This window comes from Notechis scutatus, chromosome 1 (genome assembly GCF_049901735.1).
Source record: "Notechis scutatus isolate UNSWTSFEM ecotype Mainland chromosome 1, rNotScu1.2, whole genome shotgun sequence".
NCBI classification, from domain to species: domain Eukaryota; kingdom Metazoa; phylum Chordata; class Lepidosauria; order Squamata; family Elapidae; genus Notechis; species Notechis scutatus.
In genome coordinates, this window is record NC_142009.1 from 7,955,811 (window position 1) to 8,077,706 (window position 121,896).

Below are 121,896 nucleotides of genomic sequence, written 5' to 3' on the forward strand. Positions count from 1 at the left end.
CGCTGTTCCCTTCCCACCAAAGGTGGTCCCTATTTTTCTACTTGCATAGTTTTTAAATGCTTTCGAACTGCTTGGTTGGCAGAAGCTGGAACAAGGAACGGGAGCTCACTCCATTACGTGGTGCTGGGGATTCGAACTGCCGACCTTTCTGATTGACAAGCTTAGCGTCTTAGCCACTGAGCCACCGCGTCCCCGAACACACATATACATACATTATACATACATACATTATACATATATACATACACGTATATACTGTACATTGAAGCAAAACACAATGGCAAACCGGCCAACTTGTTTAACGTGCCAACACCGCCTCTCTTGCCAACTTGAAAGAAAGACATCGGCGAGGAGATGGGAATTGAGGTTACGCTGTCAACAAGCATTTAGTTAGAGAACTCAATCCAATCTATCTAATGCCTATTGAGAAAGGTTGGTTCCCCTCCTTAGATTCGCCGGCTTGTACAATTGGGTAAAACCAGATTATAGAGCTAAATCCTTAACGGATGAGGATTTAGTTTCTGGGGGCTGCAAAGACTGTGCTTTTAGCCAAGTCTTATCAGCTCTGCCGGCAGGGAGATTACTCAAGATGTCCTAGGATCAAAATGGAGCCTTACCTGGCTTAAATCAATTAGGCACTTAAGGGCGAAGCTGTCAAAACTGCAAATGCTGGCCAAATCTGTACATCTCATTTTCTTGGCACGGATGCGTTTCACGTGGCATTCAGATGCTTTGGGAGGGGACAGAAAAAGCTGCCGAGGACAGTAATAAAAACCTTTTATTGGGAAGCCATTTCAGGAAGGAGCGGGATAGAAGACAAAAGGGGAAGGGGAGAAAATGAGGTTTTAACACAGTGGGGTCAAACTCAAGGCCCGTGGGGTGCTTAAATATGTCCCACGGGGCTGGCCTGCAAATAGGAAAGGACCAGCCCGTGGTGCCTCTGGAAGCCCAAATGGGGCACTGGGGGGCTGCGTGCCCTGTTTTTGGACTGGACGGCCTCCTGCAGCATTTTGCTGGCCAAAACGGGGTGCAGAGTAGCCGTGCGTAGCCCCCCCCCCATGCCCCGTTTTGGCCAGAATGCTGCAGGAGGCTGTTCAGGCCCAAAACGGGCATGGCATGGCTCTCCTTGTTCCCTTTTGGTTAGCAGGGAGTGGGGGGGGCATGCATCCCCCCCACACCCCGTTTTGGTCGGCAGGGTGCTGTAGGACAGGGGTCCCCAACCACCGGTTCCCAGACCGGTACCGGTCCGTGGATCATTTTGTACCGGGCCGCATGCTTGGGCGCCGCCATCTTGTTTTGACGGCGCTTGAGAAAGTGCTTCCGGGTGAGCTTGTCGGTCGTCGGTTGGAAAGCGGTGTTTGGGTGCTGAAGGAATCCTCGCGCCTTAGTTTCGTCAAAGGGGGGGGGGTTCAAACGAAGAGCCGTCCCGATGTCGGTGGTGTCTCGCGTTACTCAGGAGGAGATTAAGAAAGAGCCCGAAAAACCCATCGACCGCGAGAAGGTACAAAGGAGGAGTTGAAGGTGGCGGGGAGCAGCGGGGGACGGCTGGCTGGCCGGTCGCTCAGCTCGCCTTGCCTTGGTCGTGCGTGCTGATGCCGGTACCGGTCCGTGGATCAGTCCGTGGATTGTACCGGTCCGTGGTACAAAAAAGGTTGGGGACCACTGCTGTAGGAGATGTCTATCCCATTTCCCACCCTCCAGCTGGCTCATGGAGGAGAACAACAATGCTGATCGGGCCCTCGAAGAAATCCAGTTTGATGCCCCTGTTTTAACACAACAAAATTATCGCACGCAAATGAGTTTGATGGGATCAAATTTCCTCCTTAGACACAATGCTTTGGCATTTTACAGGTAGTCCTTGACTTTCAACTGTTTGATTTGTAACCGTTTATAAAGTTGGAGGGGAAAGACTTATGACGGGTTTTCACACTTACAACCGTGGCAGCATTCCCATGGTCACATGATCAGAATTCAGATGCTTGGCAACTGGCCTGTACTTATGACAGTTGCAGTGTCCTGGAGTCATTTGGTCCCCCTTCTGACAAGCAAAGTCGATGGGTTGCCCCAATTAAATCATGAGCTTTGAGCCAAGCTCTATACTTGCACTCAATTTGTTTTTCTTTTTGTGTTGTACAGGTCACCTTCAAGAAGTGAGGGGAGCCGAATGTCAACTCATAAAACATTTCTATGCCTGTTTTAGAGTTGCCATGAACAGCCAGATTCACTTAATAACTGGGTTGCTAACTTAACAACTGCAGGGATTCACTTAACAACCGTAGCAAGACAGGCTGTAAAATGGGGCAAAACTCACTTAATCACTGTCTCACTTAGCAATGGAGAGTTGGGGTCAATTGTAGTCATAAGTTGAGGACTTCCTGTAGGCTGAAGGATACTTCTGTTAAATAGCTTACGAATAACATCCCCTTTCTTTTTAAAAAGGAGAAAATGCCTTTAGATCAAACTGTTGTCAAATTATGTTGATCTGCCCTCCTAATGCTTTGTGGAAGCTTGAAAAAAATGGAAAATAAAAATGTGCCCCAGTGTATTTTGGTTTTTCACTCCGAGTTTCACTGAAGTGTGAGATGTGAAGCAAATAAATTTGATAAATACAAAAAAAGTTCTGTTCTTTCCTATTAAAACTTTTGTGATTTGGGGGGGGGGTCTCATTTACCCCAAAATACAACCCAGGCTGTAAAGAAAAAGAGAGGGGAAAAAAGGAAACTGGTTGATACAATTTAATTTGCACGATTGTCAAATAATCCTGAACTTTCTCATTATATTTTATGGAAGCTTTAAAAGTGGCAAATAAAAATGTACCCCAGTGTGTTTTAGTTATTTGCTCAGAGCGGCCTAAACCATAAGATGAGCAGCAAATAAATTTGAAAGATAGATAGATGGATGGATGGATAGATGGATGGATGGATGGTAGATGATACCGTATATAGATGATAGAGATAGATAAAGATGATAGATATAGATATAGATCAGGGGTCGCCAAACTTTTGGACCTCAGGGACCACCAAACTCATAATTTTAGATCCCAGGGACCACTAACCGGTTCTGTGGGTGTGGCCTAATTTGTGGGTGTGGCTTGATGGTCATGTGACTGGCTGGGCATGGCTTGTATCTAAATATTATAAATATTTATATAAATATTGATTTTTTTATAAAAAAGAGCAACTTTTACCCCAAATCAGGCAAAGCCGGCTTGAGTTGCTCACAGAATCACAGATTCATTCAGAGATCTATCTATCTGCCGTTGGCTAGCTCAGTCTGTCACATAAAATTTGCTTGCAAGCAAACTCACAAAATTAACTCACAACACACCAGGCATGTAAATATTGAATTTTTTTATTTTGAAAAAGAGCAACTTTTACCCAAAATCAGGCAAAGCAGGCAGATTGAGTTGCTCACAGAATCATTCAGTGATCTGTCTACCTGCCATCGGCTAGCTCAGTCTCTCAAATTTGCTTGCTGTGAGTCTGCACTGAATTTGCATGCAAGCAAACAGTCCTAAGGGAGGTTCGGCTGTGCTTAGCTAGAAAGCAAGAAATCCAACCATTTCCTGCTTCCTAGTTAATCTAAATCTCCCGGCACAGCAGAACAGATGACGGTTGGAAAAAGGAAAAATAGCAATTTAGCAGGCAAGTTTGCCGGGTAAGGAGTGAATGGGTGGGGAGGGTTCCCCCAGGCCATGTGGGTGGCGCAGCCTTGTGTTTCTGCGCAGCCTGGATTAATTGCTTTGTGGGGGTGCTCTGGGGGTGAGATTTCTCTGCGGCCCACCAAAATTTTCTCAAGGCCCACCAGTGCGCTGCGGCCCACCGGTTGGCGACTGCTGATATAGATGACAGAAAGACAGATATAGATGACAGAGATGATAGAGATAGATAGATGATAGGTGACAGATAGATGAGACAAATATAGATCGATGATATAGATGACAGATAGGTGACAGATAGATAGATATAGATGACAAAAAGATGGTAGAGATAGATGATAAAGATAGATAGATGAGAGATAGATGACAGACAGATATAGATGATAGATGACATAGATAGATAGATGACAGAAAGAAGGTAGAGATAGATGATAAAGATAGATAGATGAGAGATAGATGACAGATATAGATGATAGATGACATAGATAGATAGATGACAGAAAGATGGTAGAGGTAGATGATAAAGATAGATAGATGAGAGATAGATGACAGACAGATAGATGATAGATGGATATAGATAGATGACAGACAGGTAGATGACACAGATGAGAGGGAGGGAAAGAGAGGGAGATTCTTCTTTTCTATTAAAAGTTTTGTGATTTGGGATTCTCACTTGCCTCAAAACATCACCTGGATCATAAGGAAAAAGAGAGGGGGGAAAAGGACACACGGATGATACAATTTAACCTGCACAATTGTCAAATACTCCTTATCTATTCTCATTATACTTTGAGGAAAGATCGAAACAAAGATGCATTCAACTGTACATTCCAATTGTTCTGGGGTCTCATTTGCCCATATTGTTCAAACGTAATGCAAATCATCAAGGAAAAGAGAAGGGGGCAGGGAGACACATCGACATAGCACTTATCTCCCCCATAAAATCTCTATTGAAACCATCCCTCCAATTGCAAACCAAGGAGCATTAATGAGATTCAGTATTCTTCTCTCTCTCTCTCCCACCCTCCCTCTCTCTCTCTCATGTGTGTTTGCCTCTGTTGGAAGTTATCACCCACCCCTCTCCTAGAAAAATGAAATATTTTAGGATATATTAAAAAGGCAGAATATTTCCCCTAAAAGAGGAGTAGATACTCAGAGAGGCAGAAACTCATCCCCCACACCTTTGTCAATGGGCCATTAAGGGCTGGGCCAGTCTATTCTACATAACAAAGTTCTACCTCCTTCAGGCAGAGCCATAATAGGAATTGCCCAAAGCCCTTTCATTACGTCACCACCCAGCAAGAGTCAACCAAGCCTGGGACTCAAAAGACAACCTACAAAGTTGCCCCTGCATGGCACCATGGGAGCCTGACAACCAATCAGAACCCAAGCTCAAATTCAAAGCCCAACAGAGGGCATGAAACCCAGGCACTCTCAGCGTCTCTTCCCTTTTTTCTGCCCAGGAACCCATCCTGACCACCATTAAACCATCTTTCCAAACAGTCTCCATGTTTCCAGTGTCTTTTTCTCCACTTGGAACTGAACTCAGAAGGATATTTTCTTCCAACACATCATAATGAGGACCAAGCTGGAAACACACATGCACACACACACACACACACACACACACACAACACACACAGAAGAAATTAAAAAGCATGCCATTTTTTTTTAAAAAAAAATTGGCCTCTTTAAAGCTTTGTACAGTTTTCTACTTCGCTTGAAGAAGGTTGAAAGGAGGCCTCCGGTTATACAACTTGGGAACAGTTGAAATCTTTATTAATAATAAGATTGTTAAGAGTGTAATAAGATTGGGACTGGGTTGGGGACACAACTCACTGTGAGTTGTGTTGGGGGGAGTGTGCGTGCAGGAAGGGAGGCTCAGGCAATCTCAATGTACACGTTGTACTCTGACAATAAAGGTAATAATAATAAACTGAATCTCATTAATACACGATAATAAATAATGCAGCTGGGGGAGGGGACGACTGCTACTTCCAGTGGACTTCCAAGCCTGTTCTCAGATTGAGGTCAGACTGGGATTCTCCAAAAGACACACGATTAAGCTAAAAGGTGGCTCAATCTGGCGGCATAATGAAGACGACAATATCCTGTTACAGAAAACCCAACGCTGCTTAGCGGCTGATAGACTAATCAGCAAGGGTGAGAAGCCCTTTCTGGAAATTAATCGGGGGAGACGTTATTTTTGTTTTTCAATAAGCTTTTGTTATTAAAATAATAATAATTGCCTTTAATGAGAGCCTGGCTCTGATGGGTTGTTGTTGGTTTTTTTTTTTGCTTGCTTGTTTCTGAAACAGCCTTTGGACAAAGACTAATTCTAAGGGAATGTAGGTTTTTTTTGAGGGGGTTCAAAAAAGGCTGCAAGAATATCATGCTCAAAGGCAGGGTTTTCTCAAATCTGGCAACTTTGAATTGCCCTGGGGAATTTGAGGTCCATGGAACTTAAAAGTTGTCAAATTTGAGAAAACCCTGTTCTGAGACGAATGAATGAATGAATGAATGAATGAATGAATGAATGCTTTATTGGCCAAGTGTGATTAGACACACAAGGAATTTGTCTTGGTGCAAATGCTCTCAGTATACATAAAAGAAAAGAGACATCCGTCAAGAATCATCAGGTACAACACTTAATGATAGTCATAGGGTACAATAAACAATCAAATCATACTAGGAAACAGTCAATATAAATTGTAAGGATACAAGCGACAAAGTTACAGTCCTACAGTCACAAGTGGGAGGGATGGGCGATAAGGAGTGATGAGAAGGTTAACAGTAATAGTAGTGCAGACTTTGTAATAGTTGAACAGTGTTGAGGGAATTATTTGTTTAGCAGAGTGATGGCACTTGGGAAAAAACTGTCCTTGTGTCTAGTTGTTCTGGTGTGCAGGGCTCTATAGCGTCGTTTTGAGGGAAGGAGTTGAAACAGTTTATGTCCGGGATGTGAGGGGTCTGTAAATATTTTCACAGCCCTCTTTTTGACTCGTGCTGGATACAGGTCCTCGATGGAAGGCAGGTTGGTAGCCATTGTTTTTTCTGCAGTCCTAATTATCCCCTGAAGTCTGTGTCTGTCTTGTTGGGTTGCAGAACCAAACCAGAGTTATAGAGGTGCAGAGTGCCCTTCAAGCTAAGCGAGCACTTTGTCTATCCCTCCTCACTCTCTTTTCTCTATTGTTTCTATCTATCTCTGTATCTATCGACCTATCTATCATTATCTATTATCTTCTATATCTATCGATCTATGGTATCTATTATCACCTGCCTGCCTCTCTCTCTCTCTCTCTCATATCTATCTATCTGTGGTCTGTCTGCCTCCTCTCCATCCATCCATCCGACTTGCTTGCTGCCCACCTCACCTAGTTAAACAGTTCAGGAGGTGCAGAGGGGGCCATCGTACATCAGCTCAGTTCTGGTTTATCCTATTCACCCAAACTGGGTAATATCATCAGTGATAGAAGGCAGTGGTGTTTGCTGTTTATGTACTTGGGTTTTTCCTTGTCAGTGTTGGTAGAAGTGATCTTCAAAAACTTTAGTGGACCAAAATGCTTCTCATCAGCAATCAATAACCAGATGAGCAGAGATTAACACGAAGATTAGCACTAGACCAACAATCAAGATGTACCCCAATCAAATACCCCGTTTCTCCGAAAATGACCTATCCTTAAAGTAAGCCCTAGCTTGATTTTAACACATGCGCCCAATATATGCCCTATCCCAAAATAAGTTCTAATTAAGATCCCTCCCACTCCAGGGTGCACGGGTAAAAATTAAGCAAAGGTGCGGATGGGGGAGTGGAGCTGCTCTGCTACTTACCTTTGGACAGTTGTAGCCAGGCATTGCACACACATGACACCTGGCTTGCTGGCCCTTTTCTTCTGCAGCTGGCAAGGCTGGCAAGGCTTTCCTGAAGGCCCCTGCAGGCGATAACAGAGCTCTGGATCAATCAGGCCTTCAGGAAAGCCTTGCCGGCCCCAAAAGAAGTTTCTTAAGGCCTCTGACAGTGAAAAGGAGGCCAGGGGCAATGCATGCAAGTGAGGTTAGTCAGTGGATGACATCCCTTGAAAATAAGACTTGGTGCCTTCTTTGGTGGCAAAAAATATATATAAGATAAGAGTCTTATTTTGGGGGAAACCCAGTACCAATTCAGATAAACAATCAAAGGGTAAACAACAACCTAGTCAAGGAAACACCAAGAACTCTGCTACCAACGCTGATAGGGCAAGCAACTAGTACATCAATAGACAGTAAACCTCACTCCCTTTCTAGCACTGATGATGTTATCTAGTTGGCTCATGAAACGTCTGCAAGAAAACAACCAAGCTCAGAGGACATCATGAACATCACACTTCACTCCTGAGCTGTGAATAATTTCTTGAAATGTTTGATCAAGAAGCAGAAAGAAATGGTTGTTTGAATGATGACGATGATGATTTTGGCCCATCAAGTTCTCCTGGAATTCGGGTCATGGAAAACCCTGTCTTAGAATATTTTGGATCTTGCAAAGGATGGTGGATCTCATTTGGATTCTGTTTCAGACAGCATAGGCAGTCCTTGACTTACAACCATTCAAAGACACAACAGCACTAGAAAAAAATGACTTATGACCGTTTTTCACACTTAGGACCATTGCAACATCCGCAGGGTGATGTGATCAAAATTCAGAAGCTTGGCAATTGACTCATATTTATGACGGTTGCAGTGTCCCGGGGTCGGGGTCACGTGTTCCCCTTTGGCAATCTTCTGACAAGCCAACTCAATGGGGAAGCCCCTTAACAACCGTGTTACTAACTTAACAACTGCAGTGATTCACTTAATAACCATGGAAAGTTCATGAAACGTGGCAAAACTCAACAAATGTCTCATATAGTAACAGAAATTTTGGGCTCAATTGTGATCGTAAGTCGAGGACTACCTGTAAGAGCTAGCCAGGATCAACTTTGGTCTCTTTACACTTGAGAGTTCCAAATTCAGCCCCTCTCCCCCTTAAAATAGATCTTGGACCATATTCCCAGTGTCCCTTTTCAAGTGAAAAGAGGGACCAGGGGAGACAGGATAGCAGTCTTCCAAAATTTGAGGGGCTGCCACAGAGAAAAGGGGGAGTCAACCCGTTTTCTAAAGCCCCCGAAGGCCAGACAAGGAATAATGGATGGAAACTGAACAAGGAGAAATTCAACTTGGAAATAAAGAGAAACTTTCTGACAGGGAGAACAATCAACCCATGGAACAAAAGTTTCCCTTGGAAGTTGTGGAGGCTTTCAGGAAGAGACTGGACTGCCATCTGTCAGAAATGGTGGAAGGTCCCCTGCTTGGGTGTGGGGTTCGATGAGGTGACCCACAAGCAGGGGTGGGCTTCCAAATTTTTAGCAAAGGTTCTCTGCCCGGTTGCTTGGTGGGCGTGGCCATGGTGGGCGTGGCGTAGTCCGCCTCCTGCACTACGGTGGGGGAGGCGTTTTTGCTCTCCCTGGGCTCCGGAGGCTTTCCTCGAGCCTCTGGGAGGATGAAAACGGCCTCCCAGGTCTCCAAAGGCTCTCTGGAAGCTGGAAACGGGCCCATTTCCGGCCTTCCCGAACTTCTGGGAGCAGTGGTGGGATTCAGCCAGTTTGTACCAGTTCGGGAGAACCGGTTGTTAACTTTCTGAGCAGTTGGATGAACTGGTTGTTGGATGAAATCATTAGGGGTGTAGAACCGGTTGTTAAATTATTTGAATCCCGCCACTGTCCGGGAGGCCTGTTTTTCGCCCTTCCCGAGCCTCCGCAGCCCCTTGCACTTACCTGCATCCAAAACAGTCCGTGTGGAGGACTTCCTGGGAGGGGAGGGGTCAGGTGAGACAGTCAGGAATGGGATTTGGGCGTTCTCTGAACTGCACAGGTTAGCTAGGGGCTCCCCTGAACCCCTGCGCACCCCCCGCAGCCCAGCCCTGCCTACCAGTTCCCTTCCAATTCTGTTAATCTGTTCAACTTGCCAAAATCATAAGGGCCAGAGAGAAGAGGGCTACCTTTTCACCCTAACACAATTTTTTAAGAAAAGGAAAGCCTGAAGCCAATTTACTATGTCAACAAGGTTTGAAATTCCTGCCTTCTAAATCTTCCGGTTTCTTTTTAACCATGTAAGCCATACAATACCGCAGAAGCCAGAGATCCCGTGTGCCAAAAATGTGTTGATTTTATTACAGATTATTCCAGGCATCTGTCTCAAATATTGGTAGACTGCCATCGTGCCACCCCTAATCCTCCTCTTCACTAAACTAGACATACCCAGTTCCTGCAACCGTTCTTCATGTTTTAGCTTCCATCATCTTTGTTGCTTTCCTCTGCACTCTTTCTGGAGTCTCAACGTATACATACATACATACATACATACATACATACATACATACATACATACATACATATATATATATATATATATATATATATATAGTATTCAGATCTGTTTGTAAGCGCTCACAGAAGTGACCAGGCAGATGCGCTGGAACCCACCGCCATTTCTCAGGCTGGTGCGGTTTAGTGCCAGTGCAAGCTGCTTGCACTGGCACTAAACCGAGAAGCACCAGTTCCCCTGAAGATGGCGAGTGGGACCTCGCCGAAACGCTGCTCTCAGATACTTTTGAATCTTACGCGGGAGAAACCCGAATAACCAAAGATCCACATACAAATACCCGCATGAAAACTCAGAAAACATATATATATATATATATATATATATATATATATATATATATATATATATATATATATATATATATATATATATATATATATATATATGTCTCGAAATGTATACATTAACTAAACAATTCATATATTTTACAGGTGTTTAGATTACCAGCAGGAAAACACCAAACCCAATTACTGTTTGTGCTTTTGAGAACAAAGCCTAATTTATTTCTGATTCAATCCATGGTTTATCGCAAGCGTGATCAGCGAGGACGGAGTGATATAATGAATTCTCTCTCCTAAAATAACAGTTACGTCTGTATTTTTAGGCACACGAAGGCTTTGGATAGTTTGTTATTTGTTGATGGTCCAGATTTAGAAAATAGGATTGACTTCTATTCTCCGCAGAGCTGAAAATCGCAGCCGGTAAGAACATAACCAGCCTAAAGTAGCTAGTAAGAGCTTAAGCGTAATCTCCTTTTGCTGTAATATTATAAACTGATTTGGGGCAGCCATCGTTCCATTTCGGAAGCAGTTCACTGCATAGGTGGGCTGCAATTTTGAGAACAAACTCCAGTCCACTTCCGTGAAAGTTTGTTCTGTGGGGCATTGTGAAGTTATTAAAATGTCTTTGAATACTGGAATAGAATAACAGAGCTGGAAAGGGACCCTGGAGGTCTTCTAGTGCAACTCCCTGCTTAGGCAGGAAACCCTACACCACTTCAGACAAAGGGTTATCCAATCTCTTCTTTAAAACTTCCAGTGTTGGAGCATTTACAACTTCTGGAGGCAAGTGGTCCCACCGATCCATTGTTATCACTGTCAGGAAATTCCTCCTTAGTTCTAAGTTGCTTCTCTCCTTGATTAGTTTCCACCATTGCTTCTTCTCCTGCTTTCAGGTGCTTTGGAGAATAAGTTGACCCCCTTGTCTTTGTGGCAGCCCCTGAGATATCAGAAGACCGCTATCATGTCTCCCCAGTCCTTCTTTTCATCAGACTCAATATAACCAGTTCCAGCAACCGTTCTTCGTATGTTTTAGTTTCCAGTCCCCTAATCCTCTTTGTTGATCTTCTCTGCACTCTTTCCAGAGTCTCAGCATCCTTTTTACATCGTGGCAACCAAAACCGGATGCCGTATTCCAAGTGTTGCCTTCCCAAGGCCTTATAAAGCGCTATTAACACTTCATGTGATCTTGATTCTATCCCTCTGTTGATGCAGCCTAGAACTGTGTTGGCTTTTTTTGGCAGCTGCTGCGCATGGCTGCCTCACTGGGACTCCAAGGTCCTTTTCACAGTCACCACTGTTGAGCAAGGTATAATTAGTAGCTCGGGTTGGTAGTTACATTTTTGGTTGGAGCTCCGAGCTTGGCGATTTGGTTGCAACACGTTTTGTCCCCATTGAAGGAGACATAGAACAGAACAGAATATCAGAGTTGGAAGGGACCTTGGAGGTCTTCTAGTCCAACCCCCTACTCAGGCAGGAAAACCTATACTATTTCAGACAAATGGTTATCCAGTCTTTTCTTTAAAATTTCCAGTGTTGGAGCATCCACAACTTCTGGAGGCAAGTCATTCCATCGATTAATTGTTCTAAACATCAGAAAATTTCTCCTTAGTTCTAGGTTGCTTCCCTTCTTGATATATTATATCAAGCAATCAATGGAATTGTCGAATTTTTATCATTCAATAAGCAACAATACCTGGCTATATTCTTTATGATTAGACTTTTGTGGAAAACCAACAAGATTTCGTTTTTTTAAAAAATTGAAGACTTTTTATTCCACCAATTTCCAAAGCCACATAGATCTTTACAGTAAAAACATCAACCAAAATAAAATACAGAGGTGCATATACGCATACAAAATTATAAACAATTACAATCTAAGTCAAACATCTGCACGTTAAAGGCTTTCAAAAATGTTAAGAAGCAGGTAGCCTTCTCAACAAAGCAGAAGGTCCATCCTGAAGACCTGTGGGTGAAGGCAAGAATGACCACACAGGGGTCAAAAATCACAGTGGTGGCTCTGTTTGGTCTTGTTCCTTTTTTAGGCGAGTGACACACATTAAAAAAAAGCCGGGAGACTTCACTTACTCAGTTCCATTTACCATCCTGATTTTTTTTAAACCAGGGAGTATCCAATCCTGGAAACTTTTAAGACTTGTGGACTTAACTCCCAGAATTCCCCAGCCAGAATGGAATTCTGGGAGTTGAAGGCCACACAAATCTTAAAAGTTGTCAAGGTTGGACATCTGTGTGGATGTTCCTTAGGAAGCTATAGATCCCAGGTTGCTTCACAATGAACGTGGTGGGTCAACTTTGGGAATGGGGGTGAAATCCAGGAAGAATCCGAGTTGCTTCACAATGAACATGGGTCAACTTTTGAGAATGGGGGTGAAATCCAGGAAGAATCCGAGTTGCTTCACAATGAACATGGGTCAACTTTTGAGAATGGGGGATGAAATCCAGGAAGAATCCGAGTTGCTTCACAATGAACATGGGTCAACTTTTGAGAATGGGGGATGAAATCCAGGAAGAATCCGAGTTCTTGCCTTTACTTATGTCCTCCCATGCCATTCTCTGCTCACTTCTACCTGTTTCCCTGGAAATAAGACCCTACTAGAAAATAAGCCCTAGCATGATTTTTCAGGATGCTTGTAATATAAGCCCTACGCCAAAAATAAGTCCGTTATGATTATCAGCCAGATGCATTTAGGACTGTGTTTCCCTGAAAAATAAGACCTAACCAGAAAATAAGCCCTAATGTGCCTTGGAGGAAAATTTAATATAAGACTCGGACTTATTTTGGGGGAAACACAGTATAAGGTGACAACTTCAATCCTTGCAGGAAAAAGCCAATGAGGAAATTCTTCCCTGCGCTGCAAGGGCACCATTTTGGAACCAGGAATAAATGACTGTTCTACAATGACAGAATCCAGGGGGAAGTAATCACTAATGGGTGTAGCAATGGCAGGTTCCCCCTTCCTTGCTGTATGCTGTTGTTGAAAAAAAGAAAAACTTGTTTCCAGCACTTAAATATTACTGGGATATTGTCCACATTTCACATATCAGCATGACTGAAAGACTCCGTTTCTTGTCAAGATGTCACCTTGGGGATGTCAGCGTTCCCAGAACCTAATTCCTCCTTTGGTTACCTGGAAGTAAGTCACATGAGAAGAACTTGCATGATCTTGGCTCTTACCAAGTTCACACCATCCCATCTCCGTGACTTCCTCTATTTGGTCTTGAACAATGCAGAAGGAATTTGTGTCTAGCCAACATTCAATCTTGAAACTCATGAACGAAGGGGTCTTGATATCACACATTATCTACCCTGTTTCCCCTGAAAATACGACCTACCCTGAAAGTAAGTTCGAGCTTGATTTTTACATGTGCACCCCCAAATAAGCCCTACCCCCAAATAAGCCCTAATTAAGACCCTGCCCACTCCAGAGTGCATGGGTAAAAATTAAGCTAGGGTGGGGATGGGAGTGGGGGAGCTGCCCTACTACTTACCTTTGGACAGTTGTAGTCAGGCCTTGCACACCCCGACACCTGCCTTGCCGGCTCATTTCTTCTGTAGCTGGCAAGGCTTTCCTGAAGGCCTCTGTAGCTGATAACAAAACTCCAGATCGATCTGGAGCTCTGTTAACGGCTGCAAAGGCCTTCAGGAAAATCTTGCCAGCCACAGAAGATGTTCCTGAAGGCCTCTGACTGTGAAAAGGAGGCTGGGGGTGACATGCGCAAGTGAGGTTAGTCAGTGAATGACATTCCCCGAAAATAAGACCTGGTGTCCTTTTTTGGTGGCAAAAAAATATAAAACAGGGTCTTATTTTCGGGGAAACACTTTATTTAATGGGTAAGGTTTCATACAGCATGGGCCTCACTGAGTAACCAATATTTCCACTCATACTTTTCGATCTACACATTCTTTAAGGTTACCTGTTGCTGGTGTGCCTCTCTGTTATTAGATGGCTTCCTGGCTCTTCGTTTATACCTTCTCTGTACTTTCAGCCCTTCAATAGATTCAGGATTTAATTAATTTTTCCTCCTGGTTATCACAATCCCCAAACCCTCTCTTGCTTATATTCAAATGACATATTATTTAAGACGACTTTGTTCTTTCTAATGCAGAGGTGGAGAACAAATAGTCCCTTTATGACTTGTGGATTTAAAACTCCCAGAATTCCCGAGCCACCATTTCTGAGGGCTGGCTCAGGAATTCTGGGAGTTGAAGTCCACAAGTTATAAAAGAGCCGTTGTTCCCCACCCCTGTTGTAAAGCTTGAGAAGTCTTCCTTCAATGACTCGATTGTTGTAATTTGTTTCACAAAGAGGCAAATGAAAAATGATGAAACCTGTGGGTCAATATCTAACACGCCACGATAATTTATTTGACAAGGATTAAGAAGAAAAACGTTTGTTCCAAAGTTTGAGAAAAAAGGAAGACATCTAACCCAGTTTGGGAGAAAGAAAGAAAAAAGACGCCTAACATTTTGTGGAAAAATTATATCAGTTAATAAGCTGTTATAAAATTGCGACTAATGGATGATATGTTTGTATGATACGTTCTTTACAAACTATTCTTTTTAAAAGAAATATATGACATGATGGACATTACTGGCGAACTAATGGATATGGGGTGGCATTACTCATTTTAAGATTAATTTCTAATGGTCTCATCAGTCTTGATGTGACAGAAATTTTGGCCCTCACTTAAAAGCTCTCAGACTTACAACTTTAATTAAATGTGCTTCAGTGTCCGAGACCTGATTTGGCTCCCAAAAATATTTAAGGATGCATTTATATTTGACACAAATCAAATCACTATGCATAAAACAATAAAGTCCTGGTGAAGAACCATAGCACTGATTCATGCTGTATATTTTCCTAGCAAAATAATGCCTACAGATATCTTCATAATAAAAACATGTTGGTGATAGGCTCATGAAATGGTATTTAATTATTTCTACAGGCTTATGCTGTAATATTCGGCTTTGCCCATTTTGATGGTGAATGATGGTACATAAAAGTGCAGAATTGTTTGCATATTAGTTGTAAAAAAGCTACTTGGTTTGGTTTAGCTTTCCCAGCTCGTGATAGGCCCACTGTGAAGTTCACATGATCGTTAAAAAAGGCCAAAGGATTGGGAATGGGAACATAGTCTCCAAAATTTCAGCCAACCAAGGTGATTTTGATTACTCTCTCTAAGCTGGTAGCTACTAAACTAACTCCACAATGGATCTCTTTGCACGCATTGTGTTATGTTGAACAAACTACACTCATATAACCCGACAATTTTCTCCTTACCCATCTCCAAAAAGGACCTGTTACATTTATTTGGAAATGATCTCACTGACTTTACATAAAACTGATTCCTTCTACAAATAGGCTGGTGAGACATAATAATAAAACAAGGATGGGACAATCGGTTTGCAGCAGAGGAAACCAGGACCCAAGTGATTTCTTCCATCTTTTTAAACACCTGTAAAGTTCTTCTAAGACTACACCAGTTGTTGTCCACCATAAGTTGTATATATTGCTGAAAGGAATGGTTCAGCCTCTTTTAGGAGAAGGACAGGCAGACACAGGGAGCAGAGTCAAGAGAGAAATCAGCCTGGAGTCCTTACGTTCCCACAAATGGCTTCCAGGGTACTTCAGGGATCAGCAACCCACGGCTCTGGAGCTGCATGGGGCTCTTTTATCCCTCTGCTGTGGCTCCCTGTCACTGGTCGGCTCCACAATTGATAGGGCTTTCGGTTAGGACAGGTAGAGGAAAAATGATGCTGCGCTAGGAGGAGACTCTATGGTGGGGGAACAGGACTTCCGGTCAGCTCCATAATTGAACAGGGTGCTTCCGGTTAGGATCGTTGTGGCTCTTTGAGTGTTTTAAGGTTGCCGACCCCTGGGCTAATTTCTCTCTTAACTCTGCCCCATCTCTGCCTGCCCTTCTCCTACATCTCCTCCTGTTTTCTCTGCCAGGTTCTGTTCTAAGAATGTCCAATCCGTCATTGGTTGGAAACATCTGTCCTCTCAGTGGACGCTCTCTTTCATTCGTCAACACTTGTAGAGACAGGAACATGATTTGAGGGCACATCACATCTTCCTATCTTCTGGAATGTTGCAGAAGTGAACGGGAGGAGAGGTGGAGGGCATTTTTGGGACAGAGTTGGTCAATCTCCATTCTGAGCCAACTTTTTCCGTGAAGGCGGGTGTCCCTGAAGTATGAGCGTCCCTCCAGTTTTCCCGAAACTCGGGTTCTCTGAACCCATTCCTGACCTTAACTAGAAACAGTGACCCTATTTTTCCTCAGGCCTGATTTCTTTTCTTTTTTTTACTGGTTAAGTGAATGGATTGTAAGACACACCTTTGCTTTGCGATCCAGGAAGCTGGTTTTCCTTTCCCTTCACCTCCGGCTCAGTTTCCTCAATGCCAACCTTATGCCCAGCTTCCTCAATGGCGCTTCTGTTATTCCGGCTGTTCTCCGTGATCCCCGACCACTCTGCGGCCACTCCTGCTTCAACTTTAAACCTGGAGGTGGCATCTCCTGGTTTTTGAGTGCTGGGTGGACAAAGTTCTTCCACCAGAACGGGGGTGTTTGCGGTTTCAGAGGACGTCAAAGTACTATTGTCATTGGAAATCGAGCCTTCGTTCTTCTCTTCCACCACCTCTTCTTCATCATCATCATCATTATCATACAGTTCAGGTGTAAAACAGAGCCTGTCATTTCCAGCACCAGTTTCGATTCCTGGGTCTGACTTGGACAGTTCCACCTTTGTTCTCCTTGGAGAAGACACCACTTTCTCCACATCTTTATGTCCGGTGTGCTGCCTTTCGTGGGGACATTTCTCGGTCATCAAGGTTCTTGGAGAACCATTGATCATTTTGCCATCTGGCAACTGTTTTATTGGTTGGTCTTCTTTGACCCACAAATTATTTTGCTGGGGTCCATAAGGAACAGAGGGGCCGTCTTTCTCCACTGCTCTTTCAGTTTGGCCGGTAGCCTTGAAGACGTAATTCTTCTTTCCTGCTGGTATTGAATCCAGCATTTTAGTGAAGTAACTTTCTATGCTGCCAGCAGAGAATTGACCGTTCGCTCTCTTCCTCCTGCCGTCAGCGGGGGAACCCAGGGGGCTGGAGTCTGTAAATTTATTTTGCTTTGTGGAGAAAGGTGAATCTGGGGAGGAAGAGCAGATAATAAGGAACAGAAGCAGAAAAAGAGATTATTAATTCTTGCCATTAGCATATCCATCAGGCGTCAGTACTTGGTTTTTAGGATAATTGATTAAGTCATAGATTTATATCCCGCCCTTATTTATTTTTTTAAACTTTCTATTTTATTTTTTTAAGTTGAAATGCAAAGCTCTAACAATTAAAAAAAAAAAGTGAGTGCAGCAGTTTTTACGCGAACGCAATCGTTGTTAAGCAAAGCCACTGTTTATTTTATTTTTTGCCAGAAACTGGAAGTAAACATCAGTTTCCAAGTAAAAAAAAAAGATTGTAAATTGTGGTCAGGTGTCCATGGAATGCTACAAGTAAGGGAATAGGAGAAGGGAAGGAGGAGGTTGGAAACAAAAGAGGGAGGAAGACAGGGAGGAAGGAAGGAAGGGCATAAAGGGATAAAGGAAAGAAAGGAAAACATGTGCCTAGGAGGAAGGGAGAGAGAGGAGAATGGGGGAAAGAAGGAGGACAGGAATGAGGTTCATGGAGGGGGAGGGAGAAGGGCATATGGTATAGGAGGAAGGAAGGGAAGGAAAAACATGGAGGACAGGAGGAAGGGCATGGAAGGAGAAGGAGGAAAGGAAGGAAGGTCAGGGAGGGAAAGATGGAGGGAGGAAAGAAGGAGGGAGAAGGAAAGAAGTTGGAACAAATGAACGAACAAAGGATGGGTAGAGGAAAGGAAGGAAAAGAAGAAAATAATGAGTATGGAAGGAGAATAGAGAGGAGGTGGCTGGAAGGAAGAAAAATAGGTAGGAAAGAAGGAAGGGAGGGAGGGAAAGGGCATAGAAGGAGGAAGAAAGGAAAAACATGGAAGGCGGGAGGGAGGGAGGAAAAGAGAGAGGACAGAGAGGCAGAAGGAAAGGAAGGTCAGGGAGGAAGGGAGGAAGAAAGTTAGAACAAATGAATGAACAAAGGATGAGTAAAAGGAAGGAAAATGAAGAAAGAAGGAAAAATGAGGTGGAAGGAAGGAGAATAGAGAGGAGGATGGAAGGAAGAAAAATAGGTAGGAAAGAAGGAAGGAAGGAAAAAGGAAGGAGGGGGAGGAAGGAAGGAAGGAAAGGAAAAGGAGGGAGGGAGAGAGGGAGAAAGGGCTACAGCATTAAAAAGGTCAATGTTGCAAATAAGGAATGCCATCCTGTGCCCAGCATGGCATCAACACCCCCACACAGCTTGTTCTTCTGTATTAGCAAAACTAACCAGCTCCCATTGGGGGCTTTTCCATCCTCCAGAACTTCCTCTCTTTGTAGACGCGTTTTCAAGCAAGCAGATTGACATGCCGTAATGGAACCTCCTGCCTTCAATGTATATACAACTAAGTACGGGGAGGAACTGCTGTGGAACATTTTGTTAAGAAGGGTTTAATCCCTTCTTTCCACTTGGGAACAAAGGGAGCCCGGTGGGTGGCCCAACACATCCCTGCACGCCCAGAGGTGAAGTTTTTTTTGGGGGGGACTTTCTTTTCCATTGGCAGCTTTTCGCTCTCCGCCAGCTCAGGACGATGCTTCAGGAGCCAACGTGCGTTTCCTTGGGATTGCAGTGCAGCCATGGAAGGCGGCTGTACGATCCCAGGAACAGATGCGGCTGCTTTGAAGAGTTGCAGAAGGGTCATGGGAATGCCTACATAGGGTTCAGAGCACCTTCCCTCCCCTTAAATCTGCCCAGCCAAGCTCAGGTGATGGGAGTCTCCTGAAAAATAAAAGAAACTCCTTCCTTCCTTTCTCTTTCTTCCATCCTTCTTCCTTCCAACTGTATTCTTCCTTCATTTTCCTTCCTTCCTATTTCTTTTCCTTCCATACTTCCTCTATTTTTCTTCTGTCCACCCCTCCTCCGATTCTCCTTCCTCCCATTTCCATTTTTCCTTTCTTCCTTCCTTCCCTTTCTTTCTTCTTTTTCCTTCCCTCTACCCATCTTTTGTTTGTTCATTTGTTCCAATTTCCTTCCTTCCTCTATTCTTCCTTCCTTCCCTCCTTCTTTCATTTTCTTTCTTTCCCTCTACCCATCCTGTTTGTTCATTCCAACTTTTTTTCCTGTCCTATTTTTCTTCCATCCATCCTCCTATTCTCCTTCCTTCCATTCTCATTTTTTCCTTCCTTCCCGTTCTTTCTCTCATTTTCCTTCCCTCTACCCATCCTGTTTGTTCATTTGTTCCAATTTCCTTCCTTCCCTCTATTCTCCTTCCTTCCCTCATTTTTCTTCCTTCCTTCTTTCCCTTCATTTTCCTTCCTTCCCTGTACCCATCCTTTGTTCATTCCTTCCAACATCCTTCCTTTCCTATTTTTGTCCATCCATTCTCCTTCTATTCTCCTTCCTTCCATTCTCATTTTTTTCCTTCCTTCCATTTCTTTCTTCATTTTCCTTCCCTCTACCCATCCTTTGTTCATTTGTTCCAATTTCCTTCCTTCCCTCCTTCCTTCCTTGAACTTACCAATTCACTCATCCTGATTTCTATCTACCTACCATGTTGTCAAAAATCACCTCATGAAATTTTAGTTTCCTTCACGAGACCTTAAAAGATTTCAGACAAAAAAAAAAAAAAAAAAAGAGAGCGTCCAAAACTTTTGTATAAAACTGCATGAGACAACAAAACTGCCCAGAACCTCCGAGGTGAGACCTCTGCAATCTTATGAGATTTGACCATCCAAAATAGTTTTAGCGATTTTTAAAATTTTAGTTTTCAGATACAGGCTTCGTAATTGATGGCTTGGGGTGAAACAGCTCCTGGTATTCTTTGGACGTTGGTCATACCCAGGCGGCTATCCAGAAATAAGCAGAATGACGAAAGCATTTGTTTTTTTAAATCTTAGCAAGATTAACTTTGCTCTGGCGAGAGAATCCCGTGACTAACCGGAGGTTGTTGGGCGAGTCGCGATGCGTTCTGCAGCCCCTGTTTCCAAAATGGAAACTTGGGCTTCCCTTTCATGAAGAGCGCCTGGTGATAAAGGAAGAAGTCCCTCTGGAGCAGAAAGGGGTGTCAGAATCTTTGAACTTGTAGACACGAGCAGAGAGCTGTTGGTAGCCCCAAGTGCAGCTTCAGCGCCATTCTGGTTCATTTTAGCAAAGGCTCCCAAAGAGCTAAGGGCACAATCGAAGTCTTTGTAGTGATGGATCTGCTGACGAATCCATTTGGACAATCCTGGGGAAATGAATTAGAGATGAATCATTATTACATTCTAATTATATATATATATTCTAATATATGGTATATATATATATATATATATATATATATATATTATATATATATATATATATATATATATATATATATATTTGTTTTCTTAAGTATCACTTATATTGTATCACATTATCAACATGATGTGGAATATCAGCTTTGAACAAGCTGTATTTTCCCATACGTCATAGTAGTGGTGCTTTTAGATAGTTGATAGCAATATTTCAGCAGAATCTCATCTGATAATCATCAGGCTTCTGTATTGTTTATATATATATATATATATCACATTATCAACTATAATGACATGGAAAATCTCCAACCGAAAGCCTACAAAGCTGAATTTACCACATTCCTCTTGGCTTCTAGGTGCTCACTAAGAAAGGATTTTTCAAAATCACCATCAGAACATTAGTATTTCCTATATTATTATTATTAACACGCTCTGATGCTACGGAGTTCTACTCCTCCTCCCCACCTGGAAAGAAATCTCTTCCAAATGCAAAACACCAGCAGAGGAGAGGAGTTTCAGCTTCAGTTTCACAGCACCAAGCAGCTTTAGTACAGAACAGTTGAGCAAAGCCACACCCAGGCTCCTTGCTGTCTCCTTGCTCACACAGCAAATACTGTTTCAGTTTCCAAACATCCCTCAACTCTCTCACACACTGACAGGATACTAGCCAGATGAATACCGTTGGATGCTGGTAGGCAGAAGCAGATTTTCCCCCCCTTATTTTCTTCCCCCAAAACTAAGCCCAATCACATAGTTTCGTAGCGAAGCACAGGTATCCAGCTAGTTACATTATAACTATACATTCTACATGAAACAACTGCAGTGGCAGTCATTAGAATATAGTATTGCAGGCAGATAACTCTGCCCACTGCCAGGAGTTCAATCCTGACTGGCTCAAGGTTGATTCAGCCTTCCATTCTTCAGAGGTTGGTAAAATGAGGATCCAGATTGTTGGAGGCAAGAGGCTGACTCTGTAAAATGGCTTAGAGGGAGCTGTAAGGCACTATATAAGTCTAAGTGCTATTGCTATTGCAGGCTAACTCTGCCCACTGCCAGCAGTTCAATTCCCAATGGCTCAAGTTGACTTAGCCTTCCATCCTTCCAAGGTTGGTAGAATGAGGGCCAAGATTGTTGGGCGCAAGAGTAAGCGTAAACCGTTTAGAGAGGGCTGTAAAGCACTATATAAGTCCAAATGCTATTGCTATCTTTCCTTGAACACCTCCAGTGATGCAGCACCTCCAACTTCTGGAGGCGAGTCGTTCCATTGATTAATTGTTGTAAAGAACTATCAGGAAATTTCTCCTTCTGTTTTTTAGGTTGCTTCTCTCCTTGTTTATTTTCCATCCATCTGCTTCTTGTCCTGCCTTCTGTAGTTTTGGAGAATAGGTTGACCCCCCGCCCCCTTCTTTGTGACAGCCCCAGAAGGGGAGGAGGCCTGACGGGCTGTGGTCCATGGGGGGGGGGTCACGAAGAGCCGGATACGACTTAGCGGCTGAACCACAACAGCAAACCTAACTGGGATCACAAAGTTAAACCGATTCGAACCAAGTTAAGTTGGATCCAATTTTGTTGTACCGATTTTGCAAGTTTTGTAAAACAAGTTTCGCTGAATTTTCAGTCCAGGTCGTACAATCTCCCAAAACAGCAGAAGGCCGAGGACAAACTAAGGATTCAAGTTCTCATATATATATATATTTTTTAAAAATGCACCATTATTATATCTCCCTCATAGCTCAAGGCACTTGGCAAATCTTTTTATTTACCGTGCTTCCTTCCTCTCCCACTTCTCCGGGGTCAGGGGGAAGAGAAGTTTTGGAAAGATTCCGGTGTCCTTAAACCCTCAGTTGTTCACTCAAGGACACCTCAGGAAATTAAAGGACTCGGTCTGATGCGAAACGGGGCCGCTTGTTCTCATGCCAAGGCAAGATAGAGGCAGCTGGGCAGACGTGTCTCAGAGATGTGACGGAAAAGAGCAGTCGGCCAAGGTTGCTTTTCACAGATGTGGAGATAACACAACGTCCTTTGTCTGCTCGCTGAAGAGCAACTAAGCAAAGAATAAACCACAACTGCTACGTAAGACATTTCACGGCCCTTTTTTGTTTTGCGGGTGTACGAGTAGTCCTCGACCTAAGACCACAACTGAGCCCCCCCCCCCCCAATTTTCATGGCTAAGCAAGACAGTTGTTAAGTGAGCCGTGGTGGTGCAGCGGTTAGAATGGAGTATTCAGGCTTCTTCTGCTGACTTGCCAGCTGCCTGCAGTTTGGCAGTTCAAATCTCACCAGGTTCAAGGTTGACTCAGCCTTCCATCCTTCGGAGGTCGGTAAAATGAGGAGCCAGATTGTTGGGGGTAATAGAGGCTGACTCTGTAAACGGCTTAGAAAGGGCTGAAAAGCACGGTGAAGCAGTATGTAAGTAAGTGCTATTGCAGGCTAACTCTGCCCACTGCCAGCAGTTCGATCCTGACTGGCTCAAGGCCGACTCAGCCTTCCAAGGTCGATTAAATGAGGACCCAGATTGTTGGGGGCAAGAGGCTGACTGTAAACTGCTTGAAAGGGCTGAAAAGCACTGTGAAGCAGTATGTAAGTAAGTGCTATTGCAGGCTAACTCTGCCCACTGCCAGCAGTTCGATCCTGACTGGCTCAAGGCCGACTCAGCCTTCCAAGGTCGATTAAATGAGGACCCAGATTGTTGGGGCAAGAGGCTGACTGTAAACTGCTTAGAAAGGGCTGAAAAGCACTGTGAAGCAGTATGTAAGTAAGTGCTATTGCAGGCTAACTCTGCTCACTGCTAGCAGTTCGATCCTGACCGGCTCAAGGCCGACTCAGCCTCCAAGGTCGATTAAATGAGGACCCAGATTGTTGGGGGCAAGAGGCTGACTGTAAACTGCTTAGAAAGGGCTGAAAAGCACTGTGAAGCAGTATGTAAGTAAGTGCTATTGCAGGCTAACTCTGCTCACTGCTAGCAGTTTGATCCTGACCGGCTCAAGGCCGACTCAGCCTTCCAAGGTCGATTAAATGAGGACCCAGATTGTTGGGGGCAAGAGGCTGACTGTAAACTGTTTAGAGAGGGCTGAAAAGTACTGTGAAGGTGGTATATAACTCTAAGTGCTATGGCTATTGTTATCATCTCTCTCCCTTTCTCCCCTATCTTCTGCCTATCTACAATCTCTCTTTCCCCCCTACTCCCTCCCTAAGAACCATGGTGAAACAGTGGTTAGAATGCAGTATTACAGGCTAACTCTGCCCACTGTTAGGAGTTCAATCCTGACTGGCTCCAGGTTAACTTGGTCTTCCATCCTTCTGAGGTCGGTAAAATGAGGACCCCAATTGCTGAGGGCAAGATGCTGACTCTGTAAACCGCTTAGAGAGGGCTGCAAGGCACTATGAAGCGGTATATAAGTCTAAGTGCTCTTGCTCTTGCAGACTTCCTACTGCCAGCAGTTCGATCCTGACCGAATCAAAATTGACTCAGCCTTCCATCCTTCCAGGTCGATAATGCAATCAATCCTAAATTGTATTAACAGAGGGATACAATCAAGGGAAATACTAATACCACTCTATAAAGCCTTAGTAAGACCACACCTAGAGTACTGCATCCAGTTTTGTTCACCACATTATAAAAAAGATGTTGAGACTCTAGAAAAAGTACAGAGAAGAGCAACCAGGATGATTAGGGGACCGGAGGCTAAAACATACAATGAACGGTTGCAGGAACTGGGCTTGGCTAGTCTAGTAAAGAGAAGGACCAGGGGAGACATGATAGCGGTCTTCCAATATTTGAGGGGCTTCCACAGGGAGGAAGGGGTCAAGCTATTTTCCAAAGCACCCAAAGGGCAGACAAGGAATAATGGATGGAAACTGATCAAGGAGAGATTCGACCTGGAAATAAGGAGAAACTTTCTGACAGTGAGAACAATCAACCAATGGAACAGAAGTTGCCCTCGGAAGTTGTGGGAGCGCCATCACTTGAGACTTTCAAGAAGAGATTGGACTGCCATTTGTCAGAAATGGTGTAGGGTCTCCTGCTTGGGCGGGGGTGGTGGACTAGATGACCTACAAGGCCCCTTCCAACTCTGATTATCTTGTTATCTTATCTGATAAAACGAGGTGCCCAGATTGTTGGGGGCAATAATGCTGACTCTGTAAACCACTTAGAGAGGGCTGTAAAGCGGTATATAAGTCTAGCTGCTATTGCTGTTTTACAACCTTTTTTTTGCCACAATTGTTAAGCGAATCACTGCAGTTGCTCCATGAATCATGCAGTCATTATAAGCGAATCTGGCTTCGAAGTTTATACAAGATCAAATGACCCATGGGACAGTGCAACTGTCATAAATACATGCCAAATGCCGTGTGGTCATAAATGCAAAGTAATTTTTTTTTCAGTGCTGTTCCCTAAATGCGGTCCCTAAACGAATGGTTATAAGTCGAGAACTTCCTATACGATGCATCCTGGAGGTGTATTCTGAGAAAACTAAAGCCTCTCTTCTGACAACCTGCCAGAACAGCAGGATAAAAAAAACAAACAGAAATAATTACACAATACTCCCATCGGCCAAAAATTTAGCGTGAAAATTATGGGGGGATCAATGTCCTTGTGTACGCTGAGTGTGCCTGTACGTGTGCACAGACATGCACGCACAAGCCAAAGGAGAGGGGAGGGCAACGCAAGACATTCCACATGTGGGATTACAATTCCCATATTTTTTTCTTCCCCCCTGGTCGTTGGCCACACTGGATGAGTTACTGGGAGTTGGAAGATCCACAATCCTGGGATGGCTACGGGTTCTCTGCACCTGTAAAACAGGGACTAGCCACGGATACCTTCTAAAGCTTCTTAGGTTTCCTTTTGAATGTAATTAATTCATAAATATTTAGTGCCTTCCCTGATTTAATGGGCCTTGTTTTGACAAAGAAAGAGCTTAAGTGGAAAAAGAAATACTGTTATAGCAAATACCAAATTGGGAAGGGAAAAAAAAACAAAACAAAAAAAACCACCCCACCCACCTTTGATTGCATCTAAAATTACTGTGAAAGATTTTAAATGAGAGGCACTGTCATCCTTTCCTTTTATTACGCCCTTCGGTGACATGGCCCGAATGGTTCATATGATGGAAATGGAGTGCCCCCTACTGTCAAGAATTGATGAAAGCAGTGTGGGCTTTATCAATTCTATAAAATGGCTAAGGAAGACCAAATAAAAGAATCAAAATTACAGAATCAGTCCAGTTCTGGCTGCTTGAAAGTAGCCTTTTCTCATTGTATTTAAGCTACTGAAGATGTTCTGATTTTAAGCTTAAATTTGGCTGGTCCCTTAAAAGCAGGTTTATAACTATATGCCTATTATTTCATGTATCCTGGTGTATTTATCTTCTCCTGAGTGTTATACCTTAAACAGAAATACCCATTTGTACACGGTAAAGTTTAAAAACTGTAAAAATTTAGGTGAAAATGGCTTGCACTCTTTTAATCAATAAAATGAATACGGAATTGACAAAAAGAAAAAAAGTTAAGAGAATAGAAAATAAATGGGCTAGAAGGGAACTTGGAGGTGTGAATAGGAGACCCTATATACCATTTCAGACAAATGACTGCCCAGTCTCTTCTTAAAAACTTCCAGTATTGGAGAATTCACAAGTTGTTCCACGGATTAATTGTTCTCGCTGTCATGAAATTTCTCTTTAGTTCTAGGTTGATTCCAGTGGTGGGATTCAATTTTTTTTTTTACTATCAGTTCTGTGGCTTGGTGGGCCTGGCATGGCTTGGTGGGCGTGGCAGGGGAAGGATACTGCAAAATCCCCATTCCCTCCCCACCCCACTAGCCTGCTTTCCAGCTCTGTTCTCCTGTTCTCCCACCCCACTAACCTGCTTTCCAACTCTGTTCTCCTGTTCTCCCACCCACAACCTGCCACTAACCTGTTCTCCCACCCCACAACCTGTTTTCCAGCCTGTTCTCCTGTTCTGTTCCAGCTGTTCTCCTGTTCTCCCACCCCACTAACCTGCTTTCCAGCTCTGTTCTCCTGTTCTCCCACCCCACTAACCTGCTTTCCAGCTCTGTTCTCCTGTTCTCCCACCTCACTAACCTGCTTTCCAGCTGTTCTCCTGTTCTCCCACCCCACTAACCTGCTTTCCAGCTCTGTTCTCCTGTTCTCCAGCCTGTTCTCCTGCTCCACCCCACTAACCTGCTTTCCAGCTCTGTTCTCCTGTTCTCCCACCCCACTAACCTGCTTTCCAGCTCTGTTCTCCTGTTCTCCCACTCCCACTAACCTGCTTTCCAGCTCTGTTCTCCTGTTCTCCCACCCAACTAACCTGCTTTCCAGCTCTGTTCTCTGTTCTCCTGCAGGGCAACCAAAGGAGACCCAGCCGATCAGCTGGGACTTAATGGGAGGTAGAGAATAAGAAGGGGGCGGGGCCAGTCAGAGGTGGTATTCTGAACTACTCAAAATTTCCATTGCTGGTTCTCCAAACTGCTCAAAATTTCTACTACCGGTTCTCCAGAACTGGCCAGAACCTGCTGAATCCCACCTCTAGTTGATTCTCTCCTTGATTAGTTACCATCTATTTTTTCTTGTCCTGCCTTCAGGTGTTTTGGGCAATAGGTTATCCCCCTCTTCTCTGTGACAGGCCTCCCAAATCTTGGAAGATTGCTATTCGGTCACCCCTAGTTTCTTCTCTTTGTTAGACTAGACCAGGGGTGTCCAACTCAAGGTCCATGGCCTGCATCCATCCCACAGGATGCTTAGATCTGGCCCGCCCTGGAAAGAGTGAAGGACCGGCTCACGGTGCCTCTGCCAGTGAAAACGGAGCTTGGGAGGGCCACATCTGGATCTCCCGGGCTTCATTTTCAGCTGTGACGGCTTCCTGCAGCCCTCTGCCAGTGTAAACGGAGTTCGGGAGGGCCGAGATATAGTCTCAGTGTGCCCCAGGGTGAAAAATATCTGCCTCTAGGATCTCAGAGCCTCCAGATTGTGAGCGAAAGCTCCACCTCTAGGCTGACCGCACCACTGCGCCTTGCCAGCCTGTCTCCCTCAAATAATCAGATGTCTTACCGGCTGTGTATTTATTGGGGCTCTTTCCAAAACGGTCGTCGACTAAAATAAGTGCTCCCCAATCGCTTCGGTGGCGGATGCATCTGGAACAGAAGAACACATCATCATCAAAAAAAAACAAAAAAAAAAAACCTCCATGATCAGCTTTTCTTAAAACTTTCAGGAAAGGAAGAGAATCGGATGTCCCAAAGGAGTTTTTTTTTTTTCAAGAGGCAACTGGACTTTGTGGATTTTCTTTGAGACGCTTCCTCATCCAAGACTTTGTGGATTTTCTTTGTCTTTTAAAGACGTTTCGCTTCTCATCCAAGAAGCTTCTTCAGCTCTGACTGGATGGTGGGGAATGGAAGGATTTATACCCCTTGCAGACAGCTGGTCATTTGCATTCATTTTAGAGAGTCATTCAGGCCACTTGGAGGTTTGTCTGTGTCCTCAGGGTCACCTGAGTGGTGCAAATGGGTATGGAGCCTTCTTGGAACTCCTGAAAGGATTGTGTTGTATACTGGAGATAGATGACATTATATCCCTCTCTCTCTGTTGACAGAGCAGTGTTGAATTTTGACATAGATGGCCTCTTTGACCCCTCTTTTAAACCAGGCCCTGAGGGCACGGATCCTTCCAGGTACCCTCAACGACTCGCTAAAAGGAATGCAAATGACCAGCTGCCTGCAAGGAATGTAATTCCTTCCATTCCCCACCATCCAGTCAGAGCTGAAAAAGCTTCTTGGATGAGAAGTGAAACATCTTCAAGGAAAAAAAACCAAGAAAGTCCAGTTGCCTCTTGAAAAAGCACCTTTGGTACAACTGTGATCTGGATGACTCAGAATCTCCACAGACAAGAGAATCGGATACTGGCTTCGGGTCTGGTTTCAGATACCGATAGTCCTCAACTTACAACCTGCAACTGAAGTTATAATAGCACTGAAAAAAGTGACTTAGGACCATTTTCAAACTTATGACTGTTGCAGCATCCCCGTGGTCACATGATCAAAATTGGAAAGCTTCGCAACTAATTCATATTTAAGGTTGACTCAGCCTTCCATACTTCCGAGGTGGGTAAAACGATTGCTGAGGCAAGATGCTGACTCTGTAAAACCGCTTAGAGAGGGCTGCAAAGCACTATAAAGCGGTAGATAAGTCTAAGTGCTATTGCTCTTGCAGGCTAACTCTGCCCACTGTCAGCAGTTCGGCTCAAGGTTGACTCAGCCTTCCATCCTTCCAAGGTTGGTTAAAATGAGGGCACAGATTGTTGGGGGCAACAGGCTGACTCTGTAAACCGCTTAGAGAGTGCTGCAAAGCAGTATATAAGTCTTAAGTGCTATTGCTCTTTTACAGCCCTATTTTGGCCACAATTGTTAAGCGAATCAATGCAGTTGTTCAGTGAGTCATGTAAAACACCACAGAGTGGTATATAAGTCTAAGTGCTATTGCTAAAACCAAAGTTCCAAGATGATAGCAGTGTTTGCTTTAAGGAACGGTCAGCAGAGCTCAAAGAAAGACTTTGAGGATGGAGAGCCAAAGGAATAACCTTCACTGAATAGGTTCGCTCACCTGCCGAGGGCTTGGTTCAGAGCTCTGTAGGCCTGGATTTCATACCATTGGCTTCCTGTCAGAAGTCCCCTGGCTTTTGAGTGTTGATCGTTGTATTTCCTTTTCAGTTCCACCTGGAGAAATTACAGTAAAGTTCTCTGCAAAGGATTGATCGTAACAGAATTCATTTTTTCCCAGCAATACCTGAAAAAGGAGAAAAATGGCACCTCCCTGATGGCAATCCATCTTGGTTGGACTAAATTACAGGTAGTTCTCGACTTACGACCAGGGGTGGGATTCTACAGGTTCGCACCTATTCACTAGAACCGGTTGTTAACATTCTAAGCAGTTTGGAGAATTGGTTGTTAGAAGAAATTACTGGCCTAATCCTGTAAGGAAGGCAGGAAGGAAACATTCTGGTGTTGCTTACAGAAACTGCCTCTCCGTTAACCCTGATTACATTCTTGGCAGGACTAGACTTCCTGTCTCAGGAACTTCTCTAGAGCTTTTTTCCCTCCTTTGCTGGTACTTTGCTTGTGTGGAGTGACCGTTCAAAGTTACAATGGCACTGAAAAAAGTGACTTATGACCATTTTCCACACTTACGACTACTGCAGCATCCCCAGTCACGAGAGGCCAGGTGAGGAGATGCGTCCCTCGATGTGAGTGATGTTGAGTTGGCCACGCCCAGCCAGTCACATGACCACCAAGCCACACCCACCAACTAAGCCATGCCCACAGAACCGGTTGTTAAAACAATGGAATCCCACTCCTGCTTATGAGCATTCGCTTACTGAGCGTTCGAAGTTATGAAGCCGCTGAAAATAAGAGACTCGAGACCAGTCCTGGCACTGATGAGCATTGTAGCATCGCCCGGTCACATGACCAAAATGTGGTTGCTTAGCAACAGGCATGTTTTTATTTTATTCATTAAACCAATGTATAGAGGCGGTCCTCAGTACATGACCACAAATGAGTCCAAAATTTCGGCTGCTAAGCAAGACAAGTGAGCAAGACCTAAGTGAGTTTTTGTTGTGGTTAGCCAGCAGCAGGTGCGGACGGCTGTGGAGAGCAAGGACTCAGATGAGGGGCCAAGACCATTAGGGAGTGGACTGCTGCCTTCAGAGATTGTGGGAGCTGTCAGCAGCGATGAGGAGGTACCCGAGGAGCCTGTGCCAAGTGCGCGCAGGGTTGCTTGCAGGAAAGAGGAGCTGCAACAGCACGGGTGACTCGGGAGTAAGGCTGCAAAGTAATGGCCCCTCCTTCAAGAAGATAAAAGCCAGCTGTGAATCGGATGTTCTTTGCAGGAAGCAAAGACGTTTTGAAACTCGAGCCTCGTGGACATTGCAGTATCTTAAGCTGGTATTTGAAGACTCTTGTGTTGTAAAACATTTCTTATCTGTTATTCTTGACAACCTCACACAGTTTTGGCAGAGGCTCGTGCTTATCAAAGTTAATTAGTTTGCAGCAGCCTTTTTAACCGGGGATTCGTAAGAATCATTAAAAGGTTTCTGTTCCCTTTGGTTTGTGTTTGTTTTATTGGAAAAGGATTTGGGTCAGAACAGTTTTGCTCCATTTTACAACCTTTCTTGCCTCCGTTGTTTAGTGAATCACCGAAGTTGTTAAGTTAGTCACACGGTTGTTAAGTGAATCTGGCTTCCCCATTGACCTAGCTTATCGGAAGGTTGCAAAAAGGGAATTACGACCATTACAGCATTCCCATGGTCACGTGATTTACGTTCAGATGCTTGACAACTGACTCCCATTTATGATGGTTTGCAGTTCCCGGGGTCATATGATCACCATGGGGAAGCCAGATTCACTTAACACCTGGATCGCTAATTTAACAACTGCAGTCATTCACTTAACAAATGCGGCAAGAAAAATCATAGAACGGGGCAAAACTCCCTTAACAAATTTCTCATTTAACAACATACATTTTGTTCTCAATTGTGATCGTACGTTGAGGGCTACCTGTATACACGTGTGCCATGTGAGCAGGGCACATACAATTCAATGGCCTTCTTCGTACCCTCACTTCGTACAGGGCACTGAATTGTATGCGCACAGGGTGTATTCAGTTGTGGGCTTAGAACAAGTCACTTGTTTTGTTTTTAAATTTCTGCCGAGAAATTTTTCACGAACTGGAATTTTCCATTTTAGTAGCAATTCCCCAATAGCAAAAAAAAAAAAAAAAAAAAAGAAGGGGGGGGTTTTTGAGTGCAACAAATGGTAATTTAGAAAATGAGCTTATTTTATCGTGCAAACCTGTTGTTTTGAAAGGGAAGGCACCCAGCCACACAATGGAAGGTTAATTTCACTGCTCTTTTATTCGGTATTAACCTTTTAAAACTGACAACTGAAAGGACATGCTTCAAGAGAGAACACAGTCGACTCCTAACAGCTTCTGACAAGTAACTTTCAACTCTCGTTTAGGTAAAAGAGTCTTTTCTTTTCATGTTATTTTATGTGCCCGTGCCCTTTAAAACAACCTGTCAAATTCACAAATTCAAACTTCACAGGCAGAAAATAAATTCAGTTTGATCTCCTAGATCTAATATTGGTTTCTGTCACTCAGAATTTATGAACTCGGGCAAAAGGGTTTTTTTCCCCCCACAACTTTGTTTGAAGTTTGTGGAGGGAACCTTTTCGTTTTATTTTATTATATATTTTTTTATTGATCAGGTTGAGGTACCTCATCTAGAATAAGCCCAGAATTGATGGTGAACAATTTCTAATTCTGAATCCAATATAAAAATCTGCAAATCTTTCTTTTTTGGCAATCAACAATGCATTGGTAAAACAATATATCCAGATACAGGCAGCTGAGTTACAATCATTTGTTTAGTGACCACTGAGTTACAAATCATTTGTTTAGTGACTGCTGTAGCATGCCAACTAACACACGATCAGTATTTGGACGCGTGGGCATTGGCATGTATTTACAATGGTTGTACAATCCCGGGGTCCTCGGATCACCATTTGCAACCTTCCCAGCTGGCTTCCAGCAAGCAAAATCAATGGGGAAATCTGGATTCACTTAGAACCACGGTTCACTTAACATCTGTGTCACACTTCCAAGTAATAGACCCATAGCAAGCAAAACTCCGAGGCAGGTAGATTCCTCAAAAGAACAGGTTTATGGGATATATCATATTGGCACAGATCTGGAGAAAACCAACTCATCTAACCAGGATTCCTTCCACGTGTGGTTTTATTTTTAAATCTTCTCCGAGGGATGAGCTAGGTTGCAAGTGCTTTTAGTGTCTGCCAGCAGGGTACATGAAGATTTTTGAGCCACAAACTCTAGTGCAGTGGGGGCGGGGGTAGGGAAACCCACCACAACCTCAAAATCTCAGCCACCACCCAACAGTGATGGAGGTTTGCCTGAGCTCTTCGGAGGGCAAGAGCAGATAACAGAAAACAGAGAATCAGAGTTGGAAGGGACCTTATAGGTCATCTAGTCCAACCCCTTGCCCAAATGGGAGACCCTACACCATTTCTGACAAATGGCAGTCCAATCTCTTCTTGAAAGTCTCAAGTGATGGCGCTCCCACAACTTCCAAGGGCAACTTCTGTTCCATGGGTTGATTGTTCTCACTCTCAGAAAATTTCTCCTTATTTCTAGGTTGAATCTCTCCTTGATCAGTTTCCATCCGTTATTCCTTGTCTGGCCTTTGGGTGCCTTAGAAAATAGCTTGACCCCTTCGTCTCTGTGGCAGCCCCTCAAATATTGGAAGACTGCTATCCTGTCTCCCCTGGTCCTTCTCTTCCCTAGACTAGCCATGGCCAGTTCCTGCAACCGTTCATCGCATGTTTTAGTCTCCAGTCCCCTCATCATCCTGGTTGCTCTTCTCTGTACTTTATTTCTAGAGTCTCAACAGGTTAGGAAGTCAGTTTAATGCTCCGGCATCCATTTCACCGAATCTCATTTCAACGATCGGACATCCTCTGGACCTGACAGGACGCATATGTGGGGAAGGCAGGCTCTCCGCTGGCCAGCGGGCCCGCCATCACGCCGTTTTAACCACAGGCTTGATGGGGATTAGCGAAAATGTCAAAAGACAGCAGCCCTTCCTGGCTACCTGTTCAGCCTTGAAAACATACTCCTAGCTATCGGGCGCAGTTGAAAGACAAAAAGATTCAGTGGGAGCGGCAGAAAGCCCGTGGCAAGCCACGTCGTCGTCTTGTCGCTGTCAGAGAGATGAAGCTTTGATCTATCTGGGAGGTCAGGGATACCTCCAATTGAGAGGCAGCCTCTTAATGGGCCTGTTTCCTGGAAGGCTGTGCTGGGCGGGCCTCGCCTGCTTTCCTCTCTCCCTCCCCCTCTTCATTCCCACAGCCTTCTGCCTGCTCTTCTAGCCCTGGTTGCATTTTGACGGAAAGGAGGAAGTGGAAGGAAGGAAAAGTGGAAAGAAGGAAAGGAAGAGGGGAAAGGGAAAGAAGGAGGGAAGATAAAAAATGGAACAGAAGATGGGGAAGGAAGGAAGGAAGGAAACAAAAGGAAGGGGGAAAGAAAGGATGGAAGGGAGCAAGAGAGGAAAGGAGGAAAAAAAATGAGAAAACGAAGGAAGGAGAAAAGAGAGAGGGAGCAAAAATGAGGAAACAAGGAAAGGAAGAAGGAAAAGGCAGGATGGAAGGAGGAAAGATCAAGGAAGGAAACAGAAAAGTGGGAGGGAGGGAGGGAGCAAGCAAGAGAGGAAGGAAAAATGAAAAAAGAAAGAAGAAAGAAAGAAAGAAAGAAAAGAAAGAAAGAAAGAAAGAAGAGGAGAAAGAGGAAAGAAAGAGGTTAAAAAAGGATGGAAGGAGGAAAGACCAAGGAAGGAAAGAGAAAAGTGGAAGGGAGGGAGGGAGGAAGGAAGGAAGAAAGGAAAAAAATGAAAAAAAAAGGAAGGAGAAAGGAGAAAGGAGGTAGGGAGAGATGGGAGGGAGGGAAGGAGGGAGGGAGGAAAGAAGGAAGGAAGGGTTGTAAACCATTTTTTCCCTTCGCTTCTTGGACAATGAACATAAATAACACCACCTCCTTTTTTGCGGATATTGTGCACAAAAAGATCCACTGTGCCAAGGGGAAGGAGAGAGAGTTCAGATCGATCTTTCAAAATCCAAAGGAAAATGGGGAATCTGGAAGTGAATGTTCCACCCTCAGCAGATTTTCTGGGCTAAAGATTGCATTCCCAACAAGAGACCACAAGTTGGGGGAAGGATGCCTTGCGGCTTCATGTGGCTTATGGCTTTCAACCCAATCGGCTACGATTGCTTCCATCCAATCAGCACTTCAGTGGTTGACTTCGGGCCGGTCTCTTCAACCCAACCCCGAGAACAAGACAAGGGCAAACCCCCTTCTAGAAACATTGTCCCAAAACCTGCAACAACCTGTTCAGGCTCTCCCCAAGATTCAAGACTAACTCCAAGATAGATGGAAACACACACACACACACAACTTAATGGCTCAGTTAATTGTGTGATTCCTAAGGGATGGCAAGATATCAAATTAATCCCAAAGCTCCTGGAATAATTTTTGGATTTTAATCATTTATTTATTAGATGTTTATTACTTGATAAAGTAACTTGAGGCAGCAAACATATATACAACCTCTTCCTATTTTCCCCACAATAACTTTGTGAGGTGGGTTGGGATGAAAGGAAGGAACTGACTTGGAGTCACCCAGCCAGCTTCCATGCCTAAGGTGGGACTAGAACTCACTGTCTCCTGGTGATTGCCCCAAAGTCACCCAGTTCACTTTCATACCCAAGGCAGGACTAGAACTCACAGTCTCCTGGTGATTGACCCAAAGTCACCCAGCCAGCTTTCATGCCTAAGGTGGGACTAGAACTCACAGTCTCCTGGTGATTGGTCCAAAGTCACCCAGCCAACTTACATGTGTACGGCAGGACTAGAACTCCCAGTGTCTTGGTGATTGGCCCAAAGTCACTAGCCGGCTTTTATGTCTAATGTGGGACTAGAATTCCCAGTCTCCTAGTGATTCACCCAAAGTCACCCAACTGGTTGTCATGCCTAAGGCAGGACTAGAATTTCACTGTCTCCTGATTTTTAGGCCAGCACTGTAATCCCTACACCAAACTGGCTCTCTTGAACTGAATTGATTTATTTAAACAATAGTTCTTTCTGTTGTTATTTTGCTTTAAAAAAAATCATCCTCCCAATTAAAAAAACTAAATAAAAATGAAAATTTATGGGGAACCAAGGATATCATATTGAGCACGTAGACATCCTAGAGATGTTTTCTTCTATATTCTGTAAGCTGATCAAGGCAGGCAGGGACCGCAATTGAACTCCAAATTTCTGTTGCTGAGTGAGACAGTTGTTAAGCGAGTTCTGTCCCATTTTGCCACCTTTTTGCCGTTAAACGAATCACCATGGTTGTTAAGCTAGTCACACAGTTGTTGAGTGAATCTGGCTTCCCTGTTGACTTTGCCTGTCAAAAGATCACCAAAGAAGATCACACGATCCTGGGATCCTGCAACCGTTGTAAATACATGCCCGTTGCCAAGCGGCCGCATTTTGATCACGCGACCGCGGGGAAAGGCCGCCATTGTCGTAAGTGTGAAAAGGATCAGTCTCTTTTTTTTTCTAAGCGTCATTGTAACTTCTAATGGTCACTAAGTGAACGATTGCAAGTTGAGGATTACTAGTGGTTCAGATTATAAAAATGCAGTGTACTTTGAACTAACAATTCTGTGCATTTAGAAGAAAGGAAATATTTATTTTCTCTCTCTCTCTCTCTCTCTCTCTCTCTCTCTGCCCCCTCCTCCCTCTTTCTGTCTCTCTCTCCCTCTTTCTCTGCCTATCCTACTTGAGCACGGGGTTGGACAAGAAGACCTCAAAGGTCCCTTCCAACTCTGCTACTCTCATTCTGTTATTATTTCAATATAGAAATGATGGATTTCTGAAAGTCCATAGCACGGGGCACTCTAAAACGATTACAGTGCCCTGCTATAAACAAAATGTTAACATTGGCCTGGCACTGTTTCATTACCCAAGTGATAAGGCCTTTTAGGAACAAAGGTTCAGTCTATTAAACAAATATCAGGGCTAAACCTGTTAAACAGCACAGATCCAAATCATTTAAAAAAAAAAACCTTGGCCTCCGTAAAAATAAACACACTGTCTGCCAGACACTCACGCATAAAAGTTTTATCTTTAGCCAAAGTAGCAAACTTTCGACCCATTTAAAATAAAACCACGCTGCAGCGGGATGGGGGGGAACGTGCAAAAAACATTTTCCATCCAGAATTAGCAGACTGTAAACCAAGTTATCAGAACAAGATTGTTTTTATTAGCAAAACCCTAAGAGTGTACCCTTTCAAAAAAATAATAATAATAAAAAAAATGCCTACTTTCACTGTTTGGAGAGGCGACTTTCTTTAATCTCAGTTAGTACCATATATATATATATATATATATATACACACACACACACATATGGTACTAGCAGCCTGACACATAAAATTAAAAAGAACCCAATACACAAGCCTGAGGATGGCAGATGAGATTCTGCCGAAACGTCGCTATAATAAAAGCACAAATATTAAGACATGGGAAAATACCCGAAGAAACCTAAATACCATACTTATAAATACACACGAAAACATAAGAAAAGATATATATATATATATATATATATCTAAAAATGAATGAGAGAAAAGCATTCTAAAGTGGGCATTTGCAAATGAAACCAACTCATCTTTTAGGAAAACTGCCCAAAAAGCAAAACTGAGGTGGAGGAATGCTAAAAGAACATACAGTAATTAAAAACAAAAAACAACAGCAGTACAACTATTATAGGCGGTTTAAAAATGGCCCTAGATTTAAAGGCATGGTCATTAAGTGTTTCCTAGTAGAATGAAAGTAAAATGGCATTTATCAGACTGATCTAATGGTGCTTGGATTATAATTCTTGCGGTTGTCCGTTTCAAAGAATTCAAATCTTCCCCTTTACTTTCAGCACTAGTTAAGGTTTTTAAAGCTTTTTACCTAAGCACACTGAAGAGTCTCATTTATCCCTGCCCCACTTTATCAAAGTTATTTTGGATAGAACATCCTGCAGTCCTTAGCGGGGTTGGACTTGATGACTGATACCGATCTGCAAACCAAGGGCTGGGGATCCTTCCCAACACATCCCATCCTATCCATCCATCTGACAGGAGTTGATGTTTTAATATGTCTGTCTGTCTGTCCGTCCATCCGCCCGCCTGCCCACCCACCAATCCAACCGTCCATCTACCTACCTGCCTAATTGTCTGTCTGACTGTCCGTCCGTCCATCCGTCCATCCATCCATCCATCCATCCACCCATCTCCCTACCTGTCTAGCTGAAGAACCGTGGTGACACAGTGGTTAGAATGCAGTCTTGCAGGCTAACTCACTGCCCACTGCCAGCAGTTTGATCCTGACCGGCTCAAGATTGACTCAGCCTTCCATTCTTCTGATGACCCAGATTGTTGGGGGCAAGAGGCTGACTCTGTAAACTGCTTAGAGAGGGCACCGTGAAGCAGCATATAAGTCTAAACACTATTGCACTCTATCTATCTATCTATCTATCTATCTATCTATCTATCTATCTATCTATCTATTTATCCATCCATCTATCCATCCATCCATCCATCCATCCATCCATCCATCCATCATCTGACTCTATCTATCTATCTATCTATCTATCTATCTATCTATCTATCTATCTATCTATCTATCTATCTATCTATCTATCATATCTATCTATCTATCATCTCTATCATCTCCCTACCTACTTGCCTATCATCTATATCTATCTATCTATCTATCTATCTATCTATCTATCTATCTATCTATCTATCTATCCATCCATCCATCCATCCATCCATCCATCATCTCTATCTATCATATCTATATATCTATCATCTCTATCATCTCCCTACCTACTTGCCTACCTATCATCTATATCTGTCTGTCTGTCTGTCTGTCTGTCTGTCTGTCTGTCTGTCTGTCTGTCTGTCTGTCCGTCCGTCCGTCCGTCCATCCATCTATCTATCTATCTATCTATCTATCTATCTATCTATCTATCTATCATCTCTATCATCTCCCTACCTACCTGCCTACCTATCATCTATATCTATCTATCTATCTCATTTATCTCATCCATCCATCCATCCCACATCTTAAAAGACTCCATTCTCCTCCTGCTGCCCCTTCATCCAAGTGGCAAAGGAAACAGATATATACAGCAATGTTACAAGCAGGACAGCCCTTTCCAGGGTTGTCAAGCCACGGCACACGGAAGCCTCCGCAACCCAAGTTGTAACACGCAGCGCATCCCAAACCTCTCATCAGTTCCCAACCACTCATCGTCAGGATCTGGGACACTTTGAAAGGCTGCAAAAAAAGTCACTCGATTAAAATCAGATGCGAGCCAAACTCTCCTCTGCAGAGCAAATTTACTTTCACTGAACCAGAAGTGGAGGAGGAGGAGGAGAAGAAGAAGAAAAATAAAACGTTGTCCCCGGAGGAACAATGTGCATCTGGAACAGCGTCTAAGGTGAAGTGGTAAGTGTCAGCCGTCCTTACAAGCCCCCCTGGTGATAGCTTCGTTTTTCAAGCCTTCAACATACTTTGACAGTAAAGTAAAAACTTAAAGGTCAGGGCTACTTGTTAAGAACAAGCTGAACACAGGGGGGGAAAACACACACACACACACACACACATCATTTTGGAGTTTCCTCCCCTTCCTCTGGAATCCAAAAAGTAATCTTTCCTGAGGTAAAAGGAGAAGTTTGTTCCTCGCACAAGTATTTTATCTAAAGGTGTCTCCGAAGGGCCTATTTAGGAGAAAGGTCTTTAGGGATCCAGGCAAAAGGCTAGGAGGAGATCAGATTCTTGAGTAAAAGAATCTGGATGTAAAAGTGATAGGCGATTGGCTTTTTGCCACGATATAAAAAAAGATGTTGAGACTCTAGAAAAAGAGTGAGGAGAAGAGCAACAATGGATGATTAGGGGACTGGAGGCTAAAACATACAAAGAACGGTTGCAGGAACTGGGTATATGTCTGGTTTAATGGGAAGGGGGACGAGGGGAGACATGATAGCAGTCTTCCGATATCTCAGGGGCTGCCCCAAAGAAGAGGGAAGTCAAGCTAGTCTCCAAAGCACCTGAAGGCAGGACAAGAAGCGATGGGTGGAAACTGATCAAGGAGAGAACTAAGGAGAAATTTCCTGACAGTGAGAACAATTAACCAGTGGAACAACTTGCCTCCAGAAGTTGTGGGTGTTCCAACACTGGAGGCTTTTAAGAAGAAATTGGACAAGCATTTGTCTGAAGTGGTATAGGGTTTCCTGCTTGAGCAGGGGGTTGGTCTAGAAGACCTCCACGGTCCCTTCCAACTCTGTTAATTCTTTGAAAGGTCCCTTTGACTCTGTGGTGGGATTCAATTTTTTTTACTACCGGTTCTGTGGGCATGGCAGGGGAAAGATACTGTAAAATCTCCAGTCAGAGGTGGGATTTGCCGGTTCTCCAAACTACTCAAAATGTCCGCTACCGGTTCTCCACAACTGGTCAGAACCTGCTGAATACCCACCTCTGCTTTGACTGCCTAAGATCCCTGAGCAATCTTAAAATATTTGAGACTCTAGAAAGAGTGCAGAGAAGAGCAACAAAGATGATATGGGGACTGGAGGTTAAGGCATACAAAGAACGGTTGCTGGAATTGGGTGTGTGTAATCGAGTGAAAAGCAGGACTGGGGATGATATAATTGCATTCCAATATCTAAGCAGCTGACAGAGAGAAGATATAGGTGCTCAACCTATTCTCCAAAGCACCTCAGGACAAGAAGTAACGGGTGGATGGAAGACCACTAAAGAGAGAGCCAAACTAGAACTGACGAGAAACTTCCTAATAGTGAGAACAATTAACCAGTGGGACAACTTGCCTTCAGAAGTTGTGGGTGCTCCATCACTGGAAGGTTTTATTTTTTATTTTTATTTGTCAATTGCTTACAAGATAATAGATATAAGTAAAAACATAGTTATGAATACATGGATACATATAAGAAAAATTATATAAAAAACCACAGAGTCAGGTAGAGTATTCCAGACATTGACCACTCTGTTGCTGAAGTCATATTTAAGAAGAGATTGGGCAACCATTTATCTATAACGGTATAGGGTTTCCTGCTTGAGCAGAGGATTGGACTAGAAGATCACCAAGGTCCCTCCCAATCCTGTTATTCTATACTTCCTTGCAAAGGTAGTCTAATTAGCAAAATGGCAGGCAGTTTTCAGCACCCCTGGCTGGCAACATCCTTTAAAGATCTTTGCATGAATCCAATCTTTACAAAAAACTAACAAGGATGGAGCGGTTTAGTGCAGGGGTCTCCAACCTGCAGGCCGTGGCCCATTACTGGGTCATGGGCTGTTGGACAACTGGTGCATGAGTGGCTGGCCAGTGTGTGTGCATACACCCCCCCTCCCCACTCACGCTACTGTCGCAGTGTCGTGCGGGTGATAGCGATGCCATGAGCATTGTGTGGACACAATCGTTGCTGCGAGAGCACCCCCCCACTAGCATCGTGTAGGCGCTAGCGTCACCCGAGCATGGCGCGAATGCCATCACAGCCCTGTTCGCGCGCATGGCCCAGTTTGCTTGTGAGCATCTGTGCGTAAAGGCGCCTTCTCCCCCCCCCCCGTGGGCCGCCAACCCAGAAAGGCTGGGGACCCCTAATCTAAGGAATGATGGTCAGGTCAACCAGGATAATCTAGAAAACTCAGTTCTGAATCAAAGGCACAGGGGGGGGGGGGGAATTAAGATTTGTTCAACTATATTTATTCTTACTAAGAATATTCACAATAGTCACTCCAGAATCTTGGATAAACATCATGTATAGGTAAGTCCTTACAACCTTTCATTTAGTTATTGTTTGAAGTTACAACAGACTGAAAAAAGTGACTTATGATCGTTGTTCACTCTTTCGACTGTTGCAGCATCCCTGTGGTCATGTAATCAAAATTCAGAGGCTTGGCGAATGGCATGCATGTGTGGCAACTGCAGTGTCCCAGGATCATGGGATTCCTCTGTTGTGATCTTTTGACAAGCAAACTCAGTGGGGACGTCAGATACAATCTCATTGTACATATGTCGTACTCTGACAATAAAGGTAATAATAAGGTAATGATAATTTACTTAACAACCCATGTTACTATCTTAACAAGTGCAGGGATTCACTTAACAACTTTGGCAAGAAAGGTCGCAAAACGGGTCAAAACTCACTTAACGACTATCTTGCTTACCCACAGAAATTTTAAGCTCAGTTGTGGTCTCGTGTCAAGGACTACCTGTCCTCATTCTTACTAATGACACTATTCACAATAATCACAAAGTCAACACTCGCTGAATCTCAGATGGACATCCTGTATTAGATCATTCTCTTTTGCTCCAAAAAGCAAAATAATACAACACTGATGTCGCTGGACAATGTATTTATTCCAGGGCTCCGTTCCCTTTTTGATAAAATACACCACACGTGACTTCAAACGCCTCCTACCTGAAGATCCTTCCAGTTTGGAAACGGAATCCCAATGGTGAGGACCGCACGGGCGTTGTCATCGGAGAAATCCAGGCCTTCGCTGACTTTGCCTCTGCACACAGCAATAAGCAGCGCACCATCTGAAGCAGAAGAACACAACCGTCTAACACAACTGGCTCGCCAACCTGTGGGCCATAAAGGGTTTGCAACTGGGCCATGGAAACTTGAATGAGCCGCATGCGTGGGTGCGCTTGCCGGCCGCACATGTGGAACCATCTCCACCCGAAAAGAGTCTGTAAAGCCGGAAACGTTGGGGAACTCTAGTCTATCATACAGGTAGTCCTTGATTTACAACTATTCATTTAGGACCATTTGAAGTTACAATGGCAGTGAAAACAGCGGCATGTTGTGTGATGACCCAGGGTGGGATACAAAAGTAACAAAGTCACAAAAGAAACAGGTGAAGTCTCTTTAATTCCTTCAATTTGGCTTCAAAGGTCCAAATAGGTAAGTAATAGGGCAGCTCCACCCCACTTGCCATCCCTACCCTAGCTTAATTTTTACCCGTGCACTCTGGAGTAGTCGGGATCTTAATTAGGGCTTATTTTGGAGGTAGGCTTTATTTTGGGTGCACGTGTAAAAATCAAATTAGCACTTACTTTCAGGGTAGGTCGTATTTTCAGGAAAATGTGTGTGTGTGTGTGTGTGTGTGTGTGTGTGGTGACGCAGTGGTTAGAATGCAAGCTACTTCTGCTGACTGCTGGCTACCGGCAGTTCGAGTGTCATCGGCTCAAGGTTGACTTAGCCTTCCATCTTTCTGAGGTCGGTAAACTGAGGACCCAGATTGTTGGGGCAATAGGCTGATTCTGTAAACTGCTTAGAGAGCACTGTGAAGCGGTATAGAAATCTAAATGCTACTGCTAGTCCTAGAGCATGTGTATATGTATATGGGTTGATATAAACTATCTTTTGAGAGCAGGCAACAGAATTTCATTTTTAACGTGGGGCAGTGTGCTCACCCTAGAAAATGACAAGAAAGGTTATCTTATCTTATCATCTTATTATCTTATCTTAATTTATCTTCTCTTGTCCTATCCTGTCCTACCTTACCTTACCTCACCTTACCTACCATGTGTTTTACTTAACAACGGTGGTGATCCACTCAACAACACAGACGAAAAGGTTGTAAAATCAGGCGCAACTTGCGTAGTAACAGAAATTTTGGTTCTAACTTTGATTGTAAGTTGAGGATCACCTGTATTCTGGTGGAATCTTGTTCCAGTCAACCTTCGTTCGGGCCGAGGCTTACACTTCCTGCATTTTTACTTACCTTTGCCACTCTGAGACTTGATGGCATCGGAGTATATTTGGAGTAGCTCATCAAAATCAGCTTTGTCACCTCCTTTGGGTTCCACGATGACGGTTTTAATCAGCTCAAGCTTCTCCCACAAGCTCGTGTGCAGCCAGCGATCCTTCAGTTTATCTAACATCTCCACAGGGGATCCAAAAAGAAAAGCACAGGATTATAAAGCAAACAAGAAAAGAAATGGATACGGGTAGTCCTCCGCTTGTGCATTCCTTTAATGAATTTTCAACCTTACACCGGCACTGAAAAAGGTGACCTATGACCATTTTTTTTGCACTTATGACCAGTGGTGGTATTCTACCGGTTCGGCCTGGTTCTGCTGAGCCGGTAGCGGCGATGAGCAGTGGAGTCCAAATTAGTTCTCTCTGCCGCTCTGTTTTTGGGCCCACCTGACCACCTGGGCTCCCATACTCACCTTTATTCCTTGCTTTTGAAGCGCAGCTGTTTTGCGCGGCACAGCAATTGCCATACAGCAGCTGCGGAAGCGACTGGTTACAGTGCAGGCTTGCAGGAGGCGAGTTGGAACGCCTCTGCGCCTGCGCAAAGTGTGCGTTTGGCACGCGCACGTACAAAGTGTGTGTGCATGCACGCAAAGCGTGCCCACCAAGCTATGCCCACCGGACCAGTGGTACAACTTTTTTTTTTTTAGAGAATTTTTATTTTTAGACAAACACACACAAACAAAACATAAAAACATAAAGCCATCTTCCAATTGTATACATACAGTGTGTCGGTCGGTTACAATTTTTTTTGTGCATCTTCTACATAGTCCTCACTTACAATTATTTGTATATATTCCGAAATATTTCTGAATACATTATTATCATTGTTAATCATTCATTTGAGGAAACTATTATTCCTTCACGTTATGCAAGATGTTCCATATGCTTAAATTGGTTTATATTATAACAATTCATATTATCATCCTAAATCCATCCAATAATAATAGCATCTTTATATTTATATTCTATATTCTCCTTATATTGTATAATTCTACATATTTCATTACCCTATTTTATTTTCTAACCATTGATAAAATAGATCCCAAATCTTATAAAATTGCTTGTCTTCTTGTTCTCTAATTTCAAATGTCAATTTACTCATTTCAGCACATTCCGTTATTTTCTTAATAACTTCCTCCTGCATTGGTATTTTCTCATTTTTCCAATGTGGTAAAACTTTTTGAATCCCACCACTAGCACATAGCAGCATCCCTGAGGTCACATGATTCAAATTCAGAACCTTGGCAGCTGGTTCATATTTATGACCATTGCAGGCTCCCCATGGTCACTTGGTCAAAATTCAGACCCTTGGCAGCTGGCATATATTTAGGATGTGTTGTGGTCCCGATTCCCGAGCCTGTGCTGTCAGAGGAAGAAGACCTGGAAGATGAGGAGGAGGGACTGGGAATGCCTTCCTCCCCAGGACCTTCCTCCCTAATAATGCCTCAGGTTCCATCAGACAACCGAGAGGAACAGCCTGAGATTAATCAGGAGGAAGGCATATCGGAGCAGCCCCTAACAGGGAGTAAAGAGGAAGAGTGTTGGCTCGATCCAAAGCAGCGTCGTAAGGAGAAACGTGAGCAGCAACGTAGGAGGCGTGGGAGGGTCAGAGAGTGAGCTGAGTCATTGAGCCACACCCCACAGGGGATAAAAGTGGGTGTGTTTTCGGCTGGAACTTTGTACAGGACAAAGTTTAATCTTACTTCAGATTTTCTTCGTGAATGATTTTTGTGGACTGCCTTGTAATTTTCTGTGAGTAGATTTTTATTTGTTATCAGTTCGGACTTGGCAGGCCAAGGATATGCCAAGGATATTATCAGTTCTAAAGAATTAACTCTGTGAAGTCCGAGCCAGCTTGCCTGCCTGTGTTTGTGTGAGTTTGTATTCTTTCATCTTTTGGGAAAGAAGAAAAGTGAGACAGAACAGGATGGTTGCAGTGTCCCGGGGTCATGTGATCCCCTGTTGCGACTTTCTGACAAGCAACGCTCATGCGGAAACCAGATTCACTTAACAACTGTGTTACTAATTTAACAACTGCTGCAATTCACTTAACAACTGCAGTGATTCACGTAACAGCGATGGTATATCAGAAATATAACAAAACTCAAAACGTAACTAAAAGCCCTTTAATGCCTTCAACTTGGCTTCACTGTTTAATTGTTCACAGTGGAGGAGTAAACTATATTCAAAATAACACAATCTACATATCACTCAAAAAAGACAATCAAAAAATAAAATAAATGTATAAAAATATTTATCAATATTCAAAATAAAAATATGAATATATATATATATATATATATATATATATATATATATATATATATATATATATATATATAAATAAAATTTGTTTTCTTTTCGCAGGTACTTACATGTATGGCATTCAGCTTTGTTCGGGTATTTTCCCACGTCATAGTAGTTGTGCTTTTAAAGTTGTAGCAACGTTTCAGCAGAATCTCATCTGCCATCATCAGGCTTCTGTATAGTGTTCATCTGTGAGTCAGGCTTTTACAGTGGTTTCAGATTTGAATTTGGGGCAGTCTATTGCTGTGCCAGAATGGTTTTTTCTTCATCCTGATTGGTTGGGAGTCTTGGTCTGTGTTTATTGGTCTTGGAGTTTGCTGTGTTCTGCTTGATTGGTGTTTCTAATATCTTCTGTCTGTTTTTTGGCTCTTTTTGTATCTTGATTGGCTGGCAACATTGTGTTACTTTATTGGAGGCCTTTAGTGCAGCTTGGCTCCGGGTAAATGGACGGCTATCATTAGTTAGGAAGCTGGGTTTCATCTGGGTGCCTGGTTGGGGTGTGGAGATTTTTTTGTTTGTGAGTGCAGGCTTCCAAATGATTGACAGTCTGGTGGAATCATCTCTTCTGTTCATGCTTTCTGGTCTTTTTTCAATCTCTATGGCTTCTCTGATGATTCTGTGGCTGGGGTTTTCTATAGCGGCTAGGGTTTTGGTGCCATTGAAGTTGATGCTATGACCTGTGGCTTCCATGTGTTGGACTAGTGAGGAAGTGTGTTCCAGCTTTTTGACTGCATTTTTGTGTTCATCCAGGCGGGTACTTATTCTTCTATTGGTCTGTCCAATGTATGTGGCCGGGCATGATGCACAGGGGACTTCGTATATGCCTTGGTTTTCCAGGTCAATTTTATCTTTGGGGTTTCTGAGGATGGCTGCTATTTTTCTGTCTGTTTTGAAGGCAGTCTTGATGTGGTGTCTGTGTAGTACCTTACTGATTTTGTCTGTAGTGCCTCTTATGTAGGGCAGGACAGCTGTTCCATAGATCTGTTCATCTTCTGGGTCTCTATTATGTCTCAGTGTGTTTTTGTGGATCAAGCCGGTGATTTTGCTTTTGTGGAAGCCGTTGGCTGTCAGTACTTTGGTCAGGGTGCATAGTTCAGTCATAGCTCAAGACACACATTAAGACTGAACTATGCACCCTGACCAAAGTACTGACAGCTGGCAGATGAGATTCTGCTGAAACGTCGCTACAACTTTAAAAGCACAACTATTATGACGTGGGAAAATACCCGAACAAAGCTGAATGCCATATATATATATATACATACACATACAGAAGCCTGATGATGGCAGATGAGATTCTACCGAAACATTGCTACAACGTTAAAAGCACAACTATAATGACGTGGGAAAACACCCGAACAAAGCTGAATACCATACATGTAAGTACCTGCGAAAACTTAAGAAAACAAATATGTGTGTGTGTGTGTGTGTGTGTGTGTGTTTCCTTAAGTTTTCGCGGGTACTTTCCCACGTCATTATAATTGTGCTTTTAAAGTTGTAGCAACGTTTCGGCAGAATCTCATCTGCCATCATCAGGCTTCTGTATTGTGTTCGTCTGTGAGTCAGACTGTGAAAGGAAATAAACGGCTGTAAAAGTCTGACTCACAGACGAACACAATACAGAAGCCTGATGATGGCAGATGAGATTCTGCCAAAACAGAATCTCATCTTACAACTTTAAAAGCACAACTATAATGACGTGGGAAAATACCTGAACAAAGCTGAATACCATATATATATAGAATAGAAGAGATGATTCCACCAGACTGTCAATTATTTGGAAGCCTGCACTCACAAACAAAAAAATCTCCACACCACAAGCCAGGCAAACACCTGGGCACAAACAGATCCCCCCTGATACCTCCAGCTCAAACACACCCCAACCAGGCACCCAGATGAAACCTAGCTTCCTAACTAATGATAGCCGTCCATTTACCCGGAGCCAAGCTGCACTAAAGACCTCCAATAAAGTAACACAATGTTGCCAGCCAATCAAGACACAAAAAAAGCCACAAAACAGACAGAAGATATTAGAAACACCAATCAAGCAGAACACAGCAAACTTCAAGACCAATAAACACAGACCAAGACTCCCAACCAATCAGGATGAAGAAAAAACCATTCTGGCACAGCAATAGGCTGCCCCAAATTTAAATCTGAAACCACTGTAAAAGTCTGACTCACAGATGAACACTATACAGAAGCCTGATGATGGCAGATGAGATTCTGCTGAAACGTCGCTACAACTTTAAAAGCACAACTACAATGACATGGGAAAATACCCGAACAAAGCCGAACGCCATACATACATACATACATACATACATACATACATATATATATAAAACAAAAAACCCACAGATGAGCAGAAAATTAACACCAAGATTAATGCTAGGCCAACAACCAAGAAGTAAACAATACCCCAATCAAGGAACCACCAATTCAGACAAACTAAATCTTCCTCTTTTCCCCACAATAACCCTGTGAGTGGGTTGGGCTCAGAGAAAATGACTGGCAAAAGGTCACCCAGTCGGCTTGCATGCCTAAGGTAGAACTAGAACTCATTGTCTCCTAGTGACTGGTTCCAGGACACCCAGCCAGCTTTCATGCGTAAGGTGGAACTAGAACTTCCTGTCTCCTGGTGACTGGCCCCAGGTCACCCAGCTGGTTTTCACACCTAAGGTGGAACTAGAATTAACTGTCTTCTGCCCCCAGGACACACAGCCGCCTTTCATACTTTAGATGGAACTAGAATTTATGGTCTCCTGGTGACTAGCCCCAAGGTCACCCAGCTGCTTTCATGCCTAAGGCAGAACTAGAGCTCACAGTCTCCCACTTTTTAGTCTGGTGTCTTAACCACTAGACCAGTGGTGGCTAACCTTTTTGGGCTCCTGTGTCAAAAACTGTGTGCACGCTTGCGCGCCATCACCCAGAAGGCAATGAGTGCCCCCCACACCCCTTGCGCATGTGTGCGTAATTCCGCCCCCCCCTTACCTGCACTGAGACTCACAGCTGATTTTCGGCCTCCCAGAGGCTTGAGGAAGGTCTCTGCAGGCCAAAAAATGTGCCCATTTAATCACTTCCGGTATTTCTGGAAATACAGAAAGTGACGAAACGGGCCTATTTTTCGGCCTGCAAAGGCCTTCCTCAAGCCTCTGGGATGCAAAAAAAAAAAGGCCTCAAACAGCTGTAAGGTGCACGTATGCGCACTAAGGTAAGTTTGCCTACAGGTCACGTGCCAGCACAAATGGCTCTGTATGCCACCTGTGGCACGCGTGTCAGGTTCGCCATCACAGCACTAGACCAAACTGTCTCATATATACAGTACATAAAACAAGTGAGAGCATTAGATTGTTAATTCTAATAAGCTCTATATATGCTGTGGACCAGATACGTAAATCCCACAAATTTCAATATATCTATAAATCTTATAGACTTACCTACGCATTTCAATATTATCCATGCTGTTATGATTAAACACGGATACAACCCACATTTACCAGACATACATTTAAGGAAAAAGCACCCTGTAAGTCCACTTCCTGACTGGGCTGATTAAATAAATATAGATGATCTTGAGGACCTAGTGCAGGGTTAAAAAAAAAAAGACAACTTGCTCCATTTTTTCAATCATGACTTCCATGGAACACGAGTTGAGATGTCACAATTAATTTTTAATTGGAAGGAATAAATAAGTCTGTGTGAGCCAATATGCTGTTTATTCACCAGAAAGGAAGAAAAACAAGGAATCTTGATTTTTATCGTGAGCAAATGTAGTTCTTGGCAGCGTGATTTTTTTTTTTTTTTTCATATTGCTCCATCGATATGTAAAGGACATGTTACAACATAGTGTAAGGAGAGGAATTAGCACGGTCCAATCATCCGTTAAAGGTTGCCCATCCATTCACTGGACAGCCTTGAAAGGCAGGGGATATTGCCAATGAACCATTAAACAGACTTTGCACGTCCAAAATGGCCCCTTTTCAAGCATTTCCAGAGACTGTATCACCCCAAGTGCCCTAGTTGAGTTCTTCGCTTACTCAATCTTGGATGTATGTCCAGGCAAAGTTGAAGGGAAGAAATCTATTCAAGATCCATCCTGGGTTGGTCACTGGGACCAGAGGTTGAGTCTTCTCAGCTTTTGGACTCGTGGTGGGATCCATCCTCACAGAACTTCTCTCTACCAGAATGTGTGTTTTGGGCTATTCTAGGCTTGGTATTTATGTGCTGCCCTCTTATCAGTTGATTGGTGTATTAATGGCTGACAGTTGGCTGTTGTTTCCTTGTTCTGCCAAACCCTTGGCTCCTGAGTACCTGATAAGTACATTCTCACTCCCTTCTAGCACTGATGATGTTACCTAGTTTGGTAATGAAATGCCTGCAAGAAAACCTCCAAGCTCAGAAAGCACCAAGGACCCCACAATTCAATCCTGATCTCTTCTATTGGGGGAAAAAACCCCAGATCTCCTATACCTATAAACATTTGATGAACAGTTGCAAGAACTGGGCCTGGCTAGTCTAGGGAAGAGAAGGACCAGGGGAGACATGATAGCAGTCTCCCAGTATTTGAGGGGCTGCCACAAAGAAGAGGGGGTCAACCTATTCTCCAAAGCACCTGAAGGCAGGACAAGAAGCAACGGATGGAAACTGAACAAGGAGAGATTCAACCTGGAAATAAAGGATAAATTTCCTGACAGTGGGAACTATCAACCCATTGAACAGAAGTTGCCTTTGGAAGTTGTGGGAGCTTCATCACTTGAGATTTTCCAAGAAGAAATTGGACTCTCATCTGTCAGAAATGGTGTAGGGTCTCCTGCTTGGGCAGGGGTTGGACTAGATGACCTACAAGGTCCCCTTCCAACTCTGTTAATCTGTATCTGTACCTTTTTCTTTTTAAAACATCACATGCCCCATTTGCAGTCTATAATTAAACCTGCTCCAGGAGCAGGGCGAGAAACCATATTTACAAACAAGATGATGAACATCATCATGCCCACACCAACACCCTTAATGTTGAATAATTCATTGTCAGTACCAAAGATAAGAGTATGCATCACTCAACTTGGAAGGGACGTGAGGGATTTCATGGGAACGATTTTTCCTTTAGGGACCGCAATGAAGTGCCAGTTGCCAGCAGGAGACCAAGACACAAAACTGTGTTTCCTGCACCGTATAAATCAACACAGTGACTTGCGGGATGTCTCAGGGTACCAACACGGCATGAATTTTTCAAGCAAGCTTCTAAATAATGGAAAATGTGAACAGCGGCATTGGTAATGAAAAATGAAATGTTTTGCACACCGAAGATTCCACGGCTAATACACCCAACCTGTCAACGCTGATGTGAAAAAGGTGATATTTCCTCCCCGAATGGAATTACATCTACCTCTATCCCATGCTAGAAACCGTCCCAACATTTAAGAATTACCCCAAAGGTGCCTTTTTTTAAAGAGGTAACTGGACCTTCTAGTTATCCTTTGAATATGTTTCGCTTCTCATCCAAAAAGCTTTTTCAGCTCTGGCTGGATGGCGGAGGATGGAAGGATTTACATTCCTTGCAGACAGCTGTTGTTTGCATCCTTTTTAGAGAGTCATTGAGGCCACTTGGAAGTTTGTGTCCTCAGAGTCATCCTAGTAGTGCCAATGGGTGTGGAGCCTTCTTGGAACTGTTGAAGGACTGTTAGACTGGAGATAGGTGATGTTGTATCCCTCCCCTTCTGTTGAGGGAGGGGTGTTCAAATTGGACGTAGATGGCCTCTTTGACCCCTCTTTCAAACCAGCAGTCCTCTCTGTCCAAAATGTGGACTTTGCTGCCTTCAAAAAAGTAGCCTTTCAGATGCTAAAAGGATGCAAATGACCAGCTGTCTGCAAGGAGTATAAATCCTCCCATTCCCCACCATCCAGCCAGAGCCAATAAAACAACTCTTGTTTTATTTCAACGCTGAAAATTATTTTCATTCCCAGCCGGTAATGAGTCCCAAACAGTCCCTCGAGATAAGCACTCACCTTTTTCTCCTTTGAATTGCTGCCAACAACTAAAGTGCCAAATGAACTTGTAAAAAACCAACCAAAATACGAAGTCCACATAGAGCTTCAAAGTTTAATCCGAATAGAGCGAAACCTTTGCACCTCCTTTATACCTTCGGGAAGAGGCAGTCACCTCCAAACCTTACTCCTGAGTCACCCCTTTTGTCTTAGCTGCTCTTGCCTTCTGGCAGCTCTGTGCACACGCACACTGGGAACAGGCTCCCCTCATTCCTCTGCCTCGCTGCTGTCAGACTCCGGAGGTTCCGGAGGCAGCACCCCACTCCAAGATGGTCCTGGCCCCATCTCTGCATTGGACGCAGGACCCTCATCCGAGTCCCCCCCAGACTCCCGGACTGGTCCCCGTTTTTCTCCACTGTCCAATTCTGCTGCCGTCTGCACAGGCTGCCGGCAAACCACAACGTTACTAACTTAACAACTGCAGTGATTCACTTAATAACAGTAGGAAGAAAAGTCGTAAAATGGGGCAGAGCTCACTTAACAAATTTCTCACCTAGCAACATAAATTTTGGGGCTCAATTGTGATCGTAAGTCAAGGACTACCTGTAGATTTTTGTTTTGCTCATGCTCTTTTCCCTTCCTGATCTAAGGCACTGCACAGCCATCTGTTTTTAACCCATTTTCCATTAAAAGAAATCCTAAAACAAGGTGACCAAAGGTCAACCTGGAGCCAGAGAGTCTGGATCCATCTACAAAAATTCTCAGAACCGATATTTATATATCAAACAATAATTCCAGTTTTGGCTCCTTTGATTGACATCTTGCCTTTATTCATGAATGCTTTAACCTTGCTGATATAGCTCAAAGGTAGGACTTTGGACATCAAGCATCCTAAGATTGTCCTTTGTCATGCCCCTGTTGGAGTCTGAATCCGAGGAGGAAGACAACTGACAGAGAGTGGGAGAGTGGCTCCGTTGGCTGTGGAGGAAACGGGGGAAGGGCAAAGTCCGGCTGGGCAGAGCAGGGGAGAGGTAGAACAAGGGAGAGGTAGAACAAGGGAGAGGGAATTCAGAGGAAGACCCAGGCCCACCCCCTCTTCATCATAGGGCACGCAGGGAGGAATGGAGAAGAAAGCAATGTGGGTTGGGTGGCTTACGGGGGAGGAAAGGGCCCCGATTCCTTTCATTAGGCACACCTGGGAATGAGTTTAAAAGAAATGCATGCTGAGTGTAGCAGCTGCTGGCAGCAAATGTGAGTTTATCTTGTGTTGACTTTGCTTATCTGTGTTTCTGGCATCTTCCCAACCGTGTTATTGCCGTGCTTTCACGTCTGGAATTCTTGCTTCTGCCCTGCTGGACTAATTACCTCATTTTGCCTTGATTGGACTTATAGTTACAGTTTTTGTTGACCACGTTTTGGACTTGTTTCTCTGCAGCTAAAGGCTGTTCCTGGGAGAGTTTTTCTCCAGCCCAGAAGGTAACCAGGACATTGGGGGCAAAGTTGGAGCTAATAAAGGGACTCTTACTGATTATCTGACTGTGTTGCCTTTCTCCCACACCCCTTTGGGTCATCACATCCTCACTTGAGGGAAGCGACAAATTTTTTGGTGCAGGTAGTCCTCGCTTTACAACCAAAATTGAGCTCCAAATTAGGACCTGAATTTCCATTTCTAAACAAAGAGATTGTTAATAAGTCACATCCAATTTTACAACCTTTTTTGGGGCTATGGTTCTTAAGCGAATCACTGCAGTTGTTAAGTGAATCATGAAGTCATTAAGGGAATCTGACTTCACCCATTGACTTTGATTGTCGGAAGCCTGCTGGGAAGGACACAAAGGGGGATCATTGTGATCCGAGGACACCGCAACCATCGTAAATAAGAGCCAGTTGCCAAGCATCTGAATTTTGTTCACGTGACCATAGGGATGCTACAACAGTCGTAAGTGGGGAAAACTATCCCAGATCACTTGTTTCCTTGTAACTTCGAATGGTCACTAAATGAATGGTTGTAAGTCAAGGACTACCTGTATCTCAGCCATATCCAGCAATGAACCTTTAAGAAGGGGTCAAGGAGAGAAAGAAACATCTGTTTCAACACTACAAAGGGGCAAAGGACATAGATAGGTTGTGTAAAAAGCTCTAACGAGCTGTGTTCTACATAACATATACTACGAAAAATAGAATAGAAAATATGGAATGGAATGGAATAGAATAGAAAGTATGGAATGCAATGGAGTAAGAATGGAATAGAAGCTGGAAGAGACCTTGGAGGTCTTCTAGTCCAGCCACCTGCTTAAGCAGGAGACACTGTACCATTTCAGACAAGTGACTGTCCAGTCTCTTCTTCAAAACCACCAGTGATGGAGCACCCACAACTTCTGGTGGCAAGCTGTTCGTCTGGTTAATTGTCCTCAGTGTTAGAAAGTTTCTCCTTAATTCCAGGTTACTCTTTGCTCTTTATTTCCTCTTTGATTAGTCAATAGCCTGTATTATTTTGCGCTTCATTTTTAAATTTTGCAATTGCTACAAAGTGCTCCAGAAGAGAAGAAAAAGAACAAAAACAGAAATGTTTGTGGATGAAGGGCAGACAATATTTTACACCCTGGTTCTTTGTTTAAATTGTGCAAATCTGTCTGTTGGATGTAATAATTGAAGAGGAAATTAGATTACATCTCCAAGTAAGTTCTTTTGAACCTCTTTTGCTCAGAACGAAAGGAATTGGGGCGACTGTGAATTCTTCTTCACTTATTTTCCTGTTGCTATGCGTATGAGATAGTTAAACTAACGGCGCAATTAATTATTAAACGAAGCTGCCATCCCGGGTGGGAAAAAGTCCCATCTGCCAGTTCAGCCTGTAATTTTGAGATGTCATGTCATCGACTGTCACTAGGCCTTGCTGATTTATGCGATGTGAAGTCAGGGCTGGAAAATATCCTTCTGCGTGCAAAAAGCCAAGGGCCAGCGGTCACTCTGGAGTCTAGATCCTTGTGTGTAGCTGAACACATCTTTCTCTAAAGATGCGGTAAATTTGGTCTATGGACCATATAGCCTCCATTGCTACCATGCTTATTGACAGTGATAGAGTTGGATGGGACCCCAAAGGTCTTCTAGTTCAGTGGTTGCCAACCAGTGGGCTGGGGGACCACTGGTGGTCTGCAAGAAAATTTTGGTGGTCCACAGAGAAATGTCACCCCCAAAGCACACCCCAAAGCAATTAATCCGGGCTGCAGGGGAACACAAGGCTGCGCCGTCCATATGGCCTGCGGGAACACAAGGTTTGTGTCGCTTGCATTGCGAACAACATGAGGTAGTGAGGGGAGGGCGGAAAGGGCGGAGGGGGGGAACTTGCCCCACTCGCCTTGCCTGGCCACCATGCTTTCTGCTTCTTCTTTCTTCTGCTTTTGGCTGCACGCAAGGAAAGCAGCAAAAGTCTTTCTCTCACTCCCCCAAACTCCACCAGAAATGAGTCTTTGGGACCCTGCAAGGCCTCCTGCTCCAAGAGGCTGCGCCAGCAAAGACTCATTTCTGGTGGAGTTTGGGGGAGAGAAAGAAAGATTTCTGCTGCTTCTGCTGCTTTTCTTGCATGAAGCCAAAAGTCTCTCTCTCTCTTTCTCTCTCTCTCTCTCCCCCTGAGAATGGAGCTGGAGATGGTATCCTGCGATCCCAAATAAAGAAAGATCGATCAGCAGGAAAACGGGGTGGGGAATTTTCCTGCAGACTTTTTTTTGAGATTTCCCACAGTCTCTGGTCCGTGGGATTTAAAATTATGAGTTTGGTGGTCCCTGAGGTCCAAAAGATTGGCGACCCCTGGACTAGTCCAAATCCCCGCTTGGGCAGGAGATATCATTTCAGAAAAATGACCCTCCAATCTCTTCTTGAAAACCTCCAGTGATAGAGCACCCACAACTGCTGGAGGGCAAGTCATTCCACTGATTAATTGTTCTGACTGTCAGGAAATTGCTCCTTAATTACAGGCTGCTTCTCTCTTTAGTTTCCATCCGTTGTTTTATGTCCTGCCTTCAAGTGCTTTGGAAAATAAGTTAACACGCTTGTGAGGTGCATCTGGCTTCCCCATTGACTTTGCTTGACGGAAGGTCACAAAAGGAGATCACGTGACTACCCCGGGGACACTGCAGTCATAAATGTGAGTCAGTTGCCAAGTGTCTGAATTTGGATCACTTGACCATGGGGATGCTGCGACGGTTGCAAGTGTGAAAATAGAATAGAATTCTTTATTGACCAAGTGTGATTGGACCACAAGGAATTTGTCTTGGTGCAAATGCTCTCAGTGTACACAAAAAGAAAAGATACATTCATCAAGAATCATTAGGTACAACACTTAATGATAGTCATAGGGTACAAATAAGCAATCAAATCATACTAGGAAACAGTCAATATAAATCGTAAGGATACAAGCGACAAACTTACAGTCATACAGTCACAAGTGGGAGGGGATGGGTGATAAGGAGTGATGAGAAGATTAACAGTAATAGTAGTGTACACTTTGTAAATAGTTGAACAGTGTTGAGGGAATTATTTGTTTAGCAGAGTGATGGCGTTGGGGAAAAAACTGTCCTTGTGTCTAGTTGTTCTGGTGTGCAGGGCTCTAGAGCGTCGTTTTGAGGGAAGGAGTTGAAACAGTTTATGTCCGGGATGTGAGGGGTCTGTAAATATTTTCACAACCCTCTTTTTGACTCCTGCAGCATACAGGTCCTCGATGGAAGAGAGATGGTAGTAATGGTTTTTTCTGCAATCCTAATTATCCCCTGAAGTCTGTGTCTGTCTTATTGGGTTGCAGAACCAAACCAGACAGTTATAGAGGTACAGATGACACTCAGTAATTCCTCTGTAGAATGGTCATAAGTCACTTTTTTCAGTGCCGTGGTAACTTCAAACAGTCACTAAACAAATGGTTGTAAGTCGAGAACTACCTGTATTAGTTTTTACTGCTGGAATTATATATCTTTAATACAGTTAATATTTAAAAAAAAAACGATAAGGGAAAGAAGGTGAAATTCAACTGTGAAAGTCCTCTTGTCTTAACTAGTGAGGAGATCCTTTCTATCCGAGAAGGGATTACAGTCAACAACTGGAGAATATTTTTAAATTTAAAATCAGATGGTTGAAGGGGACATAGTGTTTCAATTCCATTCTGAGAAAAAGGCTGATCAGTAGAGGAAGATGTGTATCTGTACGACTGTCCAGGTTTAATGTTCTTTCTGTTCAAAAGTGTTTTTTTTTTTAAATAAAAATCTGATGTACTGCTGTCCAAAACAATAAATGTAAGTTGGGCGGCCTTACAAATTCCATAAGCACAGATGTTCCTAGCCTCTTGATACCACCAGCCAAGATTCAATCTAAAAATGGCAACGTTTCAGTAAAATTCTCTTAATAATTACTTTCTTAATATTAGATGGGAAAGTCTCCCACTACCATTCTTTCCTTTAGCTCCTCTAAATTGTCCTGAAGCCAAATATTTGTGGTTTTCCTTCCTTCCTTCCTTTCCTTCTCTTTCTTCCTTCCTCTTCCTTTCCTTCCTCTCCTTTTTCTTTCTTTCTCTCCTTCTCCTTGCTTTGCCATCTTTCTTTCTTTCTGTTTCCCCTCTTCTTGCCCTTTCTTTCTTTCTTTCTTTCTTTCTTTCTTTCTTTCTTTCTTTCTTTCTTTCTTTCTTTCTTTCTTTCTTTCTTTCTTTCTTTCTCCCTTCCCTTTCTTTCTGAACAGTTTGCTCCCAGTGTTCTCCCAGTTTCCGCACAGGCTGCATATAATGTAGATACATTCATTCCATTCCAACATTATCCCCTCTCCATTAAAACCCTATTTAAGATACACGCTATGAGGAGAGAATAAGCAAGAATTAAACCGCAGCCTACCGATGCTCCCTGCATAAATCAATCTCATGGATTGGTGAGGAGAGAAAGAATGAAATAGAATCAAATATCCTAAATGAGTGGTTAACTGGTGGCTGGTCCCCCAACTAGGCACATGTGGCCCTCCAAGATGGGCCCTTCTTTCTTATTCTATTAACGTTCATATTTTTCAAAAAAAAAAAGAACTGATGGGAAACAGCTCAGCTTAGAATGAGAAATCCATCAAAGGTTTACAGTCACACCTCTGAAACGTTACCGAAAATATGAAATGGGTTGATCTGTATCTGCCCACATTAATCAATAGGAGCAACCAACCCACCAAGGAAACCCACCTCAACAGATTAAAAAAAAAATAAGATGCCAAACCCAACCACACTAAGGTATCAACTTTAAAAATTTAAGAGCCATTATTTCTTCTGGCTCCACACTTAATTGCATGTCAGCCATGCCTTCCGATTCTTGTCTCGCTGCTTTTCTTGGCAATAAGATATGGACGAAAGCCATTCACGATGAGGGCAGGAATTGATCTCGTATTGTGTAGAAACTCTCTGCTCCTTTCGGCAACTATATTTGGGGGAGGGGGGAAACGGGAATTGGAAGTTGTAAGCATTGTGGCAACGGATGCAGTTATATAAATAGGATGAAAAAAAATTACATTAAAAATAAACTAGTGGTTACAGTGGTCTGGTAGTTAAGGCACCAGGCTAAAAACCAAGGAGGCAGTGAGTTCTAGTCCCGCCTCAGGCATGAAAGTCAGCTGGGTGACTGACTCTGGGCCAATCACAGGAGATGGTGAGTTCTAGTCCCGGCTTAGGCATGAAAGCCAGTTGGGTGACTTTGAGCCAATTATCACGAGACAGGGAATTCTAGTCCCCTCTTAGCATGAAAACCGGCCTGGTGTCCTTGGGCCAATTATCAAGAGATCCTGAGTTCTAATCCCACCTTAGTCATGAAAGCTGGCTGAGTGAGTTTAGGCTGATCATTCATGCTCAGCGCAACTCACCTCACAGGATTTTTGGTCTAGGTAAAATAGGAGAAGGAAGAGGAGTATTGTGTAGGTTTGCTACCTTGAGTCACTTATAAAATAATAAAAGCAAGATAAAAATCTACTTTTAAAAAACACCTATTAAAAATTGTAGATATTACCGGAAATCATTGTTTAATCCTAAGTCCAGTCGAACAGCCTTGGCTCTAAAATGCTCTTTTTGTTACAGAGGTTCTATTTTCTGGACCGAAATAATCTGTATTTCGGTTTCTTGTCCCAAATGTGCTTTTTCAAGAGGCACCTGGACTTTCTGGATTTTCTTTGCAGAAGTTTTGCTTCTCATCCAAGAAGCTTCTTCAGCTTTGACTGGATGGTGGGGAACAGAAGGATTTAAATTCCTTGCAGACAGCTGGACATTTGCATCCTTCTAGAGGGTTTTTAAGGCCACCTGGAGATTTATCTGGATTCATCATGATTTCTGGCTTTGAACATAAAATAATAAAGAGTTGGAAAGGGATCTTGGAGGTCTTCTAGTCCAACTCCCTGCTTAGGCAGAAAACCATATACATTTCAGACAAATGGCTGTACAATCTTTTCTTTAAAACCTCCAAGTGTTGGAACACCCACAACTTTTGAATGCAAGCTATTCCACTGGTTAATTGTCCTCATAGTTGGGACGTTTCTCCTCAATTCCAGGTTGCTTGTCTCTCCTTCATCAGTTTCTATCCATTGTCTTCAGTTTCTAGCCTTGCCTTCAAGTGCTTTGGAAAAACGAGTTGACCCCTTCCTCTTTGTGGCAGTGCCGCAAATACTGGAATACTGTTATCATGTGCCCCCCTAGTCCTTCTTTTCTCTAGATTGGCCAATACCCAATTCCTGCAACCATTCTTCATATGAATCCCCAAGGTCCCTTCCAACTTTTATTCTGTTATTCTGGGGTCGGTTCTATTCCTGTCAACTTTCCTTAAGTCTCTCAAAACTTCATCGGGTCAGCCGGGAGTCTCAAGGGAATGTTGAGCTGATGACTTGGCTTCATTGTAAAATTAGATGCTTTTTCCTTTCAGTTATGGACTCATGGCTTAATGGTTGATGGTTTTCGATACTGCTAATTTATAACCCTTTATTGTGAATTGCCCAGAGGCCCATTCTGTGAGACGGGCAGCTTTATAAATATGATAACTAAATAAATATCATGAATACATCAAGTCTGGGATAAGGCAGTACAAGTAGTCCTCAACTTACAACCACAACTAAGCCCAAAATTTCCATTCCTAAGCAAGTCAGTTGTGAAGTGTCAGAGTATTGCAGCACATCCGACCAGCACACAAGTAAATAATTCTGTAGGATTCACCCACATAAGAAAAACTTCTTTATATACAACACCATACAGTAGAAGTCAGCATACAAAATCAGGAACACAGAAGCAATATTCTCAGAAGCAAGTCATTACAGAGTGGAGAGATACAGAGGCCTAGATTTACAGAGGACAAACCAACTCTCATATACAGTTCAGCAAGTCAAAGCCACGCCCAGACTCTGAACTGTCTCTTTTGGCCCCATACAAACAAATACTGTTTCAGTTTCCAAACAGTCTCCATTGGCTGACCTGTTACCATGTCTATTCAAACAGTCCCCATTGGCTGACCTGTTGCTATGTCTATCCAAACAGTCCCCATTGGCTGACCTGTTGCCATGTCTATCCAAACAGTCCCCATTGGCTGACCTGTTACCATGTCTATTCAAACAGTCCCCATTGGCTGACCTGTTGCTATGTCTATCCAAACAGTCCCCATTGGCTGACCTGTTGCCATGTCTATCCAAACAGTCTCCATTGGCTGACCTGTTGCCATGTCTATCCAAACAGTCCCCATTGGCTGACCTGTTGCCATGTCTATCCAAACAGTCTCCATTGGCTGATCCTGTTACCATGACTATTCCAGTTTATGAACCTTATACAATGACATGAAATATATTTTAACCCACTTTATGACCTTTCTTTCCAAGGTTGCTAAATGAATAACGGCACTTGTTAAGCTGGTAACACGGGTGTTAAGTGAATCTTGGCTTCCCCCTTGACTTTGCTCATCAGAAAGTTGCAAAGGGGGAATCCCTTGACCACCATCCCCCGGACACTGAAACCGTCATAAATACGAGTCAGCTACCAAGCTTCAGAGTTTTGATCACATGACCCTGGGGATCCTGCAACGGTCTTAAGTATGAAAACCAGGCACGTTTTTCAGTGCCGTTGTGGGTTCGAACGGTCACTAAATGCATTGTTGTTAAGTCAAGGACCTCCTCTACATGCCAGTTCCCAGGTGTCCGGATTTTGATCATGCGACCGTGCAGATGGATGCTTCAACGGTCGCAGGTGTGAAAATAGCCTTAAATTACTTTTGTAAGTGTTGCGTGCTGTTGTAACTTCAAACGGTCACTAAATGAACTGCCGTAAGCCGAGGGTTATCCGCATACCTGGATACGAGTTCAAAGTTAAGGACAATTCAAGTGAAATTCCTGAACTCTCGCTGAACACGCCGTCCTTTTTCTTCCCAGCCCACGCAGTCTTCGGCGCTGTCCCACACGTGCACAGACGCCAAAACAAAAAAAAAGTTCCCCCCTCTTATCTGGATATTGTCGTTTTATTGTTTCCAACTTTTTTAAAAAAGAAAGCATCTCACCAGGGAGGAAATGGGTCAGCGTCAGACCTAGCTGGGGAAGCACTGCACTTGCTCAATGTCTGTGGCTTTTACACAGTTCCAGATGTTCGGGTGCATTAATAACGCACAACCTCAAACTCTCTTTTTGAAACCCAAGAACGTGCAAATTGCATTCAAGCCTCTCTGCCCTCATTAATGGTCCTGTTACAAGCCCGGCACTGGAAAATGCTTTTTTTGGCCTTTGTTTCAAGTTTGTGATGTTGCCATCGGTTCACTTTTTAACAGCCAACGCTCAAATCCTCATGCTTTTAAAAAGCGGGGGGAACTCAATGGGCTGCCTTACATTTTTTTTTTGGGGGGAGGGAGAGATAAATTTATTGAATTTATTTATCAATTCAGATCGCTCTCCTTTCTTCCCTGCACCTGAAACCTTCCTGCGCAAGATACCTAATATGAGAAATATTTGACCATTCCCCCCCATTATTTCGGCTACCCTTAGGGACGTGAGTATGTACTTCCAACATAAACTAGAATCAGTAAGGAAATTTAGGGGGAATTTTTTTTCCTCTCCAAATAAGAAGGGGTAGAAAAACATAAAAAATGAGATTTAGTGTCCCATCAATGTGTCCAGCAATTCAACGCTCCACACTTAAAGGTTTGAGTAGCTCCTTATTTCTATACTGGACTTGCAAAAGAGCCTGTAAAAGACGCCAGTGACAATTTGACAAAAGTAACAGATCTCAGAGTGAAATCTTATCTGTGTGTCTTCCAGTAAGGTTCTCTAAGCTGGGGGTCCCCAACTTCCAGGTCGTGGCCCACTAAGCGGGCCGCGGGAGAAATGAGCAAGTGTGTGCACGTGAAGCTCCAGTCATGGGAGTGGAGCTGGGTGCGCAAGTGCCCTCCCGTAACGGAGGCCAGCCACAATGTTGCTAAATCAGATGAATAAATCAACAAATATGAGTGTGCCATGTGCAATGGTGTAAGGGTATCTATAGGCACACAAGACAGGATAAACAAAGTTCTTGCAGCCACAATATTGAGTGCTCTCTGAGCTTTCTTGCAGACGTTTCATTACCCAACTAGGTAACATCATCAGTACTACAAGGGCGTGGGGGTTTGCTCTGTTTACATACTAGTCAGATTTAACAGAATAACAGAGATGGAAGGGAACTTGTAGGTCATCTAGTCAACACACCCCCGCCCAAGCAGAAGGGCCTACACCATTTCTGACAGAGGGCAGCCTGGTCTCTTCTTGAAAGCCTCCAGTGATGAAGCTCCCACAACTTCCAAGGGCAACTTCTGTTCCATGGGTTGACTGTTCTCACTATCAGAAAATTCCTCCTTATTTCCAGGTTGAATGTCTCCTTGATCAGTTTCCATTCATTATTTCTTTGGGTATGTTGGAAAATCGCTTGACCCCCTCCTCTCTGTGGCTGCCCCTCAAATATTGGAAGACTGCTATCATATCTCTCCTGGTCTTTCTCTTCACTAGACTAGCCAGGCCCAGTTTCTGCAACCGTTCATTGTATGTTTTAGCCTCCAGGCCCCTAATCATCTTTGTTGCTCTTCTCTGCACTCTTTCTAGAGTCGCAACATCTTTTTTATAGTGTGGTGACCCAAACTGGATATAGTATTTATTCTAGGTGTGGTTTTACTAAGGCTTTATAGAGTGGCATTAGTACCTCCCTTGATCTTGACTGAATCCCTCTGTTAATGCAACTTAGGATTGCATTGGCTTTTTTGGTTGCAAGATTTGTGTGAGTGTTCTTGTTAGTTCCTTGATTACTGTTAGCTTGTTTATCCGAGTAAATAATAATTGCCACAACAATATCTCAATCAAATCAAGGAGCTAAAGCACAATAAACAAAGAATCACCAAGAAGAAACATCTCTATCAACACTGGTAGGGAAAGTCACTTGTATATAAATAGAGAGCAAACCCCATTCCCTTGTAGCACTGATGATGCTACCTAGTTGGGTAATGAAACATCTGCAAGGAAACAAGCTCAAAGAACACCAAGGACGTCACAGCTCAACCTTGAGCTATAAACATTCTCTTCTTTCGGTGCCAAAATCTTGTGTACTTCACAACACAAGCGAAAATCCCCCACGGCCAGATCAAAATTAGCACCCAGAATTTTGGTTTGCAGTACAGATAGTCCTCGACTTATGACAATTGAGCCCAAAATTTCTGTTGCTAAGTGAAACATTTGTTAAGTGAGTTTGCCGAAGTTGCTAAGTGACTCACTGTCATTAAGTTAGCAACATGGTTGTTAAGCAAATCCGGTTTCCCCATTGACTTTGCTTGCCAGAAGGTTTCAAAAGGTGATGATAGCATGACTTCCACTGTCATAAACATGAGTCAGTTGCCAAGCAACTGAATTTTGATGCCATGCCAAGGGGATGCTGCAATGGTTGTAGGTGTGAAAAACGGTCATAAGTTACTTTTTCCTGTGCTGTGGTAACTTTGACTGGTTACTAAATGAACTATTGTAAGTTGAGGGCTACCTGTATTCCCAAGCTGTTTTAAAAGAATGACCAAGGACAGAAAACTAAAAAGAAAATGACATTCTTTGTGGTGGAAAAGAAAAAAAAATAAAGGAGGAAGCATTAGGGTTACAACAGGACTGTTAAAAACCTCACCCAAAAATGCAACATGCAGGCAATATTTATGTTAAAACCAAGATGGAGAAAAGTAAGTTTTGGTTTCTCGGCAAGGAACTAACAAAGAAAGTTCACCAGTGGCCCACGAACGCTTTGTATGCTCTTCTTGCTCCAATCCCAGATTTAATTTAAAACAACCGAGGGGGTTAATTCTTATAGTTTTGTGGGCCTGCTTTTCCCATGGACCTGAATGATGCAGCCAGGATGAAAAATGGCCGTTCACCCTCTCCCTTGCACGTAATTCATTTTGTACAGAAATGCTTACGGTTGTATACTTAGCGCTCTGGCCCTTGTCCAAACCAACCTTCGAGAGGAAGAGTTGTCACTAAGATCAGTCAAAATTTCCCCCAATAATAAAGAAGGAATAAGAATATCTCGGTGCTGAAGTCTATCGGTACCATGCAAAGTTTCCCATCGCAGCAGCGTCCCTGAGATGTAAAACGATTAAGACTTTTTTTTTTCTTTCCCACACTCTTGAATTGGGATAGGAGACATATTGAACGAATCATGCCAAGATGCAGGATGTCTCTGAAAAGCAGACAGCTGGGCGACAGGCATCTTAATGACCCCTTATCTTAATCTTGTTTAAAAGCACCTCAGGTTTTTTTTCCCCCCGAGTAATCTTTTCACTTTACAATATTCTCTTTTTAACGGGATATGTGTGCTTCTCTGGGAAGCTACCAACCGGAGTAAAATGTTTTTATCGCTCACGTTAATTTACCGGCTGAGCCCCTCGGTAAGGCGTGCAAGACTTTGGGATCAGGGACCATTTTTTTTTTTAAAAAAATGGTCACAATTAATGCTCGCATCGATGGGCTTGGCTTAAAATAGGAGACTGAATCAATCACTGGATGCCGGCGGATATACAAAAGGCCACCCTTTGAAGGAGTAGTAAAAGTGAAGGGGATAAAACGGCTGGTTTGGAGCAGCCGTTCCCCCTTTCCCTTGGGGGGAGAAGAAAGGAAGTCAATGTATATATCCATTTAGGCATAGACAAACAGACCTTTAAGTTTTTAATGAATAGAATAGGATAGGATAGGAGTAGTGTAGTGTAGTATAGGATAGGATAGGGGAGTGAAGTGGAGGAAAGGGAAGGGAAGGGATGAGACCTTGAAGGTCTTCTAGTCCAACCCCCTGCTTAGGCAGGAAACCTTATACCATTTCAGACAATGGTTGTCCAATCTCTTCTTAAAAACTTCCAGTGTCAGAGTACCCACAACTTCTGCAGGCAAGTGATTCCACTGATGAATTGTTCTCACTGTCAGAAAATTTCTCCTTAGTTCTAAGTTGCTTCTTTCCTGGATTAGTTTCCACCTGTTGCTTCTTGTCCTGCCTTCAGGGGCTTTGGAGAATAGCTTGACTCCCTCTTCTTTGGGGCAGCCCCTCAAATGTTGAAAAGACTGCTATCATATCCCCCCTAGTCCTTTTTTTCATCAAACTAGACATATCCAATTCCAGCAACAGTTCTTTGTATGTTTTAGCTTCCAGTCCCCTAATCATGTTTGTACAATGGTACCTCGGTACTTATCGTTAATTGGTTCCGAGGAGATGGATGAGTTTGACAGAAGTAGAAGAGTCAAACACACACACACACAAAAACACACACACCTCTATGGAAAAGAATGGTGGGCTTTACCTTGTAAGAGGGCAGAAAGCACAACACCCCACGTCGCACCGTCTGACAGACTGATAGCAAGAGCTCGCCGACTTCATCTTGAAACTCGAAGGTTTCTGTATGTTGGAAAGTTGCCCGTAACTGCCGGTGTTTCGGGCCGGCTCCAATGGTACCAACCCAGACCTGTTGGGATATCGAATTGGGCATTGGTAAGCAAGCTTACCGAGGAATAAAATTTCCAGGATGAACAAAACAGCAGACAAAACAGGATTTTAAAGGAGGTGATGCACCTCATCCAATAAAGTACAGATAGTCCTTGGCTTACAACGAGTGTGCGGTGGCCTAGAGGTGGAGCTGAGAATATATCTGCTGGAAAAAAACTCCACATTGGTGACAAGAAGGGCATCCGGCCAGTAAACACTCAGCTCCATTCAGCTGCCTAGACTCCACTCAGCAAGGGATTATGGGATCATTAAAAGAGGAGGAGGATGAAAAGAGTCCTTGATTTACAACAATTCATTAGTGACTGTTCGGAATTACAACAGCACTGAAAAAAAGGTCCATTTTTCAAACATACTGGCACTGCCCTGGATAAAGCCAACTCTGGCATACGTCATTTACAGTCCCGTGACCCTGTTTCCCCCCTCCCCCCTGGGTGTCTCATAAATCAGATTCTCCAATTGAGCACATTCACGGGCTGGGTGTCATCATTCATGTTCTCCAATTAAATATATTCCCCGGGCAAAATCTCTGGTATTTTACTTACAACCTTTTAAAGATAAGGAGTTGGAATATACTTTTGCTTTCAAACAGCTGCACTGCTCTTCCAGATTTCCTTCCTCCCCCCCTCCCTTTCATAACAACTACTAAAACAGGCATAGGAGTGTTTTATGAGTGGACAGGTGGTACTTGTCGGTTCTGTGGACTAGGTCAAAATGTCCACTTATTGGTACACCAGAACTGGTCCAAACCTGCTGAATAACCACCTCTGCAGCCATCAGGACTTTAAATCCAGATCGTAAATAGCCTGAGGGAGGTCCATATAATTTCAAGCAGTCGCTAAACGACCTGTCATAAGTTGCACTTCGAAAAAAAAAAAAATTCTTAACCTCCAAGTCTTCCTAGTGTTCTTAACAGCAGAGGGAACCGGCTGGTGGAGGTAGGGGGGGGAGTTTTACCTGTGAATTTCTAATGACATGGTTGGCTTCGAGCTGAATGGAAAAGTTCACCCCAAGCTCGGAGGAAAAGGAATCCATGGGAGAAAGCGTCCCTGAGGTTAAAACGATGGACCGGACCACACTGCTTAAATCGGAAAAGGCCTACGGAGAATAGAGAAGAGAAAAATATTTTAAGGGTTTGCGGCTTTCATCTTTAAAACCCCCAAAACATGGCTACAGGTAGTCCTCAACTTATTACAGTCGAGAGCAAGAATTATCATGGTCAAGCAAGGCAGTTGTCCCAAAGGTGCTTTTTCAGGAAGCAACTGGATTTAACTGTTTTTGTTTCTTTTGAAGATGGAATGGAAAGGAATATAAATCCTTCCATTCCCCACCATCCAGTCAGAGCTGAAGAAGCTTCTTGGATGAGAAGCGAAAGGGAACATCTTCAAAAGAAAAAAAAAACCCACCAAGGAAGTCCAGTTGCCTTCTGAAAAAGCATTTTTGGGATAACCACGATCAGGATGACTGAAAATCTCTACAGAATTTTAGCTATACAATTTGGAATGAACATCCTTTGAATGGTGTGGGAGTAGGAATGGATTTCCAGAGTAAGAACTACAGACTACAGGAACCAGGAGCGCTACTCGGGCGACCCTGAGGCCACAGACAAACCTCCAAGTGGCCTCAAGGACTCTCTAAAAAGGATGCAAATGACCAGCTGTCCGCAAGGAGTATAAATCCTTTCATTCCCCACCATCCAGTCAGAGCTGAAGAAGCTTCTGGAATGGTAAGTGAAACGTCTCCAAAAGAAAAAGCAAGGAAGCCCAGCTGCCTCCTGCAAAAGCACCTTTGGGACAACCATAACTGAGAATCTCTACAGACGTTAAGCAAGGCAGTTGTTAAGTGAGTCACACCCAATTTTACAATCTGTTTTGCCCTGGCTGTTAAGTAAATCACTTGAATCTGTTAAGTTTCATAGGAGCACAGTGGCTTGAGTGGCTGGAAAACTGGGCAGGGGGCTAGCAAGCCCGCGTTTGAGACCCAAGAGCTGCTATGGAGCAGGGTTGAGCTCCCGTCCGTCACTCCAGCTCCTGCCGGGGACATAAATGGAGTCCCCAACCAAGCATCCCCAGGACAACGGTGATGTCACCGGCTAATCCTTTCAACCTGGAAGCACTCAGTGTGCAAAAAAAGACCCCAAACAAACAAGAAAAAAAACCCAGATAATAATAGTTGTTAAGCAAATTTGGCTTTCCCCACTAACTTTGCTTGTTGGAAGCCAGTTAGGAAGGTTACCATGGTGATTGCATGACCCTGGAATGCTGCAACTGTCAAAAGTACGTGCCAGTTGCCAAGCATCCAAACTTTGATCGTGTGACTGTGAGGTTACTGTAACAGAAGTAAGTGCAAAAAAACAGTCATAAGTCACTTTTTCAGCACAGTTGCAACTTTAAATGGTCACTAAACAAATGGTTATATGTCAAGGACTAGCTCTATTCTCGTCTGACATTTGGCTACCAAAGGCTAACATGGGCCGTGTCTTCCATTCAGCCAATCCTGAAGCATTCAAAGCCAAGGGTTACTGTTGGGTTGGGTTGTTACTCCCTAAAAACACAGATGTTATCATCACAACTAACCAGCTTACCACAGCTGGATTCAAGCACCAGAAATTGAGGCTGTTTACGGCCGTTTTGTGTCGCATTTTTTTCCGGTAACAGACCAAGAAACCATTCTTATCCTGAGTGTCAGGTGGATTTTCATTCATCCAGGTGAAGGTTTGCTGCAGGGCAATTCGGTAATCGTCAGCAAACCTAAGGAGAAGCAAACTGAAAATGTAACTAAATCCCCCAAATACATGTGATTATGAGGACCGCAATTGGTACATTGGAGAAAAAAGCTTTACTGACCTGTGATTTCCTTTGAACAGATAGTGGATGACCATAAATAGACCTTTCAGGATAACTTGAGTTGAAGGACTTATAACTGGAACGGAAACTACTTTTTCTAACCCAGGGAACTTTTCTTCCTTTTCGAGCACAGCGTGAAGATGTTTCTAGAAAAGAGCAAAACAGTTGCCACAAAGAAGAGGGAGTCAACCTGTTCTCCAAAACACCTGAAGGCAGGACAAGAAACAATGGATGGAAACTATTCAAGGAGAGAGGCAACCTGGAACTAAGGAGAAATTTCCTGACAGTGAGAACAATTGATCAGTGGAACAGCTGGCCACCAGAAGTTGTGGATGCTCCAACATTGGACAGGGAACTGGACTAGAAGATCTCCAAGGTCCTTTCCAACTCATTCTATTCTATTCTATTCTATTCATATTCTATTCTATCTCCTATTCTATTCTATTCTATCTCCTATTCTATTCTATTCATATTCTATTCTATTCTATTCTATCTCCTATTCTATTCATATTCTATCTCCTATTCTATTCTATTCTATTCTATTTCCTATTCTATTCTATTCTATTCTATCTCCTATTCTATTCTATTCTATCTCCTATTCTATTCATATTCTATTCTATCTATTCTATTCTATTCTATTCTATTCTATTCTATTCTATTCTATTCTATTCTACACTCCAATATTCTATTCCATTCCATTCCATTCCACTCCATTCCATTCCCAATAAAGATTCTATTCTATTCTATTCTATATTCTATTCTATTCTATTCTATCTCCTATTCTATTCATATTCTATCTCCTATTCTATTCTATTCTATTTCCTATTCTATTCATATTCTATCTCCTATTCTATTCTATTCTATTCTATTCTATTCTATTCTATTCTATTCTATTCTACCTCAATATTCTATTCCATTCCATTCCATTCTCCATTCCATTCCAATAAGATTCTATTCTATTCTATTCATATTCTATTCTATTCTATCTCCTATTCTATTCATATTCTATTCTATTCTATCTCTATTCTATTCATATTCTATCTCTATTCTATTCTATTCTATTTCCTATTCTATTCATATTCTATCTCCTATTCTATTCTATTCTATTCTATTCTATTTCCTATTCTATTCATATTCTATTCTATCTCCTATTCTATTCTATTCTATTCTATTCTATTCTATTCTATTCTATTCTATCTCCTATTCTATTCATATTCTATTCTATTCTATTCTATCTCCTATTCTATTCCTATTCTATCTCCTATTCTATTCTATTCTATTCTATTCTATTCTATTTCCTATTCTATTCATATTCTATTCTATTCTATTCTATCTCCTATTCTATTCTATTCTATTCTATTCTATTCTATTCTATTCTATTCTATTCTATTCTATTCTATTCTATTCTATTCTATTCTTATTCTATTCTATTCTACGCTCCAATATTCTATTCCATTCCATTCCATTCCATTCCCAATAAAGATTCTATTCTATTCTGTTCTGTTCTGTTCTGTTCCGTTCCTTTCCGTTCCGTTCCTTTCTTTTCCTTTCCTTTCCTTTCCTTTCCTTTCTAAGGTAAACAGGGACTTTAAAGAACCCACATAATTATTCCATGGGGATGGGACTTCTGTGTTTCCACTGTATTCAAAACAACAAGAATCGCGCAATTGTGCATTCAGAAAGGAGGTGTTTTGGTCCGCCAACCCTTTCGAAGAATACTCCTACAGGGCTGGTTGCTAGTATATCAGCAGAGAGTAACCCCATTCCCTTTTAGTATTGATGTCACCTAGTTGGGTAAGGAAACATCTGCAGGAAAACAACCAAGGTCAAAGAGCATCAAGGACCCCACAGTTCAACCCTACAACCAGAAGACTTAAATTCAAGTCCATCTTCGCCATGAAAGTCCATCTTAGCTGGGTGACTTTGGACCCGTCTCCCTTCTCTCTCTCTCTCTCTCTCTCTCCTCACAGGGTTGTTGTTTTGGGGAAAATAGAAGGAGGAAGGAATATTACATATGTTCACCGCCTTCAGGTATTTGTAAAAAATTAAAACAGTGGGATACAATTAAGATATATAAACATAATAAACCCTGAGCTACAAATATTCACTTCTACTAGTATTTAATTAATAAATCAATTACTAGGTGACCACAGAGCAAAATCCAAACAACATAAGAATATTGGGTAAGTTTGTTTTAGCCAGATGAATGTTCGTACAGGTAGTCCTTGACTCACAACCACAATTGAGCCCAAAATTGATGTTGTTAAGTGAGACATTTGTTAAATCTTTTCTTGCCATAGCTGTTAAGAGAATCACTGCAGTTGACAAGTTAGTAACCTGGTTATTAAGCGAGTCTGTCTTCCCCATTGACGTTGCTTATCAGAAGGTCACAAAAGGGGATCACATGACCCCGGGACACTGTAACTGTCATAAGTACATGCCAGTGGCCAAGCATCTGAATTCTGATCATGTGATCACGGGGATGCTGCAAAGGTCGTAACTTGGTGGGTTTCAAATATTTTTACTACCGGTTCTGTGCGCATGGCTTGGTGGGTGTGGCAGGGGAAGGATACTGCAAAATCCCCATTCCCTCCCCACCTCACTAACCTGCTTTCCAGCTCCATTCTCCTGTGCAGGGCAACCAAAGAAGACCCAGCCAATCAGCTGGGGCTCGATGGGAGGCAGAGAAGAGATGGGGGCGGGGCCAGTCAGAGGTGGGATTTGCCAGTTCTCCAAACTACTAAAATTTTCCGCTACCGGTTCTCCAAAACTGGTCAGAACCTGCTGAATCCCACCTCTGTCGTAACTATGAAACACCGTCATGTCACATTTTTTTAGTGCTGTTGTAACTTTGAACGGTCACTAAACGAACAGTTGTAAGTCAAGGACTACCCGTGTTGTATTTTTACCATTGAGTTCCAAAGAATTTTGAAGATGGCCTCTTCAAACATGATTTTCATGTAGGGTTAAAAATTCCTACCTGTAAAATGGGAAACGATGCATCCGTTATTCCCATTTCGTGGAAATTGGTCACCATTTGACTTCCGCTCCAGACTTTACTTGAGGTCTCATAACCACTCTGGATCAGCTGACCGCAGGCGTCCCTTAACCAACTGCAAAACAACAGGCGATTTTTGTGTTTGTTTTTGTTAACAGAGGACGTTTAATTGGTCCTCCCACTTATGACTGCTGCAGTCTAAAAATAGTCATGTGATCAAAATTTGGACGCTTGGCAACTTGGCACGTTTTTATTATGGTTTCATCTCCTTTTTATGACCCCATAATCCCTTGCAGGGTGGAGCCTGGGCAACTGAATGGAGCTGAGTGTTTACTGGCCGGATGCCCTTCCTGTCTCCAATACAGAGTTTTGTTCAGCAGATATATTCTCATTGTGTCCAGAGAAGGAAATATCTGCCTCTACTTAGGATCGAACTCACAGCCTTCATATCATGAGGCGAGAGCTCCATTTCTAGGCCACCGCACCACTCTTATTTATTATGGTTTATTATTATGTATTTATTATGGTTGCAGTGTCTCGAGGTCATGCAATTGCCATATGCCACCAGCTTCCAACAAGCAAAGTCGATGAGGACGGACGCCAGAATCCCTTAACATCTGTGTGATCGCCTCACAGCCGCGGATGGCGATTCGCTTCCCGACCGCAGCAAACAGGGTCATAAAATTGGGTGCAACTCACTAAACAACCACCTTGCTTAGTGAGAGACGTTCTATTCCCGATTGTGGTCATAAAGTCCAGGACTACCTCTAATAATAGTACCAATCTGTAATATCTTACAAAGTTCAGCGAGATTTGAAGTAAGTTTCCACCGCAGGGTGAACCACTCAAGTCAATGTTAAAAGACACAAGTCTGGTATAAAAAAAATGCCTAAAAAAATAAACAGGGAAAGAGAACCAAATCTATGGTCCTCAAAGCTTTTAAGTTAAAGCATCCCAAATACTCCTCACAGGTAGTCCTCAGCTTACAACCACAAATGAGCCCAAAATTTATCTTGCCCCAGTGCTGGTCAATGGACCGAGGATTTGGCATCCAATTTAAAAAGATGTGTGCTGTGATTAATAAGAGAAGGACTCCTTCCTCTCTTCGAGCCCCTGAAAAAGCAAAGTAGCTGTGAACTCTCACACATGTGCAAAACCAGATTTTGAAACAACTGCCCCAAACAAAGTTGCCAATCACAAAGCACTTCAGTTTACACCACTTGACACAACGGGAGTTCGTTTTTAAAGCATGCAACGCAAAAGCCATCCAATTTAAAAAAAGTGTCCAATGCTTTGCCCAGGGTCATGATGGCTCAGCGGTTAAAGATCCTGAGCTTGTCAGCTGGAAAGCAGTTTTGGTCACCACACTATTATTAAGACCATTACACACGCAACTGCAAAAATACACTTCCATATTTTACTTTTTGCACGCAATTTGAGATCTCTGCACTTCAACATCAAGGGAGGTAACTAATACCACTCTATAAAGCCTTAGAAAGACCACACCTGTATCCGGTTTTGGTCACCACACTATAAAAAGATGTTGAGACTCTAGAAAAAGTGCAGAGAAGAACAACCAGGATGATTAGCGGACTGGAGGCTAAAACATACGATGAACGGTTGCAGGAACTGGGCTTGGCTAGTCTAGTAAAGAGAAGGACCAGGGGAGACAGGAGAGCATATTCCAATATTTGAGGGGCTGCCACAGAGAGGAGGAAGGGGTCAAGCTATTTTCCAAGACCAGGACAAGGAATGATGGAAACTGATCAAGGAGAGATTCAACCTAGAAATAAGGAGAAATTTTTTGACAGTGAAAACAACCAACGAATGGAACAGACGTTGCCTTCGGAAGTTGTGAAAGCTTCATTACTGGAAGCTTTCAAGAAGAGACTGGACTGTCATCTGTCAAAAATGGTGTAGGGTCTGCTTGGGGTGGGGTTGGATAGATGACCTACAAGGTCCCTTCCAACTCTGTTAATCTGTCCTTGTATCTGATGAGGTACAACTTCATTCCTGCTGCCCATTTTGCATTTCTTCTGCTTTCTGCTTGTTGTTTTTACTACGACTGGGGCCATTTTACAGGATGATCAACCTCAGTTTTCCTGATAAGGTTAAATGTTCGGGGCATTCCAGGTTCAGCTTCATGCTTTTCATCTGTTCAAAAGCTTTTGTAGAGTCGTTGTTGTTTTGTTTTTAACATCCCAAAGAGCTGCGGGAGAATTCCCCTTTGTGATTGAAAAAAAGTCTATTTTTTTCCCCCCAGGAGCAGAAAAAAGCACGGATCTCAACAGAAGGAATAACAAAAAGGAGTAAAATCAGCCCCCAAAGAAGAAGAAGAAGAAAAAAAATGGAAGCTCTGGATCTGACCCAAATATTCTTTATCAGCAGTTTCCTTCACGCTGGTATGGAGAAAGAGCCATCGAGATAACGAAGAGCAGCTTTCAACTTTTTCATCCTCACTTCAGATAAAGATGCACTTCAGAGAAATTGAAGGGTTTTTTTTTTTCTTCTCCCCAACACTGCTAGTCTCTAGGTCAGGGGCGTCAAAACTCAATTTTACCTCAGAGGTGGGGGGGAGTGTGGCTGACTAGATGCCGCTCCCCAAAACTACTGGCATGTTTCCTCTTCACATTGGGCAGACCGGGCCAAAGCAATGTGGGCTGGCCCCTTACGTTTTCCAGGACAGCCCCCAATGGCCGGATCCAACCACATTGCGGGCCAGATGTGGCCCGTGAACTTCGAGTTTAACACCCCTGCTCCAGGTTCACAAGACCAACTCTGGAATGCCAGCCTCAGACAGGGCAGTTTAGGCACAGAGTGTCTAAAACAGAGGTATCCAATTTTGGCACGTTCGAAGATTTGTGGACTTCGACTCCCAGAATTCCCCAACCAGCCACACTGGCTGGAGAATTCTGGGAGTTGAAGTCCACAAGGCTTAAAGTTTTGAAGGTTGAATAACCCTGCTCTAAATAGCAATAGCACTTAGATTTGAATAGGAATAGGAATAGGAATAGGAATGGGAATGGAATGGAATAGAATATAGAATAGAATAGAATAGAATAGAATAGAATAGAATAGAATAGAATAGAATAGAATAGAATAGAATAGAATAGAATAGAATAGAGTTAGAATGGAATGGAATAGAATAGAATAGAATAGAATATAGAATAGAATAGAATAGAATAGAATAGAATAGAATAGAATAGAATATAGAAAATAGAAAATAGAATATAGAATAGAATAGAATATAGAGTAGAATAGAATATAGAACAGAATAGAATAGAATAGAATAGAATAGAATAGAATAGAATAGAATAGGAATTCTTTATTGGCCAAGTGTGATTGGACACACAAGGAATTTGTCTTTGGTGCAAACACTCTCAGTGTACATAAAAGAAAAGATACATTTGTCAAGAGTCAAGAATCATAAGGTACAACACTTAATAATAGTCATAGGGTACAATAATAAGCAATCAAATCCTACTAGGAAACAGTCAATATAAATCGTAAGGATACAAGCGACAAAGTTACAGTCATACAGTCACAAGTGGGAGGGAATGGGTGATAAGGAGTAATGAGAAAATTAACAGTAATAGTAGTGTACACTTTGTAAATAGTTGGACAGGGTTGAGGGAATTATTTGTTTAGCAGAGTGATGGCATTTGGGGAAAAAAATGTCCCTGTGTCTAGTTGTTCTGGTATAGCGTCGTTTTGAGGGCAGGAGTTGAAACATTTTGTGTCCAGGATATGAGGGGTCTGTAAAATATTTCCACAGCCCTCTTCTTGACTCGTGCAGGATACAGGTCCTCCACGGAAGGCCAAATTTGTAGTGCTTTACAGCCCTCTCTAAGCGATTTACGGAGTCAGCATCATGCCCCCAACAATCTGGGTCCTCATCAGTAGTGGGATCCTAGTCGCTCGTCGATCCTAAGTCGACCTTAGTCGCTACCGGTTCGGTGGGGGATTGCACGTGCGCCCCTAATGCGCGCACCCCTAACAAGCCAATCAACTGAGAGGATGAAGAAACGAAACGCTAGGAGCGACCCTCCCACCCACCCCAGGTGCTTTTCAGTCTTTTATCCTCTCCGCTGATTTTTTTTTTACTACCAGTTAGGCCGAACCAGTCCAAACCGGTAGCATACAACCACTGGTCCTCATTTTACCGATCTCGGAAGGACAGAAGGCCGAGTCCACCTGTGTTTCCCCCCCATCCCCCCCCCTCCGGTCTACACCAAGGGCTCCCCAATGCTCCCATCATCACTCAATTAGGCAGAAGAGGGGAGGTGCTGCATACCGAAGTCCCTGGAAGGAAAGGAGGGTCCCTGCCCCAACGACAGGCGAGCCGAGGGCCCCCAGTCTAAAACAGAGCCGTCACACGTTATAACACTGCTAACAACTCCAACAGGAATGGGCAGAGCTCACAGCTTTTGTGTTTGCATCCTGAAAGATCATTAGCATCGCTCTCAGCGGGATCATTTTCAGCAGCCACGAGACGTGAAAATGAGGAAATTAAACAATGGCCTTAACAATGGTCCCGTTAAAGAATATTTATTTATTTGCTTTTTGTTGTTGTTTATTTATATCACCTTTATTGTTTCTTTTTCTAAAGAACCCAACTCGGCAACCACATCTAGGCACTCCTTTGCCCTCCTATTCTCCCCACATCAATAACCCTGTTTTGCGGAGGTGGGGTGGGGGGAGAGAGGGCCTGCCCCAAGTCACCCAGTTGGCTTTCATGCCAAGGCGGGGCTAGAACTCACCCTATCCTGGTGATGAGCCCAAAGCCACCCAGTTGGTTTTCATGGCTAAGGCGGGACTAGAACTCACTATCTCTTGGTGATTGGCCCAAAGTCACCCAGTTGGCTTTCATGCCAAGGCGGGGCTAGAACTCACCCTATCCTGGTGATTGGCCCAAAGTCACCCAGTTGTTTTTCGTGGCTAAGGCGGGACTAGAACTCACTATCTCTTGGTGATTGGCCCCAAGTCACCCAGTTGGCTTTCATGCCAAGGCGGGGCTAGAACTCACCCTATCCTGGTGATTGGCCCAAAGCCACCCAGTTGGTTTTCATGGCTAAGGTGGGACTAGAACTCACTATCTCTTGGTGATTGGCCCAAAGTCACCCAGTTGGCTTTCATGCCAAGGCGGGGCTAGAACTCACCATATCCTGGTGATTGGCCCAAAGCCACCCAGTTGGTTTTCATGGCTAAGGTGGGACTAGAACTCACTATCTCTTGGTGATTGGCCCAAAGTCACCCAGTTGGCTTTCATGCCAAGGCGGGGCTAGAACTCACCCTATCCTGGTGATTGGCCCAAAGTCACCCAGTTGTTTTTCGTGGCTAAGGCGGGACTAGAACTCACTATCTCTTGGTGATTGGCCCAAAGTCACCCAGTTGGCTTTCATGCCAAGGCGGGGCTAGAACTCACCCTATCCTGGTGATTGGCCCAAAGCCACCCAGTTGGTTTTCATGGCTAAGGTGGGACTAGAACTCACTATCTCTTGGTGATTGGCCCAAAGTCACCCAGTTGGCTTTCATGCCAAGGCGGGCTAGAACTCACCCTATCCTGGTGATGAGCCCAAAGCCACCCAGTTGGTTTTCATGGCTAAGGTGGGACTAGAACTCACTATCTCTTGGTGATTGGCCCAAAGTCACCCAGTTGGCTTTCATGCCAAGGCGGGCTGAACTCACCATCTCTTGGTGATTGGCCCAAAGCCACCCAGTTGGTTTCATGGCTAGGTGGGATTAGAACTCACTATCTCTTGGTGATTGGCCCAAAGTCACCCAGTTGGCTTTCATGCCAAGGCGGGCTAGAACTCACCATCTCTTGGTGATGGGCCCAAAGTCACCCAGTTGGCTTTCATGCCAAGGCGGGCTAGAACTCACCATCTCTTGGTGATGGGCCCAAAGCCACCCAGTTGGCTTTCATGCCAAGGCGGGGCTAGAACTCACCATCTCTTGGTGATGGGCCCAAAGCCACCCAGTTGGCTTTCATGCCAAGGCGGGCTAGAACTCACTATCTCTTGGTGATTGGCCCAAAGTCACCCAGTTGGCTTTCATGCCAAGGCGGGCTAGAACTCACCATCTCTTGGTGATGGGCCCAAAGCCACCCAGTTGGTTTTCATGGCTAAGGTGGGACTAGAACTCACCATCTCTTGGTGATTGGCCCAAAGCCACCCAATCAGCTTTTATGCCTAAGGCGGGAACTAAATTCAGCCTCCTGGTAATTGACCAAAAGTTACCCAGAAAGCTTTCAAGCCTAAGGTAGGACTAGAACTCACAGTCTCCTGGTGATTGGCCAAAGGTCACCCAGCCTGCTTTCCTGCCTAAGGTGACTAGATATTTCCAAATTAAGTTTAGATGACCACCAGCAACACGATCATTTCTGCCTCAAAGTCCAGAAGCTCATTTTCGCTACACTGCTGCTCAGTGGCCGTCACTTACTTTGTCAGACTGTAGCACACAGCACGCAAAGGCTGGTGGTCGTTTGGTCTAATGTGGTTGTTCACCATAGCGTCCAGCTCCTCTCGAGCCAACTTGAGCTGTTCTTCCGTCACGCTGTAGCTGGCCGACTCTCGGGCACAGTCCTCGATATTGTGAGCTTCGTCTAAAATCAGCACCTGGTCTTTCAACTCAATTTCCATCTGCAAAGGTTGAGATCGATCAGTTTATCAATCAGCAAAAGCAGCTGCCTCCTCCTTTTGCGACCTTCTGATGAACAAAGTCAATGGGGAAGCCAGATTCACTTAACAACCGTGTTACTAACTTAACAATGGCAGTGATTCACTTAACAACTGTGGCAAGAAAGGTCGTAAAACGGGGCAAAACTGACTTAACAAATATCTCACTTACCCAATAGTAATTTTGGGCTCTATTGTGGTCGTAAGTCAAGGACTCCCTGTATTTTATGTTCTAAGGCTGGAAGTGACTCTTGCAATGAGTCCTTATAAGCATTGTGTTAGTTCTACCTTCCATGGTTTTACACAGCTGTGCGGGGCACACAGTACTTTCTTGCGACTACAGGAACACGTTTATCCAAGTTTTCTGACATTGTCCGATAATCAATAGAATATGGGATCCCAACCTTTTCTATAGCCCGCACCCCTAGAATGTCTCTGATATATTCTTGTACCCCTTAAAAAATAATTATGTACATATAATTATAAAAGAAGAGATAGACATCACGATCTCCGGAACTTAAAACTATATGATCTACTTAACTTTTGTTAGCCTCTGCTAACATCATCAGTGTCAACTCATGAAGTATTTCTATGGTCTTTTTAGAGTTGCCAAGAGAAAGGTGGGGGAAGGGGTTTTGAAATAGCAGTGCAGCAGCTTGGAAACCAAAAGTGCATTCCATAAATAGTTTTTCAAAGATAGTAACTAGGTGACTGAAGTTTCTGCCATGCAAACATCTAACTGGAGAGCATGATTGATGTCTCTTGGCTATGAATGTGTCCCATTGGAGAATATGAATTATGATACACCCAGGGGGTGGGAGAAAACCAGGGTCAAGGGTGACAATGTTTCTCAGAGTTGGTTACACCCAGGCAGTGCCGGACATGTTAACTCCCAATAAATCCTTTTGAAGTTTTAGAAGATTGGCTCGAGACTCATGATTTAATTGGGGTTAACTGCCGGAATCCTGAAACTCAGAAAAAACCCTTTTCTCCAAAAAAAACGCCCCCCCCAAAAAAAAAGCCCCAACATTTTTTAAAAAAAAAAAAAAAAAAAAAACCCCCCCCCAAAAATAAAAAAAAAAAAAAAAAAAAAAAAAAAAAAAGGAAAAAATAAAAAAAAAAATTAATTATACACAAAAACCAGATTTTTCCCCCCCCATTAAACAAAACCAACAACCCAAAAAAAAAAAAAAAAACCAAACAACCCCCCCACAACCAAAAAAAAAAAAAAAAAAAAAAAAAAAAAAAAAACAAAATTATTTAAAAAAAAAAAAAAAAAAAAAAAAAAAAAAAAATGAGAAAAACTACCATTGGAGAGATATTCACCTTTATGCATCATTGTTCAATTTAGCCATTGTGCGCGTAATAGGCCCATCCACCCACCTCCAACCTGTGATTAGCTCTATCATTTTTACTTCAGACATGGCTAAATTGATTTGTCAAGCGATTATCAGATAACAGGTATAAGTATATATAGTTATGAATACATGAAATGGATACATATAAGAAAAATAAAAAGTTTCAATAGGACAGGGATGGTAGGCACATTGATGCACTTATGCACATCCCTACAGACCTCTTAGGAAAGGGGTGAGGTCAATAGTAGGCAATCTAAGATTAAAGTTTTTGGGGTTTGGGGAAGAAACCACAGAGTCAGGTGGAATATTCCAGACATTGACCACTCTGTTGCTGAAGTCGTATTTCCTGCAATCAAGTTTGGTGCGATTAACCTTGAGTTTGTATCTGCTCTTGTATTGTTATGATTGAAGCTGAAGTATTCATTGACAGGTAGGACATTGCAATGTATGATTTTATATACTATACTTAGATCGGACCGAAGGCGGCGTAGTTCTAGGTTTTCTAGGTAGTTTTTAACACTCTGACGATGTTAGCAGAGGCTAAGGAAAGCTAAGTGGATAATATATATTTAAGTTCCAGAGATCATGAGGTCAGTCTCTTCTTTTATAGCTACACCTGGAACCCGTATTTTTAGGATAGTTTGCAACATATAATTATACATATACACTATAATTTTGAAACTTCTAAACCCAAGTTTTGGCACCCCTTGGAATATTATCTCGCAAGCACCCCCTGTTTTTGGGGAACCCCTGCAATAGAAGATATTTGTACTCACACTTTGTCTTATCTGGGAGTCCAAAAGGTAGTTGTAAGGGCAGAACACAATCTCGGCGCACACCATGAGCTCACGTGCTGCAAAGTAGGCGCAGGATCGGAATTTCTTTCCCAAGCTCACCAGCTCTTCTAAATCCCAAGCCTGATGTTTTTTATCCGCAGACGGTATGGAGAGATACTCAGTAAGCCTGTGGGCTCCATGATAAAAGGAACAAGACACGCCCTGAAAGCAGACAATTGAGGAAGTTTAAAGAACAACCACGCACCTTCATGTACAAGTCGTCCTCAAGTCGCAACCATTCCTTTAGTGACCGTACGAAGTTAGAACGGCTGTCAACTCAAAAAAAAAAAAAAATTCTCTGGTCTTTTAGAGTTGACAGCAGGAAGGGAGCGGGGGGAGTAGTGCATTCCTTAAATGCTTTCATAGATAATTGCTAGGCGGCCAAAGCTGTTGGCGCGCAAGATTATTACTGGAGAGCACGATTGATGACTCTTGGCTATGGATGTGTCCCATTGGAGAATATACATCTGGAGGATGGGGAGGAAAACCAGGGTCAAGGAGGAAATGAATGATGTGTCTCAGGGTCGGCTGCTCCCAGGTAGCGCCGGCATGTTCACTCCTAATAAATCTTGAGGGGGGGGGGTTGTAACTCTGAGAGATGCGGTGTCAGACTGTGCTCCATTCAAAATCCAAGAAAGAAATCCTTAGACTCTTTTAGTTAGAGAAAAGATATCTTTTACTGGAAATAAAAGTGGTAGCTGCAATAGAATTCTGAATCTGAAGAATTAGGCGTGTAAATCACATATACAAAGTGATGGAAATGATCCCACCCCCAATAGTTCAAATGATTCTTCCAATTAAAAGTTGTGAATATGATCATGTGGACAACTTCAGGTGGTGATGAGGCCTCTGTCCGTTGACCTTGGCATACTTTGATAAAAGTTTGCAGCTGCGCAGAGAAAAGAAAGCTAAGCGAGAAATAGAAACCTAAGCAAGAATGTACTCTCCCTCCTCCTCAATTTATACAATGCCAGTGTGGACCACCTCCAGCTCGCTTCCCATACTTGTCCCCCCTCCTCCCCCCGTTACTTATGGCAGCCGAAAGATGTGAAGCAAAGGTAGAAGATCTTGAAGGCTGACATGCGGCTAGACTCATGATTTGAATGGGGATGGATGCCAGAGACCTGACAACGGCACTGGAAAAAAAGGGATTACAGACAGTCCTTAACTCACAAGCACAACTGAACCCAAAATATACGTTGACAAGTGAGAAATTTGTTAGGTGAGTCTTGCCCCGTGTTACGACTTTTCTTACCACAGTGGTCGAGCGAATCACGGCAGTCGTTATATTAGTAAGACAGTTATTAAGTGAATGCAGCTTCCCCATTTGACTTTGCCTGTCAGAAGGTCACAAAAGGGGATCACGTGATACCAGGACCGGAACTACCTGTATAGGGTCTCCTGCTTCAGCAGCGGGTTGGACTAGAAGACCTCCGAGATCCCTTCCAGTTCTATTGTCCTGAAACCACTCACCTCTTTTCCTTCCAGCAACTCAGCGCATTTTTCATTCTTGTTGCTGCCTCGGGAGATCCTCGGATGGACGCAGGAATGCTCCCTACTTGACAGAATGGTCATGCGGACGCTTGAGTAGCCCGTCCTGTGCAGCTCCTTCACAATCTGAGCTATTTGCTTGTGAGTTCGGGTGCCAAAAAATATTTTGGGGATGGGGGACTTCCCTCCATTCTCCTTCTTGGCCTCAGCGGCATTTGAGGCATTTTGCTCGATGGCGGAGCAGGAACACGTCATGCAGGGACTGGAAGGCTGCAAATTAGGGAAAAACAACATCCCATTAAAGGTATTGTTAAGAGTTTGCAGCAGAAATTCAAATCCAGAAAACACACAGATGACCGATTCAGCAGGATCATTAAGTTCTTTATAAACATATTGACATGAGTAAAGTTTACAAGACCATGTGTAGATTCTGTTGAGGTAATTCCCCGTTAGGAGAATGAGCGCATTCAGGGAGACGTATTTGAGAGGAGTGTTTGAATAATACACACACAGCACACAGATACACTGTACAGTAAATGTAGGTTTTTTACTTCCAGAAACGTTAAGCAAAGTCCAAACAAGCAATCCAAAATCATTCACAAGTTAAATCAGTCAGTTTTCAATCCAGGGATAATCCAAATATCAAAGTCCAGTGTCAAAAAAACCGTTCAGTAACAGATTTACATTAAATCCAGTAATATCAGTCAATTAGAAGAAATGGAGGAACGGCAATACTTTCCAACAGAAGGAAACAGAGATACACTTACACTCTCTTCTGAGACTCAGACTAACCAGGTTTCTGGCTCCATCTTATGGCCATTTGAGAAACCACACCTAATTACAGTTTTGCATTTTCTTAAAGATACAGTTTTAAAATGTCTATCCTGGTTTATATATTTCTAACCCAAATACCTGTTAGGTGACTTATATTCCTAACAGATTCTTTCAACGTAACATAAGGAAAAACACAAGCAGCCACTCAGAGGGCTCAGAACAGATATAAGTTTTTGCAAGCAAGCTAGTTTCTTTTTCACTTTAGAGCTGAGCACAGACCTGAGATAAACCACGCCCAGATTCAGCCCCCAACTCAGCTCTCATTGGTTGACCTTGTTCCTAAGCTCTCTTCTAGTTCAAGAATAGACTCTGACAGATATTAATTTGGCAATCTTTTTCCCCCTTCTAGAAAAAGTTCCTTTTTAATCTGATTGCAATTTTTCAAACAGGAATTAACATTTCAACTCAACATTTCATTAAGCGTGAAACGTGGGAGCGGTGCAGTGGCCTAGAGGTAGAGCTCTCGCCTCACAATCAGGAGGCTGTGAGTTTGATCCTAGGAAGAGACAGGTATTTCTCTCTCTGGGCACACTGAGAATATATATCTGCTGAACAAAACTCTGCATTGGCGACAGGAAGGGCATCCGGCCAGTAAGCACTCAGCTCCATTCAGTAGCCTGACTCCACCCTGCAAAGGTTTATGGGGTCATTAAAAGAAGATGATGGTTAAGTATGTTTTTTTTGTTGGTTTAGTTATGTCCAATTTTTGAAAAAAAACCTCCATTAAAAAATTTTTTAAAAAATGATTCCCCCCCCCCCCACAAACTAACCACCTCCATATAAAAAAAAAAACACCCCAAGTCATCCAGCTTGCTTTCATGATTAAGGTAGGACTAGAACTCACTATCTCTTAATGCCTGGCTCAAAGTCATCCAGCCGGTCTTCACGAGCTGGGCGTCAACTCAAAAATATCTCTCTGGTTTTTTTTAGAGTTGTCAGCAGAAAGGGAGTGGGGGAAGCAATGCACACCTTAAATACTTTCATAAGATAATTGCTAGGTGGTCGAAGCTTCTGGTGTGCAAGATTATTTCTGGAGAGCATGATTGATGACTCTTGACTATGGATGTGTCCCATTGGAGAATATACATCCAGGGGGTGGGGGGAGACCAGGGTCAAGGGTGAGATGAACGATGTGTCTTAGTGTCAGCTGCACCCAGGTAACGCCGACATGGTCACTCCTAATAAATCTTTTTTTTTTTCTTTTTTTAACTCTGAGAGATGCGGCTAGAGACATAAGTTTTGAATTGGGGTGGATTGTCGGAGCCCTGACACAGGGATGGCACAGTGGTTAGAATGCAGTACTGCAGGTTACTTCTGCCGACTGACTGCAATTTGGCAGTTCAAATCCCACCAGGCTCAAGGTGGACTCAGCCTTCCATCCTTCCAAGGTGGGTAAAATGAGGACCCAAATTGTTGGGGGCAAGAGGCCTGACTCTGTAAACCGCTTGAGAGAGCGCAGTAAAGCACCGTGAAGCGGTTTAACACATTCAGCATTTTTATATAACACATTCAGCATTTAGTTATCTGTACCCCCAGATACTTAATACTGTTGACCACCTCCACAGCTGCATCCTTGATACTGAGCGGAGTAGGACCATGCCGGATCTTTCTAAAATCTACAATGATCTCTTTTATGAACATTTAGAACCAGGTCACAGATTCTAGCATTCACTCTGATCTGTGATCTTGACAAGGCCAAGAACAACAGTGACAATGACAGGGAGCCGACATCATCTTCCTGGCATTAAAAAAAAATAGATAACAGATCATCAGAGTTGGAAGGGACCTTGTAGGTCATCTAGTCCAAGCCCCCGCCCAAGCGGGACACTCTACACCATTTCTGACAAATGGCAGTCCAATCTCTCCTTAAAAGTCTCAAGTGATGAAGCTCCCACAACTTCTGAAGGCAACTTCTGTTCCATGGGTTGATTGTTCTCACAGCCAGAAAGTTTCTCCTTGTTTCCAGGTTAAATCTCTCCTTGTTCAGTTTCCATCCACTATTCCTTGTCTGACCTTCGGGTGCTTTAGAAAATAGCTTGACCCTTTCCTCTCTGTGGCAGCCCCTCAAATATTGGAAGATGCTATCATGTCTCCCCTGGTCCTTCTCTTTACTAAACTAGCCATTCCCAGTTCCTGTAACAGTTCTTCATGTTTTAGTCTCCAGTCCCCTAATCATCCTGGTTGCTCTTCTCTGTACTTTTTCTAGAGTCTCAACATCTTTTTTATAGTGCGGTGACCAAAACTGGTTGCAGTATTCTTGGTGTTACTAAGTCTTACTAAGGCTTTATAGAGTGGTATTAGTACCTTGCTTGATCTCAATTGTATCTCTCTGTTAATGCAATTTAGGATTGCGTTGGCTTTTTGGCGGCTATTGCACACTGCTGGCTCATATTTAGCTGGTTGTCCACTAAGACTCCATGTCTGAGTGTCACATTGACACAGAGAAGGAGACACACAGTATCCGCTCCATCCTCTACTCGTTGCAGAATACCTTATGCCACCAGACTTGAAATTCTAGACCTAGAAAACCTAGAATTACGCCGCCTTCGGTCTGATCTAAGTATAGTATATAAAATTATATATTGCAATGTCCTACCTGTCAATGAATACTTCAGCTTCAACCATAACAATACAAGAGCACACAATAGATACAAACTCAAGGTAAACCGCACCAAACTTGATTGCAGGAAATACGACTTCAGCAACAGAGTGGTCAATGTCTGGAATACTCTACCTGACTCTGTGGTTTCTTCCCCAAACCCCAAAAACTTTAACCTTAGACTGTCTACTATTGACCTCACCCCTTTCCTAAGAGGTCTGTAGGGGGCGTGCATAAGCGCACCAACGTGCCTACCGTCCCTGTCCTATTGTTTCTTTTATTTCTTTTATTTTTCTTATATGTATCCGGTTCATGTAGTCATAACTATGTTTATACTTATACCTGTTATCTTATAATCACTTGACAAAATAAATAAAAATAAATAAATAAATATTCCTGTCCAAATTCAACTCCCCCCACCCATCCTCTTAATTGCAATCAGTAAGATTATCCCCCCTCCCCCCCGTAAGCAAATTCTAAGTCACCGGGCGCGTTATGCTACAATAGTCAGGATCAACTATCTCTTCGCCTTGGCTCTATAGAAAAGCGGGTTCAAATTACGGTCCGCTCCCACTGGAGCTTGTCTGCCGTTAAAAAAATGACAATGCAGGATAGAAGGCACGTCAATGCAACCCCTTCAGGAGCTGCCAGTCAGCGGGAGAAAAGGCCGGTTGACGTGCCAAAGAAACGTCCATCTGGATAAAGTTACCAGCCACGCTAGAATTGTTACATTCCTCTCTCGGGTCGCCAGAAATGGCAGGTTTCATTATGTCCATCCTGCCACATTCAATAGAGGCTTCCAAATAGCCGCTCTTCTCGATATTGAATAATTACTTATTCACCCTCCCAAGGATAAAAAGGAGCCTTATGAATCGGCCTCTTGTCTGCCGGCGAGGAGGAAAACAGCTGACGGAGGGTGTCCATTACATACCCCGCTATCTTGGCCTCGGCTCTGCAGTCGAACAGAAAAATTGGAACGCAAAACAGGCCGCGTGATATTACAGTCGACGCTCCTGTTGGCTTTTTTTTCCCCCAGGAAAGAGGGAGGAAAGGTATCGCTAGGGGCACGTGGCCGGGCACACGAGCGGACAGATCTAGGAGAAAGCGCCTGTTGATGGAATGCTTGGTAGGTGCGTTTGACTCAACAGGGAACACCTAGAGAAGGGGGACTAGTTAGGAAACAGTCTATGAGGCAGACGGTTTCAGGAAATACAGGCAGCCCTCGACTTACAACAGTTCACTTAGTGACTGTGTCAACTCATAAAATATTTCTCTGGTCTTTTTAGAGTTGCCAACAGAAAGGGAGGGGGGGAGCAGTGCGGCAGCTTACAAAACCGAAAGTGCATTCCATAAATGTCTTCATAGATAGTACCTAGGTGACCGAAGTTTCTGCTGCGCAAAATTCTAACTGGAGAACATGACTGATGACTCTTGGCTATGGAAGTGTCCCATTGGAGAATATGAATTATGATACACCCAGGGGGTAGGGGAAAACCAGGGTCAAGGGTGACAATGAATTGTGTGTCTCAAATCCTTTTGAAGTTTTGGAAGTTTGGCTCGAGACCAATTATTTAATTGGGGTAACTGCCAGAGCCCTGACAGACCATTCAGAGTTACAAGGGCACTGAAAAAAGGTGACTTAGGACCATTTTTCAGAGTTACGACCTTTGCAGCATCCCCGTGGTCACGTGATCAAAATTCAGATGCTCAGCAAGTGGTTCGTATTTATGATGGTTGCAGTGTCCCAAGATCACGTGATTCCCTTTTGCGACCTTCTGACCAGTAAAGTCACTGAGGAAGCCGGATTTTCACTTAACAATTGGGTTACCGATGTTATCTACTGCGGTGATTCACTTAACAGCAGCGGCAAGAAAGTACAACGAGGCAAAACTTGCTGAGCAAATGTTTCACTTAACCACAGAAATGTTGGGCTCCATTCTGGTTGTAAGTTGAGGACTACCTGTAATGGAGGAATAGGGAAGGGGGGAAAGGACATCAGCTGGTTTGCTTGTTTATTCATGTCAGAAGCACCACAATTAAAATAAGGCATACTATACGACACGAAATGTTAAATACACAAGATTAAAATATGTACAAGTTACAGATCTTGCCCAGAAGCTAGCAACATTAATTGTGTTCTGTCATGTTGCCATGAGATCCTCAAGTGTAGATAGATTGGGGCACAAAGGGCAGGTATACATGTGTGTGTTGTGGTCCACATGTCACCACAAACACAAAGAGCAGAAGCCATTGGATAGCCCCACTTTTCAGATCTTGTGGTACCCATGCGCTGTCTATTTAACTATTTCCAATATTTCCCAGCTTTCATCAGCTGCTCTGTTGCTTCCATCCAGTTTTCGTTCTTTATAGCTTTCCGTAGGTCCTCTCTGCTTTTTAATTGATGTGACTTTTAAAGTGACAATAAAGTTCTGCTCTGTTCTGTTCCGTTCCATTCTTCAAATACTTCCGTCAGCCTAAGGAACCTTTTCCTGAAGCCAATCAAATAGCAATAGCACTTAAACTTATATACTGCTTTATAGTGCTTCACAGCCCTCACTAAGCGGTTTACAGAATCAGCATATTGCCCCCCAACAATCTGGCTCCTCATTTTACCCACCTCGGAAGGATGAGAGGCTGAGTCAACTTTAAGCCTGGTGAGATTCGAACTGCCAAACTGCAGTCAGCCGGCAGTCAGCAGAGGTGGCCTGCAGTAATGCACTCTAACCACTGCGCCACTGAGGCTCATAAATGTAGGTGATTCTGCTCTGTTGTGTTCCCCATAGCTACCTATGGTTGTGAAAACTGGGCCCTGAAAAAGCAAGGCAGGAAGAAAATCAGCTCGTTTTGAGTTCTGGTGGTTTTTTTTGTGGCCGTATATTAAAGACTACCTGTATCCACCAGGCGTGGAGGAAACACACACACACCCCCGACCCAAACAACAGCCTTTTCAGGCAGTGTTGGCAAAAATCCCTGCCTAAAATTGCAGAATAAGCCTAAAGGCATCCACTGTCTAATTTAGCAAATGGATCAGTTGCCTAAGTCTGGCAATTTCCTAAGGAAGAAGCCACGGTTTTACCTGCAAAAGATCTCATGTGCAATTAATGATATTATCTTGGGAAGCTGGGAAAGACGCATGCCACGAAACACAGAAAGCCTGTGTTAATGTGGTGGTTTTGTCCCCCTCTGCTGAAGTGAGAAGCCCACACTAAACAGAAGACTGCTTTATTGCAAGATCATTGGGTACCTGCTTTCCAAGAAAAGGACCCTGAACAAGGGACAAGCAAAAGTATTTTTTTTATAGAAGCTAAGAGAAAGACAGGAGGAAAATTGACTTGTTTGAGCTGTGGCGCTGGAGAAGCCACCTGTGTATTCCTTGAACAGCAAAGGTGACCAACATCTTGTATAAGATGTTCTAAAGGTGGCACTTTGCACCAGCAAAATAAGCAAAAACATTGAAATATAAATCAGCCAAATGCTGGAAGTGTCATCAAATACTGGGAACATAGTACCATAGAAACTAAAAGATATTAGAGAAAAATAACACACATGGTTGGAAAAAAATGATTAAACAACACATAGTTTTAAAACCTGAGATATTTTTTATTAGGAATGGTACCCGAAGGTTACAGTAAAGAAAAAACATATTTAATCATACATGCATTAACAGCAGCTAGAATTGTATTTGCTCAGAATTGGAAAAGTGATAAGATAGTGATAGAGGGAAAAGTAATTGAGAAAATAGTTGAATGTGCAGAAATGAATAGATTAACATTGGTAATTAACGAAAAAGAAGAAACGGAATATTATATGGTATGGGGTTTATTTTATCAATGGTTAGAAAATAAAACAAATTAGATGAATTAGATGAAAATATAAAGCAATAAGGTAAGATTGTTAAAAAAAACAAATATATTAGATAAGATGTATAAAAAAACTGTGATTATTGATATATTGGTAAGAAATGTATTCACTATAATTGTAAGCGCACAAAATATGTTCTTAGTCAACACATGGTTGAAATGGAATGGAATTATTGTAGATATAAAATAAAAAACTTTTTTGGAAAAAACAAAAGGTGACCAACAAGCAAGCATTGGAGCGCATAACACCAAACACGTCACTGGAAGGAGAAATCAGAAAATTGAGCCTCACTTATGTTGACCATGTTATGCGGGGAAATTCACCGGAGAAAGCGATTGTGTTGGGAAGAGTTAGCGGAAAAAGGAAACAAGGCCATTGAAGAACAGGGTGGCTGGACACCAGTCAGAGAACAGAACAACTCAAAGAAACAGTGCAAGATTGGAAGATGCGGAGAGACCACCTGGCCCATAGAAACGCCAACAGTCGGAATGACCAGATAAGGCTTCTTCATAGGCCTTTGGGAAGGTCAGGTTTATGCCTCTTGCAGCTGCACAAGGATGCTACGCTAGGCCCTTGCTTGACCCCTCCTTCCAGCCTATCTGGCAGTTTCCCAACATCACTCAAAAATCAAGACCTGGACATACAACAGAGCAAAAGTTATCATACCCTGCAGAGACAGAAAACTGCAATTTCCTCCAGCTAGATGTCGTACATCAACAGGCACGTTTGCATACTCTTTAAACAAAAGATTCTCTCTCTCTCTCTCTCTCTCTCTTCATATATATTTACAGGTAGTCTTTGACTTATGACACAATTGAACCCCAAATTTCCATTACTAAGACAGGCAAATGAGTCACACCCCACTTTACGCCCTTTTTGCTATGGTTGTTAAGCGAATCACTGCAGATGTTAAGTGAATCATGCAGTCATTAAGTAAATCTGGCTTCACCCACTGATTTCACTTGTCAGAAGCCAGCCGGAAAGGTTGCAAAAGGGGATCGCGTGACCCCAAGACACTGCAAATGTCATAAGTGTGGGTCAATTACCAAGTGCCAGAATTTTGATCGCGTCAGGACTGATTGTAAGTCACCTTCTTTTTCAATGTTGCTGTAACTTTAAACGGTCACTAAATGGATGGCTGTAACTCGGGGACTACCTGTACTTAAAAAAAGTCAAAGACATTTCATACTACCCTAGCGCTGATGATGTTATCCAGTTGGGTCATGAAATGTCTGCGAGAAAACAACCAAGCTCAGAGAGCATCAAGGGCCTCACAATTCTCCTCCTCCTTCTTCCCCCTTCTAGCACTGATAATGTTACCTAGTTGGGTCATGAAACGTCTGCAAGAAAACAAGCAAGCTCAGGGAGCACTAAGAACCCCTCCTGCTGAGCTACAAATATTCTCCTTTATCGAGACAATTCTTTCTCCAAGCCCCCAAGCTACACATGACAGGAAACAAACAACTGGTTCACTGAGAGTGCCGGCTCTGCGAAAACTCACACAAGCACACCCGGCCGAGATCCTGAAAGTGGCCTGATTGAAAAGCCTCCCTTTATAATATCAAAAAATAATAGCCTGGGCTTCTTGATTAAGCAGCACAAAGCATCTGTTTATCCCCTGGCAGTCACCAGCAGATGAACCCAATTCAATATTTATCGAGAGCTTTGCAGATCACCGCTAACCAAGCAAACATTTTAATTAAGCCGGGACTCCCTTCAAAGGCTTCATTCAGAACATCAATCAACGGCAGCCCAGCATCAGATGAGGGTCAGGTGGCAGAAGGTAACACAAATCCACAATTTTTTTTTTCCCCTTCGTCGCACCCGGCGGTGAGCTTGCCCAGCCCCAAAGCCTGGTCTCCTTTGATTGTCGCTAGGCTGCCATTCTCCGGGAAATGTGTAACTGAAATCCCTCAGCTCTCTTTGTGAGGGGGGTAAGCAATACCTGTTCCACCACAACAGGCAGGCGCATTAAGCAAGATGCTTGTCACAGCTGGTTCTTGATACCCCGAGTGTTTGTTTCACGCTTCTCCGTTTACTATTTACCTTTCCTTGCCTTGGGGGACCGCGGGATCCCTTCCTGCGTGCAACCGGCCCTTGTTTCTCGGAGAGAAAAGATGATGAGAGCGTTGGCATTTGGGTGGCACTAATTAACAGGGCTTTGACCTGAATCTTTGTTGCCTTCTGTCCGTAGGGACAGTTTTACCAGTTGCAGGAGAATATTTGTTGCTCAGTGTTGACATGAGGGGTCCTTGGTGCCCTCTGACCTTGACTTTCTTTAAAAAAAGAGATGTTTCATGACCCAACTAGGCAACGTGCTGGAAAGGAGTGAGGTTTGGAGGGGGAGGGGGAGGAGTTTCACTACCCAACTAGGTAACATCATCAGTGCTAGAAGGGAATGGGGTTTGTGAGGATGAGGTGGAGGTGGAGGAGGAGCAGGTGGTAGTGGTGGTGGTGGAGGAGGAAGAAGAGGAGGAGGAAGAGGACTGGGAACACCTTGGTGCTCTCTGAGCTTAGTTATTTTTTCCAAGCGTTTCATGACCCAACAGAAAGGAAATACACACACACACACACACACACACACACACACACACGTGTGTGTGTGTGCTTAGGAGGAAGGATTTAACATGGTAATCAGAAATTCCATCAAAACTAAATAGCAATTGACTTAGTTAAAATCACCTTTGTAGGTGACTGGATAAATCAAGTTTTACCTAACGTATTTGCCGGCGTATAAGACGACTTTTTTGCCCTGAAAAAGATGCCTCCCATTGGGGGGGTCGTCTTATATGCCGGGTCGTCTTATACGCCGGCAAATAGTAATTGGGAAGCACTGCGGCTGCCGCGGCTGAGGCACTTTTGCGCACCGTGGAAGCGAATCCCGTGAAGCCGAAAGGAGCAGCCAGCCTTCTCCCAGCTCCCAAGGAAACGAGGCTCGCACCGCCCGAGCTCCGCTGAGGTATCCGGCTGGGGCTGTCAGAAGTTGTTACCGCTGGCGCGGCTCCAGTCCCGCGTTGCCTCGGGAAGGAAAGGCAAAACCAGGAGCCGCTGCTGCCATTGCAAAGCGCCGCCGCGGCTCTTCCTTTTTGCCTTTCCCTTCCCGAGGCAACGCGGGACTGGAGCCGCGCCAGCGGTAACAACTCCTGACAGCCCCAGCCGGATACCTCAGCGGAGCCCGGGCGGTGCGAGCCTCGTTTCCTTGGGAGCTGGGAGAAGGCTGGCTGCTCCTTTCGGCTTCACGGGATTCGTTTCCACGGTGCACAAAAGTGCCTCAAAAAAAAAAAAGTGCAAAAGTGGAAGGCGTGCAGAAGAGGGGGCGAGTATATAACAAACTATATTTTGAGTGGAAATGTTGGGGGGTCGTCTTATACGCCGGGTCGTCTTATACGCCGGCATATACGGTAGTTCTTCATTTTCCTTTCTTGGTCTATTCACTTGTCATAAATATTTAGCACAGATTTAGGTCACCAAGTCAACAGGGGAGGGAACAGTCCACGAATACCTTGAAATGTATTTGGGGGGCTACTGCAATGTACATACAGGCACTCCTTGACTTACAACCCCCTGTTTAATGACGTCTGAAATTACAACGGGCCTCAGAAAGGGTGATTTACGGCCTGTGATTTACAGCCCGTAAAACGCTTCTGGCTGTCACAAAACATACCCCTGTGGTCACAAATATTGTGATCTGGGTGCTTGGCAACCTGTTTGCACTTAGCACAGGTTGTCAAACACAAAACACCTGCAGTTTTGTGACAGCTGCAAGTAGTCCTCAAGTTATAACCACAACTGAGCCCCAGATCTGCTTAGCAAGACAGTTGCTTAAGTGAGTTTTGACAACCTTTCTTGCCAAGTTATGAAGTGAATCACTGCAGCTGCTCGGTTAGTAACACAGTTGTTCGGTGAACCTAGTTTTCCCATTACGTTGGCTTGTCATAAGGTCGCAAAAGGGGTTCACGTGACCCCCCGCAACCATCATTGCATATTTTGATCATATGACCATGGGGATGCTGCAACAGCCGTAAGTGTGAAAAGCAGCCATAAGTCACTTTTTTCAGTGCAGTTGAAAACGAATGGTTATACAGTCACCTGTATTTGCAATTTTCTCTGCCAGAAAGACAATGGGGAAGCTGGCAGGGAAGCTTGAAAGTGGCTTCTGCCTGCTTAGAGGGCTCCTTATGGGGGTCTCTAAAGGCTGGTTGAAAAAGCAGCCTACCAAAGGATTTCAGCTCCGTGTGAAGCTGAAATCCTTCCGGCAGGCAGCTCTTTTCCTCTCAAAAGAGCTGCCTGCCAGATTGACTCACCCACCTGTGAAGCTGAAATCCTTCCGGCAGGCAGCCCTTTTCCTCTCAAAAGAGCTGCCTGCCAGATTGACTCACCCACCTGTGAAGCTGAAATCCTTCCGGCAGGTAGCTCTTTTGCAATGCCCACTTAATGACCTGGGAGACTGCTCAATGACCACAAATGGGAGTGTCTGGATTTTGGTCACGAACCAAAAAAGCCATGTGACATCTCGCTTTAACCGCTGGGCTCAAGAACCAAGATTCCGTTCCGAATCATGGTTGTAAATCAAGGACTACTTTTACAAAGGTAGTCAAATGAATACGAGCCAGTAGTGTGCTGCAGCTGCCAAAAAAGACAACACGGTTTTAAGGCTGCATTATCAAAGGGATAGAATCAAGCTCATGTGAAGCATTAATACTACTTGGTAAGGCCACACTTGGAATCCGGCATCCAGTTTTGGTTGCCATCATATAAAAAAGATGTTGAGACCAGTGGTGGGATTCAAATTTTTTTCACTACCGATTCTGTGGGTGGGGCTTGGTGGGTGTGGCAGAGGAAGGATACTGTAAAATGTCCAGTCAGAGGTGGGATTTGCCGGTTCTCCAAACTACTCAAAATTTCCGCTACTGGTTCTCCAGAACTGGTCAGAACCTGCTGAATACCCACCTCTGGTTGAGACTCTGGAAAGAGTGTAGAGAAGAGCCCCAAAGAGGATTAAAGGTTGCAGGAATTGGGTATGTCTAGTCTAGTGAAGAGAAGGGCTAGGGGGGTGACCTGACAGCAGTGTTCCAATATTTCAGGGGTTGCCACAAGGAAGAGGGGGTCAACCCATTCTCCAAAACACCAGAAGGCAAGACAAGAAGCAACTGATAGAAACTAATCAAGGAGAGAAGCAACCTAGAACGAAGGAGGAATTTCTTGCTAGTGAGAACTATTAATCAGTGGAACGACTCGCCACCAGAAATTGTTCTTAAGGCTTTTAAGAAGAGATTGGATAACCATTGGTCTGAAACAGCATAAGGTTTCCTGCCTGGGCAGGGGGTTGGACTAGAAGACCTCCAAGGTCCCTTCCAACTCTGCTATTCTGTTCTGTTCTATTCTGCGAAGCACCTGAAAACAGGACAAGAAGCAACGGAAGGAAACCTAATCAAAGGGAGAAGCAACCTACAGTAGAACTAAGGAGGACCATTAATCAGTGGAACAACTTGCCACCAGAAGCTGTGGGTGCTCCATCACTGGAGGTTTTTAAGAAAAGATTGGAGAGCCACTTGTCGGAAAAGGTATACAGTCTCCTGCTTGAGCAGGGGGTGGGACTAGAAGACCTCCAAGGTCCCTTCCAATTATGTTATTCTGTTAAAGGTGAGCAGATGGGCGGTCCTTACTGAACGCTATCCATTCTCTTTGAATCTCTCAAACCAATTTGGGCTGCCATCCATGCAAAGGTCAACTTTATAAAACAGGCATTGTTTCCCGATGAAAGATCGCGCCCATCCCAAAGCACGAAGCACCCTTTTAACTGTGAACATACATGCAGCTCGGCTCAAAACCACCCAACCGCCAGTTTCTCTGTCTTTCTCTCTCTCTCCTCTCTCCATTCTTCTTCCCGTCTCCCGAAACGGGATGACAAGTCTTTTTAACTGAATAAATATGCTTTTAATTATGGTTAAGGGAAATACATGCCCTGCGAATCTGAGGACAAAAGAGGATCTCTAAAACCAACATCTGCGTAGTTTCAAAAACGGGGCCTGTTGTGTGTAGCCTTGCTTCGAGAAAGGCATTTGTTAGCATAAGAGCAGAAGAGAAAGAAAAACATCAATTAAAGGGGAGATTGTCAACAAACACCAGGCTGGCAACAATACGCATCCGTTGTGCGGGATCAAAAGGGGAATAGAAGCACAGAGGGTTGCGTGGTGGCTTTATCCTCCTCCTCCTCACTTTTGTCTCCTTTTCTAAGAAACATCACAATCGCTGCTTTAAAGAGAGCTCATTTCAAGAGAAAAGATAAATGCGCAGCTGAAGGTCGGCGACCCAAAGCTAATTCCTCTGGATAATATTTTTTCTGCACCAGAGCTAGTCCTCAGCTTACGACCCAAATGGAGCCCCAAGCTTTTCCTGGCTAAGCGAGGCGCTGCGTGAAGTGAGCTTCGTCCCATTGAACAATCTTTTCTTGCCACAGTGGTTAAGTGAATCGCTGCAGTTGTTAAATTAGAAATGTGGTTGTTAAGTGAATTGGGCTTCCCCATTGGTCAGAAGGTTGCAAGAGGGGATCCCATGAGCCTGATGTCAGCGTTCCAGAAAACCTCACTCCAACCAATAACTCCAAGACAGGCATCTTCTCAAAAGTTCGGTTTTATTTGGATAGTACGCTGGGGAAAGTTCCGGGCTTCCTTGCAATAAATAAAACTACAAATCCACTCCCTGCACCCATCACCGCATCCCATGGCCCCAATCACCATTCATCCCCACTTGAGACTTCCCCTCACCCAGGTGCAGAAATAACATGACCTTGACTTAGCAGAAGAATGCTATTGTATCTAACCACAGACACTCCAAGAAATTCCCCCCCTCCCATTTTCCCAGGCTCAAGTCAAGAATGTGGCAGTGTGGAAGTGTCCCGTGTCAATACGGCTTCCAAAGCTGACACCTGGAATACTGCGACCGTCATAATAGGAGTCCGTTGCCAAGCTGGGAAGGAAGGAAGGAAGGAAGGAAGGAAGGAAGGAAGGAAGGAAGGAAGGAAGGAAGGAAGGAAGGAAGGAAGGAAGGAAGGAAGGAAGGAGCTGATTTATTGGGAAAAAAACGAACTTTACCGAAAAATGGAGACAGCACCCTTTTCCCATTCTTTTTGGGTCTGACCAAGATGGGCTCAGTCCCTTTCTTTATCTAATCCTATAGGACCCAGGTTGACCCTCCCTGCCCCTGCCCCTGCAATCCCATCTAGACCAAAGAATAGAATAAGGATAGGTGTCATGCCCCTGGTGGAGACTGACTCTGAGGAAGAGGAGGAACAGCCAACAGGGAGTGGAAGGGTGGCTCCAGAGGTGGTGGAGGAGGCTGGGGAAGGGCAGAGGCCGGCTGAGCAGTCAGAGGAGGACCCAGGCCCATCCCCTCTCCATCCTAGGGCACGCAGGGAGGAGAGGATCAGGGTAAAATGTGGTCTACTTGGGAGGAAAGGGCCTTGATCCTCTTCATGGGTTGCAGGTTGGACCTGCGTGCTAACAGATGCTGGAAACAATTTAGAATTCTATTCCTAAAGAAGGTTTATCTTGGTTGGCGTTCTTCCAACGGACTGTACCTGGTTATCTTCCTGAAGTTGGCAATTATCTATCCTGGCCTGTCGTGGAACTTTATTCAGCGCAGTTTGTTTTTGGTTTTTGCTTCGTTATCGGCTCTTTGAATGTGAACTGTGTTTCTTGCCTTTGAAATGTTATTTTGAAAATAGTTTTACTCCTCCACTGTGAACAATTAAACAGTGAAGCCAAGTTGAAGGCATTAAAGGACTTTTGGTTTTTGTTATATTTCTGAGATACTCTGGATCATCCCATTAGGGGTGGGATGGGGTGGGATGCAGTGGTGGGATTCAAATTGTTTTACCGCTGGTTCGGTGGGCGTGGCTTGGTGGGCGCGCTTTGCCTAACGCCGGCGCACAGCTTTCCCCACACCAGCCTAGGCCTGCAGTGCCAATCAATTGAGGTTAAAGAAAAGTGCAGGGGCGAATTGGAGGGCCGATCCTGCACTTTTGTCTTCTTTCTCCTTTCAGCTGATTCGTCAGAGGCTGTTTTTTTTTTGTTTTTTGTTTACTACCGGTTCAGCTCAACCGGTCCAAACCGCTAGCATACTACCATTGGTGGGATGGCATGGGATAGAATAGGATATTAAGGATAGGATAGGATAGAATACCGTGTTTCTCCAACAATACGGCCTCCACCAATAGGAAGGCCCAGCATGATTTCTAGGCATGAGGTGAAATTAAGCCCCGCCCCAAAAATTTAGGCCTATTTAAGCCATGCGTTTCCCCACCATTTCTCACATCGTTCGTTAGAACTACACGAGGTGAAGAGAAATGGGGGGGAAGGGAAGGGGGGGAGAAAACTTGCCTTTAGGAGCGCCATGCAGGTAGCCTAGGCTAGAATACCCTGATCTACTACCGATAGAACATCAGCCAATAGAAGCTCCCCAAAGGCAGAGTGACCAGCGGCTTCTATCGGCCGGTAGAAGCGGCTGCCGACTCTGCCTTTGGGGAGCTTCCATCAGCCGATAGAAACGGCCTCGTGAGGGGAGCTCGCATTAGTTGTCTTTGAATCTACCAGCGGGGCAGGAGAGAAAGCACACGCTTATCTGTGTCTGGATGAAAATTGTGAGATTGCGACAGAGGGAATGGGAGAAAACGCCTTAGCCCAAATGTATTCTTGTTTTGCTTTCTTGCCCATTCTCTGATCAATCTCTCCGGAGCAGCTTTTAGCCTAAAATCGCCCAGGTCTCCCTCAGCTAAAAGAGAGGGGAGGTCTCCAAAGACCATCCCTAACCTCCGCCATTTGAGAGGACCAAACTCATTGCTTCTCAAAGTTAGACCCACAAGTTTTTCAAAAGTTTTTCTGAACGCCTTCGACGTCCAATGAAATCAAGAAATGTCTCGTGATTGACTTCCGGTTTGCAAGGCTTCGGCGGTGGCAGGAATCCGCGATCGTGCAGTTTCTGCTGCGCTTGCCGCTGGAGTGCCCCCGATCCAGCCGGATTTGGGGGCTATAGTTACCCCGTAGAGGTAACTGAAGATAGGGGAGATCTGGCAGGGATCCGGGGGAATCGCAACCCCCCTCCTCAGCTGGCTTAACTCCCTTTTCCAAAAGCGGTGGAGCGGCGGTCAGCAATGGCCGCCACAGAGAAGCTTTCATCCGGATAAGAATGCGCAGGAGCAAGCTGAGAAGTGAAAGTTTTTGGCTGACCGGGATAACAAGTAACATTTACATACCCTGGAATTTAAATTTTATTAAAGATACATCGCTCCCAAAGAAGACTTGGAAAAAGCGGCAAACGAAAGTAAAAAGGGAAAGTTTGTTTTTTCTCACTCCTTCCTTATGGTGATAGCAGATGGGTGAGAAATTGGAAAAACCCGTTTTTGGCATCAGCAGGTAATTAAATTGGAAAATTAAAGCCAAGGGGACAAAGATTTCTAAACATTGGGGGGGGACTTTTTTTTTGCTATAAGTGGGAAGGGAGAGGAAAAGAATTAATATTAAAACTTTGCTGGAGGAGGCTGCTTGGAATTTATAAGACTAGAGCTAAATTGTGACAAAACTTCTAAAAGATATATTTTAATTGGAACTTTGCAAACTGAACTGTAACCCCAGGAAGAGAAAGTATAAAAAGAAGAAAGTGCTAAATGAAACAGTCTGTGTGTATTTGGATTGCTTGGTGACTTTGGGACTTTTGGAAATTATTATTTGAAAGACTAAAAACATTTGGGTTGTTTAAATTTTTTTTCACAATGGCATTACTTGTTGATGAACTGAAAATGGAATTTAAAAAGCTAAAAGAAGAGGAACAAGAAGGAAAGGGCTCTTCTGGATCTGTTTTCCATTTCTTAGAAATGGCGATTTCTACCTACCAGAAACTACAAGAACAAGAAGATTGGGATGAAGAAGAAGCCATCTTTAATGAACAAGCAACTCTAGCTGGGGAAGAAAAGGGAAAGAGGGGAAAGAGAATGGAGAATTTAAGACTTAAAAAAACAACCAAAAAAGGGAAAAATAAGGTGAAAAATCGATACAATGTCAGAAAGCAACAGAAAAGAGGAATACAGAAGAGGGTGGAGATTAAGAGGGTGGAAATCAAGAGACGGGGGTAAAAAGGCTAGATTGGAGAAGAAAGGAAGGGAAAAGAAGTTACAAAGGTTTGAAACAAGATGTAAAGAAACAGGATTTATTCAGAGATAATGGGTAAAAAATATAATTAAAAAAGAGATTCTGCCAAAGTACATAAGACTGTATTGTATTTGTATTTGAAATAATGTTAGAAAATTGGAATATTATATGATTATAAAATGGGATAAAATATTAACAGGAATGTGTAAAATGCTTAAGACTTAACGATAGAGTTTAATTTGCTATGGATTATTGTTTTAATTATATTATAAACTTATTATTCTTTTTTATTTTAAAATATAGCTTTAGAATGTACTAAGCAGAATGTACGTAGCTTTGGAATGTACTAAGCAGAATCAGAATGAAAATTATATATTATTTTAAGTGTTAAACTTAGGGGAAAGATATAAAGGCATCATACTTCAATCAGTGATTACAGGAGAAATTTTGTGTTAATGAGAAAAGATAATAGATAATTGAAACAAAACAGACAAAAGACATAAACATAATGATTTAAATTGAGATGAAATAAATAAAACAGAATTAAGAGAGTGAAAAGAGTGAAAAGAGGGGAGAAGCTATATATAAAATGTAGAATGGTAAATAAGATATGAAATGGTACATAAAGTGAGCATGAATTCGAATTTATGTCTGTAAAAAAAGATGTAACCCAGGATTAAGCCGCTTTCCAAAAAGAAGTTTTATGTTTTTATGTTTTGTGTTTTGTTTGTGTATGTTTGTTTATTGAAAATTAATAAAAATTTTATAAAAAAGAAAAAAGAAATGTCTCGTGATTGAACTCAATCAAAAAAAAAAAAAAAAGAACCTGCACCTCATCGCCAAGTCCCTGGTTTTACGGCTCCTCTCTCGTCCCGAATTATGCCGAAATAAGGGATTCCGAGGCTGGCGTTGGTTAATTGGTTCATGACGGGCGCTCTTTCAGGCGCTCAGAGAGAGAGAGAGAGAAAAGGAGGCGTCGCTGAAGTTAACAGACTCCCCCCAACTGTTAGCAACGCCACCCGTGAGCGGTGGCAGGATTGCCTCGGATCATGTGCAGAGTGCCTTCGCCGTTCAGCTTCCCCCACTACAACTCAAGGTTCATACTAAAATTAGGCCTTTCCAACCAGCCCCTGCAAATATTCGGCCCTCACCAGAGCAATAGAAAGGACAGTTTAGCTTCTCTCCTGCCCTTCTTCGCTCCAGCTCCCTCCCGCCCTCCTGTGCCGCCGCGGCGACCCTTTCACACTCACCCCGCTTCCCCGCCGCATTCCTACGATAACCGCTCCCGCGTCTCCTTTCAGGAGCCCGCCCGATCTCCCTTCTAAGGGTAGCCGAGCTCTGCTGCCTCCTCTTCCCTCCCTGGCGCTCCCCCACCGCTCCCCAAACCAGCGGCGGCAGCAGGTAAAGGGAGGTCGGCTGCCCTGGGACTTTGGCAGGGTGCCCGGAAAAGGTCTGGCCTGGGGAGACCCAGCCTTATTTTATGAGAAACACGGTATTAAGAATAGGATGGGATGGGATAGGACAGGACAGGATATTTAGGATAGGATAGGATAAGATAGGATAGAACAGGATAGAATCTTTATTGAGAATAGGATATGATAGGACAGAATCTTTATTGAGAATAGAATAGAATGGAGTAGAATATAAAATAGAATAGAATAGAATAGAATAGAATAGAATAGAACAGAATAGAATAGAATAGAATGATCAAGTTGGAAGGGACCTTGGAGGTCATGTAGTCCAACCCCCTGCTCAGGCAGGAAACCCTACAACCGTGATGGCGAACCAATGGCACGCGTGCCACAGGTGGCACATAGAGCCATTTGTGCCGGCACACGAGCCGCAGGCAAACTTACCTCACTGCGCATGTGCGTGTGAGGCGCAGTGCAGGAAGGGGGGCGGCGGTGGGATTGCGCGTACATGTGCAGGGGGCGTGGGGGGCACACATTGCCTTCTGGGTGCTGGCATGTGAGTGTGCGCGCGTCAGCGGGCACACAATTTTTCGCACAGGAGCCCAAGAAGGTTAGCTACCACTGCCCTGTACCATTTCAGACAAATTGTTGTTAAACCTCCAGTGATGAAGCACCTACAACTTCTGGAGGCAAATTGATTAATTGTTCTCACTGTTAGGAAATTTCTCCTTAGTTCTAAGTTGCTTCTCTCCTTGCTTAGTTTCCATCCATTGCTTCTTGTCCTGCCCTCGGGTGCTTTGGAGAATAGCTTGACTCCCTCTTCTTTGGGACCAGCCCCCCAGATATTGGAAGACTGCTATCCTGTCTCCCCTAGTCCTTCTTTTCATTAGACTAGACATACCCAACTCCAGTCTATAGGACTACAGATTAGATTTTACTGGTGAACATGGACAAAGGTGGACATGGCTAGGAAATCCTTTCTTGCATTATTTTTTTTTCTTGGAGAAATAAAACAAGAATAATAATAATAGATTAATTATATAAAAAAAAGAACAGTAACAGAGAAATCTCAAATAATCCATTTGTCTTGATAAAAAGATACTTTGAGTCACTGCGTATGAACATTACGAAGTAGCTTTGTCTCATCCTTTAATTGCCACATAAGAGCTTTCTGGATTTGGAAGCATACAAATTAAGCAAATAAATAAAACAAAAATTAAAATAGACTCAAGTGCTCTATTTTCTATTTGCAATAATATGAGTTTTGAACTATTAGGAGAACTTGCAAATAATCCATCCATTCACTTTTGATTTCAAATAACAGTAAGATTTGTGAATAGAAATTAAAATTATATTTTTTAATTGGAAATCATACTGTGCAGCAGTGATGAATATATTATTGCTTTATAAAACATTTCTGAAACTGAATCTGGAAAGCGTGAACATGTAAAAACATTGTATGATTCAGTGGGTAAAGAATTCTGGATATAATGTGATGCTTGAACAATGGAAAAATACAGTATATGGACGAAAGGTTTAAAATCCACATTAAACAATAATTTAAAAGAAAAGTTTTATAAGTATCACTGGTATTTAACCCTGGAAATATTATCTAGAATGCATCAAGGTATCTCAAATGAATGTTGGAATGTTCCTCTCCATTGTGTCCTATTATTTGCTTTCGTATTTTGTATTTTATTCTATAATTTAATAAAAACATTTAAAATTGGGAAAAAAATAAAATAAAATTTATTTGGCTGCTTGAAAGCAGAAATAGTCTTCTGCTGCCGGTGGCCAATATTATTAATTTTTTAATGAACAGTTTATAAATATGGAGCCTATTCAACCAAATAAAATATTCTGTATATACAAATCTTCACACTGCGGTTTACCACTGCAAACTATATATATATATGCCCTAACTTGCCTTAGCAATCATGGGCTTGTCTTAAAAATGTTCAGAAAACTGAGCAGGTTAATAGTTGTTGTTTTTTTATAAAAAGGATTTGCATCTGAAAACCAACAGCACCCCCTGCTGCTCCTCAGAATTATTTGAAATTAATTTCCAAAGCATGACAGATTTCAAATTTTATAATTTTTTTCAGCCTGCCAAGACAAATCCTCTTTTGCAAGATATGCACAGCTTAATAAATAGCAGTTGAGCTTTTTATAGATATCAAGATGTAAAGCCTTACGTTTGCAATGAGTCAAACATTCACCAAAACAAGTAAAAAACAACACAAAACCCAGATAATGGATAGTCCAGAGGTGGTATTCAGCAGGTTCTGACCAGTTCTGTAGAACCAGTAGTGGAAATCTTGAGTAGTTCGGAGAACCGGCAAATACTGCCTCTGACTGGCCCCACCCCCTTCTATTCTCTGCCTCCCAAGTCCCAGCTGATTGGCTGGGTCTTCTTTTGTTGCCCTGCACAGGAGAATGGAGCTGGAAAGCAGGTTAGTGGGGTGGGAATGGGGAATTTACAGTAACCTTCCCCTGCCACGCCCACCAAGCCACGCAAACAGAACCGGTAGTAAAAAAAAATTGAATCTCACCACTGCATTTAACTACAAACCTATCTAATTGGTAAAACCCAAAATCAAAGTTTTATTTTTCCCCCAAAGTCCAGAAGCAGTTTCCAAGTAGAAACAAAATTGTGTTGTTGTTTTTTCTTTGAACCACAACAGCCAATTTAGCCATCTCTGCTAATTCCATCAACTTTTGCAGCCATTCGTTCATTGTGGGAATCAAACCGCCCTTCCACTTTTGTGCATAAAGTAATAGCAGCAGCACTTAAGACTTAGGTATTGCTACGCAGTGCTTTACAGCCAAGCGGTTTACAGAGTCAGCCTCTTGCCCCCCAAAATCTGGTAAAATCTCATTTACCGATCTCGGGAAGGATGGAAGGCTGAGTCAACCTTGAGCTGGTCAGGATCGAACTGCTGGCAGTGGGCAAAGTTATCCTTACAATAGCAATAGCACTTAGACTTATATACCGCTTTGCAGTGCTTTGCACCTCTCTCTAAGTGGTTTTACAGAGTCAGCCTATGGCCCCCAACAATCTGGGTCCTCATTTTACCGATCCCGGGAAGGATGGAAGGCTGAGTCAACCTTGCACATGACTCGTAATTGTGACCATTGTAGCGTCCTGGGGTCACGTTATCCCCTCTTGTGACCAGCAGAGTCGATGAGGAAGCCGGATTCACTTAACAACCATGTTGCTAACTTAACGGCCGCAGTCATTCCCTTTTACAACTAAGGCAAGAAAGGTCCTAAAACGGGGAACAAAACCAACTGAACAACTGTCTCGCTTAGCCACAAACACACACACAAAAAATTGGGCTCAGTTGGGGCTGTAAGTCGAGGACTGCCTGTATAAGCACCTAAAAAAATCCGTTTGGGGGAATAGAGCGCGTTCTTGTCACTCTTGCCTGCCGTGGCTCCAAACCCAGAACATTTTTCCTACCGTAAAAAATATCAGGAAAAGCAGAGGGATCAACAAAGCCCCTGTGTACGTGGGGTACGCCTGTGTGTGTACTTTTCTGAGCTATGCAAAGTCCTTGTCCAACTTTCAAGATCTTGAAAGGGTCCGTTATCAGCAGGGACATCGCAGCAAGACCAAAAGACAGCCAAGAAGACTTTGGGGGTGCAATTTACTTCTGACTAGGGGGTCATCGGTTCAAGACAGGTTAGAAACTCTCACCACCACCACCCGCCATCACACACACACTTTTCACGGCCTGCTTCTGTTGCTCCCCTCTGGGAGGAGGTTTCCAAGTACTTCTAGCAGGGCTACCAGATTCTGTGTAACAGCTTTGTTCCCTAGGCCGCCTGGCTGGTAAACTCGCGAATTTCGTTTTTCTCGCCATGTACATGTACGCATCTGAACTAGACTGTGGTGTTTCTCTCCGTTGCATAGGTGTGTGTCTGTGGGTATATGCATAATGGTTGTCTTTTGAGAGCCGAATGCAACGGCGTTTCATTTTAATGTATGCTGATAAGTGTACATTTAAAGTGACAATAACATTTCTGTTCTATACTGTTCTGCTCTCTTCTATTCTTAATTCTATTCTGTTCTGTTCTTATTTCTATTCTATTCTTCATTCTATTCTTCATTCAATTCAATTCAATTCTACTCTACTCTGGTCTTTTCTATTCCATTACATATTTCTTCTCTTCTCTCCTCTCCTCCATTCCAATATTCTATTTCAGTGATGGCTAACCTTTTCAGCTTGGTGTGTCAAAAATCGGGAAAAAGTGTAGCCTTCCTCGGGTCGTGTGTCACTTCAAGAAATATCAATAATTTGGTTTATGACGGACTGGGCTGGGGTGATCACACAGGGCTGTGAAACTCGTCTCCCTGGTCTCAGGGCTGCAGGTGCAGGATGTGGGGATCGGAAGGCCACCTTACAAGGCTGTGAACCTCATGGATCTCCTTTCCTCTGTAGCGTTCCTGAGGTAATGAAACTGACAAACCTCAGTTTATGGCGGTTAAAACTGGTTCTCTGCTGCAAAGATCTTGCGGCAGCGGTGACACCACGCCTCCACGCAACAAGCAGGGAGCAGGGATTGGAGCAGAGCACAGGCAGCCTCTAAATGTGCAGGTTTTCCCCACACCAACAGGCGTGTCAGTCAAAGTGCCTCGGCGTGTCACAAGTGACACGCGTGTCATAGGTTAGCCATCACTGTTCTATTTCATTCCATTCCATAATTCTTCTCTTCTCTCCTCCTATCCAATCCATTCCATTCCAATATTCTATTTCATTCCATTCCATAATTCTTCTCTTCTCTCCTCCTATCCAATCCATTCCATTCCAATATTCTATTTTATTCCATTCCATATTTCTTCTCTTCTCCATTCCATTCCAATATATTCTATTCCATTCCAATATATTCTATTCCATTCCATCCCACATTTCTTCTCTTCTCCTCCATTCCATTCCATTCCATATTTCCTCTCTTCTCTTCCCTTCTCTTTCCTCTATTCCGTTCCATTCCATTCTGTTGTCATCAACTTACAACAATTCGTTTAGTGACCGTTTGAAGTTGCGATGGCACTAGAAAAAGTAACTTTCGGCTGTTTTTCACACTTACGATGGTTGCAGCAACCCCATGGTCATGTGATCAAACTCAGGTGCTTGGCAACTGCTTCATATTTATGACAGTCACAGTGTCCTGGGGGGGGTGTCACGTGATCCCCTTTTGCAACCTTCTGACAAGAAAAGTCAATGGGGAAGCCAGATTCACTTAACAACCATGTGACTAACTTAGCAACTACAGCGATTCACTTAAGAATTGTGGCAGGAAAGATGGTAAAATGGGGCACGACTCACTTAAGCTATCTTGCTTAGTGAGAGAAATTCTGGGGCTCAAGTGTGGTCATATGTCGAGGATTACCTGAACCTCCTTCCAAAGGACTGAGCTTCTGGATTCAGCTGATTTTTTTAAAAGTCGCTTTCAATCAAAAAAATAAATGGGAAGACAATATACTGCAAAACCAGCCACTTGCCTTGGCCTTAACCTTGATTTCTAAGATTTTATGATTCTAATAAAGGAGAATATTTGTAGCTCAAGGTTTAAATGAGGGGGCCCTTGGAGGTCTCTGCGGATGATTGTTTTCTTGCAGACATTTCATTACCCAACTAGGTAACATCATCAGTGCGAGGAGGAGGATTGTAGAGTTCTTGTTGCTCTCTGAGCTTGGGTGTTTTCTTGCAGATGTTTCATGACCCAACTAGGTAACATCATCAGTGCTAGAAGGGAGTGGGGTTTGTGGAAAGGAGGAGGGTGGGGGGAAGGATTGTAGGGTCCTCAGTGCAACTATGTAACATCTGGAAGGGAGGGGGTTTTAAAGGGAGGGGGAGGAGGAGGAGGAGGAGGGTTGTGGAGTTCTTGTTGCTCTCTGAGCTTGGATGTTTTCTTGCAGACGTTTCATTACCCAACTAGGTAACATCATCAGTGCTAGAAGGGAGTGGGGTTTGTGGAAAGGAGGAGGGTGGGGGGGAAAGGATTGTAGGGTCCTCAGTGCAACTATGTAACATCTAGAAGGGAGTGGGTTTTAAAGGGAGGAGGAGGAGGAGGGCTGTGGAGTTCTTGTTGCTCTCTGAGCTTGGGTGTTTTCTTGCAGACGTTTCGTTACCCAAACTAGCAACATCATCAGTTCTCAATCAGTCTGCAAGGAAACACCCAAGCTCAGAGACCATTAAGGAGTCCTGTTTTTATGATTCTGAAACCAGAGTGCCTCAAATAAATAATAAAAGGAGGGGGTGGGATGCTGAAACCCACTGCTTGCTTCGGAAGGGTGACCTACAATTATAGGGATGGATGAGAAACAGGGCTGAAACCGAACCCTGGCAAGATGGAATGGCTCTAGGTCTAGGGCTCTTTGGTCCATGGAGAATTGGACCAAATTGGTTCAAAGTCAGCCATTCTCGCCTTGGAGGGTGTCCCAAGTAACTGGCTGGGGGGGCAGGGGGAAACGTGACCACTCTTAGATCTTCCAATGGATGAATTCCCAAGTCCTTAGGAGACACAAGAAGATCTGAATCATTGATAGGGAGACAGCTTCTGATCCCAGCCTGACCCTCAACAAAGCCTCAAAAAGATTCAGTAGGTCTGGGGGTCACCCAATTGCTGGAAAAGGTTTACTAGGGATTAACAGGTTTATTTGCGCACACAAACAGTCCTTTTTTGGTTAATCTCCCAGGATTAACAGTTGAGTTTAGAAGCTTCTCAAAAAGCAAGAATATTAAACAGCAAAGGCAATGAATGTTTTTAAAAAAATATATTTGGGTCTGAATTAGCTACTCCGGGGTTCCAATCCTTGACCTTTGTAACCCCTGGAGTCTCGATTCTCTTGCTTTTTTTCTCACGGCTGGAATTGGGGTTTTTTTGTCATGACTTTGTGGCTGTTTGTTAATGTTTTTGATGCTCGGTTGCTTGGAGTGGATTTCTACTGGTTCTCTAATACAGCTTGTCAACTACTACTCGTTTAATAGTTTGTAAACTGCTATCTAAAATTGTCCAGGCATTTTTGGCCAGCTTGAATTGCCTTGGGGGGCGGGGGGGGTAACCAATAAGTGTTTTTAAAACTTGGCAACTTTAAGACATGTGGACTTCAATTCCCAGAATTCCCTAGTCAGCTTGGTTAGGAGTTGAAGTCCAAGGTGTCTTAAATTTGCCAGCAATGTTTGAAAAACATTGCAATAAATCCTCAGAAGAAAACAAACAAGAAAGTCCAGTTGCCTCCTGAAAAAGCACCTTTGGGACAACCATGACCTGGATGACTGAGAATCTCTAGACTTTTAGCTATGCAATTTGGGATGAACACCCTTTGGATGGTGTGGGAGATGGGATGGATTTCCAAAGGAAAAAACTGCAGGAACCAGGAGCAATGCTCAAGGTGACTCCGAGGATACAGATAAACTCGTAAGTGCTTCAACAAGCCTCTAAAAGGATGCAAACGACCAGCTGCCTGCAAGGAATATAAATCCTTCCATTCCCCACTATCCTGTCAGAGCTGAAGAAGCTTCTTGGACAAGGAGCGAAATGTCTTTAAAAGAAAAAAAAACCAAGGAAGTCCAGTTGCCTCTTGAAAAAGCACCTTTGGGACAACCATGCACTGAGGACTGAGAATCTCTACAGACAAATAAATGATAAATCCTCAAGACCCCAAACCATACTTTTAAATAAATTACTACATGATTTCTTTCAGGGGCACCACTGTTACCTATGGCAAAAGAAATCTTGAAGATGCTTTTTCAAACACAAAAACAAGAGAGTTGATTAATTCCGTGGGAAATAATGTATCTCTACAATTACTGTCCTCTCTTAGGTATTTTGTAGCTTTCTTCTTCTGCTTAAATGGGGGCATATTGTTATAATACAGGTAGTACTCAACAGAAGTGGTATTCAGCAGGTTCTGACCAGTTCTGGAGAACCCGTAGCGGAAATTTTGAATAGTTTGGAGAACCAGCAAATCCCACCTCTGACTGGAGATTTTACAGTATCCTTCCCCTTCCACGCCCACCAAGCCACGCCCACAGAACCGGTAGTAAAAAGAATTGAACCCCACCACTAGTCCTTGACTTAGAACAGTCCATTTGAAGTTACAACGGCACTGAAAAAAGTGACTTATGATGGTTTTTCACACTTATGACCATTGCACCATCCCCATGTGACCAAAATTCAGATGCTTGGCAACTAGTTCATATTTATGAAGGTTGCGGTGTCCCAGGGCCATGTGATCACCTTTCGCGGCCTTCTGGCAAGCAAAGTCAATTTTCAGCAACTGGAGAATGCTGCAACGGTCGTAAATATGAAAAATCACCTCTTTCAGTGTTGTTGTAACTGCGAATGATCACTAAACCAACTGTTGTAAGTCGAGGACTACCTGTAGGCACCTGCCTATTACCATCGTAAATCGTGAAGGTTGCGAAGGGGTCACCTACATAAACCATCTGATTTTATTATTGTTCTGACCAAGGCTTCCTGAGACAGTAACAATCACACGCTGTTCCCAAAAACCTTTTTTTAATTATTTCAATGGCTGTGAATTATATGCATTCACAGCCTGTAATGAGTCCCAAACAGTTTATGAAGAGTCCAACAGAAGTCTGCCACAGTCTTTTGGGATAAGGCTGATAAGCACCCACCTCCATCTCCCTTGAAATGTTGCCAACGACTAAATGGCCAATTAGCTGTACAGGGCCAAACGGAGCACCAAGTCAACACAAAGCTTCAGAGTTTAAACCGACCGGAACCAACAAAGTTGCTTCCTGCAAAGGCTCCTGTCCCTTTGCTCCTCCTTTATGTCTTATGGGAGGGGCCAATCATCTCCAAGCCTTACTCCCAAGTCTCCCCTTTTGTCTTAACTGTTCTTGCCTTCTGGCAGCTCTGCGCAAGCGCGCACTGGGAACAGGCTACCCCCCTGTTCCTCTGCCTCGCTGATGTCAGATTCTGGAGGCTCCGGAGTCAGCACATAACTCTCCGATGGCCCTGGCCCCAATCTCTGTGTCAGATGGAGATCCCTCGTCCGAGCCCTCCCCAGACTCCAGCACTGGGCCATGTTCCTCCCCACTGTACGACTCTGCTGCCAGCTCCACAGGCTGCCGGCAGCAGTTGTTAAACGAATGCTACGGTCGTTAAGCAAAGCCCTTGTTCTCTGTGGAGCATTTTTGCCAAAACCCAGAAGCGAAGGTCGCTTTGGATTAGTGAGATAGGTGGCATATAAGTTTAATTTAAAAAAAATGAAAACATATCTCTAAGGGAGGTGGGCAGTTAAGGAATATGAAATATAAACAAACGGCACCTAAAACATTGGCCATGTGATGGGCGAGGGGGCATTGTAACTTTGGAACTGTAAATTTTCGGTGTCCCTCATAACTCGAATGGTCGTAAGTCAAGGATTACCTGTAACTAGAATAATAGGAGGCAAGAAAATCGAAGCATCTTTTCACATAGCTGAACTCTGAGCTCTTCCAAACCAGTGCAATTTGTCTTTAATATCCTAGTATTATCACACTTACTGTTTTACGTGAGGGAGGCTCAGTTTTTCCGAGAGTCACTGTCAATTCCCCATTTTTTCGCTGTTCGTGAACTTCTGAAGCGTCCGTTAGTTGGGTTCCTGAGGTCAGCCGGTGTCGTTTTCTCGCCTATAAGCCACGCAAACATGCCTTTGAATTTGGGAGGCTAAAAGTCTAAAAAAGCAACGTTTTATTTTTCCTCCCCAAATAGCAACAGCAGTAGCATTTAGACTTATATACCACTTCATAGTGATTTACAGCCCCTCTCTAAGAGGTTTACAGAGTCAGCCTCTTACCTCCTCAACATGAAATGTTTACTTTTGTAATAAAAACAAACCATTTAAAAAAGAAACAGCAACAGAGGACTGGAAAAATTGAAGAGATGAAGTTGTTGTCATTGTTGTATTAGCACATGGTGTTGTTATAGTAGCCAGGAGACCACAGTTTCAATTGCTGAGTGGTAGTTTGGCTGTCAAGGTACCAGCTCTGTTCCTGTCTACCACAACTCACCGCAGCCAACTTGCTGCGGGACAAGAACTACTAAATAATTCCAGGACGCCAAAGGAGGGACAAAATGAAGTGGGAGTGACAAAAACTAAAATAGTCTTTTTAATTATTTTAAACGATTAAATTGAATTGTTGAATTGTCCTGCAGCGAGTTGGCCAAGGTGAGTTGAACCATTCCGGCTCTGCACTGGGAAATGCTCGTGCGCTTCCCAAGGATGCGCCAAAGGAGGGTGAGCTCCTTCACCACAGAAAAGAAGCCGTTCTTCCTGCAGTGTCATCCAAGGCCCCTTCCCTTCTAAAGAGCCACCTCGCAAACAGGTACCGCAACTGGGAAGGTTCAGAACCAGCAGGAATTTGCCTGCCTGCACAGAGCACCAACTTGTCTCTCCACCAAAGTGGTACCTATTGATCTATTCGCAGAAAACATGCTTTTGACCTATTAACTGGATAGAAGCTGAGGTGAGTGCCGGGACCTCACCCTGCCACACAGTTACTACGACTCGAACCGCTGGAGCGGAGACCATCTCCGGCATCATTAAGCCACTGAGCCACCGTGCCTCAAGAGATGAGGTCACTGCGAAAAGCACAAAAGCCATTGGGGAAAAGGTCTCTTTTGTGCCAAGTAGCACATCTCAGGCCCATGGCATGGAAAGATCTTTCCTGAAGAGACAAAAGCTGGCACTATGGGAGATGTTCCTCACTGTCATGCGCTCCAGAGTTGTTTAGGATTTATAACCAGTATTTGTAACAAATATTTGTAAGTCAAGAACTATCCAGAACACTACAAAAATCATAAAATATGAGGCAGTTGTGAAGCGCGTGAATTTTGATGACGTGACCAACAGTCGCGTGAATATATGGCCAGAGGTCACTTGTTTCAGTGCCGTTGTAACTTCAAACGGTCACTAAACAAGCGGTTGTAAGGTGAGGACTGCCTGTATATATGTTGCTCACCTGCTGCTCCGTTTCGAGTGGACGGATCCTCTTCCTTTCCACTTTAAAATCGTTGTCACTGTCATCTTCTTCGTGGAATGAGGCTTGGTGTTTGGCAGACAGTTTTGAAGCCAACGTAATGCGCGAGACGCTTTCTGCAATAAGAATTACAGCAAAAGGGAAGACGGTGAAAGGGAAAACAATTGTACAAGCACCCCATTCAAGAAGTAAAACGTAACCTGGCAGACAAGAAGGAAATACAGGTAGTCCTCGACTTACAACAGTTCACTTAATGACCCCGTTCAAAGTTACAGCGGCACTGAAGAAACTGACTTATAAACATTTTGCAAACTTACGACCCTTGCAGCATCCCCATGGTCACGTGATTTACATTCAGATGCTTGACAACTGACTCACATTTAGGACAGTTGTAGTGTCCCAGGGTCATGTGGTCCTCTTTTGCGACCTTCTGACCGGCAAAGTCAATGGGGAAGCCAGATTCACTTAACAACTGCGTGACTAACTTCACAACTGAAATGATTCACTTAACAACGGTGGCAAGAAAAATCGTAACATGGGGCAAAACTCACTCAACAAATTTCTCACTCAGCAGCACAAATCTGGGGCTCAATTGGGGTCATAAGTTGAGGACTACCTGTAAAAATAGAAAACATGTTGAAACCCTAGAAGAAGTGCAGAGAAGAGCAACACAGATGATGAGTGGACTGGAGGCTAAAACATATGAAGAACGGTTGCAGGAACTGGGGATGTCTAGTCTAAGGAAGAGAAGCAAGAACAGGGTAAAGCAACAGATGGAAATTAAAGAAGCAACCTAGAACTAAGGAGAAATTTTCTAACAGCAGTAACAATTAATCAGTAGAACGGCTTGCCTCCAGAATTTGTGGGTGCTCTCCATCACTGGAGGCTTTTAAGAAGATAATGAACAGCCACTTGTCTGAAATGGTATAGGGCAGGGGTCCCCATCCACCGGGCCCCGGACCGGTACCAGTCCATGGAACATTTTCTACTGGGCCGCCGGTTTGCTGGACGCCGCCATCTTGTTTCGATGAGAAAGTGCTTCCGGGTGAGCTTTTCCAGTTGGAAAGCGGCGTTTGGGTCCTGAAGGAATCCTCGCGCCTTAGTTTCATCGAAGGGGAGGGGCGGCTTCGAACGAAACTAAGGCGCGAGGATTCTTTCAGCACCCAAGGCAAGGCGAGCCGAGAGACCGTCCCGAAGCCCATCGACAAAGGTACAAAGGAGGAGTTGAAGGTGGCGGGGAGAAGCGGGGGACGGCTGGCTGGCCGGTCGCTCGGCTCGCCTTGCCTTGTCATGCGTGCTGATGCCGGTACCGGGCCATGGATCATTTTGTGATGCCGGTACCGGGCCGTGGCACAAAAAAGGTTGGGGGCCACTGGTATAGGATTTCCTGCCTGAGAAAAGGTTGGAGCAGAAGACCTCCAAGGTCCCTTCCAACTCTATTATTCTGTTATAAAGGAGGGCTGTGTCCCTTAGATAAGACTATACCTTTGCTGGTGGAGCTACTTCCACCGCCTGATGAGGTCTCTGTTGCATGGCTGGGGAAGAAAGAAGATGTGGTTTGGCAGCCTCCTTCTGGATCCTGACTGGACCATGTATGAGCATGGCACGGGCATCGGCAGAGTTTCAAAGCCTCGGTCTTCTTGCATTCTTTTGAGCACAAGTCATCCAGTGGTTTTTCTAAACAGCGGGCAAGTTTTTTAAAAAAATAATAAAAAATAATAATACAGGTAATTCTTGGCTTACAACTATTCATTTAGTGACTGTTCAAAGTTGCAGTGGCACTGAAAAAAGTGACTTGATAACTTCCCTTGCCTCTTTTAAATTTTATATACTATTATTAGGCTTTTTAATATTTTATGGTACACAACACCACCCAGAGTCTCTCTGTGAAAGAGATGGACTGTTCTTAAACATGATAGATAGATAGATAGATAGATAGATAGATAGATAGATAGATAGATAGATAGATAGATAGATAGATAGATAGATAGACAGACAGACAGACAGACAGACAGACAGACAGACAGACAGACAGACAGACAGACAGGATATATAGATACGATGGCTAGACAGATGATAGACAGACCGACAGATAGATAGGTATGGATGATATGGATAGATGGAGATAGATGGATATAGAGATAGATATTGATGATGATAGATAGATGGATGGATGGACAGACATGGATAGATGGATGGATAATGGATACATATTAATATAGACTTGAATCTATCGCTATAAAAGCGAAATACCACTCACACATCATCACAAAATCTCCAGAACTGTAAAGCCTACAAACTTGAAATCTGGCACATATGTTCCTCTTGGCTTCTAGGTGCTCACTAAGAAAGGATTTTTCGAAATCACCATCAGAGCTATTAGTATTTCGTATATTATTATTAACATGCTCTGATGCTAAAGAGTTCTACTCCCGCTCCCCACCTGAAAAGAAATCTCTTCAAAATGCAAAACACAAGCAGAAGAGTTTCAGTTTCAGTTTCCCAGCACCAAGCAGTTTTAGTACAGAACAGTTGAACTGACAGTTGAGTCACGCCCAGGCTCCTTGCTGTCTCTTTCTTGCTCACACAGCTAATAGGTTTCAGTTTCCACACAGCCCTCAACTCTCTCACACACTGACAGGATGCTAGCCAGATGAATACCGATAGATACTGGTAGGCAGAAGCAGAATTCCCCCCCCCCCTTATTTTCCTCTCCAAAAATTAAGCCCGACCACATAGTTTCATAACAAAGCACGGTTATCGGGCTAGTATATTTACATAGACAGACATAAAATTAGCACGAAGAATGAAGCCAAAAGAAAGTCCTGATGGGATGAAGCAGGCCCACCCCAGGCCTCACCATAGAGTGACTGCTGCCAGGCCAGAGCAGAACAGAGCAGCGCCAAGCTTTTTCCACTTCCAGTGGGACTTTCTAGCAGGCAGTGTTGCTTGGAGCTCAACCCCTTCACAATCTGTAAAGAAGGAAATGAATTTTGCCAGTACGGGGGGGAAAAAAGCGGCCGCCTTTCTTTTGTTGGCTGCAAGATGGCAACTAAGAACACCTGAAGACCTGATTTACCTGTTGCTTTCAAACTGGTTCCCCGATTTGATTCACAGCAGAACCGAATTTGAAAAATAATGTAGATGGCTATCTGTTAGGGATAACATTGTTTACCCTAACTGGTTTGGGTAAAAAATAATAAATATGGTATCATGGTTTGTTAGTTAAAGTGTGTGTAACTTTAACTGCAAGAGTGTAATTAAGGGTGTGGCTGTAAAAGCACTATATAAGAAGCGAGGCAATTGCAGCTCGCTCTCTCTGGCTTACTGATCCCTAATTACTGGATGGATTGATGACTGCGTTCTTGCTGGAATGGGGAGAGAAAAAGGAGTGTTGATATTTCTCAACGGAGAGAAGATAAAGATTGGACTGATTTATTGTAAGTGTACTGACATTGGCTATTCAACACGGACTTTGCAAATAGAGTATCCCCGACAAGACTTGACTGAAATTGATATATGACTAATGGACCGTTATTTTGACTATGCTATAATTCTTAAATGGAATAAACTATATTTTTGATAGCACAAGCGTATCTGTATTTTTACTGCGTGTTAACTAAAAAACTTATCTCACACATTTACCTGTCTTCCTATCTGACTTCGCTGCACGTTCTGTTTAGTTTGTTTTCCTTAACACCTGTTGGGGAATCCAGGCTTAACACTATCTATTTGAAAGCATGGAATTTCGACAGCAAATGCAATTTCTACTCAGTGTGAAAGGTTGGATCCCGACTCCCCAATACTGTATTAAAAACTTTTCATTTCTGACTTAAATAGCCTTCAGAGTCCCAGGGTCACGTACTCATCATTTGCAACCTTCCCAGCCAGAGTCCAACCAATAAAATGAGGGAAGCCAGATCTGCTTAACAACCCGTTAACAATTGCAGTGATTCACTTAACAACTAGGGCAAAAAAAGGTCACAAAACAAGGCTAATAACTTTCACTATGATTTAAAAGTTTTGAACTGAATCTTGTTGCTTTCTTTTTTCTTTTCTTTTTTGAAAAACAAACACCAAGCACAGCTTTTAAAAGCTGAAAGACAGAAAAAGATCAGGGAAGCTGGAGAAAATCTTTTGTTTGCAACTGTAAAGCGGCGTTTCTCAATCTTGGCAATTTTAAGAAGGGTGGACTTCAATTCCCAGAATTCCCCATCCAGTATGGTGACTGGCTACATGCACCTAACAATTCTTGGAGTTGGAAGTTGCAAGGTTGAGAAACACTGTTGTAGAGTATAACCTTACAATCATCCTCATCTTCTTTTAACGACCCCATAATCCCTTGCGGGGTAGAGCCTGGGCAACTGAATGGAGCTGAGTGTTTACTGGCCGGATGCCCTTCCTGTTGGCAATGTGGAGGTTTTTTTCCAGCAGATATATTCTCGTTATGCCCAGAGAGAGAAATATCTGCCTCTACCTAGGATCAAACTCACAGCCTCCTGATTGCGAGGCGAGAGAGCTCCACCTCTAGGCCACTGCACAACCCAAGCATAATCTTACAATGACTGCTATAAAATAATTGCTCTTCAGACTTACTGCATTCATCATAGCAAGTTGCGATGGATAAGCCTTACAAGGGAAGAGAATTTTTACACCACCAATGGTGTATTCTGACGTTCGTGATGCCATAATTGCATTGAATTAGGACGTCCACCTTCAAGAAAAAAGAAGCAGAGTTTTAAATTATAAACTGTTGAGTTCCAATCCTGCCTCAGTCATGAAAGCCAGCTGGATGACTTTGGCCAATCACTAAGAACCTGTGTGTTCTAGTCATGCCTTAACTGGGTGACGTTGGGCCAGTTACTCTCTCTCGGCGCAACTCAGGTTTGTTGTTGTGAAAATAGGAGGAGGGGGAAGGTGTGTTGAATAAGTTCACCACCTTGAGTTATTTGTAAAAATAATAAAGAGGGATATAAGCTAATCTAAAAAGAAAAGTCTTCAAAGAAAAAAACAAGAAAGTCCAGTTGCCTCCTGAAAAAGCACCTTTGGGACAAACATGACCCGAATGACTGAGAATCTCTACAGACTTTTAGCTATGCAATTTGGGATGAACACCCTTGGACTGGTGTGAGAATATGAATGGATTCCCAGAGGAATTGCAGACTTCAGGAACCATTAGGATTGCTCAGGTGACTCTGAGGACACAGACAAACCTTCAAAGGGCCTCAACGACTCTCCAAAAAGAATGCAAATGACCAGCTGTCTGCAAGGAATATAAATCCTTCCATTCCCCACCATCCAGAGAGCTGCAGAAGTTTCTTGGATGAGGAGCGAAACGTCTTCAAAGAAAAAAAACAAGAAAATCCAGTTGCCTCCTGAAAAAACACACTTGGGACAACCATGACTCTACAGCCTTTTAAACCAATAAAAAGTTTCAACTGAGAATTTGAAAATCCCCAATAGAAGGAAGGCTAGATCAAATCTTTTCAAAAACTGTATGGTTATTTCTAAATAAACGTAATAAGTAAGTTTTAATTATCGGTCAGATCTTACATTTCTACATGATTAAAACAACATCAAAAAAACCTGTGGATGCAGTTGGATATGCATTGCAAAAAGGGACCCCAAGAACAGACTGCAAAGAGGTGCACAGGCCTTCATGTTTAAAATCATCTCTGGTTTTAGTTTAGGCATTAACCTCAGAAAGAAGTAGCGGTAGGTAAGATGAAAGCTGAATCGCTTAAGAACTGTTTCAACTTGGTCAAAAAACCTGCCAAGCAAAGCCAAAATGTTAGCAACCACCTCAAAACAATCCACATGGAAAATAAGCCCTACTCGGGATCATTTTAAAGAAATAAGTTGAGTGGAACTATACTCGGAAAGAGAGAGACAAATGTTCCATATATTGTATAGTTTGAGTTCAGTTGTGCAGTTGGCGCATTTGTGGAACCTGTCATGTTTTTGGATGGTTAGGGTTATTTTTTGTTTGTTTGTCCAGGCTGTTAATTTTCTTATTTTTATTTGTTCTGTTTTTATTTACTCAATTTTTATGGCCACCAATCTCAGAAAATGACTCTGAGTGGTAACCAATCTTAATGTCTAGGGCAGGGGTTCCCCCAATCTGTGGACTGGCACTGGGACATGGCATGCCAGCAACTGGGCCACGCAAACAAGTGAAGCCCCATCCGTGGGATGCAGGCAGCATGCAAAAACTCTCTGGTCCACAGAAAAACCTCTCCATGGAATCGGTCCCTGGTGCCCAAAAGTTTGTGAGCTACTGGTCTCTGGAGATTCTCAGTCATCCAGGTCATGGTTGTCCCAAAAGTGCTATTTCAAAAGGCAACTGGACTTTCAAAAGTCCAGTTGTCTTTTGGAAAAGCACTTGTGGGACGACCAATCTTAAGTTTTAATTATTTCGATTGTCTATTTGATATCTTGTAAGGTGCCCAGGGGTGTTTGGCATAGTTATTAATATTGTTGATCGCACACTCAGCCAGATATTTAAACTGCATTTGGCTTTTTAATTCACCTATAGCGTCCTTCCCAAGGAATTGGGATAGGCAAATGATGTTTTTTGGTGATGTATAAAGATATCATTGCAGGATGTCAGCTATTCCGAGGGAAGCTGCCTTTTGCAATTAACTGGTGGTGAATTTGTCAATGCCGGTGGTGCTCAAAGGATGCTCCAAATGTTTTAGGGTTGCACCCAAGGCGTCTATTACTATTGATACTATCCTTGCTTTCTTTTGCAGCAGTTGTTCTATTTCTATTTGTGGGTCTTTGTATTTTGTTATCTTCTCCAGTTCTTTCTCTTCTCTTCGGCTGTCTCCAGGTACTGCCACATCCACTATCCAACATTTTTGTCTTTTATCGACAATTGTTAAGTCTGAGGTATTATATGGCAGGTGCCTGTCAGATTATATTCTAAAATCCCAGTCTTCATTTTCTATGATTTTTTCCATTTTTTGATCCCACCAGTTGCTGTCTGGAAGCAAATGGTATTTCTTGTTCCTCCAATGCATCGTTGTTGCTACTTTGACATGCCGCTCCTTTTGTAGTCAGTCTGTGCAATCTCTTATCGTGGTTTGTTGCACTTTCAGCCAGATGTGTAGACAGGATTTGGCATTTTATTCATCTTTTATTTGCTTCATGTGCTGCAGCAGCAACCTGCTGACTTTTCAGCTGGCTGAGTTTGCTATCTGGATTTCGTAATCTAGTGACCATTCGTGTTGAACCTGGAATGCCTATTCCACTGTTTGGAGATTCACTTCTCTCACCATTAGATTTATTGCCTAGATCAGAGGTCTCATTCTCGCGGACCGCGGGCCAATTGCGGCCCGCAGGACGATATCCTGTGGCCCCCACCGTGATATGAAAGTATAACATTTGAGGATATTTTTTTAACAACGTTTTTTGTGGAATCCCTTATGCAGCCCAGCCTCAGCCTCCAGCGGCCCCCAGGTAAATTGAGTTTGAGACCCCTGGCCTAGATCCTTTGAGTTCTGAGAACCTCCTTCAGTGGTTTTCACTTCATCAGAATTCTTCACAGATTCGCTCTGCATAGAATTTGGTTCATTGCTACTGCTGTTTTCTGGGTCTGATAAAAGTGCTTCAGCAGATAAATCAATGTTCAGATTAGGAACTGTCTTAGCTGTTTCATCTGAAATATCCTTAAGATCTTCTGATGCCATGTTTTTGTCTGCCTTATTATCATCAGGAATTTCTGAATCGCATCCTACTGTATTCTTCTCTTCAGAAGCATCAGCCTCTTCTGCAGAAATATTTGTGATGCTGCTTCCAGGAAGTGATGGTACAGAATTGTTTTCACCACATGCATCTCCTGATTCTTCCTTTCCTCCTTTTTCAGAGCTTTCCTCTCCTACTATTTCCTTGTTGACCTCCATCTGTTGTTTTGAAAGTTCTTTTTCATTCTCAGTATCTGCGCACTCTTTATTATCAACCGTCGCTTTTTCTTCATCAGCAACTGAGCTTCTGTCCTCTAATAGTTCCCCTTTTCTGCCTCTGACTGCTTCCATAATTTCATTTGCTGCTGCAAGAAAAGACTGGTTGCTGCCCCGTGCTTTATTAGTAAGGTCTTCTGTTCTATCCATGAGCTGATAAATTTCTTCACGCATTTCTTCCAGAGTTTTGCAGATATCAGCTTCCCAGTAACCTTTGTCTAGGCATTCAGTTAATTCTGCCAGCTGTACTTTTGTGCTATAGTACCAGATTCTCTTATGCTTTTCACATTCTGAATCTTCCTCTACAACAATCCTGTATTTCCACCTGTTTCTATCATATCCAATAGGTTCATGTTGAATGTATGGTTTGTTTTTATATTCATCTTTTATTCGTAGGCAGATGTGGATATTTGATGGCATGAAAAGTATGATTACTACTAGTATTATATTGCACTCCATCTTTTTTAAAAAAGGAATTGATGCACCAGAGAAAGCAAACTTTACTTAAGGGATGGCGGATTCTTTCCAACACCCCTCCCCCACATGAAAATTATGACTTTTGACTCACTAAACGATAGAGGGGGCATTTTATTCCCCCCTCTCCTCCCACGCCCCACTTTTCGATCCTTCAAAAATCCTTTTATGGCGGAGAAACTGAAAGGCGCAAAAACGGACGTGGTTTAAAACAATTCCCCCCCCTCCCTTAGGAATGGAAGAGTCGAAAGGCGCGATGCTCTCCCCACCCCGCCTGCCACCCGGTTTTTGGACTCGTCTAACGCGGAGGAGCCAATACGCGCCCCTCTTCTCAGCGCGCGCAAGAAGTTACCTCAGAATTCCAAGCGCTTTTTCGCTCTTTTTTCTCCGACTTCGAATCCTTCCTTCCCGCCTCGGCTGCGTCAGCCCCCCCCCTTCCGGCTTTTTCTACCAATCAGTGGCGAGCTGGAAGCGCCAACGAAAGCGGCTCGCTAGCGCGGCTTCCGGTATCCTTCGGTTGCCTAGATACCTTACGGCCTCGCGGGCTTCGTTTCGGAAACAATCTAGTAGCCTCTTAAAGGGGCGGCGTGAATTCCGCCGGCTGATCCAAGAATTTGAGGAATTCACATTCAGTTGGCTGCGATGATGCAATACCATGAAGGAAAAGGGCCTTTCGAACTGGTAGAGGCCTTGGTCCCTTGACACCGACTCTCTGGCGCCTCATGATCTTTGAGCGAGCAAGATGGGCAGTGGGGATGATGGGAAGAGTGATGGCAGTGGTTTCTCAACTTCCAACAACTTTAAAACGTGTGGACTACAACTCCCAGAATTCCTCAGCCAGCCGTTTGAGATCGGTGGACTTCAGCTCCCAGAATTCCCCAGCCACAGTTCTGCAAAACGTTAATTTATTCTACTGCCCTTGCTTGCTCTTCAATCCTGCCTCCCCCCCCCCAAAAAAAAAACAACAGCTTGTGGTTTCTGACTATCCTTATAATGTTGTTCTGACCCAAACCTTGTTCCAAGGAAACAAACACAAAACAGAAGTAACAGCAAAACCTTTTAATGATTCTTTATGAATTTGTTCCTTCCCGGTCAAAAGGCTGTTTCTAACTAATTGTCTCTGTTAAGAACGAGCCTTGCCAAGGTGGTGCAAGGCTGCCACGAACACTAGATAAAGTTGCCAAGAAATAGTTCAAACTCAAAAGGTCTCCAAACACCAACCAAGATATTCCGAACATCCACAAGGCTTGAGTGCAAAAACTTCTTTGCTTCCTGCAAAAAACTCCAGTTTCTCAGCTGGCTTTTATCTCTTAATTACCTTGCAGCCTTACTCCCGACTCACCCGTGCTGCTGCAGCTGCTCTTTCCTTTGAGCAGCCCTGCGCACATGAGCACTTGGCACAGGCTCCTCAGGGCCCTCTTCATCACTGCTGCCAGCCTCCACAATCTCCGAAGGCATCATTCCACTCCCTGATGGTCCTGGCCCCATCCCTGCATCACACGCAGGCCCCTCATCTGAGTCCTCGCTCTCCGAGACCTCAGCCGTCTGCACCTGCTGCTGGCGAACCACAACAAATGTATTTTCTGCAGAGAAATCCAAGTTTTTGATTTACAACCATTCATTTATGACGGCATTGAAAAAAAGTGACTTTCAACCAGTCCTCACATTTACAGACAACTATGACAGCATATTCACAGTCCTGTGACCAAAATTGGGGTGCCTGGCAACTCGACTTAAACAGCTCATTTAGTGACCATTCAAAGTTACAAGGGCACTGAAAAAAAGTGGATTGATGACCATTTTTTCACACTTACAACCGTTGCAGCATTCCCATGGTTACATGATTTACATTCAGATGCTTGGCAACTGACTCACATTTATGACAATTAACGGTGTCCCAGGGTCATGCAATCATCT

At 43.5% G+C, this 121,896-nt stretch overlaps 1 protein-coding gene across 2 annotated transcripts; it reads right to left on the reverse strand.

The window, feature by feature from the left end:
• Positions 1 to 12,082: 12,082 nt before the first annotated feature.
• On the reverse strand, positions 12,083 to 120,409 carry BRIP1 (BRCA1 interacting DNA helicase 1). 2 transcript variants are annotated; one of them, XM_087956252.1, is made up of 22 exons: positions 120,332 to 120,409; positions 116,141 to 116,258; positions 114,405 to 114,516; positions 113,030 to 113,221; positions 111,527 to 111,660; positions 110,069 to 110,194; positions 81,676 to 81,963; positions 80,143 to 80,364; positions 77,773 to 77,972; positions 71,314 to 71,446; positions 68,334 to 68,479; positions 68,072 to 68,237; positions 66,445 to 66,585; positions 65,288 to 65,449; positions 43,153 to 43,312; positions 41,841 to 41,962; positions 29,332 to 29,444; positions 27,784 to 27,866; positions 20,395 to 20,682; positions 16,696 to 17,505; positions 12,837 to 13,484; positions 12,083 to 12,646 (listed from the first exon to the last, which is right to left on the reverse strand). In XM_087956252.1, exons 2-21 carry the CDS (start codon positions 116,231 to 116,233, stop codon positions 13,465 to 13,467), a joined length of 3,711 nt encoding a protein of 1,236 aa, XP_087812378.1. In that variant the 5' UTR covers positions 116,234 to 116,258; positions 120,332 to 120,409; the 3' UTR covers positions 12,083 to 12,646; positions 12,837 to 13,464. The 2 variants fall into 2 exon arrangements, with proteins under 2 accessions (XP_087812378.1, XP_087812375.1); XM_087956249.1 differs by lacking the exons at positions 12,083 to 12,646; positions 12,837 to 13,484 and adding an exon at positions 14,125 to 14,345.
• Positions 120,410 to 121,896: the final 1,487 nt, after the last annotated feature.

Bases quoted from the DNA above. Each gene is read 5' to 3' on its own strand.
- BRIP1 (XM_087956249.1), bottom strand. From the start codon at position 116,233: ATGGCATCACGAACGTCAGAATACACCATTGGTGGTGTAAAAATTCTC. The intron at 110,195-111,526 runs GTGAGCAACATA...CGTGGCTTATAG, and splicing joins CACTCGAAACGGAGCAGCAG to GCGAGAAAACGACACCGGCT. The intron at 71,447-77,772 runs GTAAGTGACGGC...GTTGTTTTGCAG, and splicing joins GTGTGCTACAGTCTGACAAA to TTGGTTAAGGGACGCCTGCG.